Source organism: Prinia subflava, chromosome 1 (genome assembly GCF_021018805.1).
Source record: "Prinia subflava isolate CZ2003 ecotype Zambia chromosome 1, Cam_Psub_1.2, whole genome shotgun sequence".
Taxonomy (NCBI): domain Eukaryota; kingdom Metazoa; phylum Chordata; class Aves; order Passeriformes; family Cisticolidae; genus Prinia; species Prinia subflava.
Genome location: NC_086247.1, coordinates 145,940,322 through 146,067,415, shown reverse-complemented (window position 1 = coordinate 146,067,415; position 127,094 = coordinate 145,940,322). Strand labels below are relative to the sequence as shown.

Below are 127,094 nucleotides of genomic sequence, written 5' to 3'. Positions count from 1 at the left end.
GTCTGTGCTCCACTTCTGTTACAAGGAGAGAAAGTCAAAAAAACTTGAGTGAGGACTGATAACCATGGAAAGAGATGGACAAATATATTTGTTTTACATCTCAGTTTTGAGCACAACAGAGATTATCAAAACAGCTGAGTAATTTTCTCTTGGTAAGGTTGCAGAGAAATCTTCTTGCAATCCGATGCAGAGACCAGGTGCAGACTGTCCTTGGGTCCCACTTCTAAATCTCAGATATATTTTTACAGGGTCTCTGACTCAAGGAATAAACATGAGAGGATTACAGCTAATCAGATAAGTATGTCTTTATTTAACTGTAACATCAAAAATTAAGCTTGCAGTAGGTTCTTAAGAGATAGAGTCTTCAATCTAATTCAAAGATATTTTGGAAAGATTTTTTTTCTTTTTAATTAAATTGTGTTGATTTTATTTGACACTCGATTTCAAGCAAGCCACCAAAATTTCTCCTTCACCGTCTACCTCAAATCTGTGTGTAATATGTCACAGTCAAAAGCCACCCCACTCCTCCTGAACCTTGCTGCATTTTAGCTTCTCTGTGGGTGACACAGATCAGCCCAGGAGCAGATCAGCCCCTGGAACCTTTCCCAGTGAGGAGCAGGATTTCTGTCCCGTGCAGGTAGCGTGCTCTGCATTTTGTGTATGCACATGCAGTGAAAGTGAAGCTGCTGGCACAGGATGGGCTTTCCTCAGGCCAAAGAGCAAGTTGTGCTGGGATCAGCAACAAAGCAAACACCCAGGAAGATATTCTAATAGCTTGTCCCCCTGGTCCACAGTGGGGCCAGAGCAGCACCCAACAGGTATGGCCAATAGCAGGAGGCAGAAGAGAAGTAATATTGTTCCTTTTCAGCAGCCTGTCCAAATCCAATGTGTTTTCTATTTCAGCTCCATGGATGAAAGCTTAGGGTTTTTCTGGGGTCATTCCTCTGGTCTGGACCCAGTCACATACTGGCCGTGGTGGCACCGTGGTGGAGAGGGGAAAGGCAAAGCTGCCACTCGTGATGGCAGTGCTCCTTGCAGGACCACAGCAGTGGCCTGTGAGAATCTCCTCGTGTTCAAATCCACACATGTAACTGCAGAATCCAAGAAGGAAGCTACAGAGATACTCCTCCAGCAGCAAAAGGAAGATTAGAGAAAATGTGGGGCTGCTGATGAATCAGTTGAATGTTCTGGTAATGGAAGACATGGAGAAGGTGGAATTACTGAATGCCTCCTTTGCCTCAGCCTTTACTGCTGATGTCAGCTCTCAGGAGCCTCAGACCTCAAGGTAAGAGAAGAAGTCAGGAGAAGACTTTGCTTGGTCACAGAGGATTGGATTAGAGCTCAGCTGTACACATCTCACACGCTTAAATCCATGGCCCTGATGCACACACAGAGGTGCTGTAGGAGCTGGCAGATGATGTTGCTAAGCCACTCTCCACCATCTTTGAAAAGTCATGGAGAATGGGAGAGGTGCCCAACGACTGGAGAAAGGCAATATTACTCCCAGCTTTAAAAAAGGGAGTACCCAGTACCTTAAAGCAGGAACACCCAGGAAATTACAGGCCAGTCAACCACACCTCCATCCCAGTAAAGGTGTGGGAACAGGTCATTTTGGAGTTCATCAGCAAGCATGTAGAAGAAAAGATGGTCAAAAGGAGTAGTCAGCATGGATTCACTAAAGGGAAGAAATTACATGGGAGCTGGGCCAGTTTAGTCTGCAGGAGACAAGACTGAGAGGGGATATCATTAATGCACGTAAATATCTCCAAGGTGGGTGTCAAGCTGATGGTGCTGGGCTCTTCTCAGTGGTGCCCAGCAACAGGACGAGGAGCAATGGCTGTAAACTAAAACTAGGATGTTCCACCTTAGCATGAAGAACTTCTTAACACTGAGGGTGGCAGAGCACTGGAACAGCTGCCCAGTGAGGTCGTGGAGTCTCCCTCTTTGGAGACATTCCAAACCTACCTGGACACATTCCTGTGTAACCTGCTCCAGGTGACCCTGCCTTGGCAGGGAGGTTGGATGATCTCCAGAGGTCCCTTCCAACACCAACAATTCTGTGATTCTGTCATATGTTAAAACAGAGTGTAAGTTCTTCAGAATAGGATAAAATAAACAATGAAAGAGCAAAAAAGAGGGTGCAATACTCAACAGAAGTAATCACACAAATATATTAAGGTTTCACCTCAGGATGTCAGAAGTTTGTAAACACCTGCCTTAGCATCTGCTGGGAAAGAGCCCTGTACCCACTCAATTCCCCCCTCATTTGTTGCTGAAACTGGAAACTGCCCAGTGAACGAGGCAGGAAATTTGAGGAGGAAGGAGACATGGTGAAGGCAGCTGAATGGTGTCCTGGGGCACTGGCTGCTATCTCTGTCCCTGCTGAAGACTTTTTCTGAGATACTGCCAAGTCATCCAAACCATACATTGAAAGCTGTGTCTCGGTAATTGTGTGGGGTTTTGTTTTTTGAATGCATAAATTAATACCCCAAGTTCTGATTCACAAAACTGCTGAGCACTCGTTGCTGTGAAAGAAAACAAGGGCATTGTCCTTCCAGCACATAAAATGCTAGAGAACGTGAAGTGTTCAGAAAAATCAGGTCATTAGGCATGCAAATTGGGTCATCAAAATTAGTGGATCTTTTTGACATTAATCTCTCTAGACTTCTTCCTGGGAAAACAGGGAGATCCCATACCCTACAGGAGAGTTGTGAACTAAATTAATTTAATGTTTGTTTCTCTACCAGCTCCCACTCCCACTGATGCTGATGCTATTTGCATGTCTGGTGTGTTGTTTCTTCCTCTTTCTCACTCACCACTATCACTGAGGACACGTCTGTCCTGGCACAAAGCATCCCAAGCCCCAGACAGACATGGAATGGGAGTCCTGCCCCATCCCCATAGACATACCTAGCATCTCTGGTGCTGATCTCTGGTTCAGTCTGGGCTGCTAGGATTTTGAGCTCCCAGATTTTCAAATTTGCTCATATTTGAGCATTGCTTTGCATTTCCAGAGTATTCTTAGGGCCAGGATGGCATGACCACTGCCCAGCTTTGGGCAGCGTTCCACTACATAGAGCTTCCCAACAGCAACTTCTGAGCATGCTTGTTCCTCAAAGTGGTTCTGCTCCCCTTCCATTAAGACAAGCCCAAGTCTATTATCCCTAAAGTTGAACACTAAAACTCCTACAGATGTTTAAAGTTAGAATTTCTCAGAACAAAGAGCTTATTCAGCTTGAAAAAGACTTACTACCTATGGAGAAGTGCTAACGTCTTAGCTCCCTGCTGCTGCAGTCCCTGGCATCTGGGGGCCGTCTCAGTCACTGCTCAGCCTGCCGCCCCAAATCCTGCTGCTGGCAGAGGCAGCAGGGTGGGACCCCTCAAAACTGCTGTGCCTCCATCACCCACAGCTTTGTCAAGGGACTCGGGGAGAGAGAAATGGCTGCGTCTGAAGTCACGGCGATCATCGGGGAGGCCTTATTTCAATATGTTCTTGAAACTATCTGATGTCAAGTTACGTGTCTCAGGGGGACGCCGGCTCCGTGTAGTTTGTTCTGCCATCTGTTAGGAAAGGCAGCCACTCGTCTCTCCGCTCCGTGACCACAGATGGGGAGTTTTTCCCCCTGTGTGCATTACTGTCAATACATGCCAAAGCCTTCCTAGCTGGAGCCAGGTGGAATCACCACCACGACAAGCACGCCTGGGAAGAAGGGTGCTGCTGCCTTCTTCCCAGGAACCCTGGCTCACAGCATGCAGACGAGCTGAACGAACAGGGCTAGCCTGCACCAGCAAGGGCAGGTCCCCAAAACCCCTCTGACTTGCAGGACACTGAGCAAAAACCCCAGCAACAGGGGTTTTAGGAGGAGGAGGTTGTGTGGCTCCATGCAACATGTGCTGCCCCACTGCAGATTTGACCCTCCTGATGGCTGGCTGTGGATGGTGCTTGCCCCAAATCATGGTCTGGCAACAGTGCCGTGAACCTCAGAGACAGAAAAAACTCCAAAGCCTCAGCTGCTGCCTCCGTGGAAGTGCCTCAGCTCTCAGTGGAGGCTTGGTGTGAGCTTAACTGAGCACGGTGTCCCCAGTGCCCCAGAGTGCAAGGGAAACCTGCTCTGCTGACCAACTCACCCAGTCCTGTGGGGAAAATCAAACACGGAGTGAGCACCAGGTCCCCAATGGCCATGAGCAGCTATTGACTTCAGCATCAGTAACGCTTCTTTTTTTCCAGGGGTGATTATCACAGCTTTTAATATTGAGCTGATACTTTTCCAGTGTAACTGGGTCCATTTCTGAGTCTGTGGGCTGAAAGTTTTAAAGGGAGACTTTATGGACTGGAGACTGTAACAGGAAGTTTAATTGAAAATTGGAAGACTTACGGAAAGGTGATGTTGGCTGGGAAGGAAAGTTTTACAGAAAGAGCCAGCCCGCTCAGATCACTCACCACTTGTGCTCCCTTTGGAACAGGTATTTCACCCAAGCAGAATACAAACTGACATTGTATTCATTTTCACTGGAAAGCAAATGTTTGTCCTGCTTCCACAGCACTTCTCCCATCACAAGGGTGGCAGCAGCCAGTGGCATTTCCCAGTGCAAGCACCTCTGCTCTCCTCTGGGAAGACGTAAGTCAGCAGCAAAAGCAGCAAAGCATTTCCTTACATATGAGGAAGCATTTCTGACATGGGCATGCCAGAAAGGCCCTCTGAAAATGAATCAAAAAATATAATTTTTTACACCAGTGTTAGAAGCATCTTCCCCCCTTCATCCCCAGCCCTGCTCTCAGCAGCCAGAGGTGCTCAGCTCTTCTGCAAACCTGCTTTCACAGCTCAGACCTAGATGCTCCCTTGGGAGGCAGCATTTTGGGGTGCCAGCAGATATTAGCATCTGTCACTTCTTATAAAAGCCAAGCAGGACTCAGTGAATGCAGAGCTCAACCAAACCTTCCATCTTGGCAAAGCCTCAAGGGCTCTTGCTGCTCACACCTACTCTGGGCAGGCTCTGTGCACCTGCAAAGGCACCTGAGGTGCTCCCTACTTCAGATGTGCCCCAGCAGGGACCAGGTGTGAACCCCAGGAATCATGAGGGACATGGGGACACCCTGAGGTGCCATGGAGGCACCAAAGGACCAACACTTCTCACACTAGATTTTTCCAGACAAATGCAACTTTTGACTGATGCCCAGTTCATCCATGCAGAGATTTCACCTTTGATGTCTGTGTGTGGTTAAGACTCTTTTCTCCCATTTCACATAGCAGAAGCAGGAGTTAATTTACCAAGTGATGTAACTAAACTAAAAAAAAATGAAACCACTTTAATGGAATACTCTGACTAGAGGAAAGGATAGCTTAATTTGCACATCTCTTCCCTACTTCCTCCATTAATTTACTTCTACTATAAGTTCACATATGCCTATGAAACAACTGTAAGAACTCATAAAACGCTTTTCAAACAAACAGATAAGTTATGCACATATATATTTGAGGCATGTGAATCTCCGTATTTAAAACAACTTCCAGAAGAGCTGTGCCTGCCATGATCTCTCAGCAGGGTCTGCCCACACACATTCATTCTGAGTGCCCACATATTGCACCTGCATGTCTGATGGCATGGCAAGGGGACAGCTGGCAGGGTCCCCTGGCTTGGGGATGCTTCAGCCATGGACCAAGCTCACCAGCATTTATGTGGGGACCCACACAGTCAAAATTTTCCTCCAGGTCTCTTACAACTGGGAAGCTGCCAGTGCTACATCTGCTTCTAGAAGCTGAGTCCTGTAACAAGTATTTGGACTCCAAAAAAGAGGGGCCCAGGAGGGAAAGAATTAGGCATAACTCTTAAAACAAATGAAGTCTTTGTGTTTTAATATCTGCATTCTCATCTCAGCCTCTGTCAGGCTCTTCCCACAGAGCTCTGGGGGGTGGGCAGGCCATAGTCATGGCACCTTGGAGGGATCTGCTGGTTGAGGGAGCACATCCTTAGACACCAGGAAGGGCAGGAACAACACAGACCTTCGAGAAGAGAAGCACTTGCTCCTTTCTGCACCTGTATAATTCCCCAGACGGACACCCACTAGGGCTGCCAGATCTAAACTCTGAAAACACAAGGTGCAGCAGACACAGCAGCTGGAGGAAGCTGTGAGGAACTATTTTTCCATCATGTCATTCAAAAAGTATATTGGAAATGGAAAAGATGATGGAATTAAAGTAGAGAAACAAAAAACAGAACAGTAAGAATAAAAGCTGCAGACAGCCCAGGGTAAAAAGGAGAGGAATAGAAGCAGCAAAAAACAGGAAAACAGCCCCATCACTTTCAGTCCCAAAAATGAGTACATTTGGAGAAAAATAACAGTTCTGCATTTATAAAAATTTGAAAGCAAAACCCAAATAAAAAATTCTAAATGGGTAAAAATGCTGGCCCTAATAAGAGAACTCATGATCTCAATTTTTTAGGCAAATGACCAGCAACATGACGACTTTCATGCATCGATCCTTAGGAAACAGCTCTCCCCCCCAACCCCTGTCAAGGAGGACAAGGGATTAACTGAGGCACTGAGGAGCTGACATAGTTAAACACTGCTGCTGGCAGATACAATCCAGTTTATAAGTGAGGTTGTAAAAATACGCGTGAAAGCAAATTCGTAAGGAAGAGGCTCTAATGAAGATGTATAGAAGGGCTGTAATGCCATGTAGCCTCTTGATAGCTAAGGCCCTGATCCTGCAAATTAAGCTAAGCGGCAAAGTTAATCAGATGCATAAGCATTTGCAACATCAGTGGTTTTTTTTCTTCCCCAAATGAGCTAAATTCAAAAAGCCTTGGTTTAAATTACATGAAGATATTAGCAACATCAGTTCTTTATTAGGAACAGTTTATTCATTCAGGGTGTACAGTATGGAGCAACACGCCTGGCATGGTTAGCGATGCGTGAACCTGAAGGGGAAGAAATCCCTTTGCATTCCCTTCACAGCCAAGTTGCACAACAATTCAGGCTGCTGTCTCAGCAGCCAAATGGGCATTTTTCCAAGCCTAAAAGTCAGCAATGAACCCAAGTGTTCAGGCAGCTTTGTTCTCCTTAGAGCTGACCAGATATCCTTGGAAAACTATCCTGGATCACTCTTCTTCCTCCCCATCTTCTCCCTGACAGCCCCTTTCTCTAAAGTATCACAACCACGATGTTCCACTCCAGATCAAGGGGTGAGAGCATCACATGGCATCAGAGTCAGCAGCAAAACCTCTGGTTCATGGCAAAGCTATGGAAGTCCTGGTGAGGGTGGCAAAACTAAAGCAAGACACCTGAGGTATGAGGAGAAGCAACACTCCAGGCTCTCCAGCTCTTCTATCTCAAAAGTAAGCTTAAAGCTGTGGCCAACATGTGTTTGGTAGGGTGACACTCAGTAGTCATCCTTACTTATCTTCATGGCAGGGAACGAAGCAAGGCAGCAAATCCTGCTTGTAATTTCCACACCCCAAACACATCACTAAACAACCTCTTTTGTATGGTGCAGGATGTCTTGTTCAGCAAGGGAGAAGAACTGTCAGAAGCTGAACAGGCAAAGGAGAGTGAGAATCTTGCCCCATGAGCATCTTCATGATCACAATATAACAGGCTGAAGGCTGGGAGGCCAGGGGACCTTGTTGTCCCCTCAGCACACCCATCAGCACCCTGGTGAGGCTTTTTGAGTTGATCAGTGGAATGGCAATGGTTTCTTATTTCAGTAAATTTTTGGAGAGGATAACAAAGCCCATGAGACGCTGCTGTGAGGTGAGCAGGGATGACCTTCTCCACAGTGAAAGGCAGGGAATGTTGGGACGGGATGTTTAAGCTAAACCTTGATATACAGAAATCCTGTATAATGGGTAAAACTCTGTAACACCTTTTAGAAAGAAATTACTTTATTCAGGAAGAAATACAGCACCTTGGGGAAAGAAAAAGAACAAGCAAACAAATGGCTTTTGATCTTCTCCAACACTTTTTAAGATGTTTAACTGAAAATTTCTAAACATATTTTTCTCAGTATATATCCTCTCCATTTTCTATCATCTCTGATAAGATTAATTTCTCACCCAAGCATGCCAACAACCTCCTTGACTAGTATTGCCTATTTAACAAATATTTTCATCCCACACCATGGTTGTACTTAACATTTTCATGTAAGTCCGTGCTGAATAGCCACAATGCATTTAGAAACCAAGAGTGCCTATACAAATTCCACTGTGCAACACCTGAAATTTTAGGGAAATCCCCTAAATTCAGCAGTCACTTGTAGTCATCCATGACTTAAATTTTGCAACAGAAGCAAAGGATCTAACCTTGTTTTTGAACCTCGGTCTTATACTGAGAAATAAGATAGCAATGACAAGGGTGAAACAGTTTTACTCACAAAGATATAATTTTTAGTTCTTCAGTCACAAACGTATGGAAAACACTTTGAGTACATATAATTGTCCTTCCCTCCTTTTTTAGTCTTGGCTCTACATATCTCTTACTGGTCTTCCCTTGAGATAAACACTGTGTCAGATGGCCTTTTGCTGTGACCTAGTACACAACGTACATGGTTGTAGGACCAAGACCTAGCTTTCCAAAGTCTTCCAGGTTTGGAAGCATTGAAAAATAGAAAAGGAAAAGAAAAAGGAATGCCATCAATCTAGTAACAGTTTAAAGTTTTGGTGGTTGTTTTATTAGTATTAGTATTAGTATTAGTATTAGTATTAGTATTAGTATTAGTATTGGTATTGGTATTGGTATTGGTATTGGTATTGGTATTGGTACTAGTGTTATTGTTATTGTTATTCCCTGCACTATTCAAAATAACCAGTAAAGTATTAAGCAGTTACAGGGTCAGGAAGAAAAACAAAGGAAAAGAAAGAAGTGCCCAACCACTCACTCATTTTATTTCCCACAGGTCAAAAAGAGATGAAATAAGTACTAAATTTATCTTAAGAAGTGAAAATAAATGCTAAAAATGATTAGCTAAAACAAAATGCTGTTTCATTTCAAATTTGCAAGAGAAAATCAGCTATTTTAAAACTCTAATAAATATTAATTAAATTAATTCCATTCATTCATGAGGTAACCTCCTCATTTCAGTTTAACCTCCCTGCATCAGAGCGCCGGATGAAGGGGACACGGAGGGAAAAGAAGAGGGAGCTTCCTGGAGTGCTTTGTGCTGAGCCTATTTTGGGTTGCATAGCAGCTGGTGGGCAACTGTGGGCAGCATCCACGAGCTATAGCAACGCTTGGGGTGACGGCTGGCAGCTGTGCCAGCCCTTGGATCTGTCCCCAAGCCCAGAAAGGCAAAGACATCATGAAGCTGTTTTCCTCCCTTGTCTTGTGTTGAGCCTCCTGGGAGGCACGAGATGAAACCTGGCACTGACATCCTTCTTGATCTCTGTCAGCCAGAGCTTCCACGCCCAGCATCCAGCCCAAGTGCACTCACAGACTTGGAGCAATGTGTGTCAGACAGCTCTTCTTACAGTCAGGACCACAACAAACTCCACACATACGTCAGCTCTTGGAATAACTGCTGGAACAGGACCAGGCTGGGAGGCAGGATGTTTTAGGCCAACAAAGCCTGGCTTTCAAACTTGGAAAAGTGGGATAGCAGCGCTCCCTTAGCCTGCTGCAGAAGATATCTTTTGCTAAATGCAGGCACCAAACAGCATTGTTGACCTATTCTCTTTGCAGGATGCCTGGCATGGCACAGAAACACTTTCTGGAATAATCTGTTCAACACAACTCCACAGCTGCTGTGCACACGTAAGGATACATCACGAGCTGGTACTTGTGCAGCCACTGACATTTGCTCTTGAGCTGATTTGAACTGTTAGTGTAAATATAAAGGTGAGCAGGTTCTGGGAGGTACAATGCACAGTCAGCACTGTTGGTACCAGAGCAGGCAGCACGGGCCCATGACAGGCAGTAAATGTGCATTTCAGCACAGCTCCTGCTGCAAAGAGAGGAATGCAATCACCAGTCCCCAGCTTCTGGCTAACTAAACACAAAATACTTGTCAACAAAAAACCAACAAAATCAATCCTGGTTTTAAGTGGCTGCCAAACCCGACATAGCCAAAACATCAAGCCAGTGAAAGGTGCTGCATTTTCCCCTGCATATTTCTGCCCACAGAGAGCACTTGGCCACAGATCTCCCCAGATTAACAAGGTCAGCAGGTCCCATCAAAGAGCAGCTTTTGTTTTGCAGCCCGACACCTGTCAGCTTAATCAGCTGGATTTGAAACCTTCCCCAAACCCACTGTCTTCGTCTGGGAGCAGGCAGCCCAACTTGAGTTCAGGCTGATGGATAAATGTCCTTCCTTCTGCTAGCATCTGCCATCTGGCACCTACACTGAAGAGACACAGAACTTCGCTGGCATGTCACAGGTCTGCTCCTAGGGCTCTCTGCTACTGCCACCACCCTGGGAGGTGACAACAATGGCCAGGAGAACCAGGGAGCCTCAGCAGCAGAGCCCCCTGCCATGGAGCTGTGGCCAGGGAGTGTCATGGTGAGGAGGCTGGAATTGGAGTTCTCATGGAAAAGCACCTGGGGTGGAATGACATCACTGAAGACTTTGTACAGGATTTCTGGGTGATGCAGTAAATCTGATTGTAATGCTATTTGTCTTACAGGACCTGAGCATTGATGGTTGCAGGACGTGTCCCCTCCCCTTCAGGGAATTTGAATCCTGCCTTAATTCATCAGCAAAAGTAGCATTTCACTAATTCCCAGTTGATTGTGTCACAGGAGTCTTGCACACACACACACAGAGCAGCGTCTTCTCCGGAGAGATCCAGAGCAAGGATTTTGGAGCTATGGGGACTTTTGGGTGGCAGCTTGTGATGGCTTCAGCATGGGTTGCTGCAGTCACAGAATCACAGAACAGTGTGAGCTGGAAAGGACCCAGAAGGATCACTGAGTCCTGCTCTTAAGTGAATGGCCCATACAGGGTTTGAGTCTGTGATCTTGTTAGTGCCATGCTCTAACCAAGACAGCTAATCTCAATTCTGCTCAACTATCTTATAAATTCTTATAATCCTTATAAATGCTCTCATAATAAGTATAGTCCTCTCATCCCATGGCAAAGGCTTCCAAAATAACCTTAAATGCAGCAGGTTGAATGTGGCTGGGCTGCCTGGAGCTTTTGCAGTACCTTATGCAACAGGACAGTGCTCTTCAGTCTTTTGATTGAACTCGAAGGTCAAAACACAAAGAGGAAATGGAAATTTCATTTTTTCCACTCCTGCTTTGGAAAGACTGGAGATGAAGACTTCATCTCACCCACCTTGCCTCCCATGAAAGCCAAATGAAAGGATGTTCCCACAGCTGTCATTCTGAAATCAGACCACGTGCACAGTCAACAAGCAAAGAGCCACGCAGCCAGTTCTGCTCTTGTCCCTGGGATTGCCCACGGGAGTGGAACAGGGACACTCCCAACACCCAGCTGCCACTGTTCTCCCTGGACAGCAGGACGTGAAGTCATCAGTCTGTACAGCAAGTGCTTCACAGTACAGGATCCATACAACCTTCATATGGACAGCTCTAGTCCTCCAGTGCCTCTCCATTCATTCACTTTTCTTGTTTTAAGCAGTGAGAAAATGGTGGGGTTTGTTGGGTTTTTCCTAAAAGTAAAACTAAAACTTGTTCCATATTGTTAAGCTGATTTTTAATTGTCTGGGAGCTACTGAGAATTTTCATGATATTTTGTGATTTGAAGATGAAAAGTGTTCCTGTCCTGAAATACTTTGTCTAAGCTTTGTTTCTTTGTCTAAATAGATCAGTAAACTAATGTGTGACCCAAACATAATGACTTCATTTTCAGATCAGTAAAAACTTCAAAGGAACATGTTCATGGCAGACTACAAAACTGCCCTAGAATAATCACTGAGATCTCTGTATCAGGAAACATATACATATTCATTAGCAGTTTTTATTTATCTTCAAAACATTACAGTTCTGAAAAAAAATCAAACAGAACTCTAAAAAAACCTTTGTATTCAGCCAAGTCTACTTGGGAAATGATTAGTATTACTGCAGTTGTACTGAGTAGACAGGGTTATTAATTAAGACATACTGGTTTGCTCTGGTGCACTCTACCCTCAACAGAAGATCTGTCAAGTTATTGTGGTTTGTACAAAAGTTTTCTCCACATACCATTTCTTGTTTTTTTCTAAAATAAAAACAACTTGAGGTCTTCATGCTTTCAAATTTCTCACGGCTCTATTCACTGAAAGCAATGTCAAAAATCCTACCCACCATAATCTTAATAGACTCAATTTAGAAATATATTTGCTACAATTTAAAAGTATCTTTCTGCTCTCTCAGTAAATAACCCCATAATTTGTTTTATGGGCCTTCGAGTCTGGGAACAACTGCCAGCAGTCTGTGTTCTGTGGAACAACAATCTTCTGGAGATTTGTGTTTGATTCGCCACAGAAATGAAATCTAACCTCCTAAGAGGGGAACAATGACCCAATAGTCCTGTATGAGGCTGAGAATTAGGGCAGAGGAATTCAGTGTTGCCATAACATCAAACCTCTTGTGTGATCTTGGACAGCATCCTTGTGAAGGCCTGCGCTGCCCTGCCTGGGAAGCAGCAGGACTGTGATGAACTGGTGTATCTGGATGTCACTGGTGTCCTCCTGGGTCCTGAGCCACGTCCAAACAAGCCATGCTGGCATCTCCACACTGATCTGCACTGCAACCCTGGGAGTGTCTGTGGTCACAGACCTGAGAAGTCTAGAAAATGAGCTTTGAATCCTGTGATGTTAGGTTCAGCAATTGCTGGGGTAGCTCATACATCTCTACAGACCCTTAATTCTCCTGTAGCAGGTTATTTTTAATTTTAAAATGGTAATGATAGTGGTGAGTGGTGAGGAGAGCCTGGCCACCCTCTTCTGGGGTAAGAAAAGTTCAGTGAGCTGGACTATTCATCCTGAGGACCAGAGGGTATCCTCTGATATCATCTCTTTACTGACATAGGAGTAGCCATTCTCTTAATAGAAGGACTCATTTGCTTTTTAAATAGTGGTCCTGTGGTGAGTAGTGTGACCTGAGATTGCGCTGACTGAATAAATGGCCTCTGAATATGTCACAATAATACAGTACTGATGTCTAACAGAAAGAAACTTGCATTTTCCCCAAACCAAACTGCAAATAAATATAAGCAAATCTGATCCAGACTTCAATAAAAGGCAGTGCATGAGATATTTCTTCTGTTTCTTGAGCTAATTTTGCCAATAGCTGCTCAAGTAGGACTGCATACTGATTCCTAATCTTCCTCAAGTTCTGACCAAAGTGATGCTCTTACGAGATTTTTGTGTTTATTTCTCCTATTGAGATGAGGATCTGCCGCCTTCTAGCTTTTATGAGTGTCCCTATCTCAACAAACTCACACACTAAACATACAAAGCAATAAAAAATATATTGAAAACACAGTAATGAGGATCATAAAGGAAAAGAGGCAACTATGAGAAGTGAAATGGGCACTGTCACAGCACAGCAACTCCACATAAAGCAAGTTGCATGGTTTATGTCCTACAGTAGCCACAGCCCCTCGAGCACCACATGAAAGGGCTCTGAGATAAGCACAGCAACTCTTCTACCCCTCACACACTCAATGCACAGTCCAAGGGTGCAGACTGCACTAGCACAAGCCTCTTTTTGCAACTCCTATTAAAACTAACCTTTCTTAAAAAGTATTCCACCTGGAAATTTCAGAGATAATACTTTGTCTGAAAAAAACATCAAATGCCTTTTGGAGGCAGGTTTTTTCTTTCTTCCCTCAAAGTTAAGAAGAGCATTTCAGTCTCAATGGCAAATTTCAGAAGGTTTAATTGATATTCTTATCTTTTCTCTGACAAGCAGACATTATTGGATTCAGCCCAAATCCCTGTGTCCAGCAAAACAAGAATTATCATCAGCAACCTGACATGACTCTGTTGTTTAAGTTCTGATGTGCTTAGCTAGAGATATGTTTTCTTCTTTTTACAGCTTTTATAGTTCCTCACCTTTTTTATTGTTCAACTCTCCTTACTCCACAACTCCTTTAACTCCTTTTCCTTCATTCAGGTTCTCTGTAAGAGACTTTTCATGCCCTGCACTAGGAGGACATGCACAAAAGTGTCACACTTTCAGCTTCTCTGAGTCTGCTTCTGAGCCTGGAAGTTCCCTCTGCAATACAGGTCATTTCTGAATGTGAAAGCTTTTGAGCAGATTGATGTTGTCAAACACGCCATGGAAAATCCTATGACTATTCCAATTAAGATGGGTAGTCTTCATACATCATCTAGCAGATGGAGCAAGACTTGATCTTTGAATTTACCAAAAGGCTCTTGGCAAACATTAGGGGATTGTCTGTGCTGAGGTAACATGAAACTCTTCTGCTTCAGTGGATTTGGGGTCAAGCTGACAAAGCAAAGCAACCATGTGGAGCCTACTACAGAACTTCCTACAGTGAGCAGCTCACTGGTTTCTTCAGGAGTCTTCCAGCTGAGATGTTGGTGCTAAAGGTTTGTACACACACAAATCAGTGCTTTGAAATAATGAAAGCATTTAAAATTCCTTTGGGTGGTAATATTATGGCGAGTACACAACATGCACATGGAGGATGGGAAGGAAATAAAAGCAGAGGAAGGTGTCATGTCTTGAGGAAGGTCAAGGAAAAGGTTGGTACTAAGACCCAGAACACAAAGCAGATGTTCTGGCTGTGGGTTTTGTTACAAGAAAAGACTGCCTCTCTTCCCATAGGGATCTCTAGCATAATGCTGCAGGAACTGCTGCAGGGATCCTGCAAACACAAGCAGCAGCCAGCCACCTTCTCCAGAACATAAACTTTGGGAAATTTTGACAGGTATCAAATGATCTCTTCCCCAGAACTCAGCACCAGCATACGTTGTCACACGTGCAACATTAGGGCTTTGTATCAGCAATATCTGGCAATGCTCTTTGGAAAAAACCTAGATGGCACATTCAGATTCACACAACTTAAAAAACAATAATAACAAAAGTAATAGCTGTAGAGTCACCCCTGATGGACAGGCCATTTCTATCAGAATTGTTTTACCTGCAGGCAATGTTTTTCCTTCAATTCTTGTTTAAAGATTAAAGAACTTTTTCTTCATTATCTTTTCACATTATACAAAGTATTCTAATCACTATTGGATGGTGAATGTAATGTTAACAATATATAATTTACAAAATTTACGCCCATATTGACATCAAAATAAAACCTGAGATTGCAACACAGTACTGTGGTTTTGTAATACTGTAGGTACAGTTTCCAACACAATAGGATTTATTCATAGCATATTTACTCCGCTGAAGTGAGCATAAATATGTAAATGTCTAAGGCTTAAACTGGGAATTGCCTGCTGCTGCTTTCAAGTCATGCAGCACTCTCTGCACTTTAAATGCAGGCTGACAGCAGGAACGGCAGAACTGCACTTCCAAGGAAAGTATTACAGAAGGATCAACCTTGCACATCATTACCTTACCCCTGACTTCTAATACAGAATGACAGTGGACACACAGCTGTAGCTTTCACACTACTTTAATGGAACAACTATAGAGGGAGAGCAAGAGAGCACACATTGCTGATTGGGGCAGCTCCTGCTGGAGTATGATTTCAAGGAAGAAAAATCTCTTTTTATATGATATCATTCAAATGTACTAAGCAAAATAATTTCACGTTGACATACATGAAAGTGAAGGGGTGTTGAATTTGTTCCCAGGTTGTTAGGGAAGAACAGGGCAGCAGAGCTGCCTGCAAGCAATACTCAGACAAAATCTTTTTCTGAGTGAAATAAACATGAAATGTGCGGTGGGAAAGTTATTCTGCTGAAGCCAGTGGATGCAGCTTCATTGGCTTCTCTGGAGTATGAGGCAGCAGAGACTTGTTTCAAAGACTTGCAGGCATGAGAGGTTACACCAGTGTGAAGGAAGTCCATGTGGGGTGTGTTAAAGTGAAGGGACCCTGTTTACAGCTTTCTCAGAGGCAGAAAGCTCAATCAGTTTTCCAAGTTGCAAATAAATAAGTAAAAGGACAGAGCAGAATTGCTTATGGGGCAATTACTGGAGGGTAGTTGGAGCAACAGAGAATAATATCAGCTTCACAGTTGGAATTTCAGATCTAACTAAATACCTGAGTGATCATCTTTAACCACGTCCATATTTTAATTCACACCTTTCCATTGCCTCCATGCCAGATAGTTTTTAAGAATGAGAATCAATAACCCATAAAAGGTGTCATATTGACAACAATGGAAGTGAAATCCTCTGGTTCCTGAACAAACAGGCTCAAAGCAGCACTACAAACTTCTGCTCACCGCTGAGGCAGTTTGCCTCTCGTGTAACCTGCAGGGTATCTCTCATTATAATTGCTACTCGGTCCTGGCTTGAATTGCTCCAAGCCCTTCTAATACAATCTGATCCCTTCAGACTCTGCTTTACTGCCCTTGTTCAAGCATGAAGAATTCAAGCTGGAACAGGTGCAGAGCAGGATGATTAACAATCTGGGGAACAGGGGGTCTTTCACAAGCAGAGCTGCCAACGCTATCAATTTATGTGGTAGACAACTGCTTTGGGCAGTAACCTACTGGATTTCCAGTATGTGGCAGCTTAGGTTCTTGGATGCCTGGAAATTCAGGAGAATTTCACAGAGCATATGCAAAGCAATTTGAGGTGGAAAGAGTGAGTCTGATACGTCCTTGGTCCCAGAAGGGGCACAGAGTCAATGGGTGGTTGTCACTTCTGGACCAGCAAGGACAGAGTGGTCCAAGGAGGGTTCTGTTCACGTGCTGTGGTAAAGGCTGACTGATGTCTGGGCTTACATGGGAATGGGAAGGAAAAGCACTGGGAAGGAAGAAAGGTCACTATGCTAAAAGACAGTATCAGTGTGGAAGAAAATAAACACGTATGGACTGGCCAGGGATACAGTCATGGTGTAAACTGGAAGATGCCAGGTAATTATGAGTGTTCAGATGTTGCACAACTGCCTTCCTCTAAGGGAGGGGGAGGCAACAGCCCAACTACTCCTAAAAAGAGCCTGAGCGTTTATGAAACTATTCTATTTATTTTATTTAAAAAGTGTCTGTAACATTAGGGATTAAATCAGCTAAATCCAAAGATCCTGTCCTGTTTTCAACCATGCAGTGACCTTTATGTGTGCCTTTCTCATAAAAAACATATGCTCCTCTCTCCTTTCTCTGGAATGTCCTCTGTGTTTTTCTCTACTGAGCATTAGAAGTAGTATTATTTTGTGTTTTCCAGTGTGTTCATGTTATTCTAAGTGCCAGTTCTTTGCATTAGCCTCAATTTCTTTATATGTTTTCTGCTTACATGTCTTTACATCACATTGTAAAGGACTAAAGAATTAGACACCATTTAGCTTAGCTGACAACATAGTCATTAAAAGAACTGTCTTGAAATTATTTTCCCTCATTTTTGTCTACTGTGCAATCACAATTTTTTCTAAACTTTGCAACATAATCACAATTGCAACACTCTGAAATTGTCAATGAATTAATCTTTTTTATGACCATGGGATCATAAAGTGACTGGAAAATCACCTGGATATCAGAGGCTGAATTTCTATTTCATCTGAGAGCTGGTACATCGTGAATAAAAACAACATAAATCCTGTTAATTTCCCACAGTGAAGGCCACTGGTAACGTTCCTCCCTACTGCAACCTCCCCTACAAAAATTCATCTGAATCTTTAAGATTGGGTCACGAAGGAAAAACAACCTAGAACTTAAAAAATAAGATCTTTTCAATTAAAGATTTAAAAGCAGAAGGCACCTTATGTACCTTTTTCTTATCTTTCAGATAAAGACCTCTTGGGTAAGCTTGGTAAATCCTTATCTGCTAGATAAAGGGCTACTATGATGGGCCTTATCGCTTAATTAAATCCTAGTACTATGTACAATGAAGTCAATAATTTGTTATACAAGATAGCACCTCAACCTGTGCATTGGATAATGCATCTCTACCGGGTCCCTGTACCTCAGCCCACTGCAGTGGGTCATGTTCCATAACCTGCTCCTGGGCTGCCAGGAATTCATTACAAAAGGTACCCAGGCTGTGATAAATAAATCTTTTGGATCAACTAGATAAATTAAAGTCCCCAAATCAAACTGATTTGATACATAAGCCCTAATTCTATCATTCTTCCTTGTAAGGCAATTAGCTGAATGTAAAAAATTGGTGGATTTTGGACCAAATAAAATCTGCCAATGATTGTACTGGAAAAATAGTATAACCAAAGTTAATGTTAGAAGGTGTTGCAAAAACTGTGGACCAAATGTAGCTACTGAAAAAAACCCACATGATAAGGTCTAAATCCTGACCATTCTTGTGTTTCTTAAGGCTCACATCACTCATTGCATTTGAATCCACACATATCAGGATGAAAAGAGAAACTCATCAATAAGAGCTATAGCAACTATCACCACATATCATACTGGCAAGGTCTTCCTAAATGTAAACCCAGTTCAAATGATTCGGTTTTCTACACAAACATATCTACATAAAGCAGTCTAATACTTGCAATGCTTCATTTCACTAATCGGCTTATTAGTAATGTGCTAGAGTGATCTGTTCTTGAGTCTGTCTGGCAACAACACTTTTGTACATATGGAAAACCCATAAAATCAGGTGCATTGTATCTCTGAGTCTTTGAAGGACCCAGTTTAGCCTAAACCCATTACCCATTAGGCCCAGCAAACACAGAAATGGCTTGGCTCTATAACAATGCACTGAAGCTCTCCAAGCCAGGAGTCTTTCCCTGGAAAATGTGGAAAACGTTGGACTTGAGATCTGCTACCAGCACTAATCTTGCTCAGTACTATAAAAATAGAGACTCCATGGCTGGGATTTATTTCCTTTCACTTTGACCAAGAGAGGTCTCCCACAGCTAAGAGCCACCATTCAGCCCATCTAATGTAACTGAGTGAAGGAACACAGTGAGCTTAGCTCTGACCTTTACACAACCAGAGGCAGAGAATATTTATCCTCCCCTTAGAAAGAAGCCCTGAGGAGAATCTGAGCATGGAGCTGTACCAGTGCTACCAGGCAAGATGTCTGTCCATGAAGGATGGGACATTAAAATTCTCAGGTGCCCAGTAAGACAAAAGGTCCAGATGAGGACGTGGTTCATGCTGAGGATGCTGAGAGCTTTGGAGTGTTATCTTTACTAATTTATGCCAATGATGTGCTCAGACCTGCACTCTCAATGTTAAGCAGAGATAACTCCTAGCCACAGAGATAAACCATAAACTGACTTCAGATTATGCCACCCCAAATCACCCCCATTTGGATTATTCTGTAAATTTAGCATCTCCACACATTTACAGGGTTTATTGCTATCACATTCTGCTTTCATAAAGCTGAGGGTGCAAAAACTGCTTCCAGGAACCGCTGGTATTGACGCCAGGCTAAATATGCTCTAAGTTGCTCGAGCTGTGTGCAGGAGTTCCTGGATTTCACAGCTGGCTACTTCTAGCAAATTGTACTCCTTTCTGTGCATAGTCCCAGAGGATTTACCCATAAATGCATAGACCTAGTTCTTGCATGTCTGGCAAACTCTTCTTGTACGCTTGCCAAGTTTTAAAGGGCAAGGAATCAACAGCTGATAATTTATGCCAGGAACCTACAATGATCCAAACTCACCCCTCGTGTAACACTGGTAAAGACAGCAGAGTTCCAGGGGAGAAGTTGTTGGCTTAGCAAAGCAAATTTTCACTGACATTTGAGGAATACACAGTATCAATTAAAGCAGAGCTAATTATTGCTACTATTATTTGCATTGCAGCAGTTCCCAGAGGCTTTTAACGGGATTATAGCCTTCTGGCACCAGGAGTTCTTAGGAACATGAGCTCGTATCTGGAAGTTGGTACACGACTGCTGACATTTGGTACCTGTGCACAATGTTCAGTGGGGCTCCACTGAGCACTGTGCTCTGCACACAGGTATGGGTCACAGGAATCTGAGCCACAGGAGTTCCTTGTGATGCCCTGAGGTTTGCCTAGAGCCATCACACGTCCTTCTGCTCTTTTACAGCCTGGCTTGTGTCCAGAGAAAGCAAGCTCTTCCCAAAGCTCAGCATTTGGGCAAGGCCAACAATGCTGTACATTGGCTCCTTTTCAGGAAGTCTTGGGAAACACTCCTGACCTTTATTTCTTCTGATGTGTTTATCATGGGGTACCACTCCCTTTACCTAAGGATGGGGGATCTTAGACATTATCCACTACATTGAGACATTCTTGAAAGGAAAGACTGCCTTACATTTGTCAACTTCACCCTGATTCATGTGCTGTCCCTGACACCAGCTGGGATCCTGGTGAAATGAAGCAAAGCTTAGTAAGATTTCCAGCATCCAGACTGAAAAAAACCTAGAAATAAACCACTGTAAAACATTTAATACTTGGATTTCCTTGGTGTTTCTTGATTTTTTTCATGAGATTCCTAAAATATATTGCAAACACTGGGGTCCAGAGCACTACCCAGGCTTCTGAGTGCTGTTCTCTGTTGAGAACCCAAAGTATAGCCCAAACTTCCCTGCAGCCAGCTGGAGCTGGTAAAAACTTATATATTTTACAGTCCAACAAGGTATGTGTTCTGTTGAGATTTTGATCTTTGGTGGTTGACCAGCTTTCTGGGGACTCCACACGTGACACATCAATAACACACTTGGCACGTTGCTTGTTCAGGCCATTTCTCAGCTCACAAGTTCTGTTCTCCACCTTCTCAGCTGCTTAAGGGGTGCCAGGGTCACATTGCTCTGAAGAAATTGCAGTTGAAATAAGATGCATCAAGTGGATTGCAGACTACAAGGCTGATAAACTGCTCCAAGACGATAAATATGTAACAAGAACACAGGAGGAAACAGAAATAAAAATTACAGTGAAACCAAAATTGGATACACATGAGCATTGTCCACAGCTCTGAAACTACAGTTAGCCATGGGGCTGTAACACACTCAGAAATGTTTCTGTTCAAAGTTTATCACCAGTGTTTTTCATACACTTTGTTTTGATCCTCATACTGTTCTCTTTCCTTAAGTAAGACATTTATTAGTTTTTAAATCTGCAGTTTCTTAATCTGCCTCTGCCCTTCCAGGGGACTGGCTCAAAGGGAAAGCACCTTCCCCCTGTGTCTCTTTTTCACGAGGTACTGCTGCCTCCTATGACTGCTGTCACTACCAACAGGTCCAGATCAGGCTCAGAGAGCAAATTTGCTTTTGCACCCCTGATTTGTACCCTTTAAATCCAGAATTTCCTGTCAGGTGTGACAGAGCATTTGCTGCATCACAGGATGTTGCTGAAATAACCCAAGAAATGTTTAGTGTCTGGTTCAGAGGACTTCCCCCAAAGAAGGTTTAACCTGGATGGGAGAAGGTGCCTCGGAGTGAGGGGTCCCTGACAGGTCCAGCACGAGGAGGTTTTGAGCCAAACCAAGGCTGGATCACCCACCTGGCCCAGCCTGCCAGGCTCTGAAAACTCACTCTGGTTTTGCCAGACTAGAAAGCAAGCTCACAAAGAGGTAACTGTGGTTAAAAAGTGAGTCAAAAGCGTATTTTTGTCTGTGGAATTAGGAACCATTTGCTGTTGATAACACTGTTGTGAACACCCTTATATTAATTCCAAGCATTTCATGGAATTAAACAGCATGGAAGGTTGCTGTACTGGATTTCTGACTGATTTTTAACCACTCTAGAGTGTATAAATAAATAATGACTTAAATATAAAAAGATTTTTAAAAAAGAATACGTCTGCTCCAGAAATAAGTTACGAATTATTTTGAAAAGAAAATGTTATCATCGAAACCCACTGTAAATAAAACTGATAATGACTATTACTGTGGAAATAGGTTAATGTAGAGAAGTTAGGACACAACAATTTTTACTGGAAGGTTTAAAAGAAGAAATCTGAAGAAATTTCTGCAGGAAATGCAAAGCAACCTGCTCCAGTAATGCAGTGAGTGCAGAACCAGGATTACTGAATCTTGAGTTCTCTTTCTGTCATTTTCTTAATCCCCTTGCAAGACAATCTGCTGCATTCCTGACTGCAACAGGATTTGCTTGGTAAAGATGCACAGGCAAATATATTATTTATGCAGAACTTCCAAAAGTATTTTTAAACTGATGATTAGTTCACATAAAGTAATTTTATTTCACAGATTCCAGAAGCTATATGTTAACTTAGCAAAAAGAAACAAGCACATTTGCATTTTATAGCACAGAGTGGGTAGTACAGAGAAAAAGGGAAAAAACACACAAAAAATTTTAATAGAGAATTAGTACAGATTTTTTTTTATACAGAATCCAGAGCAAGTATTGCTGGAATTTGAAGACTCATAGAAAGTCCTGAGTGAAGGTGAGTAGAGTCACCATACCTGTCTGTCATTATCATTTAGGTCTCTGTTCCACACCTGCTCAAGTTCAGACCTCTGGGAATGGCCACTTTTTTTTGTACCAGAGCTGTGCAAAGTGGCTAAAGTGTTTGTATATTAGCAAAATTGTCCTGTTATTCCTCTTTAACAGTGGACTAGTCTGTTAAGAAAATGGTAAATTGGTTTCTGTTTGGACTGTCAGTCAAAAAAATTTGCCATCTAAATGAGCAAAAATATAGAGCATAAAATATCCATAAATGCACTCTTCTGAATTCCACGAAGCTGCCCATTGTGAACACTGTTTATGTTTAACAATTTCCCAACACCAAACAAAAGGGATACAGAAGATTTTGTCAAGAGAGCTGTGAATTATTACAGGCTGCAGCTGAGCCTGGCTGAGTCTCGCCCCAAACAGCCTTTAAAGGGTTCAGGAAACTCCTTCCCTTGTCAGGAAACCCTTTTGTATTGCAAACCAGCCTCGGGAAAGAAAGATCAATACCAAGAAGCAATTGGTGAACTCCTGGCCCCCCACTGAAATCATTGTGGGTTTTTTACCATTTTTACCATTACCATACATAGTTTAAGTATAGATTATAGTTGTAGCATTCACTTATTGCCCCTTTGTCAGGCAATCAGAGCTGGACTGATGGGCCACACATTAAATTCATCACCTACTGATGGCCTGTTTCCCAAATTACAGACAGAACTCAGCTGAGTTTGTAGGAACACATAAAAGAATAAACCTCTAATTGTGTAGTTGTAAAGAAAACCTGAAAAAATGAGATCAAATGCAATGTAGAGACAAGTCTGCAGGGAGCACAGTACAAAGTGACATGAGAACTTCCCTATTCTCATAGCGAGGGTTTAATCAGATAACGCTGATAATTTAAATACTAACATTGTTAATTATTTCCATGAGGACTTGTCCACCTGGGAAAGTTTTGCCGTTTACTTGAACCAGTCTTGTTATAGTAGGCTCCATTAAACTCTTTAAGATCAGATTTGGTTTCCCTACAAGTAGCATAACCTAGAAGTTTGTTTTATATCATGGCATAATTTTATATTGTATTTAACCTGGACCGTGCAGAAGCTTGGATTCCCATTAAAATTTGGAGAAGTCAGGACGGAAACTCAAAAGGAAAAGTTTTTGGTAATTCCATTACTGCAGGATCAGTGATCCAAAGGGATATACTCAGCAGCCACACTGTGTCTTCTGAAAAGGAGAGAGGAGCAAGTAGCCAAGCAGCCAGGAGGGAAATGCTTGAAGTGCCAGCAGGAAATGATTCACAGCTTGCAGTGAATTAAACTGAGCATGCTGTAACACTGGACCTGTAAAGGGAGAACTTGGGTGAGCTTTGAGTGGGAAAGGAAGAACCATCTGAACTTCTTCGGGTTAATTTATACACGGGTTAACTTCCCTGCATGCTAAACCTTAGAAGATGGAAATAGATTTAACACACCCTGACCCATCCCCTTCATGGTGTATTTAATTCCCGAGGTTTTGCCACCCAACAGGCAGCTGAACTCGGTGGTTCAAGCTGGACCTGTGGCTCCTGAAGCCTCAATACAGCCCCAGTGTCCGGTTCTGGGACCCTCCATTCGGGAGGACATCGAGGGGCTGGAGCTGGCCCACAGGAAGGAACGGGGCTGCTGCAGGTCTGAGCACAATTCTGTGAGGGGCGGCTGAGGGAGCTGCGGGTGCTCAGCCCGGAGAAAAGGAGGCTCAGGGGAGACCTTATCGCTCTTTACACCCCCTGGAAGGAGGGTGTAACCAGCGCGGAGTCGGGCTCACCGCTAAAGCAATGTGCGGTAAGACAAGAGGAAATAGTTTCAAGCTGCACCAGGGGAAGTTTAGGTCGCACAAAAAGCGCCATTAGGGATTGAAATGGGCTTCCCAGGGTGGTGGAGGAGTCACCGTTCCCGGAAGCGTTTAAGGGAAGACTGGACATGGCACTCAGTGCCGTGGTATAATTGATATGCTGCTGTTCCGTCATAGGTTGGATTCGATGATCTGAGGTTTTTCCCAATCTAACCGGTTCCGTGATTCACTGTCAGCCGCACATTTCAAGGGAGGTACGAGGAGTCACCCATGTCGGCAAGAGACATCCACAGACCCCCGTCAGGAAGTCTCTCCCTCCCATTCCCGCTGTTTCTCGACGCCAGGGAGCCCTGGCCCCCCTCGCAGCCGGGACGGCGAGCGCTACCCGTGCCACTCCCCGGCCGCCATTCCGCCCTCACGGCGCGCCCGCGCACGCGCCCCGCCCGCCCCACCCACCGCGCACGCGCGCCGCCCTCCCGCCCCGCGCACGCGCGGGGGGCGCCGGCGTGGCCAATCAGCGGCGCGCGCCGCCCGCCCGCCCCTGCCGCGGAGGAGGGCCCGAGGTCCGCCGCCGTCCCAGCATGCAGCGCGGCGGCGGCGGCGGTGGCGGCCGCCATGTTGTGCTAGTTTGTTGTTCTCCGGCGGCGGGAGCGGGGCCCGCCGGGCGCTGAATCCGAGCCCTTCCCGGCCCGTCGCCCGTGTCCTTCGCCGCGGCACCGGCACCCGCCGCTCCGGCGGGCGGCACCGCGGCGCTGCCGCGACCCGCCGCCGCCGCCTGGGCCGGGCGAAGAGCCATGGCTGCCGCGCTGGGAGGAGGCGCAGGTCGGTGCTCGGGGGCCGCGCCCGGGGGAGCGGGGCCGGCTCGGGGCGGCGCGGCCTGCGGGGTGCGGGAGCCGCGGGCTCCTGCAGGGCCTCCCGGCTGCTGCGGGCCTGGCTGGGAGCGGCGCGTCCCGCGTGGTCGGGGGCTGGGGCAGCGCGGGGAGCAGGAGCTGCCCCGGGAGCGCAGATTCCCGGAGCGGCCCTGGGAGCGGGCGTCGTGCGGCCTTGGGAGGTGCTGTGGCCGCTCGGCCGAGGCCAGGCCCGGAGGCACAGCGGCCTCGCCGCGGGTGCGGGGCCTTCGGGGGACGTGCATGTATTTTATTGAAAAATATTCACAGAATTACAGAGTCATTTGGGTTGGAAAACATCTCTGAGACCATCCAGTCCAACCTATGACCGAACACCACCGTATCAAGTAAACCATGGTACTGAGTGCCACGTCCAGTCTCTTCTTAAACACCCCTAGGGGTGGTGGGTATTTCTTTAGTGTAGTTTTTACAGGTACGGGTGTGTGGCTTCAGTAATTTAATCTGCGGTGTAATTATCATTTATTTCATAGACTGTACAGAAGTAGAAGTTGTAGCATTCTTGAAATGTGTGAAATGAAGCCAGTGCTTGACTCCAAGACTCTCAGGTGTTTGTTCCACTATGCTTCTGCATGACTACAGACACCTTTACACGCCGCTTTTTAATAGCTCAAAACGCTTTGTGGTTCTGATAAGCAAACCTTAAAATGAGAATATTTGTTTGGGTGATTAAACGAAAGTCTTTCAGGGGTCTCTCCGGAGTGTTCAGGATATACAGTTCAGAGGATATGTGTGTTTCTGTGCTGGCTTTCATTGGGAGTAGTGGCTTTTGATAAAGACTGATCAGAGTGTTCAGTTTGCTCTTGTCTGTGCGAAAGTTTTCGGTGATTTAGTCTCTGTAAGTTGTTGTCGAGGAGGAGATGGGTGGCTGGTTCAGTGCCCACTCAGCTGCGGGGTCTGACTGTGCTCCGTGGTTGGTTTGATGGGTAACAAGGCACAAAAACATAATTACGTTTTTATGGTAAGACTTGCCATACAAAAAGGTAAATGTTACAAAGAAATTCCCAAATTTAGGAGTTGAGTTTGGGAAGAAGGCTAGGAGGGCCAGCACTACTGGTAAAACAGCAAATAGTTTAATACCTTAAGCATTGTTATAATAGTATTAAATATGCTGCAATATTGGAGTTACTTTTCAAAAGTCTGTCCTCATTTCTGTGGTTCAGATCTGTGATTCCACTTGTGATGTGGAAGTAAGGTTGCCATTCCTGTACTAGGTGAAAAATTTTGTGGTATTATGAGAATAGAGTAATTTAAAGGAAGTGTCACTTTTGAAGCTTTTTGGTACTTGTGTTTAAAACTGCTTCAAGTTGAACGAGTATGCTTTCATGTACAAGGATGTGTGCTGCGGCAGACAACCTTCAACAAAGTGATGAAACTGCAGTTTCAAGGCTGATTTTTGTTGTTGTTGTGGAGTTCCATTTGTGTCCAAGGATGAAACGGGATCCCTTTGTTCTAAGTGGGCAGAAGCAGTTGTTTGTTCAGCCTTCACACTGTGCCCATCAGTAAATGGTGGCCACTAAAATAGGATCCCTGCCCCATATAGACAGTGTTTGTTTAGTCGTGGTAATCACTGTGCAACACTTGCTGAATGGAGGAACCCACAGGTCACTTATGTGACTACAGGGAAAATTCCTGGTTGAAGTTGTTAAATACACTTTAAAGCCAGTCAAGAAAGCCTAGAACTTACAGAAATGGAATATGTAACTGTTTTTGGAAAGGAACTGCTATCTAAAGTCAGTAGCATGCAAAAGAAGCTCTGAACTAAGTGGTTTTAGTAATTTTTGAGTTTTAACTGTAGAAACTAATGTTGGGGGTTTAGTTTTTGAATTTTTAGGGTGAGGCAAAGACTTCAAAATATGGACATAACAGCACCCCACTGTTCTCTTGAAAAAAAGCTAATGATTGGTAAAATAGTACAAAATAGGTATTGGAAATATAATTTAGTGATAATTTGATGACGTTGTAGCATAACAGCTGACAGAATTCAATAGTTTTGGTTTTGAGGATGAAGATTAAAGTTTAAGCCCTCTGTAAGGGTATGCATAGTACAGGAATGAGAATGAAATGTGAAATGTCTGTGTTGGCTGAACATTTCAATGTATTTGATGGAAGGAAGGTGATTTAACTGTTGGACAGCATGTCTGGACTCCTTGGTCATTTCTAATTTTTAAAGCTGTGGGGAAATACTGGTATGATTCTTAAGAATAAAGCATTCACAAGATCTTTTGTGACCAGATGTGTTGGTGCAGCAAAGCTTTCTAAGGATGAAGGTTAAGGCTCTTGTGGTATTAGATTTCACAAACTAGAAAGTTTTGAAGTAGTGGTCTGTGAGATTTCTGGGAGTAATTCACAGTTGCATAATAGTTTGCAAATTCTTTAGCTAATCAGCCTGATTCAACCTGCTTCTAATTCTAGAATGGCTGCTTGTTGAAACATGAAAAGTTTCGAGGGTGTGTGAAGTGATGAGGGACCTTGAGGACTCATAGTTACTCATTGATAAGGCAGTGGTTCCCAAACTTTGTTCCAATTTCACATACAAAGACAGAACCAGAGGAAATACTGAATATTGAGTAATATAATCTTAAAGGGTGAGTACAGAGAAGATGGAGGCTTTCTCTTCTCAAGGAGCCACAGGGAGAGGACAAGGAACAATTGCTACAAACTGCACCAGGAGAGGCTACACTTGCTACAAGAAAGCCTCTTAACAGGAAGAATAATCAGTCACTGGAAAAATTTCCTCAGGGACATGAAGGAACCTCTGTTATTGGAGGCTTTCAGGATATGTTTGGACAGGATGCTAGATAAATTATCTTATCTAGACTCCCTTTTTCGTGGGAGATCAGGTGGTGTTGGAGAGTCCCTTCAAACCCGAACTATTGTGTGATTCCATGATCATGTAAGATAACAACCATTTTGTATAGATGTGGGAATTTTTCTTGGTATTTATTGCAGTCAGTGTGCAGCTAGATTTTAGTTTCATTTAGGGGGAGACATGGTTATGGGTTTGAACAACAAACCATACCCAAAACAAAGCTAGAAGCAACTTTGTCATTGTCTGCCATACTGCAGTAAGGGAAAATGATTGTAAATTTTCTTCCTTTCAGATTAGTTTACTTCTGATGAACATCAGTGGCCTAGAGGACTTAGGGTGGAGATGTCCTTGGGTTGTGAGTCGTGACAGGGATGAGGTGGAGAAGGAGTTGCAGAGGGTCCCATTGACACATGTCCCTTCCTGCTGGAAGTCCTGTACCAAGAGTAGGACAATGTGTTTCTGTACCTCTGAGGCTGTCAGCAGCTTCATTTCATTTGAGCATATATGAGGTTTGCTTTGCACTCTCAGCCATGTAAGGACTTCAAAAGCCTCTTGTGAAGCAGTTGATAAAAAGTGGAGAAAAGTTGATATTGTTGGCTCAGCATGTGTGGTACGTTGTGTGTGTTGTGGGTCACTCTCCAAGGATGTAGTAGATACTGTCCAGTGTGACAAATTCAGCTGAACTTGTTGTGCTTTGCACTGTTCAGCAGTGGCATCCAGGCACTGGAAACAGATTCTGCATTTGTGCTTTAGTGGTGCACATACCAAAACTCCAAGTCTTAAAGGTCTGTAGAGTTTACAGTTCATGAAATAATAGGCTCAGGGGTGTACCAAGAACTAGTGCCCTTGTGTTGTACTTAGTATTGTACTAAGAACTAGCACCAAAAAACAATACTACCTCAGTGTGCTTGAGGCAGGGAGATCTCCTTTAAACACAGCAATTTTTAATCTCTCTACCTGTTTTGACAAGGTTTCAGTCTTCTGAATGTTTTCTCTCTCAGGTCATCTGAGTATCAATTGGTTTTACAAAAGCCCAGCCAAACTTTATTGTACCGAATACTAAACCTCAGATTTTAGGTCACACAGAATTTGTTGTCCAGAATAATTTAGGATTATGGCTGTTACAGGCTTGACCCAAAATCTCCAAGTTAGTGATGTGATTCATCCTGTGTTATGTTGTAATGCAGCCTCAGTTTTAACCAGAACTTTTGGTTCCTGGGAAAGATGCTGGAGAGTTTCTGGAGAATTGCAGTTTCTTATTAGTGTCCAGATCCATTTGGTAACCAAACTCATGTGGATTCATTTAAACTCTCAGCCTCCCTTCACTGTTCAGCATTTGTAAAACAACTATGGCACTTTTGGTTTTCCAGAGCAAATATACTTTCTAGTTCCATCAGACTTTGAAAGTAATTATTTTTTAATTTGAAAATAATTATTTTTATTTTTTAATTTTAAAATTTTTATTATGACTTGGTGGTTTTGGGTTTAGATATAGATTATTAGTCAAATAAAAAAAGAAAAAAGGCCTTATTTCTTTCAACCATTGGTTAGAGAATTTTAATTGCAGGCAGCATTTAGTTAGTTCTGACCTTGCATATTGCTAGTGACTTGCTTTGCATACAACCGCTAAAAAAAAAGTTGATTTTGAGGATATAAAAGAATTTCTTGCCTGTAGAACTTAATTTTCTCTCTTAATTTTTTTTATTAGGAAGTTAATTTTGGTCTATAGTAATAATTTGGAAACAAAACATGAAATACACTAATTGAGGAATGTGCTAGGCAATTGCTAGGTTGTTATAAATACTTAGTCACCAAGTACTTACAGCTTCTATGAGTAATTGTTTACCAATATCAAGGCTGCCTGGTGTCTGTTCCTGAACAGATAAACTAAACTGAGTGTGGTGTATTTGTGCATAACATGGTAGTAAGGCTGAATGTGATTTTTGGGATGGTGTAGAGAGGTTGATTTTTTGTAATAAGTGGGACTGGATTTGTATTGAGCTTCATGAAGTGTTGGGTTTATGGTACAGACTTGGATTGAGAAATTCCTGTTGACCTCGTGGGTTTTTCCTGCCAGATGCTGTCAGGATTTGTTACCAGAAGTTTTTGTTCAGCTGGTGTTAATAGTACAGTTACATTGCCAGCCTGTGCTATAGGCACAGACATTCCTCATGTTATTTTGTATTGCATAGCAAGAGAGAACAAAATTCACTTCACTGTTTAGCTGGTTTTACGTGGTTTACTAAGGTGCTGAAAATCAAGTTTTTACAATTCCTATGTATTGTGTAACCTTTAGCAATGAAATATGAAGAAAAATATTCTGTAGAAATATTCTGTTACATAAAAACAACCTGGTTAAATGTTTTAAATCAGGAGTCTTGCTCTTGAAATGCTGTTCAGTTGTCATGCTTAGTGTTTTGCATGGGATAAAGCAAGATGGGCTTGTTGTATTCAGCAGTATTTGAGGAGTAAAGAAATAGTGTTTTTTCATGTGGTAAATGACTTTTTCCCCTCTAATTTTCTGTTCTTTTTTCTTTTTTTTTACTAGCTCCCTTTCGTATCATAGAATCATATTTGGTTTATTTTTATTTAACCAAAGCAACAAGGTTTAGTTACTTCATTGAAAGACCTGTTGGGTAAAGAGTTCACAGGACTTTTTTGTCCATTGAACTGTAGGTTCGTTGTGGCATCTCCATCTTGTTTTGGATAAGAAGTCTTCAGTGCATTTCAGTGCCTACAGCTACAAGAATAAGCTTTGTGTTCAGGAAAGTGTAATGCTGAAACAAACCAGAACACAGAATTTTGAAATGTTCATGCAGCAGCACCTGGTTAGTGTTCCAGAAAGCTTTCAGGTGTAGGTCTAGGAGGACTAAAAATGCAGTCCTCAAATGTTTTCCTTACTCCACAAGTCTTGGCCGTGTCACTGCAGTAAAATACTCATGGTAGCAACAGTTGCTATGTGTGACTACCTTTTTAGGCTGTTAGTACCATTTTAAGATGTTAAGAGCTCTGCAGTTTTCTGCTGATTCACCTCCTACGCTTGTGAGACTTGACTGTGCAGCTTAAGACTTCCATTTTACACAGAAAAATTAGTGAGGATTTTATTGAAGGGTGTCCACAGGGTTAGAAACTGCCATCAGCACTGCCAGAGAAGAAATGAGACTTGTATTTTGCAAATTTCTGGTACGGATGATCTGTTCTCATTGAACAGGAAAAAAGATATAAGTTTTGGCCATATATCATAAAAGCAGAACATAAGCTGTATGGAACAACTGCATCACTGCTGGTGCAGCACCAGGGTAAATGTAAATAAAATAGGAACCTTTTTGTGTGGGGCCCAGGTGTGTTTGTGCCTGTTGGAGTTCACAGCTGGCCAGAGCCTTACACAGCAGGCTGGTCTAACAAATGAGCCAGCGTTAGTCCTTCTCTGCAGCATCCTGAAACTTCCCTGCTGCTTGGAGCACGGTGCTTTCCTTAGAACTGCAGGAGGAAGAGCCAGGTGGTGGATTGGATTGGTTTGGTTTTTCCCCTCTGTAACTGGCTTGTTCTGCTTCCTTATTCAGCTGATTTTTTTTTGGTGTTCCATAGGTCTCCTTTGGTTTGCTATAGGGTTTTTTGTTTTGTTTTATTTACTAATTTTGCCTGGAAATTGGAGGAGGCTTAGTGTGTTTAGAGATCACGTGTCAGTACCAGCTGATGCACAAACATAATTTTGGTGAGCTTTGCCTGAAACTGAGAGGAGGAGCCGGGCCCAGCGCCTCCGGTGCCTTAGCAACAGTTGCTGTGTACAGCTGTAGGGAGACTGCTGGAGCAAATACAGAACTTCTTCCCTGCCATAGACAATTTAATGCTTTAGAAGCTTGTGTTTGTGGATTCCCACCACCCATTTTTTTCCTACTGTCTTCCACACAGTAATACTGAGAATTATTTTTAAAAAATTAAACTTTGGCTGTTGCTCTCAGTGGTTGTGTACTCTGCTGATGCTGAGTTGTTTTATTTATGTAAAGCTAATATTTTACTGGCATTTAACCATCCATGACACAAACATTGATTTAGAAGTTTCTCAAGGAGAAGCAGCTATAAATACTACATTGATTGTTGTTTATTGGTATTTTGCAATGTTATTGCCTAGACAGGTCGAAGAAAAGTAAAAGTCTGTGGTTTCAGAAATGGAGACAAAATAATTTCTCATGAAATCTGTGAGGTATCACATCACACTGCAGGTGCAAGGCCTGAGTCCATTTCAGAGCTGCTGTCTCACAAATAAAGCTGGCACAGAATGCTATTTGTAGATGTATGAGCCTTGTGACCTCCTTTTCTAAAGGAAAGCTACAACCTGCTCTGGGCTCTGACAGTCCTTAATGTCAAAATGGCATAATTTGTAATGCTCATTGTCAGTGTCAGCTGTCACAGAACAAATAAGCATAGAAAAGAGAAGCTGTCTCTTTCTGTCCTGACGATCTTTATATCATGTGTGTTGAGATGGGGAGAGAAGAGGTGAGAACAGAGGTGAATGTGGAGCAGTTCTTGCAAGCTGTGGTCACTACAGGCAAATGGAGCAGTCATTTTTGAGGATTTTGTGTGCATCCTGCTAGAGGGCAATGGAGGAAAAGAGCTTTGCTAGACATAATTCAGCTTTGAATTTTGGTAGGAGTTGCTCATGAATAAGGAATGGGATGTGAGAAAGTTGGAGATTGGAAGAGCCGGAGGGTGGAGGTTCGTGATGTTGGCTGAGTGGTGAGAGTTCAGGTCCACACTAGGAACTTGCCGGGAACTTGGACCATCCTTTTCTGTAGTTCCTTCATTAGCAGCAGTAGTAGGTTGAAACATTTTTATGGCTGTGAAACTTCAATATCTGGGTTGGAAAAGTCAACCCTGAGTTGTATGAAAAAGTGTTTAACTGTGCTCTGGAGATAAGAAGGGTTTGGTGTGTAATTTTGTGTTGTCTGTAGATTTTTTGTGTTGTCTGTCTGTTTGTATTGTCTAGATTTAAACCTGGCTGATGGGAAGATCCATCTCTGGAAGGATTGTGTGCTAAGACCTCAGATCTTCAAGTGCTCTTAGTTTATAATACAAATTAGTATTATCTAGTACTATAAATATCTAGTGCTAAGGGAATGCCTGGCATGAAAAAATATATCTTGCAAGCAGGCATAGCTTAAAAAGAATTTCCTGTCTTCCTGGTGGTGGTGATTGTTTTGAGCTGTGTTAGGCAGTATCTGGACACTTGTTATTTGGGTTGCTACCAAACCAGTTGCTTTACCTTAAAAAAGAATCCTTGGTGGTGGTTACATCAAGTCAGTGGATTACAGTAATCCTGCTGTAAGAACAGTGGCAGTGTGCATTTATTTGTGCCCTTAAAATGTCTGTGCACTAAGACAGTCACTGCAGCGTGGGTTTAAATGACCATAAAGAGAGCAAAGGGGCCTTTTTTTCCCCCCCAGAGACCACAGAATTACTTAATTTAGTGTTCAAGAGGAAGATGGGAAATACTTGTGTATTTGTTTGGCTTTCCTTTGTGAGTGGAATAGGAATTGGTATAGGAGTTTTCAATATGTAGATGTTTGAGCAGAGAAATGTAAAACAACTGTTTTCAATGGTTTTAGCTCATGTAAATCAGTTAAAATATAAAAGATTAATTAATTAAAATTAGACATATCTGTTGATAGTAAAGGGGAAAACCTGATCAAGGAGAATTATTTCTGCCTACTGCTTCAAAATAAAGGAGTTGCCACACTTGTCTCATGTTGCATGATAATTCATATTGAGCACTCTTCCTTTCACAGCTATTTATGATTGAAATTTCTGGTTTGAATGTTCTTAATATAGTGATGTCGCAAGATCTGGATTTTTCTCTTTTTAATGTTTTTACCTTTTAAACTTCCATCAGTCACTAACACTGATATTTTGATAAGTTGAAGTGAGACATGAATAGGTTGTCATTGCATATGGGAAATACTCACTTAAGGACACTGGGCTGAGTTTAAAGGGCTGAAGACAGATTTGGTTTTGGAGATTTATTAAAGAAACCAACCAAACAAAAAACCCCAGTGGAATAAAACAGTTGTTCCCTGGCAGTGTACTGGGTCAAAGAGTTGAATGCAAATAGACTCAGGAGCATGAGTGGATTTATGACATCTTGATCCCAGTTCAGAGGGTCAGACTGCAAGGACTGGATTGCTTGACCTCCTTTATCTTGCAGACCATTAAACTGCAGCAGGTTTCCCTCTGTGTTGAGCATAACTTTTAATTGCCCATTTCTTTGGTTCTTAGCAAAGTTGTTAAAGTGTATGAAAAGTGAATCCAGGTGGGCTGTAGTCAGAGAAGGGGAGAGGGGAGGTTGAGTGTGTGTCAGGATATGTGCTTCCAGTTTCCAGGTGACATGTCATGATGTCTGAACAGAGCAAATGACCTTTGCATATTCTTGCAGAGAAATAGAAGTTTTTGTATTTTTAAGTAGCAGAATTGTCATTTGCAAACTAAGCTATGCAAGAGGTAATGGTGGGCTAAATTAGGGTATTTGTTGAGAGAAATATGGAGCAGCAGTTGTTTCTTGGAAGGCAAGTGCACATTTCCATAGTGTAGTCCCCTTCAGTGACTCCTGGTGGTTTTCCTGCCCCAGTTGAGATGACTGATGGTCCTTCCACCTGACTTCTCTCTGCTGTGTCACCTTGCTGGTGCTGAGCTGCCCTGTGCCTTTGCAGAGTTCCTTTGCAGCCTCAGTGTTAGTGGATGAGCTCGTGGCCTCCAAGGCAAGGAAGGATTTGGCAGATGATGTTACCTTCACCTCCACTGCACCTCAGTGTCTGCATTTCTGGACAGCTGGTGTTTCTGGAATGACCTTCATTGACAGAATTTGCCAGTGATTTAGCTCATGCCGTTTTCTTTGGGTGATCCTTGTCACAACAGTGAGAAGAGGCAAAGCTGTGTAGGACATTCTGGGTTTTTTTATTGTTGAAGCATGGAGATGTCAGCAGATAGTGGCTTAGCATGAGCCAGAAGTGTGTCCAGGTGGCCAGGAGGGCCATCTTGGTTTTTGTGTGTGGCCAGCAGGGCAAAAGCTGTGATCACCCCTTTTTACTCCATACTGGTGAGGCCCCACCTCAAATCCTGTGTTCAGTTTTGGGCCTCTCAGTACAAGAAGGACACTGAGGTGCTGGAGGGTATCCAGAGAAGGGCAGGGAATTTGGTGCAGGGTCTGGAGCACAGGTCTGACAAGGAGCAGCTGAGAGAGCTGTAGGGGGGTCAGTCTGGAGAAAAGGAGGCTCAGGGGAGACCTTAGTGCTCTCTACAACCTCCTGAGAGGAGGCTGGAGCCAGCTGGGTCTGTCTCTTCCCCTGGGTAACACTGGACAAGATGAGAGGAAATGACCTTAAGTTGTGCCAAGGGATGTTTGAAAGGATTGTAAAGATTTGGAACAGACTTCCCAGGGAAGTGAAGTTATCTCTGGAAGAGTTCAAAAACTGTGTGGATATGGCACTTGAGGACATGGTTTAATGGTGAACACGGTGGTAGAGCTGGGTTGATGGTTCAACGTGGCAATCTTACAGGTCTTTTCCAACCACAATGACTCTATAATTCTACACTGGTATTTGTCTGTTTTCTTCATGTTAATTGAAAAGTAGAAAAAGGTATTTTTGCATCTTCTGAACAACATGCACACCCCCACGCTCACCCAGAAAATCCCATCGTTGTAATTTCTTTGGCAGCCTTTCATTTCAGTAAGAATTATTTAATGTAGTCGCCTTTTTTTACAGATGATGACTTTGATCAGTTTGATAAGCCTGGTGCAGAAAGGTCTTGGAGAAGAAGAGCTGGAGATGACGACTGGGACAGGTAGGTAGAATTTTTTCATGTTTAGTTTCTGTGTGCTGAATTGCATTGTTCTGTTTCCCCGTTCTGGCATTTTGTACTCTAACATTTAGATTCTAATGAAGATGTTGGTTGTTTTGCATGTGTCAGCCAATGCTAGATCATGCCAAACAGCTACTTGCCTTGAGGAATATGGAGCATTGTGAAGAGATGCCATTTAAAATTGGATAAATACAAAGTATTTGTGATGTGTAATTTTGCAATTAGTGTTTTGGTTTTGCTTTTGAATATTTAGTAGACCTAGGTGGTTTGAATAGAATTTGCTAGTACTTGAATCTTCCCAACTTAGTTTTTAAAATCTTTTTTTACTTTAACTTGATGTTTAAATTCTTATCCTCAAAGTTTTGCTTCAGTTTTAAATTGGGGAAGAGAAGGAGAGCTTAGGCATGGGCTTCTTCAGTAATACAACTTTTTAAAGACTGAGAAGTGTGTGTACGCTGGATTATTTTGGGAGCAGATGTGTGTTCTTTTATGAGACAGGAATCAAGCTGATAGCTACACTGGTCTATTCTTTCTGGGAGAAAACTTTCCACTTATTTCTGTTGTTTTTCTATGATTTCTTTTTAGTAATAGACTTGTTCAGACTTTGCCAGTGGTTTTCACTCTGAAAGGGAGAAAAAAAAATATTCCAAGTAGATTTCTGTCTTCTCTAATAATCACTCAAGTGATTGTAGTAAACAAATTTTGCTGTAAGTAGTTTTCCATTGAGCTGAGCCCTTGGAGTAAATCAACTGCTCTACATTTATTGTCATTCCAGAGGCATTAGTTTCCTCTTCCTTGGTATTGTGCTAGGTTAAGTGGGTAGTTTTCATTGCTGCTGAGGCCAGTGTGACTGAGGAATTTGGACAGTAGCTCTGGCACACGCAGGGTGTTCTGCTGTTTGCTGGTGAGCAGTGTCTGCTCAGGCCAGGCCAGTACAGCCGTTCCAGGCTTGGATGCTGAGGTGTACCAAGAACTGCTCTGCTTTGAGAGTGTAACTAAAATTACTTGCTCAGGCTGGGTCACTCCTGTGCTGCCTCCCATCCCCAGGACTGGCTATTCAGAAACCTTAAAATCAGTATTACAGGGAAAATGTTTTGTATTAGAACATTTTCTGAACTTTTGGCCTTTGTTGCATGAGTGGGTGGGCTCTCAGCTACTGACTGTTCATTTTTTGGTTTAGCTGCCCTACTCATCACTTGGGGAAATCTGGAAGAGTCAAGTAGCTGTTGCATCAGAAGTTGGAATCTTTTACCCAGTGGTGAACTCCTTGGGCAAAGCTGGTTCTAACAGAACTTAACACTTTTAGAGTATTTTAAGTATTTAGAGTTTGAGTATTTTCACTAAACTGAGACGTTCAAGTATACAAGGACTTAGTTTTAGAAAAACGTTTTAATTTGTGTTTATTATTAGCTGTATTTAATTAAAGAGACACAATCAAAAATTCAGTAGTGAAATTGTGGAGGAAGTGGTTTCAGGTGCAGAGCAGAAGATTCTAGAATTTCATCTTGCAGATCCTTTCAGAAATTTTATTTTACAACTGTATCTAATAAAATACTATTTGAATGTATTAGAAATTTTTTGTTAATATTATTCTCTTCAAATTCCAAAGCTATTTTTGTAAGTATTGAGTTCTGTCGATGTCTTGGCACTTAAAAATGCTGTGCATGGGTATGTTGCCTACTGTAGTTGTTTGGGAGTTTTACCTGCTGGCCTAATTCAGTATAGGAGTTATTTTTTTGAAGATAGAAAAAAGGCTGGATGAGCACAGTGGTGTTGTTTTAATATTTCAGGCGTTGTTTTCATCTGAAGTGTCACTGGGTTGGGGGAGAGATGAAGGAGTTCTGTTGGTCACATATCTTCATCAACCTTCAGCTCTTACTGTGTTGTTACTTACTGAGTCCCATCCCCCAGTCACTTAAATAATTCTGAATTTTCAGATCTCTGTCCTTTCTCAAACCCTGGAGAGTGTTAACTGAGAGTTGGAAGGCCCCAGTTATTTGGGAGTACAAGTGAAACATTGTTCTGGGAGATTTTTTTCCCATTTTTTACAGGTTCTTTTTGTGAAACATTTGTGTCCTTGCTAGTGCTCAGGTTTAATGAGGCATGCTTAAGAAGTTGGAGAAAAGGGCCAGTCTGATGTCTTCATCACATTAATTTGTACTTTTATCTCATTAAGTAGCTCAAAGCTTGGGTTTGGGAAAAACCTGCATTTCTGGTGCTCTCCTTCAAAATGGTAGGGCAGATTTAGTAGCTGATTTTTGCTGAAATTCACTTGTTCAGACCCTTCTTTGGGATTACTGATTTCTCTGTGCTAGCTGAAAACTTTTCACTTTTTATTGTCTGATTTTTTTTTCCTTACTTGAGAAAGCTAAATTTATTTAGTGAGGAAGATGTTGGGTATTGGGCGTTGAGGAACGGGGAGAAAATCTCTTTCTTCTGAGAGCAGCAAACCCAAAATCATTGTAACACAAAATTTCCTAATATTGTGGTTTGTGAAAGACTTCTGTGTTGTGATGATAGCAAGAGTGGGTGCCTTTGGAAGTAGCATAGATGTGTACTTTCATTCCAGTTTAATTTATTTTATGTGGATTTGTGCGATGTCAAATTAATTTTTGTCTATTTCTCTCGGCTAGCCTAAGATTTGCTAGTGCCTGGCGATTTTTTGTTTGTTTTCTTGGTGATTCTTTTATTTGTTTGCTTTGTTCTTTAATGGTCAGATTTAGTCCTTGTGATACTCTTTTCTATAGACAACTTCAGATATGGCTACTTTAAATGAGCTTTAGATGATTCCACTTTACACTGCAGGCTTTTCACTGTTACTTTGTTTATTCAAAAAGTTACTCATGGTCATTTTTTCTTACTCTAATTTATCAATTCAATACTGAATGACATTGAATATTTTAATAGGTTTTGAAGGGCATCATGCGAATTACTTTTTGCTTCTGATATAAACTTCATTTATATCCTAGTGTTAATTTTTTTGACTGTCAGGCTATAGGCCAGAGTGTTGGAAAATCTAGAATATGTTTGCAGTTAATTCTAGAGATCAAATGTTACTTTTTTTCTAAATGATCACATCAAGGATGCTTTTTAGTAATGTGGTAAATAGGCCTAGGTATGTTTAGATAATTAGTTTAATCTTTCACTTTCTTTTGCATTCCTTTCCTTAATCTGAATTTCTTGCTGCCTGAACTTGGTTTTTGTCTTGGAATGCTGCTGTAACATATGCTCTTGCCATTTCTTGGAATTTCTGTAGTGCAGTTTTATTAAAAGCTGTCAATGATGGACCATAGTGCTGGGAAATATTTTCTAACATTTTGGTGCATTTGTCAGATTACTGGCAGTTGAAAAGATTAGTGATTTTTTTAGAGACAAAATTGAAGTAGGAAATTCTTCTGCAACTATTTCTGTTACATAGAGTTTATTGTCTCTAAAAGAAAAGGCTGAAATTCTAATCAATTTGCTCTTTAAAATGTGTGGTATGTCTTATCTCCCAGTTTTTGTTTAATATTACATGGAGCACAAAACAATTGCTGTTTATTAATGTTCAGTCATTCCTGGAACTATTTGTGATCAGTAACAGTGGATAAATTCTGTATACTGATGATAATGTCCTATTTAGGGCTTATTTGATGTATCATTTGTTCTTTCCTAGCCCACAAGATTCTTACAACCCTCACTCCCCCTTCCCTCCTATGTTATCTGTACAGTAATTGGCTCAAGAGATTGATCCATCTGCAAAACAAACTGATTTATGTTCTGGGATTGCCTCCCCATTTTCAAGTATTCACAATGTGGTCCTAAGGAACTCTTACACAAATTCCTTTTCAGTTCATATAGGCTATTCTATAGGGATGATTTGTTGTGTATGTACTGCCTAAGGCATGGTGACTTTTGTTTTTTGGGTTTTTTTTGGTTGTTTTTTTTTTTTAAGATGTGCAGGTAGAAGTAGTCTCAAAGTACAGCTCATATTTCAGATCACTGGCATCTCATTTTAGTATTGATACACATACTCTACTACATGCTTTTGTCAGTAACAAGTGTTTATTTTAGAAAGGGAATCTGGTCATCCCTGTCACTAGATAATTCTTTCACTGAAGGGAGAATGAAATTAAGCAGTTTTTCGAAAGTTTAGCCCACTTGGAATGTAGTTCTTGGTATTGAATCATATTTAAGGGGCAGTTACACTGTGATGGCAGAAGTGTTGTAAGCCAGTATTCCTGTTTCCTGAATTCTTGGGCACAAAGATAACACTGATGAAGCATCCATTTGATTTTGTCACCCTAAAAAGGTGTGTTTAACCTCACCCTCAACTTGGGGAGGAAGGGATAAAGTGTTTATGAAAGATCAAGGCCTAAGCCTGGCCTAAGGAAAGATCCAGGCATCTTCCCGTCCTCCCGGGTCCTTGCTGAGGAGCAGCTCGGGCCACATGAGGACCTGTAGACTGAATCTTGTCCACAGGACATTTCTGCCTCATGTCCTCCCTGGGGAGCTGGAAATCAGCAATTTGGACAAAAATGAGTTTGGACAGTGTGTCCAAATGGCCTTGGAGTGAAGGATCTAGAATGGCTGGCTGTGCCTGTGCTTGTGTTTCTCTGCTGTGTTTAGTTAAGGGGATATGGAAAGAAGAGCATATAGAAATGAAATTACTGTATAACAGCAGACTTATTTATTATGTATGGTCTGTTGTTTCACTGAAAATACATGCCTTTTATTCCTTGAATGCTTTGCTAAAATAGGCTTTGTGCTGGCTTGGCAGCAATTCTACTTGAGTCAGTTTTTTAAGGCATATGCCCTGTAAGGTTTTTGGGTTTTTTTTTGTAAAGTTCAGCTTCTTAAATTTCTGTTTTACAGTGAACTCGATGATGACTTGCTTGGAGAGGATTTGCTAACTGGAAAAAAGGTAAGAGATGTGCCTTGAAGTGAATTGTTGCCGATATTAAAATGTGAATGTTGTTCAGTTTATCCGGTTCAAGTGTTTGGTTTGACCTCATGGTTTTAGTCACCTCCCCAAAGCCTGATAACCACAGGTACCTGAGGTCTGCCTTACTGCCAGAGCATTCTGCACCCAGGGCTCTGTTTCCTTTTGTGAAATACCTCCAATTGTGGCTTTTTAAAATAAAACTTACAGAATTTTTTTTTAACCCAGTTAGGTCTCCTGGATGCTAATTAGCATGATGGAGAATTTAATCCAAATGCCAGTTTCCTGGCTATTAAAAATCACTTGTCAAAATAGCAGCAGTATTTACCAGAGAGGAAATAAAAAAGCAGTCAGTGTTGTCTGTGAAAGTTCACACTGTGTGCACGATCTGCTGCCTCGCTCTATGAGTAGGCAGAGGATTTCCCCTTTTAAAGTGAGGGGGGAGGTATGGGAACAGCTAAAACTGGGGTACATAAACAAGTTTTCCCCTATGTCTGCTATAGACTCTTCCTGCCTATTTTCAGGATTGAACTCTGTGGAAAGAGCTAAATGTAACTTTGGACTTGCCAGATATCAGTAGGAGAAGACAGGATTTCTGTCTGAGAAATCAAATTGACTAGTCACTTCTTTCTGTATTTTATCTTCTGAGTGAATTAATTTTGAAAGTAGTTTTTGAAATTTTAGTTGGAGATGAATAGGTTGTTAAGAAACACGGCTCTGTTAAGAAAATTAAATTTTATTTGTTGTAGTTTTTATAACCATCCTCTAAATGTTGGAAGTTAGCTTCTTGAAAATATTACAGCTTCTGTGAGCATTTCCTATTAAAGATAGGAAGTTCTTTATTCTCATAGCCTGGTTTAAAAAGAATAAAATTCTAGGAGGATAATGTTTGCAGATGTTTGTTAACACAGTTACTAAAACCAGAAGCAGTTAACATTGAATGAGGAGATAAAGTTACTTACCTTTAAAAATTATATATGTGAATACTAACCAGTACTTGATTGTCCAGTGTATTATGGGTTTTTGTGCTTTTTCTAGTCTTCATTTTAGTTTGCCATGTTACAGAGCATTATCTGTGGGTATGGACTCGTGGTGGGGTAATAATGGATTTCTCAGAAAGTTTTCCCTGAGTTATTTAGGCTAAACTTCCTTCTACCTAATCTCATCCCAGTACTTTTAGATAAATCCATCTTTGTGTAACCTTTCTGGCCCTATTTCTTTAGGGCTTGGAAATGTTGCTAAGCAGAACTGAAATTATCTCTCCCTAGGGGGTAATTATTAAAAGAAAAAAACAACTGAAAGTTGTTGAATTTGACAGACAAATTAGGAGGAGACACAGTATTTTCTTTTGTTGTTTTTTTTTCTTCACTTACAAACTGGTCATGATTTTTCACCTTTCTTTATCATACCCTTTCCTCCAGTATTGTATCTCTTCTCTCTAGAAGTTGCAGTTCATGCATTTTCTAGACTTGCCTAATGCATCAAGGTCACAAGGCTGTGTATAAGAGCTAATCTTCCTTCCCTCCTGGTCTGTCTGAAGAGAGTTGTCATCTTTGGCTATATTTGAGAATGGATCAGTGAAAAAGAAGTGTTGATAGGGCAATTTGAGTTCTGTAAGTTTCCGTAGGATTGTCAAATATGTATTTTAAGATTTGTGTTCTTGTGTTGTGTGTTTTTTCTTATTGAATTAGGTAATTTCTTTGAGGATATGGTCTTAGTTTGGGATGTATTCTTCATGAAAAAAATTTAGCATTCGGTACTTAGTTAAAAGTTTGTATCTTTTATGTTCATGATTGGCTTTTTTTGAAACCTAGAATCAGTCAGACTTGTCAGATGAGGAGCTGAATGATGATCTTCTGCAAAGTGACAATGAAGAGGAACAAGAATTTCGGTATTTCTCTTTTGAATCTTGTTTTGGATAATTCAAAGCTGTGAATGATTCCTATTACTGATAACTAACAACTACTAAATGAAGTTATTGGTATATACTTAAAATAGTTTTGCTTTTTACCTAGCCAGCTACTTAGTGATGTATATATAATGTACTCAGTAACACTGTTAACATTTCAGTAGAGCTATTTTTATTTTGATCTAATAAATTTATTCAAATCTCTAAAGAGCTTATAAGAAGAAATTGTGTCATCTGTTGTGCTAATAGAATTAATTATAAGCACTTACAGAGCTTTCTTTAGTGCCTCAGTACTGCCTGCTGTGGTAAGCTTCCTTCAGATGCCAAGATGATTTTTTCTTTTTCTTTTATATACCGTTTATATCGCTTTTATGTATCCTCAGTACTCTTAGCATGCATACTTGTAATTCCTAAAGTGTGATAATTTAGCATAGTCCTAGTATTCTGTTAGGCCACGAGACCAAACATCCTGAAGGCCTTGTACTGGGAGGCCAGAAAACCCAACACTATCTTGAGAAACCAAGGTTCTCCCTAGAGCATATCCCATATGTAAACTAGAGATTTAGCCCATCCAGGGGGGAATTCCTTGGGCTGGGATTGGGGAATTCTCGTTAGATATGTCATTTGTAAGATCTGTAAAATAGTATATGGAACTTACCCTGTGTGTGCATTTTGGCACATTCCACCTTGGAGAAGTGGTGCACCATAAGGATCCTTATTAAATACTGAGGTAAAAAACCCTTTATCCCTTAACCATGTCTGGCTCTTAATTTTTAGGACCAAGGGAAAGGCATCACTCCTATATAGTCCTTTTCTGCCATCTTTTAAAAATCTATCTTACCTCCTAAGGCTCTGAGGAGGGGAATGAATTTGTGACTTAAATATTTGTGTACAATTAGACAGCAGAAAATTTTGAACAGACTTGATAGGCAGGAGCAGATATTTCCAGGGGAGTTTACTGAGGATGCTGCCCTGTGAATACCCTGTGGTAATACAGCTCCTCAGCTGAATTTATGGGCATTACAAGTTAATATGAGTGTCTTGTTTTTACTTTTCAAGCTGGACTGAAGTAGGGGAGAAGATGCTTGTCATGCCAAAGTGATGCAGTGCCATTGTTGCTTTTCCTGGCCTGTTTTTGCAGCTTTCCCTTATTGCACGCTGTGCAGGGCATGTCCTCTGAAGGGCTATGAGTGTATGTGTATAACATACAGAGGTGTATCTCCATCTCTGAGATCTCCTGCCTTTAGCTGTAATTAGGATAAGGACTCCTGTCCTTCTGGTGGACTGATGAGGGTGTGATAAAATGCTCCACTACCAATCTCTTCATTGGCTGCCATTTTCCTCTGTGCAGGAGTGAGGGCTGGAGTGTTCCCTTTGAGAAGGGCAGTCCCAGTTACAGTTCTTGGCTGGTTTTTTCCTGTGTGTGCTCCTCTGGGTAGCACAGATGGTGTGTGACCAAACACAGTGATGATAAAGTATCTCAAATGGGATAATATTGCTCAGTGGAAGCAGGTTTCTGTAGACAAGTTCTGCATTTTTAGCAGTCTTATTGCCAGAGAGAGCCTTTGCCTTCCCCTTATGTTTCCAGTCAACCTCATGCTTCTGTAGTTGGGAGGATAATGATAATCCTGCATAATGTCTTCACTTTTGTGTTAAATCTTCTCCCTCTTAGAGCTGCAAATAGCTCAAAGCTGCCTGCATCTTATTCCCCCAAACTTTGGAAAATGAAGACTAATAGGAATGTTATTTAAAAAAAGATAGTAATTTTGTGTTCCTTATACCTGAAGCTCTCAAATCAAGAACTAGTCTGCTGTTGGTTACTTGCTTTTTTGTGTTGATGGCACTGGCTTTCATAAACAGTAAACTCTGAGCTTTGCTTTGCCTGCCTGCAGATTATAAACTTGCCAGTTTTTGTATTGATTGTTTTTTTCAGTGTCTGTGCTAGTTAAGCATGTCTTAATCATTTAAATTATAGTTCTTGACTATTTTATATCAAGGAGAATATTAAAGCTATCATAAAAATGCAAGTTTGAATTCAAGATAATCAAGAATGATCAATATTAATGCATTTAGTAAAAAGTATTTTACTAGTGTATTCTGAAAGATTGGGAAAACAGCAAAACAGATGTCCCTATAGTCTTTTTTTTTTTTTTTTTTTTTTTTTTTTTTTTTTGTTAGTCTTGGAATTAAAATTGAATCTGGTCTGCTTTGGTTACCAAGCAGGACTTTTGCCAGTTTGACCTGCTAAACCATCTGGTTGGTTTGATTCCCCTGGTCAAATAGCCTGCAGCTGGTGATAAGCTGCATTTTAGTATGCATTATGAGAACATGGCATGGAGTCAAATAGTGTATGGAGTATAATTCTATCCACCAACTTGGAGATTTTATGTTTGTTGGCTTTATTTTGCTACATCTTAGTGAGCAGTTGCCAGTTAGACTTGAGCCTCTGAATTGTCCCCTGTCCCACAGCTCTCCAGGTGTCACAGTGAGCCTCAATGCCACCTCTGGCATCCTGACATCCTACGAGCTCTCCAAGTCCATCAACGATCCCTCACTGGAACACGAGTCAGAGTATGACCAAGGGGAAGATGAGATTGGTTATGACAAATCCGAAGCACCTGAAGAATATGCCTCAGAGTATGCAGAGGAGGGACATTATGAAGGCCACGATCCTGAACTGACAGAAGACCAAATAGAATATGGGGAAGAGCCTGGAGAAGAGGATGAAGTGCTAGACCTTGAAATCAATGAACCCCTAGATGAATTTCCAGTGAGTTTCCTTCTATTGTATCTTCGAAGATAACATTGCTTCACGTGCATAGGGGTTTAGACTGATGTAAAATCTGTTTACCTCCCTGGGGAGGAGGGGAAATTAGACCTATTATCACTGTCTGCCAGTTTCTTTATCTAGGCTGTGACAAAGTTTGTGTTGACAGCTTGTTTGGCGGTAGGTAATGCTCCTTTGTCATGCTGGAAAGCAGTTGAGAATCATGACCTTGAGGATTGTATCCTTAAGGAAGAAAACAGCTTTGTGTGGTGGAGATACATTGCCAATTGTTAGAAGTACTTAATGCAAAAGCTTTTATCCAGGCTTTAGACAAGATCTGATAAAGTCCTTCGAAGGTGAAAAGATTATTGACCTGCTAAAGACATCTTTAAGGTGCTAATATCCCAAAGTGATTGATGTCCTGCTTGTTCATCCTTTTTGTAACCGAGAGCTGTCTAAACCTGAATAAAGAGATTGGAGGTTAGTTTAGAAAATGTCACCTGCATAATTCAATATAATTTAAGCAGCATATTAGAGAACATGCACTGACTTTAACTGCTAATGAAATGATTTAATCTTAATTAAAGCTGTATGTGATCAGTGAGGTGCTTGAAAATACAAACAAACTTAAGCAAGATTTCACTTTCGTTTTATGTTCATAATTTTTTAGGGTTGAACCCACTCATATGTAAGCACTTGCAGAATGCTTTAAGAATGTTTATACTTGATGGAGTAAAATTTTATGTTAATATATATTGTAAAATATGATATTAATGTGCTATAGATGGGTGTTTCCTGTTAGAAAGTCCTGCAGTGTTTGCTCTGTGAATTTGTAATCAGTGGATGGAGATGTATAGAAGTAGCTGGGGCAAACAGTATTAAATGGGATCTTTATGATGACATTGCTGGAATATGAATGGAAACTGGTTTGGTTTTGATAATACTGAAATTATTGTCTAGTTAAAAGCCCTGCTAATTATGCTTTATATGTGCCATATCACTTATAATTGACTGTTCTGAGAAATGCAATACTGCCACTCTGGAAGCTGTGGCAATGCAGTCAGACCCCACCTATTCAGTTGGCCTTGTGTCTTTTCACCTTCCTGTTTACTGCTTTAGGATGAAGATTACATGCAGTCATACAATGAGCAAGCAATGGAAGAGCAAGGAGAGTATGCAGCTGATGAGGAGCTGGAAGAATCCCAGACAATGGCTAATGAATCAGAAGAGGTGTGTCATGAATTTAATGGAAACTTGAAATAACTAGTTCTGTTACAGTTTGATTTTGTAGAATTTTTACATACTGCTGGGTAGGAATTGATGGAACTTTGCCAATGTTGAATTATTGGTGGTAGTACTCTGTGTATAAAATGAATGATGATAGAATCTATATTGACAGATACATCAGATCTCCTTTCCCCCTTGCGATTAAAATAATGAGGGAGAGCCTAAAATGTGCATATTTAGTCTTGGCTTCAACATCAGAAACTTCAGGTGCCTGTTTGGGTAGGAAATTAACAGTAATACTGCACAGTTAAATCTCCAAGAGCTGTGGTGCCTCGCTTTACCAGGTAGATCCCTGGTGCTGTTGGGATGCAACTCCAGTACTTGGGTATCTTCCTTTGAGGAGGAGTGGAAGCATGGAAGGTGTGGTATTTTTGACAGGCAGAGGTGAGACTGTTGTTTTGAAAGTTGTGTTGAGACCGTAATTCCTGTGAGATTTATCTTCTTTGATGAGAAAAATGGATGAGTTCCTTAATTTGCAATAAGAGCTTGTGCCAAAGTCTGCCAAGTATGCATTCACTAATTGTAGTCTGGTAGTGATGCCTAAAGGCTTCGTAGCTTTTTATGTATTTTTCATGTATTTATAACCTTGTAGATTTTTATATATATTTGTGTAACTTCTAGTATTTTTCCTCTCTCACAGTTTAACAAACCCTTACTATGCATTCTTGAAATTCTGTTTAGTCTTATTCTTAAGGAGAGAATTCCTGACAAGGACATCTTATGTTCTACCAGAACCTAAGAGACATAACAAGAAATTAGGGCAAAGAAATCCCTGGACCAGCTGACCCAGGCCTGGGTTACTGGGATAACTGATATCCAATTGGATGTACTGACTAGATATACTAATTAATTAACAAGAATGATAGGAATCATGTGTCATGCATGTGCAGTGCATATTTTATGCATCTGCAAGCTTTCATTAATGAATTTCTTTTTGATCTTGCCACTTCAACTCTGTTCCAAGTTTTTCCTTTTGTTATTTGGCAAGAGTATCACAACTGTTTTTAATTCGCAGCGAGTTTTGGATATAAGATTTTTTTTCCTTTCTCCACTAGGAATCTACTTTAATATTACTTTTATTCCATTTCTTAATTAAGTAGGATTGAATGGATTACCTGCTGAGAAGTGTAGTCAGAGTGTATTTCCTCTTTGGAGCTTTAACTCATCAGGAAATCAATTCCTCAAAGACACAGCAGCATTACTGTATGAAGTCCTGACAACTGGGTGTGCTGTGATGCTCCAGTTGTATCAAACCTATCTTGCTAAAACAATTTTTTGGTAGGTGGAGATCTGCATTGAAACGGACCACCTGCATCTTTCAGCCTTCACTGTTGAAAGTGTAACATCTTGCACCAAATACATGTTAATGTAGTTAATTTCCAACTTCCCAAGTGTTAAATCTGCCCTTCAAAAGAACTGTGAAATCCTTGAACACTTTATTCCATCACTAGATTGATGATACACACTTTTGTTTTGGGGTTTGGGAGGTGGACTGGTGCATTTGTGGTGTTTGCAGCCACAGTCTGAGAAGATGGACACAGAGCACACCATGTAAAATTAAATGATAGCTGGGACCCACTGCCAGACTTACTGCTGTAAAAAAGCACAGCTTCATTTTGGGAGTGTGAACTCTAGAGTGAGAATTCTCTAATAATTACATTGTCTAAATTTGTCCAATTCAGAATTAAATTTGTTTCATTCAAAAGGTACTATCGATGCAAATCTTTAATTGATTTTGTAAATGGAGCTTTTATGGATTTTGTTCATCATATAAGGTGAATGTTTTGGGCCATATATTCCATTACTCTACATTTTGCCTTTATTCTGATGGCTTTCAGATTGTCACAGATTTATTTTTCCCAAAAGAGTACTGTCTTTTTGTTCCTTTATTTTGTATGGCTCTTACTTCCATTTGGCAGTAGGCTCACAGTTGCACTCTCTAAAGAACACCACCATGAGAGAGAACCTTTGTAGAGTATTCAGTTCTATTCATTGCATGGTGAGATGCCTGCCTCCAGCTCTGAAGAGTTTTGGGTTTTATTCAAGTGTTATGTAACAGGACTTTTCCTTGAATCTCATAAGTGCTTGTAAAGGGGTAAGGGTTGGTGTTCTCCTGGAACGCAGGAGTGGAGCTGTAGTGGATGTGGTACAGAGAGCATTATTATCTCTTGGTTGAAATTTGGCATCTGAATAATAGAGAAGGATGTCAGGTGGTGTTTTATTTTAAGCAGTTACCACACTAAAACCAACTAAAGCCTCTTATTATGTTGCATGAAGAAATCTTTTTGTAAACCGAGAGAAAAGCTGACTGGGGAATTGGAACATGATGGGAGGAAACAAGTGAATAAGGGAATTGTTACAAGTGGCACTCAAGTGGGAGAAGTGAGGAATATAGGCAGGTGAAGTTTGGTTTTGAAACAGTGCCTAAAGTTGAAGAAGTTGGATTTTAAATAAATAACACCGGGTAGCTTCCTTGAAAAATGTAGCAGTGCTTCAGAAAATATTTTTTTGCCTTCCTAAGGCATAAAGCAAAACCCAGCCTAGAAGTTTCAGCAGCAAATAGGTGTGGTAGAACAGCCACATGAGGTATCATGTCCTACATATTTTAGAAGAAAAATATCACTAATTACTTCTGTGAAATGTTCATAAAAATTAAACCTCATGAAAACAGAATTCATAATGTCTTTGTTTGATATTGGAAGTAGTCTGTGAAGTCAATGATAGGGGATTTACCATTGCATATTTTAAACTGTCTTGGGTTAAGCTGATAAGAAATGAAGAGTACTTTAAAAAAGAAAGCATTTCATGAAGAAATGCTGCTTACTGCTTTTCTTTTGATAGAATATAGGCTTGGGAAAAAAAGGCCAGTGTGGCTGTCTGAATTGTCCCGTCTGTTTTTAGCCAAAATTCTGCACTTTAGTTCTTTTGTTCCAGTTTGAAAACACTACCTGCCAGTCTGGAGGAAAGTGGTGAAAAAAATGCAAATCAAACCAGCCAAATTTTGAACATGTTTTAAGGCATTTAGGTTTATTTTTTGGTTCCATTTTTCACCAGGGAAATCGAGGTGCCCTTGAAATAGAGACATCCTCTTACCTTCCCTGTTATTGATCCCCTAGGATTAAACAATTGCTGCTTCTTCAGCGTTAGCCTGTAGTAGTAGGTGCCTCCACTTAGCGTTTTATGGCTTGTTAGTAAAAGTTCTTTGTTTCACCTTCAATTTATTTGGTTTTGCACATCTTATGAATCTGTGGCAGAAAACTCTCCCGAGCACTGTTTGGGAGGATCCCACGTTTGGGAGGATCATGCTGTCAGTGTTCCTGCACCTTCCCTTGGGCTGTGTCTCTCTATAGCAGACCATAAACCAGCATGAGGAGTTCTGCTCAGTGCCTGGGATTTATGGCACAATTCTTTAATGGGGATGGCAGGAACCCCTGACCTCCTGGCAGAAGAAAGGTCATTCTGTTTCTATGTGAGGGACAGCAAAACTCTTCAGTAGCTTTGGGTAAGGTGTCTTAGTGGGAAATGTAAAGCTGCCTTTGAGGAGAGCTGTTGAGAAGCCTGGGCTGGTGAGTCCAGTCCAGTGACCTCAAGCAGCCATTCAAGGACTGTTTATATATATGCAGAGATATTCATGATTAGCAAGTATTAAAGCCAATCCTGTAAGTAATAATATGTCTTAATTCTGTGTCTGCAGTTGTGTCTTATTGAAACATAGAATCCACTCATGGTGTAATCTTGACTAAGCAGCTCCTTCTGTTTGGCTGGAAGCTGGAAAGGATCATGTAGGAATCTTGCATTTTACAACTGCAGAACAAACTGCAGGGGATGGGTGTGTGTTCCTACCCTTTCCTTGGCTTTTTCAGCCAACCTTTCCCAGAGCTGTGTGGAGAGGACATATGGGTGGCTGTCAGACATGTTTGTGTCTCCATTGCATAAATCCCTCAATAATAGGTGTAATCAGACTTGGACATGGGTCAGTTACCATTCTCCAGCACTGGTGCCTGCTTTTGCTTTGGCTCCTTTGATTGTTTGGTTTTTTTTTGTCTTTGATATTTAATGGTTGTATGGCTGTTGCTGGTTAATGGGTGGCATGAGCATTATGCTAAATGAATAAAGTGAATCAGACCAAGGCTTCAGAATTGGTGTAAGTGATAAGAGTAGAATAGTGCTAGTCTAGAAAAGTTTGAGGTTTTTTTTAAATTCTTCTGTAGGTAAGTAGTTGTCTGATAGTCTCTCAGAACCTGGGATGTTTTCTTTTTAGAATAGATTTTTTTTCCCCCTAGAATGACTAATGGTCAAAATGCAACAGAGTTCCTACAGTTCTGGGTTTTTTTTAATAGCATTTCATTAAAACATAGCAGAAGTTTTCAGGACAATGTAAACTTCATTACCCTTTCTAGTCCTGATTCTGAAGTTTGAGCTACACACAGAGTTTAGCACTATTAGTTTAGCATTCACAGATGAGATTACATGACTGAGACCAGTCTGTGATTAATAAAAAATCAGAATTCCAATGTAGCTTTTAAGGGCGTTAGGCATAGAGAGCGGATGTATGTGGGGTTTACACTTTAGAGTAAAGCAGGAGGCTCAGTATAGTGTAAGCATGTCTTGCAAAACAGCTGATCCAGTTCTGACTTCCAAATCCTGGTCCTGAAGGGAAAGTTTCTAAAAAGTGGCGAGACAGTAAAATTATGGGGTTTGTGATATTTATAAAAACACAGATTTGATATTGTTACTCCTTGTTCTTTTGGGAGTCCCTCTTTTCAAAGTAAAATGCCAACCCTGTCTTTTTCTCAGTGTTGTTTTCGTTAAACCATGTTAGCATCTCTTTCCTTGCTAACATCCCTCCTCTGTTCCATGAGTATTAACTGCTTGCCCACAAAGGTATTTTGATTATATGTGGATTTGTTAATTAGACCAGTTGTGCTCAGTTTGGGTTTGCTTTTTGAGGTTTGGATTTCTTTCAGTCTTGAGGTTTTTGTTGTTGTTGTTTCTCCTGCTTTGCCTGTTGTTTTTACCTGCTTTTTTTGAAAAATATGATAAAATTGTTACACTGAAATATGTATATTTGTAATATGAAAACCTTAAAGCCTTTTGTAAAATTTGACTGTTCTCTTAGTTGTATCTTAAAGCAGTTTTGTGAGGTCAGGAAATGTAGCACTTAAAAGTTTGTCTGGAATGGATCAGTGGCCCATTGAAACCTTAGAAATAAGTAAATAGATGATTTATTCACCAGACCAAAGCTGGAATATCTTTGAACTTGAGTTCATAATGTTTGCTGTCTTTTAAAGCAGAAATTGTTTTGCCAGGTCACCCTGTCTCTGATCTTGCTTCACACATTTCGTTTTGGTTATGGATGAAGTTAGGCTGCTGGATAGGGAAATTTTCAGTCTCTTGCACAATTATGCCTTTATGTGATTTAATATCTGTCCACCTGACTGTCACACTTGCTGTGCCTTTTTTGTATAAATTTCTGCACTGATCTGGTTAATTAGAAGATTAAACCATTTTTGCATGTTAGATTTGGCTCATTTTTAATAACTGTCCTCAAGCAGCATAAAATTTATGATGTATTTAGTGGCTTTGCATAGAATTAAAATGCATGTGCATTTTAATTTAACAGGCTCTAAGAAATGAAAAAACAGGCTTGTACAAGAAATAATCAAATATACAGTAACCAAAAATTTTTATGGAGAACCACAAGATATTAGAACATTTCTAATTTTCAACTGTAGAAATCCAGTACAACTTGTGTAACATTCTGGATGTTTTCATCAGGCCTCCATGGAAAACGGATTTTTTTTTTTTTTTTAGTAATTTGAAGGAGAGAGATCCATTTGCTTTTGGAACATTGTTCTATTTAAATAAATGTTCTCTGTTTTAGAAAGAACTGGAAAGTAAATTCCAGAAGCATTTGAGTAGTATCCAGAATACCAATTTAGTATTTTCAAATTTATCCAATCCTATTCTCATTCTCCCCATCAATTACTGAATTGAAACTGGGAAGTATTTGAGGAACAAAGTAAAGGGATAAATATCTTACTTTGTAAGATGTAAGGTTATCTTTGTTCTTGTTTTGTTGGGTTTTTTTAACAGCATGGTACTGACAGTTGTAAAAAGGTAAAAAAAAATAGGATTTTTACTGTTGCCTGAATCTGGTAGTAACCAAGGTTTGCATCATGGTCAATTCAGTGATAAAATGTCAATCTGTGTGCAGAAGTACCTCCTAATCAGATGCAGGTTCTAACTGGAGTTTCAGTATTCCCTTAAATATTACAGCAAATTAATTTCCTATGTAGATTTTACTTTATTGTCAATTATGAAGTACATATATTTTTATTTCAAAAAAATCACCAAGCTCTTAAATGTTCACTGAATTATATATAAGCACAATGTATAATGCGAGCAAAATTTGTAGAAAGGGGCTTTTAAAGAAAGCTTTTCTTTTGATACTGTTTACAAGAGACTTGGTTTTTTAAGGCTGCATGTGCTCTGTTTTTTGTGATTTAGGCAGCTATTGGCTCCCTGGAACTTCAAGAAGAAACAAAAGAAGAGTCTGATGAGGAGGAGGATGATGATGAAGAGTCTGGACGATTACGTTTCAAAACTGAACGGAAGGAAGGAACGATCATCAGGCTCTCAGATGTGACAAGAGAAAGGAGAAACATTCCAGAAACTTTGGGTGAGGTTTTTGTGGCCATGGATTGTTGTGTAGAGCTGTAATGAGTGATAGTAAAGGGCAGAGGGGGCTTTGGGTGAGGTGCAGTCCAAATGTGTTTGCAGCCATGAGACCATAATTTCTACAGACCACGTAGAGACCATGTCTTGTTTGTACAAAAGGTGTTGGTAGCTTTACAAAACAGAATACCCTGAAAACAAGAGTGCACTGCAATAATTAAACTTCTGCTCATGATTGCAAGGTAAATGACAATTGCATTTGTTTTCCTGTATCTGTGGATTTATTCTTTGGTTTAATATAAAAATAAGAGCAGCCAATAAGGAGAAAACCTATAGCGGAGCTCGACTGTTAAAGGAACAGTGATTTGAATTAGACTTCTAAATGTAATTCTAGGTGATCTGGGATGTAGCTCTGAGATACAAGGAAAAGATGAGTGCAAATGCAGATGATTCTATAAAGAGGGTTTTGGAAACTAATGTTTTGCAAAAACACAATATTACTGTTGTGAAATGGTTTCTATTCATACTGGTTTTTCTTAATAATTTGTTGATAGAGACCAGATAACTGTCCGTGTGATAAAAGGTTAAACCACAAAAAATTCTGTTTGCAGATAGGTATCTGCTTCCTTTTAAGATTACAGACCAAATTTTTACAGCTGCTATGGTTTAAAAATGAAATTTCATTGCAAACCTACATCTTCTCCTTATTCTAAAATATGAACGTAGTTCAGAAAACACTTGAAGAGGAATTAACATTTCAGTTGAAGTTACAAACGTAATTTCCATCCTGTCACATTTTGGTGACCTTTTGTGACAGCTTGTCTCTATTGGAAGAGTGCATTCTTACTTACTGATTAAAGATGTCATTTGAAACCATTTTATTACCAGCAATAGTGAAATTAATCTTGACGCTTAGAGACACTAGAAAAATAATTGCTGATTCACTGCATTAACTGTGTGTGAGAACTGTACAATCAAGATGAGACCAAGTGTGTGCTGGTAAGAAAGATAGGAAAATACAGTGTTCTCAATCATGTAGCTAAGATCTTTCCTGAACATTTCTTTATCCAAGTTAATGTAAAGAATGGTTTTCAAAGTTCAGAAGAGGGGTATTTTAGAATGGCTGTGCAATTGATTTCTAGCAATACCAAGTTTGTCACCTTTGATAAGAAGTACATATCTTCTTTTAGTGCCTATAGGTGAAGTCTTCTCAGAGTGGGAATTGTCATAATTCTCTGAATGTAATTACCTGTTAAGGAATGTGATGAGGAAAAATGTCTTTGGTATTACCAAACTAAAGTATTCCCTCTGTATCTAATGAAAAATACACAACCCAAACCCTTAGACTTACGCAGAACCAATTGCAAAGTGCTCACAGAGGTCAGGTGGATGTGGCAGTACTTGTTACGCCCTGCTTAGTTGGCTTATGTTCACTGTGATGCCTCATGGATGAGATTTCAGGCAGGGCTAGAGAATTCAAGTGAGTGTTTTAAATTTGTCCAGTTGCGCTGTGTCCAGAAGCACAGAGTATAATCAGTTTGCAGATCTGGATGATGAGGAGAAAAGAAATGGCAATGTATTGCACGTATATGTAAATGAATAAGTATTTGTAGTTGTGGATGAATTCTTAGCCAGGGAGGAGCTGTATTCATGTGAGTACCTGGCTGTACTTTGGAAGAGCCCAGGGCAGGAAAGAGAATCTCCCCTTCCTCTGCTCATCACCTCTTTTCTTGAGCAGTCTGAAGTTGCTTTCAGGGAAGCAGGGACTGTTCTTGTTGCTTCCTTCCTTGCAAAACCGCCTCCCATGCCATCTCTGCTTGATATCTGTGTGTGGGACACAATAGTTTCAAATTCAATATGCAGCCCCCTTCATAACACAGCTGACTGTATTTTTGCTGTGTGGTGATGTGTAGCTGCAGGCAGCACTTGAGGTGCTCATGGCATCAGTCTTAGCTTTTGCAAGAAGGTCCTGAACCTGCACTTGTGTGTCTAAGCCAAATTCTTCACAGGTAGGACAGTTGCCCTCAGTGGCATGTTCTTGGGAAAGTATGCTTGATGTTAACGTAATCTTTTTACTTTTGAAATCCAGTGTTATATTGTACTTCTGTGGTCAGAGGTGTAGTATGAGTGTGAATTTGTGTGTGGTTTTGTTTAGGATTTTTTCCCCAAAGTTGGTGTTATATGCATTCCCTACTCTGGCTGAAAAGCTGAGCATGTGGACTGTGCCTTTGAGGACATGGCCTTAAAAGTGTGAGATACTTTGTGTAAAGTGAGGAGGAAAACAATTTATGTATTTTAAAGAGAGTGATTCTGCACATCCAGGATTGACAGATTTGACTTTGCATGGGTGCTGTCATTCCTTCCCCTAGCTTAATCAGCACAGTGCTCTGAAGTAATTTTGTTTGAATTTAAGGAATTTTGCCCATTTTTCTTCCAAAGTTGTTTCTATTCAGTGTCCTTCAATGTGTGCTCAAGAGGCTGAGAGACTTGGCCATAGTCTTGCTTTTTAGGAAGCCTAGCTCTGTTCCCAGGTCTATTAAAAATTGCTTTCCTCACATGTCATTTCTAAGCTATTTAATAGAAATGTTCTTCTTATCTTTCTTGACCATCAGTGGTAGGTACTTGTTGCAACGACTGAACTTTATTTTCCAGACTAAACCTTGCTGAGTTCAGGGTTGTGGTGTGGAAGATGGCAGAGAAATTGCCCTGCCTGTCCTGTTCCTGGGAAAACAAAACTGCTGTCCAGGCAGCAGCGTGCCCAGGATGCCCTGCAGGACTTGGATCATTTCTGGATAAGGGAAAGAGAGTTACTCTTGCAACACCATGGCCTTATTTTCCCCTATGGATATATGGGGAGTAGCATAATTCAGGCAGGTCAGGTCAAAGCCCACATTGGCCCTTTGATGTTTGTGAGTTTCTGAAGAAACAGAACTTGCTGCATGTGTGGAGGAAGGAAACTTGAAATCAGAACTCTGTTTTTCCTATCTAACCGACTTTTTTCATCCCTGCCAGCCAGAGATGGCTATGACTGTTGTTTTACTTGCATCTAATGCTTTTGATTGCTCTGGGCAAGAGTGCATTTCTTTTAATTTTTTTTGTCAGAAATGCATATTTGATTCCTAAGACTTGAGGGACTGTGGTTCCTTCCCTCATTCTAAGCATTCTGTAAGATTTTCCTGATAAAGCCTGATTGTCTTAGGCTGTGCTGTGCAGATGCCTTGAGGGCAAAGGCATACTCTTTCATAAGAGTATTTGTTAAGGCTTTATGCCATTCAGTTGTGATGTCAGAGTGATGAGAAAAGGAGGTAGAGAAACTTGTCTCATCACCATCATGCAAAAATGAAATAGGAAACTCAGGCAGATTGTGGGCTTTTAGAAGTCTGTCATGTTTGCTATGCTTTTACAGGCCATCAGCAAGTTCAGAACTTTTAAAAATTGAAAAGCTCCTCCTTTGTGGAGGTGCTGAATACTTCTGAAAACTGGGACATGCAAATTTACAGTCATTGCAGCTCAGTCATGCAGGTAGTTTTTGTAGCCAAGTAAGAACGACTGCCGCAGAGGGAATGCTCAGTGCTCACCCTTTTCTGCCCTTCTGTCAATCCTTGACTTCAAAGACTAGTCGAGATTACTTATGAAGATGTTTAAGGTGGTGGTTTAAGTAGCTTTGGCCTTTAGACTCACAAGAAATTGTAAGAGTTTTCTAATTGATTTAGTTATGTATTCTTGGGAGAGGATAGCTAGTGGTGTGGAGACATAGTAGTAATGTCTCATGCCAGATACTAATTATTTTAATTCTTATATTCACATATTATGGGCCACTTTGTGTAGTATTGACAAATAAATACCATATTAATTCAAAATATGCTTTTATTTGTCAGGAGTGTGTTTGTTTTAGTAATTTAGTTCTGCCTTGTTAGAAGCAGAAATCAATATTAGGAATAACAAAGGATCTGATTAGCACATGGCAAAAGATTCAGCTGCATGTTTAAGTTGATTACCCATTGTAAGTGATTGAAATCTGGTGAGGGGTTCTGCTTATACTTTCATGGTGTTTTTCCCAAAGTCTTTTGTAGACCTTTTTTGTATTTTCAAGTAATTTCATTACCTGTGTCTGTTAATGCATCATTTCTTTCTTAATGTTGTCAGCATTGTCCAAGATTTCAAGCAAATCTGTCATATTTGCTGAGTACCACATGTTCTCTGGTGTTTACCTGTGATGTGGGTTGGGTGGATGTTATCAGCAGCCATGTGTTTGACTGAACACAGATTTTAATGTGTGCTCTCTCTTTGGTGGAATTACACTTGTGAAGTAAAGCTGGTTCTTAAACCACATACAATAAAACAAAAATTAAGTAGTTACGTACTAGAAACATTTCAGCAAGAGAATGTCCTTTGGAACAAAGAAGGCCAATGTGCAGCAGAGTATGGTGCATAAAATCTGTCTGTATGGAAGACTCAACAGATCCATTACTGTTGTAAAGTAAAGTTTACTGCAGATTCATTGTCTTGGCTGACATCTACAGATAAGTGAGATGTTAAAGAAAACAAAACTTTGAGAGGAGCCACAGCCTCCTCTTAGAGCAGAAGGCAGACTTCAATACCTTCTTCAAAAAGAAAACAACCAAATCTTTCTGTTCATGTTTCATTCATCTGCTGCTTTTTGCTTGTGCAAAAGACACAAGTCTCTGTGCTTTTTCCTTTTAAAGGTGTCTTTAATGAAATGTTAACATGCCACCTAAAGGAGATCAAAGTGCCTGCAAATTTTATGTTAGTCGCAGGGATTCTTCTGTAGTTCTGGCAGTGTTTTGTTTGTCATTGTGTTTTCCACCTTTTCAGCACAAAGCTAAAACATTTTCCCCCATTTCTGTCTCAACAGAGCTTTCTGCAGAAGCCCAAGCAGCATTACGTGAATTTGAAGAGAGGGAGAGGCAGCTTAAGCAGGGGCGGTACGGCTCCAGGAGAGGAGGGAGAAGAGGAGGCTCGGTTATGTGCCACGGAATGGGAGAACAAAGGAGAGACAATAATGACAGGGGGAGAATGAAGGATCACAGGCCTGCCCTGCTGCCAAACCAGCCATCTGCAATGGTACCTTTTAAATCCTTAGCATTCTTTGAGCATCCTTGCAGGAAGTTGTGGAGAAATGCATTTTAAATCCCGAGTCTTTGAAAAGGTGGAATATATATTCCAGTGTAGACCTTCTGCTCTTGCAAGGCACTGTCAGGCAGTATGGGCTTTGTGTGATGTGATGATTGTAAAGTATGTGCTTAGTCCTGTTACTGGCATCACCTTGAGCAATCTCAAGACCTCCAAATGAAAAGTGCATTTGGACTGATAAATCATAGTCAGACTTACCTGCTGATTTACGTGAGGACAGAGGCAAAACTGAGTTTCTCTGAGAAGTCAACATGCAACATGGAAACATGTTCAGTCCCCCATTATTGATAATAATGTTGTTTAAAAAATACAGTTCTGTAAAACACTTCTTGGGTTCTGTCAAGGTAATATTTTTGCTGATACTTCTTTAAAAAATCTATTTGCATATAAACTATGCTACTATGGAGGTAAATAAAACCACAGGACAGTAATCACCACTACTAGATAAGTTATTATTTTGGGATTTCAAATGAAATTTATCTTCATTATTACTTTCTTTGCTGTGCTTTGCATCACAATATAAAAGACTTTTTCCATCAAAAAAAAGCTTACCAAAACCAATACCAACTCTAGCAAGTGATCAAGAGGTCAACACTTCTTTTTGTTCACTGTCATAAAATATACTGGAAGCTGATACTGTAGAACAAAGTCTGTGTATGTCTTTGCAGGACAAGGTCATCTGTGTTAAACAAAGGTGATTTTTTCCAGCAGCAGTAAGTAGGTGCTGGTCACTGGCAGGAGTCAGTGGATATCTCAGTGCTTGAGAGCCCTGCAGTAGTATATTTCTTGCTTTTTCAGCAGTGAAGGTTGAATTTTTTTTTTTTTTCGTTTTGCTGCAGTCCTTGCAAGCTATTTTGATTTTAAATGTAAATATTTTGGTGCTTATCATGATGTCTTCTTGTGCATACGATGTAGCTGCTTTGCTTTATGTATAGGGCTGCTGACAGAAACAATGCACACTTTTAAAGCAGAAATAACACTTTTGTTAAAAGGTTGCCTCTTTGGGTCTCTTCTTGCACTTCGGTGTGGAAGTTACTGGACTAGGACTGAGATCTAGTAACAGTAACTTGAGAGGCAGAAGAATGTCTCTGAAAAGAGACACCATTTTTTTTATTAGCACTAATTTTGGCCATTTGTTTTTGAGAGTTGGGCAGCAAGAGACTTTCTTTGTTCAGAAAAACACAAAGATACTTTGAAAGGTATCTTCAGAGGAGTTTTTTCATCAAGCAGTATGCTGCACTGATATTGAAGAGTGTTTGAATTTGTGCTGCACTGATACCTGAACTTGGATTTTGACTTTTGTTGCTAGTGCTAAGTTATCTCAGAGAGGCATATCTATATATGAGGCAAGAGGTAGTGGATTTGTTTTGATCCTAGGACTCAGATTTCTAGTGATCTTTACATAAACCTTACTGCAGTTAATAACACTGACATATGCAGAACCCTGACATATGAAACTAGGTAGTTCCACTGTTAAAAATGACTGAATGTGTCTGCATTCCCCATGCTTCTTTGCTCTTTGCTGTCCTCTCCTTCATATGAATGTTTTCGATTGCTCCTTTGCTTTCCTGTGCTGATGGTTTTTAGTGGTTCCAGTTGATTGTAGGGAAGTTTCTCTGTTGATAATTGACTTTAATTGTTCTCCAGAGATGTCTTGGTTTTGTGCTCATGTATGTCAGGATATTTTAACTTTAAAGCCTAGTGACTCTGTTCTTTTGTCTGACTTTAGACTCACTCACAGAGGTTAATTCCAACACACCAGCAACCTGTTATGAGTCTGTTCCAGCAGCAACAGCAGCAGCAGCAACAACAACAGCAACAGCAGCAGCAACAACAGCAGCAGCAGCAACAGTTACAATCTCTGCTTCCTTTACAGCATCAGCATCATTCTTCTCCTCCTCCAGGGCTACATATGCCCCCTCAGATAGAAACACCCCGAATAATGATGACTCCCCCTCCAGTGACCCCTCAGCAACCGAAGAACATACACATAAATCCACATTTCAAGGGGACCGTAGTGACGCCTGTGCAAGGTGAGCTTTCTGAACACCTTCCCAGTCATGCAAGCATGACTCATCTCATTCTTTGCCAGAGATGGAGCAATTTGTTTGTTTATCACTTCATGGAAATGTGCTTCAGGCTGCTGGTTTTTTCTTGAAGCTTGAAACAAATGTTTTGCCTGAAGTAAGACATAATGTTGTTGGACTGTGGCCAGCTGAACAAGCAAAGTCTTTTTAGCTTTTATCGTGTTTGCTATTCGAATGTAAAGCCTGAGAAGAGCAGTAAAAATGGAAACTGAAAAGAGAATGCGCTTTTCAAAAAACAATTAATGTCAGTTTTCAAAACTAGGAAGGTACTGCAATTTGTACATTTCCCAGGGCCATGTATCTGTTTTGGTGAAAGGGTACTGAGGTACTTCTGGTGGTGTAATTCTGTGAAAGATACCAGTTACTGTCCCTACTTGACAAGATACATGCCTCCAATTCTCCTTTCACAGAATTACATCTGTAATTATTTTGATTTGCAAATATGTTTTTTCTCCTAAGTTAACACAAACGTTTGGCTTACGGTTCTTAGGGTAGCTCTCAGCAAAGCTGTTTGTGTTCCTGCTTATTTAGGAAGTATTTAATCCCAAAGAGGTTAAGAAAAGAGACACCTGCATAGCTCTGATTTCTCATTATGTTGGGACAAGACAGACTAAAGAAATACATAAATATTTATATGTATGTACAATTAAGTTTTCTGTATTTTCCCCCCTTCACAACAGCAGAACTCCAAGCCAGTGCTATCTTTGCTTCATTTATTTGACCAATGAAAAGCAGGAATTTGGCAGGGTAGAATATTGCCAGTATATGGAAGTCTGTTGTTCCTCTCACAGATGGCTTTGTAGTAGCTGTGTCAGAGAGCTTATTTTGCTTTTCCCTGTGGTGCTTCCCACCAAATTATGCATCAAGACAGATTATCTGGAAGCTCTCCAAAAGAACCTTTACTCTTGGATTTATACGTTCTGTGCATTTTTCTAGCACTACCAAAGTATGTTACTGTTGAATGAGAAGCAAAAATTGCTTTTAGACTATTCTAGATGCCTTTTCTCTCTCCCTGTGAAATAGCACCAGATCTTTTCTATCTAGGTAAGCAAATGTGATTGTAATGCTGGGAATGGCTGCTGAGGGTTTGTGCTTTTGCCCAATGTCAAAAATATCCCAGTGTATTTTCTTCCTTCTGTCTGAGGAATTTTTTTTCACATTACTGGGCAGCTTCAGGCTCTTCTCAGCTTTACCACTATGTCTATGACACTGTAGCTGTTGCAGGTCTCCTGCTTGATCTTGTTCAGTCTGGTTTTCAGTCTTCATGCACATCCTCATTTCCAGAAAGTTGTTTACCTCCTGCAGGTTAGGAGATCTTCAGTACTTGATTTGTGAGGGAGGGTGGTTCTTGGATTTTTTTAGATCTTACCTCTGCTGACTTTATTTGCACCTTCATTTCTTGACTTGTAAAAGTCCAGGTGTTCTGTAAGACAGAGCAGCCCTGGAGAATGAGTGATCAATTGTTGAATGGTTTTAAAACCTGCATTTAGCAAGGACATTCTTTGCTCTGTGTGTTGATGGCTCTGCCTCATATGAAATCCCTTTGTGCCATTTATTTTACTGAAAGAGTCCTTGGCAAGACCACTGAATTTTCTGTTAATAGGTGTGCAGGATACTATTAAATACAGTCTTTTAAGTCACTGTAGAAATTTAGTCTTGTTGATTAGACAGCATGTATTGGAAGCTGATTCTCCTGCAGTGACTGAGAGTAGTGGCCATCTCTGTCTTAATCTGTAGCAGTAAGTTATGTTACATGAAAGTAAACATTTGCACACATAAGGAAAATATGAAAATGTGTTGGAAATCAGGAGCTTTCTGTAGATAAATGAGCATAATTCTAAAATCTTCAGTGGTATTCGCATATTAAAATGAATTTTAAAGCAGTCAGTGCAGGGAGTGCTGTTCCGAACTTCCTCTTTAAAAAATCTTCCTTTAATCCATCTACTTGAAGCCCCAGTAGGCAGAGACTGGTTATTGACAACAAAAAGACGTGCTTCACTTGCAGCATCATTTCTTTCAGGTTAACGGGAAGGATGAAAGATCAGATTGACTTGTGTTCTTGATGATGTCCTGCCCCTTCTTGGCTGAACATATTTCTAGATACACCAGGGGCTTTTACACATTGGAGAATACAGTCAGATGGGTGCAAAGTTTATTGGGATTCTGTTGTTGAAAATGTGATGCCTGGAAGCTAAAAATGCCATGTCTGGAAGTGCATGATATGCACATTTAGGTTCTGTTAATTTTAATGGTGTGCTGTCATGTTTTAGTGTAGACTGGCATTTTTTCCTCTCTAATTTTATGGCAGGATAAAGCTCACACACTTCTAATTGTCAGCACCAGGGACACTTTTCCTAACTGCAGATCATAGAAATACACTTTTTAAACATCTTTTTGGTTTGAGTTAGCCTTGAAATGCGTCGACTATATCAGTATTTTCTAAGAGACTCAAACCTCCTGTAAATTGTTACAAAATTTTCATGTGAATAAAGTACCATGTATAAGAGCTCTAGTAGACAACTACTTCAGCCTGAAAAGGGGTAGAAACACTGTTGAAGAATCCTATCATTGGCTTATTCCTTTGATGTTTCAAAGGCAAATCTCCTTACAGTAGCCACCATCTCCCTGCCCAGCCTTGAATCCTGATTTGAAAAAATTGTTCCTTTCAAGTTAGTTTTGTTTCAAATGAATTGGTGCTATTTTTAGTCTTTGAAGCTTCATAAATGATTAGGGACTTGGTCTATCAAACCCCTAAAAGTGAGCCTCTGTGGATACCTGCTGCAGGTACTGTGCAGTTGGTGTTCAGCTGTGCCTCCTGTGGCATTTGAATCCCATATCATTTAGCTTGCCACATAGCTTTTTGTCTCTTCTTTGTGTCCTATTCCGCAAATTAGTTTTGAGTTGTAGGTAGGAATTTTTGCTGAGTGTGTGTCCAAACTTGAGTTTGATCAATTTATTAGTGCTGGAAGAGCACACATAGATGAACTATGAAGTACTGATTGAACCTATGATAATAGGTGTTGCATTTTTTCTTCTACTATGTTTATACCACAAGTAATATTTCAGGGATACTGTGGCACTGCCAAAATTGACATGAACTAATGAGCATTTATGGCAGCTCAGTATGCCATTTACCTTTTGAAAACTGTTTAGTGTCTGGGGAAAAATCACATTGTAATTCTCCTGAATAATCAGTGTGAGAATTCCTTCTTGATCTTTTCAACTCTAGTGTTGGAATTTATAGCAAGAAGCAATTTAATCTTCTTAAAATAGTGTCTTACAACATGCTGTGTATTATTTTTGAAACATACTTTTCACACCTATGGAATATTTGACATCAAGAAAATGAGGGCTTGAGACTTCTTTGCTGCTTAAGCAAGTGTCCAAGGATTGAAAGGGCACAAAGTTTGAACTACTATCTTTCATGAGTATTAAATTAATTTGTTTAAAATATATAAATATATGAATTTATATGCTACTGCTGGAGGCAGGATACTGAAATAGACTCTAGTGCTCTGTTCAGTTGACATTCTCTACGTTTCCCACCTCATGCTATTTTTCTCAGTGCCTCTCTGACCTGTAATATCTGAACTATTTTAGGACTAGGTCTGTCAAGAGCATCCTATCCATTTTTTCCCTGTGGCCGTGGCTGTTTGATACCGACAGATGTTCATTAGAAGGCAGGATGAAACTATTGCAGTCATTTTCTGGTGTAATGTGATACAAGGCTTGCACACAGTCCTCCTGTGCTGAAAGACTGCTGCAATTAGTTTACCCCATCAGTCTCTGAACCAGCAAACCACAAGTACTTAACGAAAGTGGACAGAAGCCAGACATGGACATGAACTGAGAAAAAACCACTAATGCATTAGTTCTTGTGCCTTGGTTACCAAGGGAAAAGGGATTTTTGAGGCATCTTAGCAAACTTCTGTGATGAGAAATGCTCCCAACTTCTCTCTCAGAGGAGCAGCATTTCTTAATATCTTTCCTGCTCTGAAGTGTAACACGGTAGCTGTCTGCAAAGTGAGTGTTTAACCCTGCCTGGAAAATGTTTCCCTATCAGTTTCATAAGTGCTAAAAACAAACTGGAGAAGAATCTTACTAAAAGCTTTTAGTAAATGAGCAAACATATTTGTGTGGTTTGGAATGCTTTATGTAACTTCTCTAGGCTTTTTGTTTAACATGGAAATGTTTGTATTTTTCACCACTTACACAACTGTGAGAGGAAATAAAAGTACTCTGGAAAATGGGAAAGCTGTCATTACACTTTGTATTTGAGATTCAAATATAGGTTCACTTCCCAAGGTGATCCAGCTTAGCATTTTGTGCATTTTGCCATAACATTAAGTGAATGTTTTGGGAAGTTGCCTTTTTTTTTTGACTAGCATTTCCAAGTGCAGTTGTAAGGACAAATCATGCACAGTAATCCCCCTGAAGTACTAGTTTTAGAGGTCATTTTTTCAGGAAAAGGTCTCCTAATTCTTCTTGGTGTCCCTATGCAATCACAGTCTTTCATCTGAGATCAGCAGTTCTGTGATAACAGTGGCTCACACCAATGTGGTGGCAAGGCCAGACTAAATGGTTTTTGTGTGCTGTTAATTGCAGCTTCCTGCCTCATTTTACCCTCGTGAGCAGTGATTTTTACCAGTCAGTGTCTCATGTCCCTGCTTCTTGTGGTAGCTTGGTGGTGAGGCTGGGAGATGCCTAGCAAATGTTGAGTGGCGTGAAGTTGAGAAGGCAAATTAATCATGTATCCTTCTATCTGAAACATGAAATTATTGTTAGTGTCTCTGCTAGCTTTGTCTAAGAGATGTCTTTGGCTGAATAACTGTTCTAGTTTGCCTTCCTGCAACAAGGAGCAATTTAATTCTGGAAAATGCAGAACTAAATTATGTAAATTAACTAGGAGAATCCTAATTGCCCTGTTGCATGTTGCAGGGGAGGGAACAGTTGCTCAAAGTTAATTGTAGGAACTGTGACATGTGAGAGTAAAAGTAGCAGATTTTTATCATGGCTTTTTATTGCAATTGCTTTTGGAAATAGCTACAACAACTGTTAGGTAAAACAAATGGTGTTAAAAGGTGCTTCTTGTTTCAGTGCCCTTGCTGCCAGTTCCTGCCCAGCCAAGACCTGCTGTGGGACCCCAGAGATTTCCTGTGAGTAGCAGCTGTTTCTTCTTCTCTGATATGGATAAGCATACATTTGCAAGGAAATATTAATATAGCAAATAAAAGCTGTTCTAGTGAAATATAATTTTAAGGATTTGTAAATATTGACAATACACTCTGCAGTTGAAAATGTTTGTTAAAAGCTTAAGGTCAATGGATTTTTGAGAGTAGAATTAATTCCGTTTAACTGTAAAATTGTTGAACCAGTCTCTCCAGTGGGAAAGGCATGAATGCATCTTGTCTTGAGGAATATGGGCTTCATTTTATTACTCGACTCTTTCTGTACAAATAGAATCCTTATTTTATTTGATATAATAAAAGGCTATTTGAAATAATCCTTAAGCTTAAAAAGCAGTAATATATATTTACTGTAAAATGCAGCAATCATTTTAATTATTACTAAAGGTATTTCAATGTCCTCATGTTTTTTATATAAAAAATAGAACTGGCATTGCATGACCTTGCTTTCTTTTATAATTCTAATTTTGAAAACAAACAAGACGGTTACCTGCTTCACTAGGCTAATTTCACTTCATAATTTTTTTAACTCTATGAATGGAAAGAATGTATGCTTCTAGAACTTTTCTCATCATTTCAGTTTTGTTATACTAAGTTTCTAGTTGAAATGGTTAGCAGAATATCAAAATAAGCAAGAGACCTAGGTTGCAATATTAGCTGAAGTATTTTCAAATAAACACCAAAATATTATGTTCCCAAATATATAAAAGACACAAGAAATATCCTTTGTTGATGTGTGGAGTGTTGAAGGAGGAAAATAGATGTCTGAGCATCTGTGTAGTATCACAGAGTAAATCACTGGCATAGAGATCAGATGTGCTGGAAAGAAGGAGATTTCACAAACCTGCTGTGACTTTTGATTGCCCAGTGCAGACCTGGTTGTTTTTAATGCAGAATACTTTTCATACAAGACATGTAGCTGAGGAATTGTGATGTCTCTGTTTTGCAGAGAAACAGCCTTTACATTGCTGCATGACTTGTGTGAAGTCTTTAAAAATTAAGCTGTAAACCCACAGTTTCATTAAGTAAATTCATGTTACATTTTATCTTCAATAAAACACTTTTGAGCTTTTTTTATTAAAATATTGTGGTTTTCAGAGGAAACATACTTTAGTATTATGGGGAGACCTTATTTACATTTTGAAAGTAGATTTGTTATTTCTTATGAGAACAAGTGTCTTGTGTTTGTTTTTCTTTGATACTAAGTTGATTTGCCAGTAAACACAACTTGGGATGGAAAAGAAATTAGAGGATAAGGAATATCTGGAAAGACAATGTAATTGGCATCTTTGAAGTGTGTTTACATCAGTGTAGAAAAATTGGAAATGAATTTTTTTCTAAACTTGAGAGTGAAATTAGATTTCAGTTCTGTTCACTTTTGGGGTTGCAAGTTGAGAAGTACAGCAAACCAAACTATTCTATGTTTGCTGCACATATTCTATGTGCAGCAGTTTTTAAAAGGGAATAAAGTAAACAGGACATTTTTGGTAGGACTCTTGCTCCTTTAGCCTGCAGGAAAAACTTGACTGCTTGCTGTCTTTTTATTTATATAAGCAGTGCACCAGAAAAGAGTCAGTATAATTAAATTTTCATAAGGAGGAGGAGTACTGAGTGAAGTAGGAGGATCTGGCACTGTCATTTGGTTGCCCTGACTGTTTTCTTCTCCTTCAGCAGTAACGTGCTGCATGACCCTGAGAAAGTTGCTTCATCTTTCCATGGCTCACTGAGTTATAAAGTGGACTTCCCTTATGAAGTACTTTATAAATTTTGCATAGGTTATCAGTCATATTAGGATTAGGAATTAAGTGTCACTGTGTACATATCTCATGTTTGTTTTATTAAATGTAGTATGTTAGCTCTTGAGCTGAAGACAAATTTACTCTCTGACTAACGTTTTATCTTGCAGAACTACCTTTTTTGCTGTTACATGTCAGATGCCTTTGTGCTATTATAATTCACTTGTTTATGTATAAATGTTGACTTAAAGCAATGCAGCAATGGTTAGACAATTTTGACAAGCCATTTGAAAAAGATCAAAGACTTACTTCAGACTACACACAGTTCATTCAGCCTTTTCCTCATTGTATAAAGAATCTCTGGATATGTAATAACTTGAATTTGCTCTTGTTTTTACGACTGCATAATCAAATGATAATAGTTAACTTTTTTTTCTGATTGCTTTGCTTCTAAAAGATAGTGGGATTAGAATTAAATATTTGCACTCTGGTTTCCCCTTGAACTTTGAACTGGATGATTCTTTTGGTTGAACGTGGCAGAGGTGGAAACATGAAAAGTAATTAAATTCTTGCAAGAAGAGACCAGAAGTGAGCAATTCCATAACTGAAGGAAAAAATTGTCTCTCAGTTTCTATCTTATCTAGGAGAGAAACCTCTCAGTGCAGAGAGCCTGTGTGCTCCAAAAATGGGAAGAACTTCAATCAGAGCTAATCAATTGCCAGTCATAAATCTATTGGAAACCAGGTGTTGCTAATTTGGGCTGAGAAATGACTTGTAACCATGTAATGGTTAATTCTTAACAACCTTCTGCAGAAGGATGTAATTGAAGGGTTGAACAAAGTTGTAATGAGCGTGTTAACATATGGTGTGAGACCTAAATTGTAGGAAATAATGTAGTGCTGTGTCAGACTAGTGTTGATCAGGACTGAACCTGCTTCAAATGGGGGCTGATTAAATTCCCTTAACCTTGAATCTCAATTTTAGTATTTCTGGGTAGAGTTCATTGTTCAATTATTTCCTTCTTAAGACTTCAATATTCCTCTGGAATATTTGGAGAGGCAATACTGGAGAAGATGCAAGGGAATGAGTCTGTGTTGCCTACACAGAGTTATTTTAACACTTACAATAATCTTGAATCAAGCAATTGAGTTGTCTTATCTGTTACTCTGTAAGCATTCGAGGTGACTTGGTGTGAATGGTGTTTGAGAGCTATATGCAACTGATAAAACTGAATAAATGGTGGATCTGAGGTGTGTCACAGCAGAGAAGGATGGTGAACTTGTGGGATCTGGGAGTTAAGGATGTGAATTGTGTTTGTCTGAATTGCACAGTACTTGTGGCAGTAGTTCATAGTAATCCAGTCTTCAAGCCTGGTTTGAATTAACCTGGACCTGTGCAAGTGCCAAGTGCATGTTTTCTTTAAACAGTTTAAAGAATAGATTAAATAACCTCTTTGGCAGAGTCCTTCTGGAGGTCTGGCTTTATCATCTGCTGTTGCTTTAGAGTGGATAAGAGGCCTTTTCCAGAGTTCTTGTCCCAGTGCCACAGTTGGTGTTTCACAAGCAATGGTCTGCTTTGGGAACTGATCCATTTAAAGGAAGGTCACAGAACACTTTATTCACAGACTGCTCATATGGGTCTTCTGAACTTTTTGTGTCTTTTCTGACCAATTTACTGATTCTCGTGGATGCCCCACTGCAGGGAAAGGAGCTGGAGGGTTTTATATTACACAAGACGAACCACTGTGATTCCTGTCCTTTATCCAGTGTTCTTTATTTGGGCTAATTTATCTTTCAATTTCTGTGCTCTGTGAAGAAAGATGGGGTAAAACAAGAGAAGAGGAGATTAAGTAGAAAATGAAAGAAGTATTTTTAAACACTTTATCTTATATAAAGGTTGCTGCTAACTATTATGGAGGCCAGAGGATTTTAGTGAGTGTGAAGCTGGAAGTTAAGGGATGAAAAAATTTGGACCATCAGCTTATCTGAGTCCACCAGCACATTCCCTGTCTGAAATACTTCAGTGTTTGCCTGAAGAAAAATTTACAGAAGCTTGTGGCAGCAAACATCATTTATTTAACTTATGAACACCAAAGTAATGCTGCTACATGACACAGGTGTGCAGTATTTTATGGACATACAGAAGTGAAAGAAGTGTTGTCATGCCCACTTTGGGATGGAACAGGGCAGAGAGAAGGTGTCAGTGTTCTTCAGCCAGAGGTTGTGAGGTATCTCTAGCACCCAGATTTGTGGCTGGAGTGTGGGGCATTTGGAGAGAGGAGGAAGCTGGGGAGAACCTGCCTTCCACTGCTAAGGGCAGAAGAGAGGGATTCCTCAGGTCTGAGGCCATTCCACCTCTGTCTGTGCCTGAATCCTCCTCCAAAGCTGCTGCAGAGAGAGCAGAGCCTGTTAATGCAGCTGTATGCCTTTGGCCAGGAAAACTTCCAGAAACCTGGGAGAAGTTCTCATTTAGCTGTTGTCCCTAAGCTGTCACCTTGCCCAGCCCACAGACACGTTTGGTCAGCTTTGGTCCACTTGAGTTTCAGAGCTGAAGCTGGGAGCAGTCTGAAGTGGGACCAGTGTCTAGCTTACTAATTTGTGCCAGGAAATCTTTGCTATTTTTTAATGCACAAAGATTTTCTCTTTTGATAGTGTACCTGTAGTGCACTGGGTGTGTGTCTTTCAGATAACTATTGGATTTGTGTCTGAAGAAGCTGAATTGTAAAACTTAAATTATATTTTATTTAGTATTTTTAAGACTTTATTAGGGTGACTTATCCTCAGGCCCTTGTGAATAGCCTGTGTTGTATGTCTTTTTTATTCCCAGGGGGTTTTGATATTATTTATTTTTTGAACTTCAAACATATTTTTTAATAATCTTTATCTCAAAGAATACATTTATTTTTTTCTTAAACAGCAAAAACCTGAGTAAACTTTCATGTTCTCATTCCATGTGCTTCCACTTGATCTCCAGCACTTTAGGTGGTGTCTCAAATGGATGCTGTGAAAGGCAGTTGATTAGTTTTGATTCATTTTTTCCACCATTTCTGGAAAGAGTAATTTGATTTCTGAGCTTTCAAGTGTTGTTTGTGTTCCAGACATTGTTTTTAAACACTTATTTATGATGTGATCTATGAGAGATTTTTAAACAATTGACCAGTCATTGCTCAAAACAGAAGTTGCTGTCGTTCATGGTCAATTGCTTGAAACATTTCTTTTAAAAAACTGATATATTAGTGCTACAGAAACTAATTATAAAAGGTACATTACAACACAGCTTACTTATTTTTTCCCAGGTTCTTGGACTGACATGGAACACCCCACCATCATTTTATCAAATGGTATTGGTTGGCTTAATGGTATTACAGTGGACCTGGGTCTGTGGCTGCACCACCTCTTACAGGATGTAGAGGCAGAAATTTGCAGTGCTTTTGAAAACAAAACTCCTTGCAAAAGTGCTTGCTGTGTGTTGTGGGAAATGCAAATAGGAAGGAAAATTTTTCCCCATGGTTTCAAATTCAATCATGACTTACTACATGTAAGGGGTTTTTAGCAATTGTTACTAGTGTGAACTCATATTCTGCAGTACTCATAGTAAGGACAAATTATAAACAGTCCTAAATCTGACCACAGGCAGCCATTTTAAACTGATATTTAGTAACCTGTACATGTTTGCAACAGTACAGTACATATGTAGGAGACAAACTTATTGGAAATAAAAAGCCACTTGTGAAAATGATTCTCTTACTTCCTCACAATTATTTTGCTTTAGCTATGGCTTCACTGTAATGAGTAACAGTAAATGAAATTTTCCCTCTATCACTGTGTAGTGGCAGATCACAGGTAGTGTAGAAAGTGGTTTGTTTTCATTTAACAGAATACATGGTATCAGGTGGTGTTGATTGACATTTCTTGGATACTGCTTTACACAGCATTTCATGCAAATCATGTTTGAATGAGACTGCTGCATCAAATTACATTTCTTTCAGATTATAGCCTTTGCAGATGTGAGACAGAACTTGTTCAGCAGCTAGCAAAAGGCTTTGGTTTTTAACAGGTACTGTTTTCACAACTTGACTGCAAAGCTCTGTAATTACAGCACTTAAGATAGTGAAGGAATGATGGGCACTTTCTCTTATCAGATCTATAAGTAGTAGCAAGTAAATGCAGCATGAGATCGCTCCAGCTGTCAAGTATTGTCAGGCTGCCATAGAGGGAATGCAGTTTAAAATGCAGGTGACATAATACCCAACATCCTCCATTTGCTAGTGGGCTTCTGATTAATCACGATTACCATACATTATCATACCATCAAATTTAATCATATCAGTGAATTCCCATCTGCAGGAGGAGCAGCAGCAGCTAAACATGATGGTAACAGCTATTAAATAAGAGAGAAATAGCTGGTTTCTAAATGCAGTAACCCTTTAACTTGTCATGTTGGCTTCAGTGTGCATACTGTAGACAGTAAAATGGAGCAGAAAACTTGTGCATTTATATTTTATAGTTACTGTCATTTATCTTTGTTAGGTGATTGCTGTTTAGCACAGTCAAGGAAAACCAGTATTATAGATCTTTTTCCCCTGTGTTAGTGGTGGTAGATTTTCTTCAGTCTCAGCTTTAGTACCTGCTAAACACAGAATCACAGAACGGCTGAGGTTGGCAGGGACCTCTGGAGGTCACCTGGTCCATCCCTCTGCTCAGGCAGGGCCACCTGAAGCCACTTGCCCAGGACCACATGTGGATGGTTTCTGAGCATCTCCAAGGACGGTGCAAGTGCTCAGGCACCCTCACAGTAAAAAGGTTTTTGTTTATCTAGATATATAGGTTGTACTTTGGTTTTTGTATATTTCTATGAACTTTTTCTGTGAAGCTTAAAAAAAACACTGTAAGCAAAGCACAAATTTTTATCAGTGCAAAGAGGGGAAAAGTATTATGCATATGCTGTTTTGCCATTAATGAAGCACTGTTAGAGTTACTTTGCAGAAATCAAGACTTGTAAAGAAATCAAATTAAAATATACAGTGCACTGAGTACAATACAGTAAGAATAATCTAGAGCTTTAACACTGAATAGAGGACTAAAATATCTATCATAATACTAGAGATAGAGAGTATTAGATGATAGTATAGTTATGTTATTTCACTGAGATGAGAAAATGGCCTTTTAAAAGATAACTCCGTACATTTGTGTCATCACAATACAAAAAAAGTAAATCTGTAAACTGGTATTGGTTCACCTTCTGTGCCTTCAGTTCTTGCTAATTCTTTAGAATGTGAAAGTGAAAATGCTTCATTTTATTATAAAGCAGTAAGTCACTACTGTTAAAATAAGGCAATTCAGAGAGATATTATGGTTGACTGTAGGATACCCAAAAATGATTAAATGTTCAAGCTTTCTTACCCAATGCATAAATAGTACCTGCAGGCATACTGGGAACTCTGAGTGTATAAAGTTCTCACATCAATGTGTTTGTAAGGTCAGAGGTGCAGAACACCTCAAAAATGAGGTTTCCTAACAGAACTAAAAATTGTCAATCCAGTAATTGGATTACTAATTAATCAGGTCCCTTTCAAAGTCCAGGTTAGCAGAAATCTCACTTTATGTTCTGTAAAGCTGGTTGCTTCTTGGCTTTTTTTGTAGCCACCTGATCATTTTTTGTTAAAGGGAGAAGTATCATCCTCAGGTCACACTGAGGTTCTCAGATTGTTTTTAAATAAATTGTAACTGCAACTTCAAGCTTGGAGTGTAATGTAGAAGTCTTGAATTTGATATTCATGATCCAGTTTAGTTGTAGCCTCAAGTTGTTTCTAATTTCTAGTGACTTGCAGGCCACCAAGATACATAAACACCATGATATTTCCCTGGAGTAGTTTCTGTGAAGTCCAAGGGAAAGATCTTACCTCAGTAGTTCTGACAACAGGAGGGGTTCCTAATTTTTTATACATCCATAAAATTATTTGCTTTCAGCGCAAAAACTATGCAGAAGGATTTTACTTCTACTAAATGATTATGAAATCCTCATCTTTCAAGGGAGAGTTGTTGTTCTAGATGACATTAATGTCTCTTATAGTCTTTCCCCAGTTGGTTTGTATTGTACTTAATTGTAAAAGTTCTAGGGCACCAAACAGAAACGATCATGCACTCTTCTACACCCCACTCCTGCAGAGGATTGCAAACTTAAGTGAAACTGAATCCTCCAGATGAATTAGTTTAAAAATGTAGTGTTAAAGAAATCCCTTAGGTTTGTGGTTTGAGAGGTTTGGGTTTACTCTTCCTTCAGTCTGTGCAAGTTGCAAGAGCTTGTCTGTCACATTATTTCTCAGTATGGTCTGTGTCTGCTGCAGACACTCTTCCCTCATCCATACAAAATAGATGGATGGGAGTGTGGGTTTTTTGCACATCAGCATTTTAAATTAGGAATTTAAATCTAGAGCTGGGATCTAGTTACCAGTACATATTCTATGTCTGTGTTTTTTATTAAGGACTCTCTCTCCTGTGGAGAAAGGGTTGCTTATGGGCCTCTCTGCTTTGTTGCATCTCTTCAGAAACACACTGAAGTTGAGAATGTTTTTGTCTCCATTTACAACATGAACTGTTCCTGCTGGATGTATTGCAGGGGTGCTCTGAAATTTGCTGAAAAAAGGACACTTCTAGTATATAATAGTTCTGATTTTTAGCTTTAGTCTCCTGAACTATTAGGGATTGTCAGTCTGCTGGGAATACCCATCTCTGTCTGTATTGCCTGTGTTACTTATTTTAGCTATTTGATCATGAGTTGGCTTAAATAACAGGGGATTCCATGCCTTTCTTTTCTTGCTTGTACTGGTTTACCATGTTGGCTGAATTCTATTTTGAGACCCTAAACAGTGAAATAGGGCATTGGTGATTTCTCTTACAGGTGACCTGGACTTCTGTCTAAGTCCCTCTCATCTCTTGGAGTTGTGTAGTATCAAAGAGGAGCTTGTCCAAGTTGTGTGGTACATTTTAATATTAAAAATCACTTTCAGCTCAGTTGAAAGTATCATTCTGTTCTCTCTGACTAGTCTGCCTGTAGTGCCAGGATCTGCAGTCCACAGACTTGAACCAGTGCTTGGCTATCTCTGTATGTTTTCCCCTCAGAAAATGTATTCCAGAAACTTTGAAAAGACTCATAAATGGGTAACATAAAACAGTTGTCTGGACTTTTATGGGCATTCTGAACTTTTTTTGTCCATGATTGACATTAATTCAAGGTGTACCTTTTGTATTAGGTGTTCTTATCCTAAATCTTTTGAGAAAACCATGGTGCTTGCTAGGTTTTAGTTCACCTTGATGGACTTATGTGATTGTCATAAATGTCAGAGGAACAATACTGAATCACTGAAACTGTATTTAAAAAGTATCAAAAATTAATTTTATAATACAAAATTTCCATGAGTCATTCCTTTCTGTATGCTGTGCAAACTGAAAGAAAATACAGTGAAACTTGAAGACCCATATTATGTGAAAGATATGGATACATATTTCTACTTGTAAATTTTTGAACCATATCCAAGATATATGAGCAGGGTTTCCTGCACCAGAGGATGAAAAGTCAGTTCCTTGCACAGAAGGTAGGCAGTTTAGGAAAGCTTTTCGAAAAGTCTGGGGGCTGCTGAAATAAGAGGATTAACATCTTGTGACAGATGGCTATAGTTTTAATTGTCATAGGTTATAGTGGTCATTATTCTTTGCATTTAAACCATATAAGAAGAATTAACTGAGTGGCCCTGCTTAACTGTCAATGGGGTTCTCCTAGCTCTTTGCATTTTAAGTGAGATTAATAAATGAAAACATGTTGTACAGGAAGGGTGTATTTTATTGAAAGATTCATGAAGTTTCAATGACATTGTTAAGGTATTTAATTAGTCTCATGAAAAAAGTGGAGTGACCCTTTTAGAGAAGCTGATAAATAATATAATAGCTGTTAGATCCTCTTTATTCCATCCTTTATAAGATTAACTTTGTGCTAAGCAATTTATGCTAAGTTTTCCCTTTTATTGGTAACCAAAGTTATCTGTGCTTCATGAATAGATTATTGGAGATAACATCATGTAATTAACAAGAGATGCAGAAAAGTAAAAGTACAATTTGTGTAAGAATTGTATGAGAGAAAATGTTAATTTCTTAACTAGGAAGGATATTTAAAGGGATAAAAGGAAGGCAAAATAGTGCAGTTATTTGAAAGGATTAAAGTAACCTTATCTCGTGTTCTTTCAGAAGGTGGGATTGCACAAGTGTGTGAAAGTCATGTTCAATGAGCTATTCACAACTCTAATGAATTGTAGACACAAGTTTGCATTGCCTTTTTTTTTCCAAACCTGATTGATAAGGTGTAGGTTATGCCTTAGCTAAACCAAATAATTGAAATTAGTAAAAGGGGAAATTGTACAACTTGCAGTTATTCAGAATTGTATAAAAATGTCAGTCTGAAGTGCAGTAAATTACGGTGTGTGTGGGAGGAAGAGTGAGTATATTTTTTGGTAAGAGGAAACATCACAAAATCAAAGATTTTAGACAAAATACCTGTCAGTAGCACTTCATTGTGGTGTTATCTTCTCCTTTGAAGTATTTCTGAAATGTCTGTGATTGTGTTCTCTTAAGAAATCCACAAAGAATCCTATTTCCAATGTAATTTCCTTCTAGACTTCAGGTCTTGAATTCTTATGCGTCACCATTTTTTCTTGAATTTTCAAAATAAAATTGCATGAGGGTAGATTAATTACGGAGTTCAGAGCTTTCTTTAAAAACAGGAAAAGATACAGACGTCTGCTAGGCCGTTCTTATGGACATTTGGTAGCTGTCATGGTAATAATTTCTGTAGGAATGTGAACCAACCTTGTGGGATCTCACTGGGAAAGCACATGAATTTTTGTCCTTTCCCTCAGGGTTAGAGTTGACTCCAGTGTTGGACCAAGATGTAGAACCTTGGAGCCATGGCTGACCATAAGAATTTGCAGTTTTCTTTTGTTAGGTTGGAATCTGTTAGCTTGAAAATAAGTGTTCTGAACACTGAGGAAGTTCCCTGAAAGATTTAATAACGGTGAAGTAAGAGTTAAAATGTTTTTTGCAGGGACTCTTAGCTGATGGGTGTACTGAATAGTTTGGTGTAATTTGAAACTATCCGGATAGCAAAACCATGAAAAATGAGAGTAACTACTGTGCATATAAAGATTTATTATGCATCTATGTTACAGTATGCTTATTTTATCAAAAATAGACCATTATGAAACCTGGCTTTTGCACCTGCTCTTCATTAATTTTTGAAGTTAAATAGCTCTGAGTGGTCTTTTCTACCAAATACCAGAGGACATTTGGGGGTTATTAGCTACAAATACTTGCTGAATGTAGAGTTTAGCATTAATGGTAAAATAATCCACTACTAAAATTGTAGTAAAAAAAACAAGCCCACCCTCAAAAGCTTTAAGCAATGGAGAGCTGCTGTATTACTTTGTACTGGTTTTAGGACAATTAGAATTTGACATAAGTAAAAGTTGAATTAGTAATACTGTTGTTTTTTACTGAGTTATTGGAAAAAATAGTAATATTATTTAAGAATAATTGACAGAAATCTCATAATTTAGAAAAATGCCCATCATAGCTTACATATTTTCTTTTTTAAAAAATGTTCATGTGCATCTGGAAGTAGTAGAACATTAGAGTTTTAGTTTCACATGTAGTGTGGGATATGAATCTATCACACAATTGAATTCCTATTGGAATTACCTTGGAAGCTTTTTCAGAAGAAAAATCTCAGTAATGTGAGATATGAAAATACAAGCTTCCCCTTTCCTGTTTTACTGTTATTTAGGGCAGAAGTTTTTATCTTTGGGGATGTAGAAGCAAAGCTGGTTTAGGAAAGAAGTGGAGGTCAGTCTGTCATGACTGTAAGAAGGAAAAGAATCAAGCTAATTCCTTTTTTTCTTTAGAAGCAAACATTGATAATTCGTTTTTCAGCAAATAACAAACATCTTTGCAATTAATTTTGCATGATTGGCCTTTGGTTATCAGCCAAGAAATGTGATCAGTCATAATTTAGTAGTTTTTCAAAATGTCATATACATAAAGTTAAAATCTGCTCAGCAGTCAAATAAGTAGATATTTGTTAGTGAATCTGGAATCTTAAAAAGTGGAAAAACACCCAGAATTCTTAATTGCTAGAGATGGAAAAAAGGCCAATAGGAAGTGTTCCAAACTTCAGCTATTTCCTTCCTGCTCTTTCTTAGACTGTTGAGTTATTTTGACCCAAACTTGTGTTGCAGCATGTATGTATATGACATATACTGCTAACTAGAGAAAAAAATTCTTAGTGAGCATTTGTTGGGATTTTTTGACACTGGCTTTTGGGTAACAGTTGGATACCTATTACTGTGTGTTAAATCAATGCAGGTGTTTAGAGGACACTAAACATTTTGGTTCTTAAGATGAATGGACACCTGTGGTACAGAAGATCACAGGGAGCTTGAGATCAGCATTGCTCCTATTTTTAACAGTAAAATGTCTTGCTGGTTATTGGTTCGTGTATATTTTTTTAATAAATAAACTATAATATATTTTTTTTCAAAGTATGATCTTTCTTAGACTTAAAATGACTTTGTATTACTCAGTTCTAAAACTTACCTAAAGCTTATTTCATAAAGGTTTGTTTCTCTGTGATGGGAAATATAAATCTCCTCTCAGTGTGTGTAATACTAACAGACTTCAGTGACCTACACCAAAATGTTGTGCTGGTTGCTGGCCTCATTTTGAATCCTTCTGGTTGAAATTTTCCAAATACTTTCATTGCAAGACTGAAACGGTGGAAAAATACTCTTGTGCCCCAGTGAGTTATTTAGAAACATTTTATTATTACTCAGTTTCCAAGGAAGAAAATTGAGTTTGGCTGCACTGAGGATGTTTCAGTTCATAAGGGCTGTGTGAAATTCAACAGGACTTTCCATGCATTTGCAATTTAGGGCTGCCTAAAGAGGAGATAAAAGGGGGCATAATAATGAGGGCACAGGTTGGCAGGAGAGGGAAGGCGACTACAAAGAATTGTTTATTTAAAATAAACATACTGGGTTTTTTTCAACCTGTGCCTGCTGCCCCGCTGGCAGGAAAAAGAGGGGGAATGGCCTGGGGTAAGTGTACAGGCAAGGAAATCAGGGGCTGAGTGGGACAGGTAGGAGCTCTTGACCAGCTGCCACAAGTCAAGACCACCAGCTTGGAGTCTGGAAGCTGGATCCATGCTGGGATTAGGAACCCAGTGATGGGGATGAGAGAATGTATCTGAAGGAGTGAGCAGGACCAGGAGAACAAAAAGGCAAATTGGGAAAGAAATCAGTACTGAGGAAGATGCTTGAGACCAGGTTACAAATGTGGTTGAGAAGTAGAGATGGCTGCTTATTTTGTAGCCTAAGCCTGTTGCCTTTCAAACTAGCACTAAAACTGAAGTTTGGGAGTGAGGGGAGAGACTGGTAAGGATCTGTTACCTCAACCAGGGTAGAATAAATACATGGAGTTTGGAAGAAGCAGGTAGAGGAGACTATGACCACTGCACTGCCATTTGGTGCTTGGAATGCTTGGAACCAGGCCCAGACAGTTCATTGCTGCTGTCAGTTCTTCAGCTTGGGTGGCAGATATGTGACACTTGAGATTTATTAGCCCAGGTTTCAGTAACTTTCCACGTAATTTGTTTTTCACTGGCTATTTTACAAATGACTAAGATAAGTGTAGGCGCATGTCTAGGGAAAAACAGGAGGAACTCGAGAGCTTCCAAGTCAGGCTCTCTGAAAATGGGGAAAAAAGATTGTCAAGACCATGTTCTGTCCCAGGATGGAAGATAAGCATGTGACTACGTGCTGTAAATCATCAGATGCAAGATTAAAACCATCCTGTGTGCAACTGCCCTGTTGAACTGGGTTTCTCCCATGCTCCTGTTGCACTGAACTTATTCATTTTCCACTGGTAAAATAATAACTAAATAGCTAAAAATGAGTTGGTTTGCTGGGTGCCTCCCTCAAGGATCTGCAGCATGTGGAAGGGCTGTGTATTCCCTGGGATTGCTGTAAGAGTAATTCTTGGAGAAATAGGCTTTTATCTCCAAGGCTTCTGAGATGAGGGAATGCATCTAACCTTAGTTTGAAAGTATCTTTGGCAGACCCTATGTGCAGTGATGCTGGAGTTTTGTTTGGGAGCAAAGGGTCAGGATCCTCAAGGTTTGTGTTCAGTTGGTCTTTGGCAGGCAGCCAGTGCTGTCACCATGAGGGAAGGGCAATGCAGTTGAACATCCTTGTTCAGCTAAACCTTAAATGGTTTTTATGAAATAAATAAATGTCACTTTTTTCCATCGCAAACAGCTCCTTCTTGTTTGCAGGCAGACTGAAATTCAAAGGCAGTAGTCAGTTCCAAGGTGGCAGGAGTATTGTGTGTTGTAACTGTTCACTTGCAGAAATGTAGAGCTCCTCCTACACACGGTGTGTATGTTACCAGGACTGTCATGCTTGAGTGTAATATAATGTCTTTTCACTAAATGAAATAGCCACAGGAGTCTGGCTGACTGGAAGCACTGGCAAGGGGATATAGACCCTTTAATCTCTAGGAATGATAATATATTTACAGTTGATGGCTGGCTGTATAATGACATAAGTAGTCACAGCCTTGGTCCCAAATAGGAGGTCTTAGTATCTCACATATCCCCATTCAGGTGTTTCAGGAAGGCTACAGATTTAACAATGGATCTGATCCTTGGTGCCTCTCATCTGCTTATTTGGGCTTTGCCAATCCCAGTTTTATTGTGCTGGTAGAAGGCTGTAAGGTAGCTCTGTCTTGTGCTGCTTTGATAGTGAGTATGCTCCAGGGCCTCTGTTGCTGTGTGAGAAATTCTTACCCTAAAATTCCACTCTTCATGCAGTACAAATATGATAGGGTGAGACTTGTGCAAACCCTTGGTGAGGGCAACTCAAGAGATAAAAGATAAGGTACTGCTGCTTAGTTGTTTGGCCCTTTCCTGATCATGATACTTTAGTCCAGCAGGGAGTTTTTGGTCTGGAATCTGTTTTGAAAAGCTTGTCTTCAGCAATACAAGTTTTAAACTTCAAGGTGAGCATCACATGTAGACAGAACAGATCCCACCACTGATTTCAGTATCTTCATAAAAAGGAAAGTAAGGATGTTCACAATTTATTTTCATTACTTACTTGATTTAGTCACATAAGGAAATGGTTGACAATATAATTTATGTGAACCAGAGCTTACTCTGTATAAAGAGGTTGCCAATGTGTTTTGTTAATTTTTGATATAACAGAAAAAATATTCTAGTGTGAATAACTCAATTAAATGTGTCTGCAGAATTCTGCTTTTGTATTAACATACAGCTTCCTGCAATATGCAAAGGCATTAAGAAAACAATCCAATGCCTTACTGGAGGAAAGGAAATTTTGTACTCTTTCTTACAATGCTTCAGATGCTAAACTGTGAATAGACAGAAGTGTTACTCTCCTTAATTCTCTTAGAAAGATGATTTCTTTAATTTTCTGGATGCCAAAAATTATCCCTTTCCCCCCCTTTTTTTAAGTAAAGCTGCTTCCTTCTGTAGCTTACATTGTGCAAAATGGATGATGAAGAATAGTATGGTTTATGAAGATAAATGTCAGGAATGTCTTCTAAAGTAGACATTCAGATTTTTTTGGATTAATGGGAAAGAAGGTCAATAATTGCATGGATTTCAATAAGCTTGAGATGAAATGGCATTCCTGTGGTGCTAGTGATTATTAAAACATTGTGAATTCATTTCAAGATACTGTACTTGGGTTTAATGTACCTTCCATTGTGAAGGAATGACTCAGTAAGGGCTGTCAATTTGTACAGGTGATAGGAGATAATTCATACAGCAATTGTATTTTTAAGCGAAAAAACTTACAGCAGACAATACATCAATTTCTGTATGGCAGCCCTAATTTTAACTCTGCCTTATTAAATAGGGCCCTCCAGACTTCCAGCAGCACACGCCTGGACCAGTTCCTACCAACTTCTCCCAAGCACCGAGGCTGCCAATCCAGGACCAGTGGAGAGGGCCACCCCCACCTCCTCCACCACTCCCTCCTCCACCTCCTCAGGACAGAGATCCTTTCTTCATAGCAGGTGAGCATTTTCTGTCCCAGTAACAATTAACACCCACCGTTTGTGAAGTGACTCTGTACTGTGACTGTGTGTCCCACAACACAAAGTGTTCACAAGAACCTGAAGGCTGGAAGATCCCATCTGATGCAGCCAGGCTGGTACATGCCAGAAATTCTGGTTGTCTAAGATATTTTTACTTCTTTTGATGTGGATTTTACTTTTTTAAGTACGTCTTCACCTGTAACTGCTACAAATCTGCGTATTTATATAGACGCAAAAATAATTAATATCTAAGTGATTGTTGCAGTGAAGTTGTTGCAGTTTGTTATATTTTGGATAACAAGTCCAAACACTTGGATTTTTTCTTGGAACTCTTTAAACTGCTTGGACTGTATGTGTAGTGTAAGAAATTTGTTAAGATTAGATAAAATGGTACCCTCTCTTTTGATTGCTAGGCTGTAAGTGCATGTTTATATTTATACCATATATATGTAATGTGTATATATATTTATATAGTATTATATATTGTATATTATAATATAATATACAATATAAAAATGTGCTAAATACCTGGTCAGTGAATGGTGTCAATGCATTATGAACTATTCTGTGGTTTAAGCTGTACTTGCTGGAATCCTTCTTTGATTTTATTAAAGTAGAATTTCCAAAAGGTATTGCTGATTCCAGCAAAGTACCAGTTGTGCTGGTCTTTCAAGGATCAATTCCTTTTATACACAAGTGACAGGAACAAGAGAAACATAACATCGAGTGTAGCTCTTTACAATTAAAACATCCCATACAGTTTTGCATTCTGCAAATTTCAAGTTGCTTTCCGAAACAGACTAGAGCCTCGCGTTTCCAAAATGTGTTGGCGTCCCAGGGAGGCTGTCACTGAATCAGTTCTCTCCTTCCCACAGATCCGAGGTTCCCGGGCCATCCCTTGTTCGAGCAGCGCAGCCCCCCGCCGCCACCGCCTCCCCCGCTTCTGAACAGCGCCCACCCCGTTCCTGCGCAGAGCCCGATGCCCTTCAGCCCGCCCGGGCCCGCCTTCAGCCAGCAGGGCCAGCAGCCCGTGTACCCGCGGGACCGGCCCGTGCGGCCCGGCATGCAGCCCCAGGGCCCCGTGGGCATCCTGCACTTCGGCCAGCCGGGCTCCGCCGCCCCGCGGCCCTTCATCCCCCCGCGGCAGCAGTTCCTGCAGGCGCCGGGACAGCCCTTCCTGTCCCCGCACACGCAGCCCAGCATGCAGGTACGGGGCCCGGAGCCCATGGGCATTGCGGGTCCGAGCGGGATGGCCCTGTAGTGCCACTGCTGCCGTACCTGGAGAGTGACGGATCTTCTGTCTGCTGCGGTGTCCCGGTGTCTCCGGCTCAGTGCCCCCGCTCGGTGCCGGGGCCCCCGCTCGGTGCCGGGGCGCGGGGCGGCAGCGCCCTCTGCCGGCAGCGGCCTCCGCCCGGGCGCGGAGCGCGGCAGCAGCTCCGCGGCCCCGCTGGAAGTGGGGCAGCGCTTAGGGGATGTGCAGAGGGCCGGGATAAATAAACATCATTAGAAAACGGTGTAGAGGACAGCAACCCTTGAATTCGTTTTTTTTTTTCCTTCAACTGTTCCCATACGCAGTTTTAAGTGTAGAATGACCTTACACAGCTTCTGTTGGTCTGGTTTTTTCCTCTGTATGATTTTAGTTTAACTTGGTTCATAGCTGCTTACAGTTCTAAGGACTTGGGGAGGCTGGAGCTGTTTTTCAGGAGTTTATTACCTTGAAACTAATTCTTTTTTTTTTTTTCCTGTGAAGGGTCCCATGCATCCTCCATTGCAGCCTCAGCCACAACCTCAGCCTCAGCAGCACCACCACCAGCAGCAACAGCAGCACCATCACCAGCAGCAGCAGCAGCATCATCATCTCCAAGGGCCTCCACAGCCCTTGATGCCCATGAACCAGCCACAGTTCAGGCCTCACATGCAAGCCACACAGCAGCAGCCAAATAACAGCAGGATGCAGTGTCAGCCACGACAGGGTCCAATGAAGCCAAGACACGTAAGTACCACGTACATCAGTGTCCTGCATGAGTAGCAGGTGTGTAAGCACAGGTTTCAAAACTCACCAATGTGGGTTTTCAGTTCTGTTTGTTCCCTTCCCGCTCTTTCCCCTACGTTTACCATGTCCTGCTCATGTTCTGTCTTGATCATTTTATCATCTGCATTGAAAAATAGCATGTGTATCCTTTTCTCCTCTGGTCTTCAGTGTTCTTTTTGATTTGGATACAACAGGGGATGTTGCAGTTGGCCAAGAACTAGCAATAAAGGGGTTTTGAAAAATACATTTACTTTATAAGGCTTTACAACTGCTGGTAGTCTGTGATTGTGTGGGAGCCCAGTTCTGTGGCACTGTTTTGATTTGAAGGTGTGTAGCACTGCTGATCAGTTTTCTGGCTCAGATAATGCCTCTCCTGTCTTGTGAGTTTCCTCCAATGCAGCACGTTCTGCTGCTTGGTAGGTGCGTAGCACAACAGCCTGGAGCAGTGCTCAAGACAATGTAACTATAGTTTAGCATAATTGCTTTGATTAGGAAGGGAAATCACACAGTGAATCCAATTTCTGAGTATGGTGTTAAACAAGAGATTAAGATTTTTGCTTTTAATTCAAAAAAAAGGTTATCAAAACATTCTCATTCCTGGGTTTTTTTCCTGATAGTAAAAATATTGTGCCCCTTCACAAAGCTTGTTTTCCCAAAGTAAACTAAACCAGGAAAATGTGAAGCCAAGACCACTTCAGCCTGGTTTGTGTTGGAAGTCAGGAGCTTTTTTCCTTTCTGCTTTTCAGAGTACCCCATCCCAGAACCTTGTCAAGCGCTCGAATCAGCAGCTGCAGTCAGCCGCTGCCAGGAACAGCAACCTGCGCGAGCTGCCCATAGCGCCGGCCCACGCCATGGACATGAGCAACAGCAGGCGCAGCTCCGCCCCCGCCGCTCAGGTCAAACCCATCACCAGCACCGTGCCTGCCACCAAGCCTGCCACTGCTGCAGGCAACTCCCAGGGAAGGCCTGAGATGAAAGCTAAAGCGATCACTCCAGTGGGCCAGGCAAAGTCAGAAGGAAAATCTGAACCAGAGGTAAGGGTTTTTTTTGTTTGTTTAAACAGAAGACCAAAAACCAAACAAAAAGAAACAAAGGTTCCTGCCTTTAAAAAGCTTTTCTAGTCTGATTTATGAACTGAAAGCACGCTTAATGTATTATCCACCAAATATTTTTTGGTGCCACTAGAGGCCTCCCTTCTGAATTGCACTTTTCTCTTTTATTGCAACAGCAGAAATAGTCTCCATTGATATAAAAGGTCTGGAAGGTTGGCCAGGCAATGGTGAACTTGTTTTGCAGGAAGAGGAGTCACTTCTACTAGGAAAATGCAGAATTTTAGTGAAGGGGACCAGTGATACAAGTCTCTGAAATACTCATTTTGCCCATTTTTATCTTTGGGGAATTATAATTTATTTTCAGGTTGCCATATTTTTTTAAGTCTGAAAGCCTCTTCTCTGTCATTTTGTATGATGCTGTATGACTCAAAGGAAAAATGTGGCTATTTGGAGAGCTGTCTTCCTCTTCCTGTTTTCCCATGAGCTGTTCAGTCTCTACTAGGCCTTGAGCATTCATGCAGGAGATCATAGCTGTGCTGTCTGTGGAGCTTCTTGCTCTTGCAAAAGAAAATCTCTTTATGAAACCCTTTCATGTGAGGGAAAAGAGGAGATGCTTTTAAGTTTTCCATTTTAGAGAAAGTGATGCTGTTTGCTGTGCTAGTACTCTGCACAGTTGAAAAAATCAGATGCCAGCGTTTTCAGCTCCACTGGATCATGTCAGATGAACAGATGACCATTTCCCTGCACAGATCTCCTGGAAGCTAGAGAGGACCCTCCATGAGCTCTGTCACTTTGAGACAGTGGGTAGGATTGGACTGATGGTGCTCTTTATGCTGAGCATGATGGCTAAATGCACTTTTTGTGCTTTGTCAGGCTATTCTGTGAAGAACTGTAAATCTTCATAGTTATAGTTAACCATGAACCTTGTCTCAAGGACCAGGTTTTCTTCAACAACTGTTGAAAGCTTTAATTGTGATAATACTGTCTTCCTTTTAAGCTGCTCATGATTAGCTTTTCATCTTGTTCTTGAATTAGGGATGGTCATAACTAATTTCCACAAATGAGGCACAAAAGAGACCCAAAGCTTATCAGTGTTTGACCTCCTGTGCACTTGCTTTTCTATGGATATGAAAAAAAAACCCTTTTTTAGCTTTTAATTTTCACCTTTTTTTGGAAAAAATATTTAAGTAATCTCTTTCCCCTCAATTCAGTCCCTTGGAATAATGTCAGTCACAGAAAATGCAGTGCTTCATAGAGAATCCTTGTCTTTCAGGCCATTAGTAAGGTAAGTCTTGAAAAATCACAGGCTTTCCCATCTAAAACATGATGAAGTTATTCTGTAGTGTACTCATATGAAAATTAAGGCATTAGTTCTGAAGTGTCTCTGGCAGTGTTTAGAAAATTACAAGAATATTTTTTTAATTTATTTTAATTAACTGAATTAGAAAACTAAACAACTCCAAAGCAGTCATGTTGTTGTCTCCGTTTTACATTTTAAGCATACTGTAGCCTGTCATTGTAAAACCAACTATTCTTACCTGTGTGAATTCTTGGTGTGTTACAAATAAATCTTTATTTCTCTGTCAAAACTCTCATTGAAAAAATTCTGATACCTGTTTCATGCAAGTTTTTGCAAAACAGGATAAAAACCCAGGGTTGTGTTGGAAAAAATGAAGTCTCCTAATAAATCTCTTGTAGATACAGCATTAGGGAGAATGTGACTGTGTGCACACAGAACCTTCTCCTTCCAAAGCACTCCTGGAACAGAGCCTGGTGCTGCAAACAGTGTAGTAGCTGTTGTCCCATTTCTGCTGTGCCACTGCAGTGGTCCTGTTCACTGCTGCTGCTTATTGTCACTCTTACAGATGGGAATGCTGCACTAAAAATGTTCATTTACAAGCATTTAATCATATTTTTCACTGTTTTTTGTAGTGTAGGTTATTAACACGTCTCTCCTTAGGCAGATTATAATGTTTTGCAGTCTTTTTTGGGTGTTTTTCTTGTTGTTAGCTGACTTCATCCTGTTCTTTTGCTTTCGATGATGATGAGAAAGAGTTAAGTTCTGTCACCTTTTCTAGTGTATGGCACGTAACTGAATTGGGCAGGTTATTTTGCAAGTGTCTTCAACTGGAAAATTAAGACTTTTCTTTGCATCTTTCTTCCAGAGTCAGTGGCTGTATTTATGAGGAAGCACCAAAAAATAGCAGTATTGATTGTTAGAGGTTTTCCTCACCCTAAATACAGATATTTGAAAGGTTTGCTATGTGAGTGACTAGAAGATTAAAAACTGTGTATTAATGGAATGTTTGTGTTCCTTTTCCTGTGAGGCTGCAAAATACAGACCTTAAATGCCTGTTCAGAATAGGTTTTACTCCCCAGGATTTAAATTGTATATCCTTAGTCTGAAAGATCATTTTGTCATTGAAATAGGAAAGTCTGGATGATGTGGGCCTAATTCAGCTCCTGTTGAAGTCAGCTTAGGATAAGAGGAATTAAGGCAGTATTAAGCATTTTTGAGTTTAAAGAAGAGGAAGAATAGAGAAAGGTGTTGTGTCTTTAGGAGAAATGGATACTGGAGCTCAGAACAGGAGGGAAATTACTGGAGCACTGTGTAGTCATCTATGTACTGGTGTTAGTATTTATATTGGAGATAATGTCCTTGATGTACTGAAAGAAAACCTTCGTATTCTATTCTTCCATATCCAGTAAATTGTGAATTTAGGTTCTTGGATTTTATGTTGCTGTCTTTTCTAACGAGGCTTGCAATATGGAAAAGAGCTGCTGCATTAAATTACTAGATCAAATGTATCTGAATATTTTCATCTGTTTGGAAACGAACTACCTGAAAACTTGTAAATGTCTAAACTAAAACTTTCTCCAGTTTAAATAACTTGTCTTCCAAATTTTTGTAGTGGTGCCTCCTGTCTTGTGCTTAGAAGAGTTATCACAGTTTTTGATTTATCACTATTTTGATTGCTCTGTTCTTGCACCCATTTTACTGAGATGCATAAGTGATCCTGGTTGGATGATTCCTTTTTTGTGTCTTGGAGCCAGCCAGAACATTACCAGTGTCTGGTTCTTATGACTCAGCATTTAGTTCTATTAATTGGCAGTTAATCCTGCAGACCTCTGAAAAGGCATGGGTTTGTTTATTTCTTTTTAATTTTCTGCATGAAAAACAAGCTAAGCTAGTACAAGGACTTAAATTTCAGTAGGAATTTTAATCCCTTGATTTAAAGTAGTCCTTGCTGTCTTTTCCTAAGTCCACAGTGCCATTCTAGTTTCCCCAGAAGAAGGATGTGGGGCTGCTGCTTCTCTTGCTGGTGCTCTTCAGCTAGATTCAGGAGAGCAGCCTGTAACATTTTCATTTGGTACCTTCTATCAGAACTGCCATGGACTTTAAGGCAGAAGAAAAACTTACAGCTAAGGCTCAGTTTTCCTTCAAACCTCAGTGAAATGCATTATGGTAAAGCTATTCAAAGATGGATGAGAATTCCCACTTAAAAAAAAAAAAAAAAAAAGAAAACAAACTTAAATCTGGTAGAAAAAAGCCACCCCCACAAAACCAAGTGTATGTGTGGCCTTTTGTACTCTGCAGCCTCTGTAAAAGGAGCAGCCATTCACATGTACAATGTAGCATTCCTTCATGTTGGGGAGTTTTCTGCCCGAAACATGTGAAGCTTAATAGTTTACCTAGGGAAAAGGCTACCCCATATTTTTCTTTGTTTTCACCTACTGATAATGTTGCTTCCACACAGATGTGAACAGAGGATGTGAAAATTATAATGATTTGAATTTTAAAGGATGTGTACTTTCTCCCACTTGATTCTGTAGGCAAAATGCTTGCTTGCCTTGCCTTTTTCTTTTTTTTCCTTGGCAGTGCTGTTGTTTGTTGGAGAAATCTGTACTGGGCTTACTAAACTGATGGGATGGAAATCATTAGCAATGGGCATTGTTTCCTGTGTTCATCTTGAGCCTGTCTTGCCTATTCCATATGCTGAATGTCCTTATTACATACTATAGGTCATTTTATATCTACTATATATCACATATATACCCCCACTCTCTAGGATGGGGTGTATAAGGTGCTCCTAAAGCTCAGGAGAAGGGGATTTGACTGGCCCTGTTTTCATCCTGATAAGGAGTCTGCTGTCCTTCTCTGTCTGTACTGTTGGGCTATTGTACAACTAAATGGAGTTAAACCTCACTTCTAATGGAGATATTTTGTTAATCATCACAGGGCCTTTATATGACTTTCCTCTAGCTGCAAGGGTATTTTGTTGAGAATTTAGCAGTAGTAGTAACTTGCTTTTGAAGGATTTAGGTCTTCTGTCAGCCTGTTAACAGACTGATCTGCAGTTGTTGTATAACCTCAGGGCTGTTGATGCTTGATTTTAACCTTTAAGAAGGGATAGACTTCCTGGGATCATTACTAATTTCCTGAGTTAAGTTCCAGAAAGGAAGGTTTTGGATTATAACGGCGTTCAAGTTGCCTAAACATTCTACTAAGCATTCTTCAGACTGCATTGTGTTGGTAATAGAGTTTGTCAGTCATCTTTCTGTGTTTAATTCTGGCATAGCTGGAATCAGTGTATCTGTCTAAGGGCTGGTGCAGGGGTGTATTAGTCAGAGTCCCTCGGGATGTTCATTCTTGTCTGCTGGCAGGACTGAGTTGTGTGTGCTGCAAAACACACATCTCTGTGCCGCTGTGTGTAACCTTTGAGTTGGTTCTGAGCCTATCACATTGTGATCTACATCTCCCAAGGCCTTCAGAACTTGTTAGGTGATAAAATGAGCAGGCAAATCCGTCATAATAAAGGACACTGCCAGCAGTGGTGATCTTCTGAAGACTAGTGCTGCAATGTTCCAGTTGAACTTTAGGGAAAAAACATTACAGAGGTACCTCCAAAAGTATTGGCTCATGGCATCCAGCAGGCTTGTTTACATAAATTTTAAACTATTATGATCTAAACCAAAGCAGTTGAATAAACTAATTCAGTAAGTTAAGTGAAACAAGTTTTCCCTCTGAACAATTGTAGTAATTATGATAACTTAGTGTCTCTGAAAATGACTGAAAATTTTATTAGTTGCATCGGGATCTGCATAACAGCACATCCTCCTAGCTGGAGCTTATGTGTTTTCTCATCCTCTGCAAACTATTCTTAAGGGTCTTACTCTTTCCTTGTATTTCATTAGGGTCATATTCTATTTTTTTTGCTACAATTAAGCATCTCCAGTTCTCAATACAAGATTAAATATTTGAGTTTCCTCCTGTAGAAGTTTCTGTACTATCTATCAGCACAGACCTCTAATTTAGTTACTGATTATTAATCACCACCATCATCCACGAAGTATAAAGATAACTCCTGGGTTGATGTAGCATTCTACAAAATGTAGAATGTAGCAAAATTGTACTGAACTGTAGCAAAAAACAGTGTTAGACCTCATCCCTGAACTACAACCCATACTTAAAAATTAAATACAAATTGTAAAAATACAGTTTGGTTAGTCTTCTTTAGCCATTGGTTAGGCTTCTAATTAGACTGCTAATTAGATGCTTGTAATTTGACTTCTAATTTGAGACAATGAGCTGGGTTTTGGTAACTGTAAGAATAATCTCTGTCAGTACCTGCTCAGGAAGGAAACAAGCATTCAGGATTTGTGCATCTGGGTGCTGTGAGTGCAAATCTGACTCTGCTGGGCTTTCACATCCATGAACCAGCATTATGGCTAAATCTGTTCTGCTGGGTTTTCTCTTGGGTTGGAGGGGATTCTAGGGTGAACGAGGATTAAAAGGGCTTGAATATTTAAAAACCCCCAAACCTTCAAGTCACACATTTGGGTCACATATGTTCAAAAAATGGCAGTTGTGTTGCAAATAGCTTGCACCCAGTTGCTGCAAGATAAATAAAGGTTCATCATGGATTCCCAGGTTTTGAGTAATATTTTAACACTCTTTATGCATTAATTTACCAGCATGAAAAGTATCGTTACCTGGAGAGGCTGTTTTTAGTGATTAATACATCTTGAATAGAATGTTGTTCTCATTACCATTTGTAAGCATTCTCTGTAAGTCTAACTTAGTATTTTAAATGGTTAAAAAGAGAGAAATAATATAAAAAAAAGTATGTTTCCTAATTTTGAAAAAGATAGGTGATTTTATTGCAAGAGCCATTTGATTTCTTTTCCAGGATGATGAGAAGCTGCATTTCCTTGACTCTTGTCCATTTGTATACAGCTTTTCATAAGAACCTGTTCTGCCAGAGTTGAATCTTTAGAAAGGTTATTTGATGGTGTGTAGTACATTCAGAGGGGCCCAGGGCTGGAATATTAAAGGCATTCTCTATATACCATTAATATTCCAACACCGCATTTGGCAACATTTTGATTCTGAAGAGAGTGCATGAGTTCAAGGTCAGAGAGATTGACTTGTGCTGTTCATTATAACCAATTATTGTGTGACAAATGAGTTTGAGATCAGGCTTAAAATTCTGTGAGAAAAATCAATAGTTCTAATCAGGGCCTTTCAGGTCATTTACCACCCTACCTTTTGTTACTTTGTCAGAAAAGAGCAAGATAAAACCTGTGTGACAGTGGGTTGCCTCTGTATTGTTACCTTCTATTTGAAACATATTTTGATATCTTGAATTATATTAATAGTTTAATTGGTTTTGGAAACTTTTAAATTAGTTCCAATTTGTAAAACTTTTTATTATTTTTTTTTTTAGTATTCTGATCAGATTTCTCAAGTGGTATTAAAGCTTTTCTGTCTAGGAAGTAGTATATCTAAGTCCTAAACCAGATTTGAGCTGTTTGTCTGCAATGAATAGCAAATAAACCTTAGCAGCAGATACACTCCACCCATAGCCTTGCTTTGGTATGAGGGAAAATTTAAAAAGCTCTTCAGAGTTACAGCTTTACAACATCTGAAACAATTTCACGTTGTTTTGACCAAGCTAGGCATCTGTTTAGAATTTTATCAATTCATTTGTTTTTTCCTTTGTAGTATCCAGATGAAGATGAAGAAACTCGATTGTATCGTTTGAAGATAGAAGAGCAGAAGCGCCTGAGAGAGGAGATCCTGAAGCAGAAGGAGCTGAGACGGCAGCAGCAGGCTGGGGCCAGGAAGAGAGAGTTGCTGGAGAGACTTGCACAGCAGCAGCAGCAGCAGCCTTGCTCCCAGCAGTCCTACATGCAGCACGAGGAGGACTCCTCCGAGTTCCCCGCCAACGGCAGCCCCTACATCCCCCACTCCGGCCTGCAGACCAGGCACAACGTGAAGAACAGACTCCTCGTCAGAAAGCAAGACGCGGTCGTGGCCAACATCCACCCCAAACCCTCCGACTTCCCGCAGGCCGCGGGGGACGGGCAGTACCAGGGACAGCAGATGAAGGCCGTGAAGCAGCTGAGGCCCACTAGAACAGTTCCTGCGGGTCAGCCTCAGGCGCCGCAGAAAGCGCTGCAGAGCAAACCCGCTGCAGCAGCGCTGCCCGCCCCACCGGCCGCCCGGGTGGCCTCCGTCCCCGCCAGGCCCCAGGAGCAGAAGCCAGGGGTGAAAAGGACTGTCATGCAGCGGACAAACAGTGGTAGTGATGGGCCCCATGTCGGCAGCAAAGTCAGGGTCATTAAGTTGTCAGGAGGGGTAAGTTTACAAGGCTCGTCTCATCTATGTGTCTCCTCGTGGTTTGTTTCTGTGTGTTTGGCTCTGTGTAACCCCGAAATAAAAAATGGGCCTGAGCTGGTGAGGGAAGGAACAGGTTTAGCATACCTAATAGTCTATATATTATATTTTCAGAACTGTAATTTATTAGCAGTTATTAAACAGTTAGTGTTTCCTGTAATGCTTTACTGCCAGGCAGTTACCAATGAAATCATATTGAAATACTCCTTTCTTTAAGTTGTTACTTGGAGTCTGAAATCTGAAAGACTGCTCAACTGAGCTCCTTTTGCTTAAGGTTGATAGGTCTGATAATTGCTCAGAGAAAAGGATTTAGGTGACTGTAATTACAGTTTGGTTAAAAAGGACCTGCTCATTTGGTAAGTGAGGCCACCTAATTTAGTTGTGTGCAGATGTTGGTATTAGTATGGTTTCTACTCAGGGGAAGATGGTTTTTATTAGGAAGCATGTTATGAAACTAATTTAAGCAGTTTGTTGGAGAAGGGTGTTTTCTGTTATAGGCTGGGTTTAAAATGTTACCATTTCACTTCTGCATCTAAATGAGATTTCCTTATCTCTTGATGAGGGGTCTTTTATCTGCAGTGTGTCCCTTGAGCACTGGTGTGGAGGACTCACAGTGATGGTCTTGAGGACAGTGTGCCTATTTAAATTCTGGAGTTTTGGTGAGGAAGTCTCTCGACCAAATTTCTTCTGTCTTAATGAAAAGGCAAGCTAATTTATTAGGGCTCTAAAGAAACTAAGATGAAGAGACATAGAGATCATGTTGTCAGTGTTTGAAGTCTGTCCTTGGGTTTATGCTGAGGAGGAAAGAATGAGCTGATGTAGCAGCACATTGAAGGTGTTTTTCTGGAAGAATGCTTTTAAATTATTTGCAGAATTTTATAGGGAAAACAAATAAGTGTGTAACAGGGACTGAACAAGGCCTTGGAGGCTAGGCTTTACTCTGTAGAAATGGAAAGCTGAAGTGCCAAAGTCTTAACTACTTTTTATTAATGTTTTTCTACAGCTCATAAAACTTAATTACACTCACAACTGTGAATTGCATAATGACTGTATGGTCTTAACAAATATTAACATACAGGGCATTATTGACTGTATAGACATCCTGCACTTCAGGTTGTTGTCAGTTCTAATTCCTCAGATGTGGTAACTTAAGTACAGAAGAATTAAGTGCAGGAAGCTGAAAGAAATTAATTCTGTTGAGCTAAAAATATTTATATATAAGTATGTCTGCAGGAATCCCAGTGGCCTGCAAGAGGTATGACAGGTTTGTGATTCATGCATAATTGAATAAAGCAGTCATGCACAACTTCTTTTATTATGTGGTGAAACAAAACAATGCCAGTCACAACTGTATGCAGCTCCTCGTAACAAATAATTATCAGTGCCCATGGCAGCATTCACAATGAAATAATTTTTATCACAATGCTCTATTTCAGAAGACCATGAATGATTTGTTTCAGATAAGTCTCATGGTAAGCAAGCTCAATTAGCTTAATTAAATGCATGTGTAACTCCTCTTTCATTGTGTACAGAAGCAGATTTACCCTGTCCTCCTTAACTTTCAGATACTGGTTTCAGTAGGGGGAAGCAGGTTCTTTACATGTAGCCTTTGGCACTGTTTCCATGTTGCCATAGACTTTTTAAGTTTCCTGCCAGCTGTGGGAGAGTGAAAGCAAGCATTGCAATTAGCTGTTAACACTGATCAAGATAGTTGATTAATTTTTAATCAGTTAGTGGCAAGCTGAATCTGTGGCTTTATTTCTGTGACGACACCAGGAAAAAATAAATATTGAGCAGCAGGGCAGACAATCTTCTTTCCATTTTTGACAGGATTTAAAAGAAGAGTTAAAAGGTGCTTGGACACCAAATACTATCACGATTGAAGATCATACTTAATTTCGACTGCTTTAGTCCTGCCACATGCTTTATTTATTTTCACAACTTTCACCTGAGCACTTAATATAAAGCAAAAGCCAAATCTCATTTTCCCTAGCCATTCTCCTTAGCATGTAATAGTGCTTCCTCTTTCTCCTTGTCTTTAGCAAAGGGTTACTGGTATCTCTTACCTATGCACACTGGCTCTATCCTGCAGCTAAGCATCCCCGCCCTTGCTTTCTGTCTAATTCCCTGTACTCTTTCCCTTTCTTGGGCTTTTTTGTGCAGAGATGTTTGGAATACATTTGTACAAATGAGATGGCTCATGATTAGACAGAATGCAGGTTCCATTTTGGAGATGCCTGGGTTCAAGTAAAGACCTGGCAAGGCTCTGCTGTTGCAGCCATGCACATGCACGGGGAGCTCTCAGCTGCGGGAGCTGCTCCAGTCCAGAGCTGTCCCAGCTCTCTCCAGACCAGGCTGGCCTAAACCAGAAGCTGTAACAAGGACTTACTGATTCAGTGGGGCCATCTGTAGAATCAGGATTCAATGGTTTGGTGTTGCTGCTAATGTTTTTGTGTAAGTTTAGCAGTGTGGTGTGTTGATGAGATCTGTGGAGTACAGATCCTGGCAGAAGAGAATGGCTTCTTTTCTTGAGGATGGTGTCTTTACCAGGCTGAGCTTTTGTCTGTGCTGCTGGGCACAGCTACTGGAGATCTCTGACCTGCAGGTAGAAATACCCTTGGGTCCTTTAAAGATAAAATGGTCTTTCATCTGTTTCCACAGTACTCTTTCGTGAGAAGATTTTACTTTTGGAATTTTCAGAATTGCCATGTAAATTCCGACAATATTTTAATTTGTTCAGTTTTTCTGATACATAAGATGACTTAATTTATGACTTCTTCAGAAAAATGAAAGTAGAAAATGATTCAGCATATCCAGTATGTCAAACTAAGTCTGTGTATCAAGGTGACACATTAGGTACTCCCAGTAATGATTTTTCTCTTGATGTTTTTTTTTTATTTTTTAAATAAATCCCACCCTTCACCTCCCCCCCCCATACTGATTTGCCCATCCCTTTCTAATATACATATAATTTATACAGGAATAGCAGTAAAGTGAATAGTTTTCCATTTTAATTACTCCTTTAAATGTTATGTTCCTGGAAAATTAGACAGTATTTAAAAGCACATGGACTTGGATTTTTTGTTGCTGGCTTGGTTTTGGATTGGGTTTTTTTGGGGGAAGGGGGTTGGTTGGTTTTGGGTTTTTTGGGTTTTTTTGTTTGTATGGGGGTTTGTTGTTGTTGTTGTTGCTTTGTTTTTAGTTTTTTCCTGGTATTTTTTCCAAGGAGAACCAGATATCTTTCAATGGATCTGGTATGCTCTGTTTTTGTGGCATTTCTTCAGAGCTTTTCTTTTCAGATATAAGAGCTCAGTGTATTCATTGAGTATTTATACTTGTAAATTTTACTAATAAAGCATCTGAGACTTGGTGGGCTTGCTAAGGAGCCTGAGGTCAATCCTAAAGTTACTTGTTAGTATAAAGTCAGTGAGTGTAGGAAGGAAATACCCTAATAAATCACTGCAAAATGTGATCATAAAATTATAGAAAAAAGGTGAAAAGACTGTTGAACTAATTTATCTTGAAGGAGGAGGATGAACTCTGTCATATTCCTGACACATATGTCCAACCTTTTTCTGAGATCTCATTATTGCAGATTTCCTAGGTCATCTATTGCAGTATCAAATATGTATATTTAAGAGAATTTTCTTAGTGACCAAATCACATCTTTTTGCTGTAATTTTGAATTTCTGACTATATGTATTATACTTGAAGAGAGATGGGGAATATTTCTCTCTCTTTGTGCCTGTCTCTCTTTTTAAAGATACCTGAACTGCTTCTGAGCTCTATCTTTCATTCTCTCTTGGTGAGTCATGTTTTCTAACACCTTGGCTGTTTGCAGTGCTTTTTGAGCTCTCTGTCATCTGTCTGTTAAGAGTTCTAGTTCCAAATGCGACTGAATTCCTTAAGTCAATATATTCAGAGTTGTTTTAGTCCTGGAAGAACAGGTTTGTACCAGCTATAACCTTACATATCTTAAGATCATATTTAATAAGTGCTGAACGTGTTTTCTATTTAGTTGGAGGTTCTGTGGTAATTTACAATATCTTAAAATCTCTGTATCATTGTCATCTTATGTTGTTGTTGTTGGATGATTTCTCTCTTAGCCAGAAAATGTCCTGCCATGCTCAGAGAGCTGTGTGTCTGTCCCAAAGGCCTGAAAATGCTGGTTCTTATGCTGCACCAAGAACACATCAATCTTTGCCTCTGTGGAAGGCTGCACAATGAGGGTTTTTTCTTAAATACATATATAGATAAAAATACATAAAAATCTTGGTGTTCCCTGTTGCGATACAAGCAGTATCTTGCGAATGATCCTAATTCCTGAAAACCTGAAATGCTTCATATGAAAAGCTTGAAAAAACAGCTGGCAAGTTCATCTGTTGGAAAAGCCTGTCACAAAAAATGTCCTTGGATTGCAAAAAACAAGATGGAAATGGAAGATGGACAACTTCATTCTTATTTCAAGCAACTGGGAAGTGTGAAATGAACGCGGAGTTCTAAATACAGAAAAAAAGATACTGATTGAGATGATTCTTGTTTGATAATGTAATCTTATCAACTTTGCTTTATGTTTGTACATGTTTCTACTTGCATGTATATGTTCAAGTTTAATTAAAAATATTTGACTTGAAAGCTCTTTAGCGCCTTTCATCTAAATATGTCAGGAATGGCAAACACCAAGAATTTTGCTATTTGTGTGGGAAGTTGATGAGGGAGGAGCCCTTTCCCCAATCCTTGACAAAGGAACTCTTGCCCTGTACACTTTTTAAGAGACAGGAGAATGGCTTTGGTGTTTATTTGTGTCCCACTGTTTGAAGGAGGCATGGAGTGGGCTGAGGGAGCTGCAGGAGCCATTTCTGAATGCCCAGGTACCACAGCAAAACGGGCAAGACCTCTGAAGCAGCATTAATGTAAATGCTGTTGAAGAAGGACTCTGCCTGCCATAACCTGAAAGATTTTGCTCTGGAAATATTTCACAAATGGACATTAATTTCTTAATTGTAAGGAATTGTTGAAATATGTCCAGAGGAGGCCACAAAGTTGGTAAGGGGACTGCAGCACCTGCCCTCTGAAGACAGGCTGAGAAGGTTGGGGCTATTCTGCCTGGAAAAGACTCCAAGGAGATCTTACAGAACCTTCCTAAAGGGCTACAAGAGAGCTGAAAGGGACTTTTTTCAAGGGCATGGACTGATAGGACAAGGGGAATCACTTCACAGTGGAGAAGGATAGATTTATACTGGATATTAGGAAGAAATTTTTTCCTGTGAGCATGGTGAGGAACTGGAATGGAGTGCCCAGAGAAGCTGTGGATGCCCCATCCTGGAAGTGTGGAAGGCCAGATTGGATGAGGATTTGAGCAGACATGGATAGTGGAAGGTGTCCCTGCCCATGAGTAATAAACTGTGTCCTCCCAGACCTCCAGTGAGCATGGTCCCTGTAGGGACAGACTGTTTCATGGATTGGGGTCAGGAGGTGGGCTGTGCTGTACTCTTCTAGGGCATATTTGATTACTGGGAAAAGGAAATTAAGGGGCATGTGTGGGCACACTTAGCAAGTGAGAATTAAGGTGACAGCCAAAGCAGACACAGATAATACATCTTATGGGCTTCTCATAAAATGCATGAAAGGGCGAAAAGATACTTACTTAAATTGAATCTGACTTTGCTATGGATAACTTGGAGCTAAAGTGCAGTAAAGTATTTTCTGTTGTAGACCGAAGAACAGGTTTCTCCTTTTCCTCAGGAGACTTTTAAATTGTGTGTTGAAGAGTGCAGCTCCTGAACACCCAGAAAGCAGAGCGTTTGTTGCTTGTCACTCTTGTTAACTCTCAAAGGAGAGTTTCTCTGCCATCGTGAATGTTACAGTGCAGAATTGGTATCTGTAGGATGTTGGTGTTACAGAGTATCTTGGAGCCCAGTTTCCTCATAAAAACAGCTGTGACACCACTAAAGTGCTTTACAAAGAGAAAGAGTCAGATTTCATATGAAAATGCAGTCTCTTGAATTGGGAGGCAAGCTTGCAGAGCTGTACAGTTTAATACTTTGAGAAGTCACATCCCCTCTGTTGAAAAGTTGGACCACTTAGAATATGCTTTTATTGCAGAGGTTTGGCTCTTGAGTAAGGAGTGGTGGGGGTGGGAGGGAGTGGGGGTTGTCTTAATAAAGACTTACCAGGAGCTTCAGGCAGGACACAAGAGGGATTTGACTTGCCAGTAGTTTTAAGCTTCAAGGAGTATGAACTAGAAAGGCCAGATGTGGCACAAGAAGGGAAGTTCTAGTTGTGCAGATTTCTGAGACCTGGTACTGATTTTCTATACCGTAGCTGGTGTCCAGCTGGGAAGTGCTCCTCCAGGAGCTTTGGGCCATCACAAGTTTTTATCTCTAATATTTCCCAACAGGCGCCTTTTCTTTTGGTGTTTTCTCTGCATGTCCAGTCTTTGCTACAATTCCCTGTACAAAAACCTCTCAGACTGGCAGCTGAAAAGTAAACCAGGAAACTTTACCTAAAACATTGTTTATCTATGTACTGTATCTTGCAGACAACGCATTAAAATGAAGGTATTTCTGTGAGTATTAGACATGTCCATTCCATGATTTGCTTGGATTGATTTGCTGTAGGTTTGACCCACAGTTTTTATTTTTTTTTTCATAATGAGCGGATGGGTGGTTTAATTAAAAACCATGTAGTTGTGATTCAACACTGATTCAGTGTGATCCAAGCTGTGCTTTTGTCACTCCCAGTGAAACTTCATGCACCATGGGTATGGTTGGGACTCTGTTTGGCCAGTCCTTCTCCATGCCTTAGTTCTCCTTTCAGGCAGGTGAGGAGATACTTCATGTAAGAATTGTGTTAATGCATGGGATTAAATGGAATTGGCTGCTTTTTCTGCAGGTTTTCTTCTTGCTGTTCTGACTTTTCATATACTGTTAGGCACAGAAGATCGTGGCTGACTGAAGCAGTGTAGCAGTATCTTTCTATCACAGGAAGGGAACTATTTCTGCATTTTATTTATTTATTGCTTAGTCTGGGTGCTCTTGCTTGTGTTAAGTTCAGCCTATACAAAAATTTTAGGCTGGGAAAAATAACCCCTAAATGCCTGACCAGCATCAGAAGGGTCTTTTTTCTCTGGTGTGAACTGGGAATGATTTGGCTCTTTCATCACTTTTGTAGTCTATGTAGCTTATGGCTGTGTGTACTTTGACTCAAAACTAGCCCATTAATATGTCTTCAGCCAGTTGTTAATGATGAGTTGTCTAATGATAGAGTGGCATTTCCCAGCCTGGTGTGAGAGCAGTTTTCTTAGCTACTGCTATTCTTAAAAAAAAAAAAAAAAAAAGAACCTTTTAAAGGTCCTAGAAGGCCTGGGAAAAAAAAAAAAGGTCTCCAGGTGTTTCTCCTTGGCATTTGACAGATTGAAAACAGATCTTCAACTGTTCAGAAACAGTGCTTGGTCGTGTCACTCGGTTGTGGGATATTTGGCAAGTGATTAGGCTTCCTATTCCCAGGTCCCCAGTCTGTCAGCCAGCTGTATCAAAGTGGTAAAGCATTTGGAGCACCAGTCAAAGAGAAATAGCTCCTTATTAGGGGTTTGCTTTTTAATACATGCTCCTGATAATTGTAGTGAAAAAATAATTGTGTATATTAGATGAAAGTCACTGTTGTTCTATGTGGTTGTCGATTTACATTTCTTTCTCTTTGTTTTGTGGGGGTCACAGCTGTCTTGGTAGATGTCTGTGTTTTTTACTGCAGTCAGTTGCAGTATCAGTAAACTACAAGTTTGCCTATGAAAACCTGTATAGGTCATGAATGGTCATTTCTCTTGTCCTGAAAGTAAAGATGAATTTAATAACTGAAAGATGTTTTCCTCCCCCAACTACTGTGATACTTTAAAAGTACTAATTTCTAGAAATATTGACTTAAATAAGACTGGTGACAGATGAGGGTTTTCTCCTTTCTTCCAAGAAATCAATCACAGTACAATTTTGGACTGAGATTTCCCTAGAAGATTTAAGTCTTCATCGTGCCACAGAGAATTTGAGTTGTAATGCGTCTCAGAAAAGCTGACAACATTTTGCTTCCCTGTGTTATTTTTACACAAATCAACCCGAGTTTATTTATTCCCTTTAAGTGCCTTATCCGGCATGCGCATCCCTTTGCTATTGGACGATTTTGAATTAGCTTTCCAAAGATTACAAGGATAGACACAGCATTGTGGTGGTTAATAGAAACCTGTGCAGTGAGGTCTGTGGGCTGCAAGATCACTAACAGTGCCAATGACAGTGAAGTATGGCCTTATCGAAAGGAGAATTCATAAGAGGCTGCCCTGGGACACTGCACCACTGTCCTTCTGTGTATCCTGACAATGTTATCTGTCCTCTCAGTACGGAGTATCAAATGTCTGTCACGAGTACAGAAATTAATTTAATGTCACCTGAAGACATGCAATTAATCTTTTCGAGGTTTTCATAATACCTTTACAGAAAGAGTTGCCAGTTTGGCGGATTTGGATTTTGGGGTTTAGCAGAAGATAAGGAAAATTAATTTTTCATCAGGGTTAATACAAGCTAGCAGGGCCACAAAGGCTGAGAAAAATGGTTTGGGAATTTGTCAAGTGTTGTCACTCTAGAATAATGCTGCTTAACGTCTGATAGGTGTAATCAAGAGTTGAGATTTCTATAGAGGGGGATTAATCAATTTGCTCACTACAGAATGCAAGTTGGTGATACCATTCCTTCATGGGGTTTAAGAATGAAAATAAGATTTGATCTGTCAAATTGCAAGCAGCTCTGACAGTATCAATAGGCATTTTTATCAGTACATTTTAAGGCATTTGTTATAAATAAATTTGTCCTGCTAATGTTGGTGGCAAATAAACTTCATCTTCATCATAAAACTGTCATAAAGATTATGACAGAGGGCTCCAGCTTGCTAAATTCAAGCAGTCCTTCATAAAATTCTGCTTTTAGAATTTGTGACCTCATATTTGACAGAATTCTTTCTGTGTTGCTCAAAACACAACACTAGGTATGGATCTGTATAGTGAGAGCCTGATAAAAACCAGCCTTGATAGGTATCAGTGAATTGGTTCTGAAAGTCATGGCCATTGAATGGCATCAGTTCTTTTTGTTAGTCTAGTTTCAGGTCAAACTGCAGATTCTTCCAGAGCAGAGGTTTGAAAAACATTCACCTTGTAAATGAAATCCTTTTACCTCAATGTTTTGAGCTTTGTTTATATACATACATTATTTGAAGTTAACTTGCTTTGGCACTCCTCACACTCTTTCAGTACTTGAATTTGAAAGACACTTTTTATACTTACCCCTGAACAGAGCTCCTGCAACTTAAAAAAAAGGCATTTTCATTACTCCAGCTTTAATTGAATAATAGAAAAGTTTCTTTTAAGAAAACTCTTTCCTGGCCAGATCTTAGGAAGGCAGACCCTTTGTAAAACATGGAAATACAGAGCTCAAAACTCATGATGATTTATAATCTAGAAATTAAGGAGTAGATAATAAGAGGAAAACGTTCTTCCTTCATTGATTTGCAGACAAAAAACCAGAAAATAATTTTCTGCACAGAACTTTAGGGGAAATTTGAAGTATAAAACCAGAGCTTGTATCAGTCAGTGCCAGGTCTCTGTGGTTGGCTACGACGTTCTACCCGGGGTCAGCGTTTTGTACAGCAAATTATGTGAGACAGGCCATGATGATGAATAAATGCATCTCTGAAAAATTTAGTGCAGCCCTGCACATTGTAAAATACTCTAGGTAAGAATACCTGTTTTGACATGAGAAGGCTTAAAATTTTAATACCTCCCTCCGTTGCTGCATATTTATATCTGGGGATGGCAGTGATGTAAGCTGATGAAAAATAACACAGAAATTGTCTTTAGGAAAATCAGAAGTTCATTTAAGATGAGCTAGACCTGAGACATTTTAAGTAGATGAGATGTTAGCAGTTTAGCTTCTGTGATTTAGATGTCATTTGGGGTAGCTGCTGCAGTACAGTTGCAGTGGCCTTACCTGCTTGCCTGTAATTTGCTGTGTGTTCTGGTGCCAGTTTGTTGTACAGCTCATGAGGGAACATCAAGAGTCAGCATAGGTACAGTCATCTTAACAACTCTGTCCTTTCCTCCAAAATGTCAGTGTTCTCCTATGAGCATGTGACCTGTCAATAACGTTCTGAGGTTTTGTAGCTTTAGGTCCATCAGTTAAAAAGCTCTTTCCAGATGTTTTGCTTGACTTGGTTCTTCATTGTTGTACCTGAAAAAGCCACTTGTTGTTGTCTTGCATAGAAGTTTATAGAGTGATGGTGGTGGTGATGAGAGTAATTTGCCACTATGTGGTTCTCCATTGTTCATTTTTGGCTCAGACAGTGTTTGTCCTTGCACTGTTGTGTCTAACCAGTGAAAAAGGAATTGCAGCTAAAATGCGTCTTCTGTGCTGTTTTAGCAGTCACGTTTGGGTTTTATTTCTTGAGAAAACCACCAGGTTTTATGTTCAGTTGAAGCCAGGCTGCCTGGAACAGGAGCTAATGTCTGCTGACTTGCTCAGCTCTGTTATGCCTGCAGCACCATGTTGCTGACTCACAGACCTCTCCTGAGAAGCAGTGCTGCAGTTTTGTCTCTGCTTCCCCTCTCTGAGTTATCTCAAAACCAGTAAATGGTCAGAGCAGTAAAGTAAAAGAAGGAGTTGATCCAGTTGCCTTTGCTTTTCTTCTTTTTGCATGAGCAAGCAAAGCTTGTTCCATGTCTTTTCTGTATTGTTTTGTGTAGGTTTTCTTATTTCTGAAATGGATCCATTCATTAAAAAGTCCAGAGCTTTCCACCTTTTCAGATTCTTGCAGAAGCATCATGGTAGCAGCACAGACCAATGGTGGCATTTGAGACTCAGCAGGGAGCAAACCCCATCAGATTTTTCATCAGTGCAAACCAGTGTTGTGTGCTAATGCCTTTGACTCTGTTACAGTTCTGTGTTCAGTTTATACAGTTTTATTTGGTGATAATTGAGCTTGGTAGTTAAATATTTGGTGGTTGTTGGCTATCCTAGACTTTTATGTGAAATGACTGTTTGCTTTTGAAGTTTCAATAATGAGCATGTTGGATGTATTTTGTACCTGAGGGCTTTGCTCTCAGATGCTCTTCCAAAGTGCTGGGGTAATTTTTTGGTTTGGAAAGAAATGGTTGCAAATATTTATGGTTCTCACAGCGGGCATTTAGCAGAGATTAGATTTTAACTCCCAGTTATTGCATTTAAATTCCTCCTAGAATTTTTTGTTCCTTTTAGTTTCATCATCTTTCAGCTGCTGTAGGGTTGAATAAAAGAAATCATCTGATCAAGGCATAGAGCTGTGGTGATGCTGATATCAGAATTAATACTAAAATGGGGAGGATTTAATGCTGGTAAGGTTTTGTGCATGTGTTTGAGTTTTCCAGGAGTGCTCTTGTTTGGTATTTTTAAGTACAAATTGAAGAGAAACTGAAGGGAAAGCTTCATAATTTCTCACTAATTGCTGCTCTCAAAGGTTTATATACAAAACTTTCCGTGAAGACGTGGTGCCATTCAGTTCAACAAGAGAAAAAAACCTGTTTGTGATTAGAGGTGGAAAAGACAGATGTAGAATTTTGTTGCTTTCTCGTGTTGGACACTGGACAAATGTCATGATAAGCTTTAGGATTTTCCCTGTGACAGGTTGTGCTTTTGAGTTCAGTGCAAGGTGGTTTGAAGCTCATTTGTCTGGGGTTTAAGTACTTGAGTTCTTGAGAAGTGGCCTGCATATACTTTATAATGCAGAGGTCTTGATTTAGAGGTGGAAATTGTGAACTACTGAACTTGAAAAATGAAGCTGGCATACATACCACAAACTATTTCTTATCAAATCCTAGCTGAGCCTTAGTAACCAGTCCTCACTAGGTGTTTCTTTTGCTTCCTTTTTCTTTCTTTTCTTTAATGTAGAGAGGTACTGATTTGTATTCTCAATGCAAATAATCTTGCTATTAGACCATAAGTCTGTTCCTTCTGCACCCTTGTGTTTTGTCTCCTTATCCACAAGAAATGTGCCAGTTAGCATGAAACCCTGTGGTTTATGATATGATACAGATGCAAAAGGAGTTTTGTCTTGTGAATATTTAAGGGAAGGGGAAAAGAGAACCCTGTATAAATAAAGGTGCTTTCATAATATTTTACTTTTTTCCCTTAGACATGCCTTCTTTTGAGGGCTTCTGTGGGCCTAGCAAAGGTTGGTTAGGGAGTTAGTCAAAGCCTTCCCCCTGCAGATAAAATGTTCACTGGTATTTGAGGTCTAAAGTTGAAGTCCTGTCAGGGTATAGATACTGTTGTTGAAACCATGCAATAACACGATGCGTGTCATAGATGCAGAAGTACCTGATCTTTTGTCAGTCTCTGCTGGTTCTTGCTCCATGGAATTTTCAATTGATTGATCTAATCTGGTCAGGCAGACACAAATTCAAGAATCTCCTGGTTGCAGAAGAAACCCAAACTGTTTAGGTAGAGGCAGTGGAAGAAAATAATTTCTCTCCCAGTGCTTTAAGCTCATGGTTTTACTGTGCCTGATTGCAGCAAGAGATGTAATGGCAAGAGTTATCTTGGATGAGAGAGACACTGAGATGGTGTTTCACTGTGTTTATGGTTACAAATGTATATAATAAGAGCTTTGTAAGGCAAACAAAAAAACACCTTGAGGAACTGTTCAAAGTACAGAATTGTCTGAGGAAGGGGATTGCTTAAAAAGCTGCTGGTGTAGAAGTTTGCAGAATGAGTATGCACTTAAAAATAAATACCAGTTTTTAACTAAAAGGAGGTTGGAGGTTTAAAGATGAACAGAGCATTGGCTTGATTTTCCAATCTCCACAGTTCTTTGCTCCTCCTTCTGCAATGTGTGTGTCTCTCTTTATACTAAAAAAAGAAAAGTAATAAAAAAATAGCATCATAGTTCACATATAACCTGGAAGGAAGAATGATTTGGAAAGAGAAGTGAAAACTTCTTGTTGCTTTGTATATGAAAAGACCTGATTGACCATTGTAATTATAATAAAGCCTGAACAAAGTAAGCTGTTTTTCAGATAGCAGGGATTTATTTTAGGCTGAGGTGCAATTTCCAGGCTGAGCCTTTACACACGCCTGCCACAGGCACAGTTTGCTTTAGCAGGCAAAGCCCTGGACGCTCTCTGAGCGAGCTGGGATGTGGCAGGAGCCTGCTGAGGGTGAGGGTGTGCAGTGCCTGGACACTGAGCCGCTGTTGTGTTGTTGATTTCAGCAGGGGGGAGAGGATGCTGGCTTTTTTCACCCAGAGGGCCAACTCCAGCGACCTCAGCAACCCCCGGAGCCAAAACAGCAGCCAGTGCGGAAGGTCACATTGACAAAGGGAATGCAGCAGCACCAACAGCAGCAGCAGGCACAGATCCATTCACCAGCTCCTCAAGGAGTCAAAAACATCCAGGGAATCCATCAGCCTAAAAAGGTGATTTTTAGATGCATATTGCTGCTAGAAGTTTCACTGTCTAGCTGTGTTACTCTATTAATAACCAGCATTCTGTTTGTCGATTGCTAGCGCAGGGCTGCATGACCCAGGAGATGCATAATTGCATATCCAGCTTTTAATCTAGAGAGACTTGTTTGTACCCAGCACAGACTGGCAGTGCCTGCAGGTTGCTTCATCTGCTGATGTTGTGGCCAGCTCAGCACTCCCTGGGGAAGTGCATGTGTCCTGAGACAGCTACTGGAGGAGATGGTAACCAGCGTGCTTTCTGGCTTTAAAACCAAGTGGTTTTTTGAAGTTGTGCTTAGGATTTTATTTTGGCTGTTTCTTGCATATATGGGAGCACACAATAACTGTTTCAGGATGCTCTTTGCTGGATCCCCAGAGTTGGTATCACTCAAAACAGTTGGTGATCTTGTAACTTGATTTTTGCATTGATCATGCACTGGTAGGAGGCAGGAAGGGTCAGGGTGGCAGTGGTGTGTTCCTTCTCTGCATTTGCAAGGTAGCACACTCCTTCAAGGTAGCTAGCATTTTGCCTTTTTAATTAGTTCTTGGGTTTGAACTGTTGGCCATAATCTTCCTGCTTCATATAAGGATAAAGTGTTGTTGCTGATGTTGAAGGGTATGAAAAGTTATTACCCATCGTAGGCTTTCCAAGTAGGAATCAAGAAACTGTTGAATGTCGACTCAGTGTTAAGTGTTAACTCTGTTTAGTGTTTGTTACTCTGTTTTACTGTTATTTTTCCACTCTCTGTTCAACATTTAATTTGCAAGAATTAAATCCATGCATTTCCTACTCCAGAGTAGAGGGGAGAGGAACTTCGAAAAAAGTTATTTTATTTAGCCTTATGTCAATAAAATTCCATTCTAGTAACAGACCAAGAGTTGATAGCAGTAGAGATTGATCAGCACTTTGCTGATCTTGTGAGTACATTAAATTTAACTACAGGTTAAGAATAGAAAAAGGTGAGGGATCACCTGTTGGGATTTTTGGTCCAGACTCAAAATGTGGGAGATGAACACATGCTGCTGATGTGATCAGTGTTGAAAACTAGGTTATGTATTTTTGTCTGAGATCCTCCACTGCTTGATTGATCAATCTGTGCTAGAGCTGAGGCTTCTAGGATGAATGCAGTACATATAACTCAGTATATAATAACTTTTATCCTGCTAACAGAGGTTTGTATAAGCAGTGGATGAATGTTAATAAATTGGCGAACAGCAACAAGCTGTTTTTAAATCAACGTGTATTTTAATCAAGTCTTCAAGTTAAATACCCAACTTTTATATCCTCTGTCAAGTGCAGCAAGCAGAGTCAGTGGGTAAGTAAATCAAAATACTGTTACTTTTGTTGTTGGCAGGTCATTATGCATGGCAGAGGCAGAGGAGTAGCAGGCCAGATGGGCCGAGGACGCTTGATGCCAAATAAACAGAACCTGCGAGTGGTGGAGTGCAAACCTCAGCCCTGTATTGTGTCAGTTGAAGGGCTTTCTTCATCAACTACTGATGTCCAACTGAAAAACCTGCTGATGTCAGTGGGACCCATTCAGGTAGGTCAACCTTGGTTTATCATTTTTGTGCCAAAAGGCTTTCATTCTGGAAAGCTCAATTAATTCCCTGACACTAAATACAATGCGTGTTTATTGGTAATTTATGTTTGAAGGCACCCCCACCCACACAAGCTACACCTGGTAGCAAAGACAAGCACGTGATGATATTGCACCACAGGAGGCACAGTAGGATTTTGCTAACCATCACATTCCTGCTGCAAAATTCTCCTTCATTTTGGAGTTCCAGTGCTATCTCTGTTATTTTCTAAGGCAGTACAAGCCTGTCCATTCTGTGAGGTTGTTAAAGCCAGATGGCCATATCAAAGCAAATGTATTTTGGGTGCTGTCCTTGTTTATTGTTGACTTGCACCTCCTCTCCTTTTTGACATCTGCCTTTTCCTGTCGCTGCAGTCCTGGGGTGCAAGCACCTAATGACCCAGTGGACATTTTGTACTGTGTAGCATCCTCTACTTCTTCAGATGAAAGCACAGTCTTCTTTGGAGGATTTTATTGATCTTTAATTTTGAGAAGGTTCTCTTCAGTAGGGGCCTGTGAGTAAGGTTATGACATGCACACACTGGTGTATCTGCTGTGCAGCTTCTGTTCACAAACTGCCTCCTGGAACTGATGTGTCAGGTAAATGACTTGAGGAAAGCAGGAGGTTTTCAAAGCAGTGAAAGGCTTAGGAGGCCCTGTCTGACTTACTGTTACTGCATTTAAAAATATCAGTCAATGAATAATGAAAAATACAGGTGAGAATTTTTTTTCCTTTTGACAGGAGCACCATTTTCAGACAAATGCAATGCATGAATTGGAGGTGCTCTGAGACTTCTTTATTACTGGGATCAGCTCTCTCTTGCAAAACATACTGCTCTCCTAAAGATGAACACTCTGCCTCACTTGTTCCTAATTTAGTAAATGCAATAATGCTGAATTATTTACGTCATCAATTCAGAGAGGTTTAATTTGTTTGGGAAAGCAAAACTACCCTCTCAAAATACTTTGTGCCTTCATGTTCTGTAGTACTCTAGGAAATTATTCATACAGTTCCAAAGCACATTTATTCAGTGTTTACTTGCTAAATCTTGCATGAGAATATTAGAAGGAGATTAATAGAAACCCTGCAAGGAAATCTCACAATTGAGAGAAGTTATTGAGAATGTGCTAAAAAATTTATTCAGTACTTGCTGTTTCATAGCAGACTCCAAACCCTGTCGCTCAATTCAATGTCACAGGCCAATTTAGAGGGATGTACTTACAGGAGAAAAAACAATGACTAATTTTCTAGTGGGATTTGATGCATATCTGTGCCCTCCAGAACTTGTATTCTTGCTGCAGCATCAACTGTACCTTTGGAAATTATGCTTTCTGAATCATCATCCATTTTCACCTTGCAAGAAATCTAGAAGCAGTACTTGAACAAGATGCTTGTATTTAGCTAATGATGCTGAATGCTCTTGTGCTAATTCTGCACTTGAATTTCAAGTCTGACTTGTAGAAGAGGAGAAATTTCCTGGCTTGTTTGAGACTAAATGATGTTTCGCAAGTATGAATGGTGAGATATGCAGGAGAAAAGTGATGCTTTTGTAGGAAGAATATGAGACTGGTTCCACCATCCATAATGCTTAGCTTTTTGATTTTATTTTTCAATGGTACCATGAGACTTGGCACCACAAAAGTGTTACTGCACCAAATGAGAAAGATGCAGCAACAATTTTAAGTGACTTAGAGGACACAAATGGAAAATAGGACGTTTGAAAATCTACATTGTTGCTATCCACAGCAATTTGTTTTATACAGGTGGTGCTAGATTTTCAAAGAGGTCAATAAATATCCTGAGGTACACGAGTGGATTTTCTCCTGGCTGTAATGTTTGAACTGTTGTTTGTGCTCAGTGCTGTACAAAATCCCCTGCAGCTGGGAGGATTGAGAGGCTCTGATAGCAAAGGGATACTCAATTATTTCCTGTTCTTCCTTTAAAAAGTGTTTCATGTAAAGGTTTTAGCAGGGTGAGCTGCTGAAGAGAGCCCAGCAGTGGCTGGAAGGGCTCTTTCCATGCAGGCTTTGGGGGTTCCTGTGTGAGGACAGTGTGTGTGAGAGGCCACAGCAAGCAGATCTTGGGTAGTGCAGAGCTCTGCTCCTCTAAGGTGAAGTGTTGCACCTTGATGGACTGAAATGGGAGGGATTTGGGGACATGGCAGTTGTGAGAAAACAGCAAGGTGTGACATTCTAGCTGGTTTTTTTGAAATTAGGCAAGATGCCCAGGTTTTTAGCTGGTGTCTGATGGAGCTGAAGAAATACTAAGAGGAGGGAAGGGTGAGTCAGTTCTGACTCAGTCTTTGAGGTGTAGAATATCCTGTCTTCAGCTGTTGACTGTATTCACCAAAATTTTCCTTAAGGAACTGAACTCTTCTGAGATCGAGATTTTTCATTTTATTTGTCTCCAGGGGAAATAAGTGTGTTGAACTGGTGCTTATTTTTTTCAGTTGTAAAGGAAATTTAAATCTGAATCAAAACTTAGGGAGCTCTCTTCATGCCTGGATAGTGTCTTGAAGTGACACATATCCAACCCCCACATCCCAGGTTACAGGTGAGGGTTCACAAACTGTGGGACGTGCACCTCTGATGTTAAACAAGCACCTTGGTTCAGAGCAGCATGCAGACACAGCTCAGAAATCTGAGTATCTCGTGCATCAAGATGTGAATGTGGGAGTGGCTGCACTGAGACAGAGCTCACAGGAGGAGAAGGAAATACTTCCAAGGGTCTCCTTGCTCTTTGACAAGAGGAACAGACCATGAGCACTTGTCCCACCTGGTAGAGGACCTCTGCTTAATCTTCATCTTCTATGCTGGGGCATCTGTAAAGCAACTGATCCACAGCAGCTCTGGGTTCCAAATATCCTGAATTTGTCCCAGTGTGATCATCCTGTGTGTCTTTCCTCTGAAAGTGAATCTTTGCTGGCATAGTTTTAAGTTGTGGAAAAAGTCTATAATCTATCATGGAGTGAACAGGGAGGAAGAGATTACTTGGCTTTTCTGGGCCCAAAGGCTTGGGGTTTTATTTTCAGCTTTCTTTGTGTCAGTAGCATTCTCGAGGTACAAGTACCTTGCACAAACCTTGGGAAGGGAAGTTAAACACTTCCCTCAATTTATGGTATTCAGTGCTCCAAGCTTTGCCATCAGCTTTCATTGAGGTGTTCTGTGAGTCATGGTTTGGGAATTACTGGGCATGGGTAAGACAGGATGGGAGAAACTTAGAGTTGAAGTTGGAAATTTGGCATTTTTCCCTTCCCATGCCCTAGAAATGGAGAAAATTATCTTTTCCCATAGATAGCCTTTGAAATACCCTCTGTTACCTAATCTCTGAAAATTCTTTAATTCTCATTCCTGCTTCACTAAAGGTCTTCTATTATTAACATAGGAAAAAAAAATTAAGATTCTCAAGACACTGAATATAAGAAAATCTTTGGGGGTCTAGAAACATCTCCTTTGTTATAGCTGCCTTTTACAGCTCAAACATGATGAAATTAGCAGAAGTGTTTCCTTTCAGCATTCACTTTGCTGTCATGCTTCTTCTGGAGAGGATAAGTTTTCAGAAGCACTTGATGTATCTGCAGTAAAATCTCATTGCTGATTCTAAAATAATTACATGTTCTAAGTAAAATTACGTATGCCAAAGTGTTGGAAAGTACAGAAAATTTCTGAGCACATCAGCAAACTAAAGCCTCCTGAGGATGGTGGTGGAGCAGTGACATTCAATGCACATCCATCCAGAACCACTTGATAAAGTAGATTACTAATAAGTTGCAAAGGTCATGAGAAACAGCAGTTGTTTTTTTTTCTTTTGTTTTGTGCTCTTGAACCTAGGTTTAATGTTTATACTGTCTAAAGAGAGTTGTGTTCTATAGCTAGTTATTGCTACCCTCAGATGAATTGAGGTTTTTTAGGATAGTGGCAGGTAAAGTGGCCCATTTTCTAGATCTCCAGATAATTTGAGTACTGAAGGAATTGTTCTATGGAGATATTTCATCATCATCATCTTTATTCGTGTTTTTTTACATCAAATAGATGGAAATATAAAACATAAATGCAAAGTCTCAGTATTTCTGAAGATTTACGATCATAAATTCTGATGCTTAAAAAAAGAGAAAAAAGGAAACTGTTTACTGATACATCTGTATACACCACTGTTGTATATCAGAGGTGATGAGAGTGTTGGGATTGTTGGTGTACTTTGAGTAGTTCTTTAGGGTTTTACTCTGCTAATGCTGTCATTTCTGGTCTGGGAAAGGAAAAGCAATTCCAGTGCTGATGTGCCTGGCTTTGCTTTCTTGGAGTGACAGTGCTACCTAGTGCTCAGCTGGTGTAAAGGCAGCCACAGCCAGCCCCCTGCCCTGGCTCTGCATTCCAGAGGGCTGGATTAGTCTTGGCTTCACTCAGGCAGCGGTGGAAATGCACACGCCCAGAACACACCCAGAACATGGGTGCCCTTGCAGGTCAGCAGAGGCGCTCTGCTGTGCCACAAGGTGCTCAGACTGACCTGGGGACCACCGTCGTCTTTGTACTTGTGAAAATATTTTCAGCTGTTGCAGAAGATCTGGGAGGAGATGTGGCCAGTCCTGCTTCATGCTTGGGGCTGGGGGAAAAGGAGAGCAGCTCCATCAGGAGCCTGTCCAGCTCAGCCTTGCTGTAGAGCTGTGTGTGAGCAACAGATGCCCAGCTCAGGGACAGCCTTTCCCCTCATGACACCTTGCATATGGAAAAAGAAAGCTGAGTCCTTTTCAAGGCAAATAGTAGGAAATCAAAGGTGGCAGAAAAGCAGGAAGGAGGAACAGAAGGTGGAAGAGATCAATTGCAACAGCTGAGGGTGAATGAAATAAATTCGTTCTGTCCCCACCTCTGTGTCTGCTGGTAGTGGCTGGGAAGTGTGGCTGCCAGGAAAGATGCTTCAGGTGTCAGGAGACTTTGAGGGCAATAAAAACATGTCTGCATTTATTGATGGGAGGGAAGAAAAAGTAGAATCTGATCTTTCTGTTCAGAAGTGCCTGCTGTGCTGCTATTTGACTTGTTCCAGAGCAGCTTTTATCACACACTAGAGATGATGTTGGTTGGGGAAGTTTACTTTCTTTTTGCACAGACCTGGTTTTTAGCAGCTTTATATGAACTGCCACTCCTTATCCCAGACCCACTGGTGATCTGAAGGTGTGGTTTGCTGGGCAGTCCATTTACTTCAGTGAGAGAAATTAAGTAAAGGAGGAAACTTTCATTTCCCTTGTGTCTCCTGTAGCTGAAAAAAGTCCTTGCTCCAGTCTCATTCCTACTTGCTTGGTTTCCATCTCCCAGTGCTCTGTTACCACACTGTTACCTCCCTTTCAACTTCTTACTCTCTGTGTAACCTCTGAGAGTTTTGGTGTCAAAGGTGTTTGCATTCTGCAGTCTCTTGTTTTGTACTTTAGGATGTCCTGCTGTTTGTCTCAAGGCCCTTGGTTTTGCAGTGAAGCTTTATTAGAGATTAATGTGCTGATATGATGCTACTGGCTATTTCAATATTGTACAAGTAAGTGCAAATTTAATTACAGGGCTCAGATAGAGGAGAAATTTGAGGGCAGTGTAGGTGTTCAGGCCTAAGGAAATACCTTCAGAGGAAATGGTCCTTTTATGATATTCATGCTTTAGGCACTGGCAATAGTTCAGTTGCAGAAAAAGCCAGAGCTGCTGATTATTTTTTAAGTTGTTGAGTTAAATAGTATGTATTAAAATAACTTATAAGCAAACTCTCAATCAAAAGTATGATTGTGAAATACTGAGTTTCTTGATTTTTCCATTCAGCCTAAGGTCTGCATCTTGCCCTGGCAGTTCCTGAGCAGAAAAAGAAGACAGTCAAGATCAGTATGAGCTCTGTGCTTCCTAAATCTCTTCCATGTAAAATACTCTTCCTCACTCTAAACTAGCTTTTTTATTTTTAATGCTAGAAGTATGTCAGAATGTAATCTCTGTTCTGCAGAGTCAAACAGGAACATGCTCAGAATACCTGTGACCTCAGGCTGCTATCAGGAAGTGCTGCATGGTAGATCTGTGCAGCCAAATCTGTGAAGTAACCAGTCATTTGAAATCCCTTGGAAGTTACTGTATGTATTGTCAATCCTTTCCACCTGAGTGGATCCTGGAAGAGGTTTTCATCCTCTGGTGAACATCTGACTAGGTCAACTGAAAGAGAACCTGTGAATGAAGTTGTATTCTCAGAGCTGTGACGTTTGGGAGGATTGTGATATTTCAGTTTAGGGGCTCATGGTAGGAGATTCTGGTGTTCACAGTGTGCAGTAGGGAAGTCTCCTGTGGAGGAAGAGTGAGGGTCCTCCCATTAAATGAGAAGTCAAGAGATGCTTGCTAGACCCAGCTGGTCTCCAGAGACAGTGCTGCATCCTTCCCTGCCTCCCACCACTGGCCTTTCAACATCTGCAGGTCACACAATAATACCAAATTCAGATCAAATTGAGGTGTCATGCTTTGGGAAACACAGAGCCCTGTGTTTCATTGTTACAATGAAGATCACAAGACCGAGGATTGCTGTAGGAGTATTTGTTCTTTGAAATGAGAGAGCAGCTGTCATTTGTGCTGTGTGGTGCTCGTGGCTGCTTTGTGGTGCTGCCTCAGGTCTAAGACCAACACAATGAATTACTTTTTGATAAATGTATTGGATTTACATGGCAATGTTTTTGTAGTGAAGGGGCTGCAGGGGTGGCTTCTGTGAGAAGCTACCTGAAAGTTCCCCTGTGTCTGATATTGGTCCCCAGTGCCAACCAACTCCAGGATGGACCCACCACTGGCCTGGGCTGAGCCCATCAGCAGTGGTGCTTGTGCCTCTGGGATAATTTGTGTTTTCAAGAGGGGAGAGGGGCTACTGAATGTTATCACTTAAAAAAACCCAAAACAACCAGCTGCCAAATTATTCAAAAAGGATGAAAAAATTTAAACTAGTAAGGTAACATGATTAAGAGTTGCAAAATAAATGAATTTTTGGATATATTTTCCTAGCTTGTGTGTTTGGGATCAACAAAAGCAGAAGCTGGTGCAGTAAATCTTTGAGATAATGCCTTGAATATTTTGAGCTAGTAAAATACCACAGGGTACACAAGGAATGTTTTCATCTGATGATAGCTGTTAACATAATCTAAATGTAGGATCAGCTGTAAACTGCAAATCACCACAAATTCAAAAAGACAGAAATAATCCAGTAGGATGAGTATGCAGTAATTTTACTTCAGGTTTCTACTGAAGTGGAATCCTTAATTTCTATGCCCAGCCAATAGCCTGTCTGCTCAGGATGGGACAGCAGCAGCTCAGGACCTACACCTATGGTAAATGTGCTGTGTGCCTTATAATTAATGTTCTTAAAACATAAAACTCAGGGCTTAAGTAGATAAGTGAGTAAGAAGGTATTGTCCCAAAATCAGAATATAAATAAATCTTCATTAGCCGGATCCATAATGTTCACTCTTGCAAATCATGATAGATGAGGATTTGTTTGAAAACACAGCAAAGATGGTGGCATTTCAGGCCAAGGTCACATCTTCAGAGTGACTTAGCTTAGTAATTCTCTTGTTAAAACCAGAAGGGGTTTTTTAAATCTATACCCAAAGAGGGTGTATATATCTCACATAACTTAACAAACATGAAGTGATTATGCATCATTTTTGCTGACATAGTCTGAGCGCAGCAGAGACTGAGAATTTGAATTAAACCCATTAAAATGATTTTTTTCAGATAATTTCCAGCTGGAGCAGTATTGTTTGTGTAGCATTAGTTTATCCTTTGTTTTGCAGTCCTTAATTCTTGGTCTTAAATCAGCAGCAGTTGAGAAGATGCTGCCTTACCCCTGGCTTGATGATGGGTTATGTTTAGGCAGTTCAGTAAAGGATCAGATAGGTTGGTTTTTTATTTTCATAATTGTATTGACCAGTGAAATTAAATCTGATAAAAATGCTTTTCAGTAATCTTACCCAAGAACTGATGCCTTCTTGCCAAAGCAGTTGGGTGTTAAAATGCATTTAGTGCTTTGCCTTTTTTTTCTTCTTTTTCCTTTGGAAAATAAAGCAGTAATGCAGTATAAGAACACAGTACCCAAACTAGGCAGTCAGTAAGCTTATTAATTCATAAGGAAGTATAAATAAGTAATCTATAATAATATTTAGATGCTTTGCCTAATTTTGTTAATAAGTCTACACTACACCAGAACGTCTTCCTTTAGTCAATTTTTGACATGCTAATTACTGAGAAGCTTGTTAATAATTCATCATGCTTGTATAAACTGCAAAATCAAATTTTGCTTTTGTGCCTCTCAAGAATATTAATGCAATAATAGCTCATTTCTTATGGGAAAAGTCACCAAATGCAGCTTCTCCAGTTGATCACAACAGGGGTCTGGAGCATAAAGCATTGGGAGAATCTGCTGGGGTATTTAAGTGAGACTCTGTGGAGAGGATCATTGGCAGCAGGAGAGCTGGAGGTGGGTCTGGAGAGGGGAGGGAGGCAGCTGACAGCAGGACAGGGTGCAGCTGGAAGGATGCATCCCTGGGTCCTTGTACAGCTCCTCTTGTTGAACTGTTCCCTGAAGTATTCATCCTTTTCGTGGTTCAAACAGGTTTTTTCTCTTATTAAAATTGCTGGCTTCTTTGAAAGGAACAGATATTTTTGTTTGTTTTTAGTTGTAATTCAAGGATACTTTTGTTGTCAACTCCTAAAGTTTGTTCTTTCCAAGTCTTATTTAAGGGCTGTGTTTAATTTTAAGTCTTCAAAGCCTAGGCCTCAGTGATAGGACTTATCTAGTTTGTGGTTGTTTCCTTTTTAGCAAGAAAGTGGTGTCAAGAGAATATGTGTTAAGATCTAGTTCTATAAATCATTAAAAAATGAGATCAGTAAGGGAGGAGAACACAAACTTCAGCATCTCTGTCACTCCTGCAGATAAACCTGCAGGTGAATTGAGCTTTATCCAGGGTCTTTCACTGCTGCTTTCTGCAGCGTGACTGCATTCTTATTGGTAAAAGGTGCTTAACTGTGTTCTTAACACAGCATTCTGATTTAAAAAGAAATAAAAATCATCCACTGAGTGGGTTTTTTTAAAGCTAAATCCTGTTTCTACCAGCTCAGAAACGTAGAAGTTGTAGTGACTTAGCTATAGCTTTTAATCATAGCAGCTTTCCAAAATCTATAAAATGCAAATTAACCTGCTGATGTTTATCAGATTTGCTGAATCCTTTAACTTTTACTCAGCTTTCACTTTGAAATCACAGGCTGGTGAAAATACTAAACATCTGTGATTTTCCTGGAGAGAGGAAAGTTTCCTGTCAGTTACAAGAAGGTACAAAATTAATTGCTTCAAAATCACAGGATAGGTAAGTTACGGAAAGTGGCAAAGCTGAGTTGTCAGGTTAGATGCAAAGAAATATGACTTATCAAGTACCATGGCTCTTGTTAAATACATACGTTACCAAGAGAATTTTATACGTTCAAAAAAGATAGAAATAGACAATTTTAGTAACAAATTTCATTAAGGCATTTGACATCTTGCTTGAAATGCTCCATTAGATTGAATGAACAGGGAACAGATTAGTGGGATTAAAAATTCTTTCACTAAGAGCTACCAAAGTATGTCACCCTCAAAATGTATTGAGTGGGGTTGTATGTTGTTGCCCAAGGAATTGTTTCTTTCTCTAAAGATGTGTGATAGTCTTTTAACAGTCTAGATGGTGATACAGAATTTTTGAAGCTAAAGTTTAAAATCCTGAAGTCTGACCATCAGAGGACTGGAATTATCCAAGTGTGGGGGATGCAGCTGAGTTCCAGGCAAAATGGGGGAGCAAAGAATTATGTTCATACTTACCCATCAGGAAGTCATAATCTAGAAAAGTTTTAAGGTGTCCATATACATGGACTTGTATGTGTGTGTGTGTATATATATATATATATATATGAATCTCAGTATAAAACCGTATTGCCTTTATGTAGAAACTCAGAGAAAAGTAGAATGTTAACAATTCTTTATTCTGCATCCAAAGCCATAAGAACAACTGGAAGCTGAATCAGAACAATTCTGTCTTTAATGTGCTGCAGCATAGGCTGTTAAACATCCAGAAACATCCTGTGAGATGTTGGAATCACTGGAACTGTGAAATTTTGATTGAAGCCTTCAGATCTGTTTTAACCTCATTACCCTGAAATCTCTGGCCTGTGTTCACAGGCAGCAGGATTTCAGGATCATATTTGCATCCTGAGTGTTCTGTGATGCTGGATGTTCTCACTGATTGTTCAGTATGTAGCTATTTAATGTGTAAATCTTCATCTTCTTGAATTTCTCAAGTATCTTTTGGAAAATTATTCTATTATAACTGAAGGGCTAACTCAAAGCATAAACTCCTAAGTGTGATAACACCTCTTTACCAAGGCCACAGGACTGTTCTCAGGATCAGCCTGACCTGGATTTGTGTTGCAAGCAGGGAATGAGGACATGAGTTCTGGCTGAGGTGTGCTGTAATTTTGGAGAGCTCAGTACTGTGTAGGGGTTTGTCACAGTTCAAGCATTGTGAATTGCTGCCCTCATGGCATGGGAGGGATGTATCAGATGGATACATGGACTTGGATGTGGTGACCTAATCCATCTCAGTGGGTTTTGTGGTGGTGTCTGTCAGAGGCTGCCCACTTGTTTTGTAAAAGCTGCATGAGGATATGCAATTGAGAGAATTTACCACTTTCTTCTGTTTCTGCCCTGTTTAACCTGTGGAAGGCCCTGATCCCTTAATGTGTACACCAGGTAAATGACTCCAGGTGCTTGTGTGGGAAGCTGAGCTCTGTCCAGTTGAATGCTTGGTGGGAATTTGGCTGTGGGATTTGGCTCATCTGCATGGATTGAACAGAAGAGTTGTCACCTTTGCTGAATAAGTGATAGTCTGGGTTTTCCAGGTGGTACAATGGCTTAATGCACCAACTCAAACACCATCAGCTGGGACCCTGACTGCAGTCTCAGAAGTCTCTTTCCAATCTTTTGTTTTATTGGACACAAATAAGAGAACAGAAATATGTTTCTGAATAAAGAAATACAGCAAAATTTCAGTTGGTTTAATGGAAAATAAGGAGTTATTGTGAAGTGGATCTTGAAGTGAATATTAAAGGTACGTTGTGGCTTTTTGTCTCTGCAGAGTTTACAGATGCTTCCTCAACAACGGAAAGCCATAGCAAAATTCAAGGAGCCAGCACATGCATTAGCATTTCAACAGAAATTCCACAGGTAAATAATTAAGCATTGCTGCCGCCTGCTTCCTTCCCTCCTTTCAGAAGATAAGATCAGTCTCCTCTGGCTCAGAGTTTCTTTAATCCAATCAAGCATCTGTTGATTAGTGACCTTCATAAAAGCTCCGTGCCAGAATCAGTCTGAGCACCGCATTTAACTTTCCTTTAACTTTTAACAGGCACATGATAGATCTGTCCCACATCAACGTGGCGCTGATTGTGGAGTGATGTCTGCTGAGAGAAGCCCCTGCCCCAGAGTACTGTGGAGCTACAGACTCAGCGTGGGAAATCCATCGGGATGGGAGCCCTGTCAGCTCAGTCTGGAACTGCTCTCTTGAGCTACAGAAAGCACCAAGGTGACCTCCAGGAGAGGTGAATTCGAGAGGATCTGCAAAGGTGGAATCCCTTGTTCTGTTTCTTCACATTCTGTTGTAACCACATGGAGTTATAGAATTTTTTTTTTCGAAATGCTTTTGATGCATGTAGACATTGTTCTTCAGGATCCTACTGTGTGACCACAGTGACTTGAGAAAGAATGGTTACAGCGAAAGATTTAAAAAACTTTCTCCATAGCAAAGAATATTTGATAATGGTTGCTCTTATCTTCAGTGCAAGGTATTTGAACGAAAACTCATTTTTCTAAACAAATTAGTTGCATTGTATACCTGAGAGCACAGAAGGTATTCTTCATTAGATTTGAACATGGTCTGCTTTGCTGAATAGCAGTTTGCTGAGAAGCTTTGGAGGTGACACTGGAAATTTGTAGTTTTGATCTTTGTAAATAAGTCTGTCTTTGCGTTTTTCTATTCCGACACAGACTTCCATCTTCTCTTTTCAACTTCACTTATTCCATAAAACCCTGTGTAGGAGGAGTAACACCACTGTATTTTCCCTTGGTTTTTAAAAACAAGGATCTTTGCCCTTCAGCAGCATCGTGGGGTAGTGAACTCCGAGTTGTAATTAGGTTGTTTTAAATAACTGCCAGATGCAAGGAAAAAGAAATATTTGGTGGGTCACTTCAAAAATGTTATGCAGGAAGAGTGGTTCGTTCCTGATAGTTCTTTTTGGGGTAGTGTTTCATGGTTGCCTCATGCTTTATTTTGATCAGGTTTTTTTCTTTGAGATTTATTTTGTGGTTAATGCTGAACTGTAAGAAACCCATAACTGAAAGGACTTGTTTTGATGTGGTGTTCCTGATACATAAAGGACTATGAGGACATTGTGAATTTCCTGGTGAACATGTCAGTTACCAAAAATGCCATGCAGACATTAAGGAGCTTATATTTTATTCAAAGTAAAATTCGTAATATTTCCTTTTGGTTAGAACCATCCAGGTGGGGTTGCCAAAGGAACAAATTTTTCAGTTATTTCTGAATAAACTTATTAAAATGTCATCTTTATATTGGATTCCAGTTTTTATGAACATTTCTGTAGTTGTTAGGCCATGATGTTTTGCTTCCTTCTTTGTTTTAGGAATACTCTTAAACACTCCACCTACTTTTTGAAGAGGGGGGGGACTTACAGAAATATGTTTGTTACCTGGGTGACTGCAGAAAAACACTATGGGTATGAAACAAAAGAGCTGCAAATGGGGTCCAAAGTAGGCATGCCAAGCTGGAAGGGATGAACTAAGCAAATTTATAGTACCTTTTTTAATAGTATCTTTTTTTGGGGGGTGGGGGGTGGGGTGATTTAGTGGCACAGATACCTAATTGGCTTTCTTCCACTTTTGGTCCATATTTTCAATTAAGTAAAAGTTACCAAAAATAATGAGGGAATAAGTTCTATCAAAGTCTTCTAGGTAGACCTGCTTTCTGTTCATTGAAATTATATAGAGTAACATGGTGCTTAGGAAATACTCTTGAAGTCCATTTAAAACTTAGTGACAAGACACAGAAACAGAATGAGAATCTTTCATGCAAGCGAGATTTACACCCACCTGTATAATTCGTGCTTAATGTTTAATGACAGCCACAATTGCTGTACATGAAGTGCTGTTGGTGCTTCAGGGTAGAGCCAAGCCAGGACAGAGCATGGAGCTGCAGGTAGGAAGTGCCCAGTGGGACCAATCCCAGAGACCTGCAGAGTGATCAGCCCCAGGCTGTTTAACTCCTCACACCATCAGCTCTGGGACCCCTATGCTCCCTCCTCAAGTTATGTCACTTTTATTCTTAAGAAATAACTTCTTATCCTTAAAACAAGGCATTCAGCAGTTGCTCATCCCCCTGTCAGGGAGCAGCTCCCTGCAGTGAGCAGGACAAGGAGACAGCTCACAGTGTCTGGGAATCTGGGAGAGGTGCAAACACCACACAGGCCAGCAGCTGAGTTCAGCACTAGGAACATCTGCACTTGATCAGCTGTCCTGTCAGAAGCAAACATTATTGGGGTTAGAGGGTTTCTTGGAGCCTAAGAATATGGGTTTGATTCAAAAGTCAAAGAAGTTTGTAGAAACGCTCCTGCTTTGGGTTTTGAATCCATCCCAAAGAGCCTGAGGTTCAGCCAACTTAAGTTTTAAAAATTTTTATTCAGTTGGGTTTTTAATTTTTTTTTTTTTGAGACAAATGTGTGGCTTTGGAATAAAGGCATGAAATGGCCTCATATCTAGTTAAATGAAGGAGTGATGTGAGCAGTGCCTGGTTAATGAGTAGATGGATCCTCTTTAACAGCAGTTGCAGGAGATTGTTTCTTTTTGCATAGACAGGGTATGTGTGGATTGCTGGGGATTAATTCAGCTGCTTACTGCAGTACCTGGGTACCTTCCTACATGTAAACATGCCATATGTATGTATGTCTATATTTGTTTTATTATACACATACATACATAACTCACACCCTATGATGTCACCATATCTCTCTAATATCCTCAAAAACTCAGTAGCAAAAGTAGCAATTAGGTGAGTCATTTTTTAAAATGTTTGTGTTCTCTTACTTCTCAAATCCTAACTTAAAAGTGGATCAGTTTGGATGATACAGCTCCTTTAGATCCATTTGTTGTCTCCTCCCAAAAAACCCCAAAGGAAGCAGAGCTAAAGCTAGACTGATGTGTTCTTGATGTGTTCTCTTCTAGCACAGAGTTAAATCTGAGCATTTTAAGTTAACTTTCTTGGAAGATCTGTTGCAACCATTATCTTGTTCTTTCTTTGTAGTGAATTCACAGTACGATGCAAAATGAAAAAAAAAGAGAAGGCATTTAATGTAGTATGTAAATATTGACCTTTTAAAATTAAAATGCTACTCAAAGTGCTTACAGTCAACAACATCTTAGCTATTTGTTAGTTTTTTGTGTTGTCTTACCTAAATTTAAATTGATATGGTTCCATAAATGTTGATGTGTTTTTGTGTATATCAAATTTTTATAAAGATGCTAGTAAGTCAATACATATATCCTGATCTGTGTATTATTTGTTCAGTTTTTATTAGCATAATTTTATAATTATTTAAATAGGCAACTCCAGTAGGTGGTTATATGAAGTCAGCTTTTTTTTTTTTCCCAAATTATTTCATTTCCATCTTGTACCACTGGAAAATTCACTTTATAACTATTACTATTTTGCCTTGACTAAAATATTGAATTACCCATATAATCTGTGGTATTTTAGTACAATGTTCAACTTTTTTTTTTTTCTTTTTTTTAATTAAAAAAGCCCTAAAACAACTCTGTCCTTTAACTTCTGAGGGGAAATACAGTGCACTGTCAGACCAAGGCACGGGGTCTCTCTGGGTTTGTTCCACTGTGCTGTTTGCAGGTACAAATCAGGTCTGTGGTGTAATGCTGTCCTCAAAAGTTGGGGCTGTTTTGGTTTCATTATTTTGGGTTCACACATAGGCCAGGTTGGTGGCACCTTGGTCACAGTGTTATCAGTGCCACACCTTATCAGTGCCACACCAGCCCTGTGGTGTGGTGCTGGGGATGCTCAGGGCCCTTGCTGCAGGCAAGGGGACAGGGACAAGTCTGTAAGATTTCCATAGGCAGAGGGATGCTGTCCCCATATCCCCAGTGTGACTTGGGGAAGCAGGAGTGGATACAAGCATTCCCTCTGCATGGTATCCTTGGATATTTAGTTTATTCCCCCAGTTTAAATCTGAAGATTCGCTTGAGGTTTTCCAAATTTCTGTAAAGAAGTCCTTCTAGCCTTTAAAATGCCAAGCAGACTGAGCATTTTAATTTGCTAATGTTAGGTTTCCACTACAAGGATGAAAGTAAAACTGAAAGGTATTTCAGAATAACCTTGGAGGTCCTCATAGTTTGTTTTTTTTAATGTCAGCTGCTGGGGATAAGCAAAAACCTTTTACTTGGTGCTAAATTTTTTATCTTTTTTTTTAAACATTGTGTCTTTTATCTGTGTGGCTTGAAATGATGCAGTTTCCCTGGAAGCTGCTGCAGGCACTTTTGCCCTTGCACTCAGTAACTGCGTGTCTGTTTGTGTGTGGGTGTGTCACCTTTGTAGCTGGGTGAGGGGGGGTGGGAGGCTCTGGAGTTTCTTCTTTTGAGGGTTTTTTGGCCTGTTTTCTTTTTCTTTTCTCCTTTTTTTTATTTTGTCTGCTTGGGAGATACCCCGGGTTTGTCCTCTGGCATAGTATTGTGATGTTCTGCCCTTTGTGTAGTGCTGTGTCTGTGGTACAAGTTGTGGTACTTGAAGGTAGAAATGTGGCTTCACCTGGTCACTGTCAAAAAGGCTTTTTTTTGTTCAGAGAGACTTAGACTTTTTTTAATGCATTTTTTGTGCTTTTTGTTTTTGTTTCTTTTTTTTAGCATCATGGTAGATGAGAAATTAAGTGTCAAGGAAACAAATCCTGAACAGATTGCAGAAAGTTAGCTGTATTATAAAGGTCATTTAGGGTAACATAGAGCTTTTGTTTCAATGTTACCTTAAATCATGCCTTATCCTCTAATTAATTCATAAACATAACACTTGAAAGTGTTTTAAATTAGTATCAAATCCTAAGGATTTTCTGTAAGGTTTTTTTGTAACCTGATTTTTACTCATGGAGATAACTTACTGTCCACATGAGCACAGGGGCTTGTGTACAAAACCAGATTCATATTGGATCCTTGCGTATACCAACTTCTGGTGTCATATGGTTGGGAAGGATCATTTTGTTCTTGATAACGCTGCTTTTGGCAGGGTTGGGTTTTTTAATTTAAAACAAACAAACAAACTCCCTTTTCTACCTCTCTGCTTATTTTGCTGGAAAGTGTGGTCCTTGTTGCACTAAAGAAAACCTTGAAGGAAAAGTTAATCTCACGGGGTCTTTTAGGTGCCTGTGTTGCTCTCTGCTTTCTTGGTTGGATGCACTGATTTTTCTAACTAACTGGAAATGGGCTTTATAGACACACTTTTTCAACAGGTTACACTGCTTTTATTTTATGTAACAGCACTTGTGTTCAGTGGTTTTTACCATCTAAATTTTAAACAGTATTGCAGATTACAAATGCTTTTGTGAAAGAACCTGTGTACAGTTCAATGTAGCTGTATTGCAATGTTGTGTGTAGTCACTTGGCAGATCACAGTTTCAAACACTGCTGTATTGATGTTGTGTTTGTTCAGGATTTTCTTTGTGTGCATCTAATGGATTTTAATATGCATGGTATTTTTTCCCAGTGTCTGTCAGGCTGAGTTTGGAATCTTACAGTTTTATTTCTATTTTGAGAATAACAAAACCATTTGTTTGCAGGTTTTCTTTTTCAGATGATGAAACTTCTTTCAGCAGTTTAACTTCTAATTAATAGACATTTTCACTTACAGATCCAGCAGAGACCAGATGCTAACACTTATTTATTCACAGCTGATCTCCTGTACCATTGCATATAATTTTATTTATAAAAGAGCCCTTGGATTAAGTCAACTCTCTTTTTTGCTGTGGTACCCTTTGCCTCTCTGCTATGCTTTTTCTCATTTCCATCTCATTTGCCTGCATTTTTCCATTTCCACAAGGATATTTGCATCCTTGTTATGTTCCTGCCCATTTCATTCTCTGTTCGCACTCGGTTTTTTTTCCTGTCTGAGTGCATTGCATTCAATATTTTACTCTGTTTTCTGTTCTTCCAGCTCTTTTGAGGGTGCCTGAACCCTAGATGTGCTACCCTGAAATCCACCATCCTGTACTTTTCTTTGCAGACTTTGGTGCCTGAAGCTGAGGTTGTTTTGATACAGGTGTCACCCCTTGGGCGATGCTGCCCATCCCGGAGCACTGGAGAAGCATCACTTTAACACTTTTACTTTGCAGTTTTATCCATGCTGGGGAATGTAGACATTTCCTTTACATGCTTGAGCATTTAGCCAGGCTAAACAGGATTAACAGCATTTTATCCTTTTCACTTTTTCAGGAGCTCTGTTCTTGAATTCAGTGATAGTAATAGCACTTTTTGTTATTGCCACGTAGAAATACCAACACTGTCGACACGATCCTACCTCCTATTACTATTACTGAATGTGATCCTTCCTAACCTGTAAAGTCCTAAGCAGTGTGTATATATAGATATATATACATATATATCTGTATTTGGGTGTTTTGAGAACCATTTCAAATGTACTGCTCTAATCTGGATTGCAGAGTTTGTTCATTAGCAGTTCAGGATATAAATTCAGCAGCCGACTGCACTGGGAGTGCGTCTGCCTCCTGTTTTCTACAGCATCATCTGCACAGGGTGTGCACTGCTGATTGCTTGAGTGTAATACTGGACTATACCAAATCCTCCACGTGCATAAGAGATCTTTGTCGTACCTATTTAAGTGAATGTAAAAATGGAAACACAAAGATGATCTCATGTACAAGTTTTTTTTTTACATGTAATTCCATGTTTGAAATGTGAACATGTAGATATATTTATTGTACCTAAAATATGTCAATAAAAACTGGTCTTTATCATTTCCTGCGTTGTTGCTTGATGTACAACCTCAGACTCTTCAAAAAGGGCTTCACACACTGGATTACTTTACCATTTTTATTATGGTATCATCTCGAGGCTTATTTTTGCATGAGCAGTGTAGCACAGGGTTCTTCCCCAGCTGTGCAAAGGTGCCCCAGATGGAAACAAAAGTGGCTGAGGGTGAAAGGAGCTTGTGCTTGTGTGGCTGGTTCAAAGGGTCTGGAAGCTAAGAGGGGATCTCTTTAAAAAGAGATAAAGTGCATACAGGAGGAGAGCTTGTGAGTGTCAAAGCTTTTCTGGTACTTTTTAGCCATGCTGACATGTCTAATAAATCTCTGCTTTAAAATGTTACCTATCTTAATTAGTGACATAAAGAGGAGCTCTTGGCAAGCTCAGTTTGTTCACCATCAGTTATTTCCTGAACACAATTATATCAGCATAAATGGAGGCTAATTCCACTGGCCTGTTGTAGATCGAGAAGAGAGGTCAGGATCAGCTGTCTTGCAGTTTGAAGGGTTTTTTTTAGTAGTTTGCTCACATTACTAACAAAGTTAAATGCAAAAATCCTGCCATCACTGGAAGTGGCACCTGTGATCCAGTGTACACATTTCCAGGGAAGCAAGCATTGCTAGCTTGTCACATAATCCTGGGGTAGATCTCAGGAGAATGTTGTCACATGGAGCAGACTAATGACACCCCAAGGTGTTTGTTCTGCTGGTAGCCTGATGGGAGGACACACAGCAACCAGCAGCAGTGACCTTAGAAGGCTCTTCAGGGTTAAAAGACTGCCTCTGATTCAATGATTTAAATAGGGAGCCACATAAGAAGAGCCAGCTTTGTGATCCCAGTTCCACCTTAGTTTTGTCCTATATTAATGTGTCAGCTGTGATTTTGTCCTGTATTAACAGCAGGAGCACACTGTAAATATCCGACTGCGGCGTTGCCTCTTCCACACCTCATCCTCCAGAAAAGGCTCCAAACCTCACCAAAATCCCTCCAAACCCAACCCCAGTGAGTCCCATCTCCTCACCCCCTTGTACCACCTTTCCCTGCACTGTCAGTCTGTAGTCCTGGGAAGGAATTTTTGTTTTTCCATGCACCACTGAGCACTGACTCCAGTCTAGTCCTGCCCTGCACTGACTGCATTGACCACTGCACAGCACAGGGGAAGAACAAGCTCCCTTTGCAAGAGGGCAGGTGAGGATTGGGCATAAAAGTCTGTTGGTGTTCAGAAGTTAAAATGTCCTGCTGATGAACTTGTAGTTTTGTAAGATTGCAGGATTCGTGCAGCTTTGAAAGCTGAAAGGCTGACAGCCAGGGAGAGAGGGCGAAATCAATGTGGCTAAAAAATACTTACTGAGGGGATGGAAAAGGAGGGACCAAGGGAGGTGCAGACAAACCTTCAAATCTTGAGATGCTTAGTAGTGTGCTTCAACAATTGGTCTTGACTGACCTTAATTAATTTGTAAT

General features: G+C 40.2%; 1 protein-coding gene across 5 annotated transcripts; it reads left to right on the top strand.

Moving 5' to 3' along the window:
- Positions 1 to 24,766: 24,766 nt before the first annotated feature.
- Positions 24,767 to 125,623, top strand: RBM33 (RNA binding motif protein 33). Of its 5 annotated transcripts, none has more exons than XM_063415888.1 (19): positions 24,767 to 25,016; positions 35,669 to 35,747; positions 40,620 to 40,668; positions 42,501 to 42,577; positions 45,065 to 45,365; positions 46,482 to 46,592; positions 53,160 to 53,331; positions 58,204 to 58,412; positions 60,358 to 60,514; positions 65,666 to 65,724; positions 81,472 to 81,631; positions 82,528 to 82,859; positions 83,403 to 83,645; positions 84,431 to 84,718; positions 91,743 to 92,378; positions 105,696 to 105,899; positions 107,282 to 107,470; positions 118,663 to 118,751; positions 118,933 to 125,623. In XM_063415888.1, the coding sequence occupies exons 1-19, from the start codon at positions 24,989 to 24,991 to the stop codon at positions 118,979 to 118,981; spliced, it is 3,432 nt and encodes a 1,143-aa protein (XP_063271958.1). In that variant the 5' UTR covers positions 24,767 to 24,988; the 3' UTR covers positions 118,982 to 125,623. The 5 variants fall into 5 exon arrangements, with proteins under 5 accessions (XP_063271958.1, XP_063271948.1, XP_063271937.1 ...); XM_063415878.1 differs by having other exon boundaries at positions 60,211 to 60,514; positions 105,699 to 105,899; XM_063415867.1 differs by having other exon boundaries at positions 60,211 to 60,514.
- The last annotated feature ends 1,471 nt before the right edge of the window (positions 125,624 to 127,094 follow it).

Excerpts from the sequence above, each read along its gene's own strand:
- RBM33 (XM_063415867.1), top strand. The coding sequence starts at position 24,989 with ATGGCTGCCGCGCTGGGAGGAGGCGCAG. Across the intron at positions 45,366-46,481 it reads AACCCCTAGATGAATTTCCA|GATGAAGATTACATGCAGTC; the intron begins GTGAGTTTCCTT and ends TTACTGCTTTAG. Across the intron at positions 58,413-60,210 it reads CAAACCAGCCATCTGCAATG|ACTCACTCACAGAGGTTAAT; the intron begins GTACCTTTTAAA and ends GTCTGACTTTAG.